This window comes from Pagrus pagrus, assembly GCF_965226575.1.
Source record: "Pagrus pagrus genome assembly, chromosome: 19".
Lineage (NCBI taxonomy): Eukaryota > Metazoa > Chordata > Actinopteri > Spariformes > Sparidae > Pagrus > Pagrus pagrus.
Window position 1 is genome coordinate 14,971,524 of NC_140203.1, and position 121,896 is coordinate 15,093,419.

The window sequence follows — 121,896 nt, forward strand, 5'->3', positions numbered from 1 at the left end:
TTGGATTAGTGCTACATTTCCTTGCCAGACGAGACTCTAAATGTGCTGCTGTATGCTAGAATCTGAGAACTGGTGGGCAGACTCCTGTTTCGCTGACAGGCACCGGGCACCAGAATACACACACACGCTGCAGAGAGAGACCGGAGAAAGACACATCCCATGCAAGTGCGTGTCCTCTGCGTTACTGAGTGTGTGCGACTGAGATTCTAAACTGTTTAAACCAAGAACACAACATAAAACAAACCAGAACCTGTGCAGCCGAGGCATCGTGATGCTGTTCCCAGGCGTACATAAAACAGACACTTACACATGGATGAGCTTGCTGAAAAACTAGCTGAAGACAGAGAGAGGTGACAGCAGACGCACAACTGGGAAGAGGACAAACTTGAGACTGAAAAAGGCCAGAAAGATCAGGCAGTCTAATTTTTTTAAATAGAACTGCTACTCTTCCTGAGGCTTCTTCCCTTTTAAACATTTTTGGAGGATGATTTTCCTTTTCACAATTGAGGAACTAAGGATGGAGAGAGTGTAAAGCCCCCTGAGGCGAATTTTTGATTAAGGACTATGTAAATAAAACTGACTGGACTTGACTTGAAAACAAATTACATGCTATTTGTTTAAAATCACTGTGCTTGTTTGTCTTTGCCATACAAGCTCAGTGTCATGTATGTGTACATATGCGTTGTCAGTTCTCTATGTGGTCCTTAATCTGGGCCATAGTAAGAGCCATTAGTGGAAAATAAATCCATTAAAGCTATCCAAATCCATTGGTATTGCTTCAGTGGTGCGCCTAACCTTTTTATTTAGCTGCACTAACTCTTAACACAATATGTAAACTGCAATTGTCAATCGACCCTGTAGGTGTTTTTTAATCCGAGTTGGTAAATATCAGGCTCTTCGGTACAATTAATGAAAATGTTTAGTCACACATGACAGATTTTTGGGCGCATGTGCAACCAAAATAGTCGCACCTTGGAGCACTGATATTAGTTGGCCGTTATCAGCGTCAGATAACCACAATTGAGTGATCTTTGCAAAAAAAAATATTGTTCAAAGGCTGATTTATCGATATGGAATATTGAATGTCTTCCTCCCTAATATTGGCCCCAAAAATCTAGTATCGGTCGGGCTCAGTTTCATATAAAATTTAAAATAATCCTATTTTTCTATTCTGATCTATATCTATTTAACAAGGTCAATGGAATTAAGTACTGAATTTATTGTCAACTCAACTAAACCTAACTAAATAATCCACATAGTCAAAAAAATTATATCTATGTCTGTCTTAATGAAGACAAAGAAATCCATGTAAAATGATGAACAAAATAGGAAAAACAAAGAAATGAAGAAAAATAGTAGTAAAAACCGTATGGAGAAAAATTGTGCACCAGAAGAAATCACAAAACAAAGACAATGAACAGGTCCGCCGTGTGTCAACAGAAAAAGATTTTCCAAAAGAAATGAGAAAAATAGAAACACCAAGGGAAAACTCGAAGAAATACAGAAAGAGACAAAGACAGATTGTGTGTCGTGATCGTATAATACCAGCTCCCTCTCCCTCCTTCTCATCCTCTTATCTGGTCGATTCTGATAGAGAGTTCACTGCCAAGTCGATGCTTACGAGAAAGAGTCTGTGAAAGTGCTCATGGGGGCCTGGAGCATACACTCAACCACACAGGTACACACACATACTTTCTCAATCTTGGTTGAAAGGCTGATGCTGCTGGACATTTGTCCATTACAGTCCACCGGAGAAAAGAGACATAAAGACAGGCACAAGTAAAGAAGCATGAATGCAAAATCACGGATAATCTACCGAAAGCAAGGATATTATAACTCCATCTCTTCCTCTCACAAAGTCCACTTAAGTAGCACAAGAGGAGCATTAGACAGGTGTAACAAGCAACAACTAAAGAAGTATGTTTCCACTCAATAAATCAAGTCTATCTAGGCCAGTGAAGAAAGGGCAGGGCATTAAAACAAAGACACCCCACATTTCTATCTAAGCAGGCCAGGTGTGGCATTTGAATGTGTTAGCAGGGACACCTCCTGCGTATGAAACTGGGTGGAGCAGGGTGGAGCAAACAAAAATAACCCAAAGGCAACAGGCCATTAGTCAAGCCGAGAGACCACCGGGCACAAAGAACTGATAATGAACTAGTGAAACCAGCACAGACCACATATCTCACAATGAGCAGACAGCAGCAGGGAGCAAATGCAGCTCTATTAGTCAATCAGAACAGAAATACAAATGAGAAAGAGAAATGCTGCCAACGCTGCTGTTTCAGCACTGTCTGGAAAGTTTTGCATTGTACTGTACAGACAGGTGTGAAGACCTTTGCACACTGACAAGCTGATACGCCCGTTGTGGTCTCTCTAGTTGTTCTCAGGCAGAGAAATAAGGTGTAGGTTTACTGGCACTTCAACAGGACTAGGTATGCCAACGAGCTGGTTCAGCAGGAAGAGAGAGCAGCTCAGCATTTCTCCCCTTTCGCTGTTATTCACTTGGTCACACGCAGAGAAACAAACAGTCTCACACCAAACAAAGAAAGGCAGGCTACCGTGTGAGGAAGTCACCTCTGTGATGCAACACTATGCTTCAATTACTTTGGCTGCTTTTGGTTCCCTAAAACAGTGCCTCGTGAAGGCTGACATAAGGGGAAGAGAAAGAAATACCAAAACCACAATAATAGTTACTTAATATTAAATAAACGAGTGTCACAGCTCAACTTGAAGGACCTCTAATAACCGAACAACAGCTAGAGACAACATTTAAGCTAAAAAAAGACTTGAATGGGTTCACATGCGATCCATATCCCGCAGCACAGTGCGGAAGTAGGCTATCAGACACCTGCTGTATAAGATGAGCGACAGACAAACCGCCACCTCCGGGCTCCTTATCTGAGTCTATTGTTCACAGGATAAGTCAGGACAACACGGAAACATCTTCAAAACATGATGAAAGTTATATCCATTACGTGTAAAGTTCCTCTTTCTTTTTTTGTCCTTGAAAAAAAAAGGCAATAAAGCGATAACATGACAATAAAAAGAAAGAGAGGAGATAAAGTAGTTGAAACTCCGACTCTATCGAGCAAAGAGCTAGCGAGAGATTCAAAAAACAAACAAACAAACACACAAATTAGCCACAACTCCTGCTGCTTGTTCAGTTCCCTCTCACGGGGTGACAGCGCTGAGCGTTGTTAAAAGCCCTCGCGAAATACACGAGGAAAAAAAACACAAAACCACACAGCTAGACAGGAAAATATCAACCGACTTACGGTGCTCGCAAGAAGCCGTTGAGAGTCCGCCACCGCCACCAAAACATAGAAATCCAAAAGGGGCGAAAATCCGAGCTACAAATGAGAAAGCAGAGCGGAGCTGTCACCGTCCTGCCGCAGCGAGGAGAAGTCACAGACTGACAGTGCCTTGACAACCGGGCAGCGAGGGAGAGAGAGCGCGAGCCCGGAGCCGCCTGCTGGTTTCTCTTCTCTCGCACGAGACGAGAGGAACAGGAGGGAGAGGGAGCTGCTACAGATGAATGGTGGAGCGAGTGCGCATGCGCGGCCCGGCTCGATTCATTCCGGTGGAGTAGGGCTGTAAAAAGGCAGAAACGTAGCAGTGTGCCGCATTTCTTTCTCTTTCCTCCTTTCTTAAGCTTATTTATTTATTTATTTATTTATTTGTTTGTTTGTTTGTTTGTTTAAATTATCTTTTAGTGTCTATCCATCTCTCATTTATTTATTCATTAAGACGTTGGAGTAAAACGGGAAATTGTCAACAGTCAACTTAATATCACGCTATAGACTAAAGGCCAGTAGCATTTAATTTAGGACAACTATTGATTATTTTTTCATCATTCAAAAACCTGTAAGTATTTTTGATCGATTAAATAGATCGAATCGATCTGTTATGTCAGAAACATGTCCACAAGTTCCCAGAATCCAACGCGATGCCTTTTAAATGGCTTATTTTGTCCGATTAAAAGTCCAAAGCTAAAAGATATCTGATTTGCAGTGATTACTAATAGAATTGCTGGAAAATCAGCAAATTCTCTCGTCCTTTTTTACTTGATAGGCTACATCAATGACAGTGATGACTTAAAGGCTTGATGAATGAAAATCAGCTGGTTACCACAAAAATTTCCTTAGTTGGTCAACTCATTGATATTTCTGTCAGCTCTTAATTTGTCTTCTTTACAGAAACAATGATAATAATTTTTAAAAATGAAAAAAAGATACAGAACGCCTTATTTCTGTAGCTTGGACCGGTCCAAAACGTGGAGTGGGTTTGATTTGAGTAAGAAATGGCGAGAAACCACGATTAGAAATAGCCTCGGAGTGTATCTTGACTGTGACTCCCTCTACATCCAAGAGAAGCATTACTCTCCCCCAGACAGTCTTATAAATAATTCAGCAATAAAAGCTTGCGTCTGCTTGCTTCCCTGCTCGCATGCAGCACCAAAGGACGCCTCTCACGCTCCCCCCTCTGCGCGGCGTCAATGTATGCGGGCGATACCAATTAAAACAAATCTCCGAGCAAAATAAAGTTCAATCAACATTCTTGTTTCGCAAAACGGCTGTGGCCGGTCGGCCAGATCAGCCAGGGATTACACGGCTTCTGTCAACTATCAATAGCCTCATGTGCCCGCGAGAGAGAAGGGGGAGAGAAAGCGAGAGAGGGAAGGTGGGATGGATGGAGGGAGGGAGGGAGTGAGGCGCGGGGCGGCGGAGTTTCAATGCGCAGACGGTGCAGAGCAACCAGCCGAGCCGATGATGCTGTTTGTCCTGTCCGCGGATCGGAGGGGAGCAGACAATCAGCCGCAAGCGACGGCAAATTGAATCCAAAACATCCTGTCCCGGAGCCCCGCATCTGCACCGCACACCATCCCGACAGAGCCGGTGAGAGGGGACGAAGGCAGAAAAAGTCTAGAGCCAGGAAGGGAAAAAAAGCAATTTACCTGCACAGCGCTCCCGTTCAGCCCGCCGTTATTACTTCCCACTCAGTGTGGCTTTCAGCTCACTCCGAGCTGCTCGCTGCCGCTGAACGGGAATTTAGACAACGGGATTTGTTCACGTGGTCACGCTCGCTGCTCCTAATTGGCGAAACGCCTCGAGCCGCTGCTCGCTCGCACCTGTACGGTGAGCGGTCCAACGGTGCAGGCAGGGAAGAGGAGAGGAGAGGAGAGGAGAGGAGAGGAGGAGGGACAGGACGGCAGGAGAAGACGGAGTGGTGCAGCAGGGTACATTCATGCATGATATGCACCGCTCCCACTTTTGTGTGTGTGAATGTGACTCGCACCAGTAATACAAGTCATAACAGCCAATCTACATAATAATTATGAGAATTATATCCTGTAGCCTACATTATTGTTAGACAGTTGTTGGACTGAAGGACAGCTGTCAGATGAGTGATTGCTTTATGTGTGCAAGAATATTATCAGCATATCTATGATAACACTGTAAGATGATAGGCAATAACTCACAGTGTAGCCTACTTACAGTCAGTGAAATGAGACTGTCCTGTAGGCTACTTGAAGGTGAGTAAACTGAGGGTTCTTCTGTTACACCACTACTTATGTGTGGTATATGATCGTTGACAGTATATGAAAGTAAAATTGAGATGTTTTGAGTATTGGTAACATGTATAAGGGAATTTTCAAAATAAAAGTCCTTCACACGTTACATCTAATTGTTAAATCTTATAAATAGCAATTCAATGAATAGATTTCTCTTACAGTTTTGTATAGTGTACCTTTGTGCAGGTCTCAGATGAAAAAAAATGACATAACGCAAATGCATTTGTAGAAATATTGTGCATGCATAAGCTGTATTTTTAATCATAGTTAAATGTCTGAGTAGCACGCCATGTATCTCTTGTGAGATTTTCTTAAAATTAAAGCTCAACTAGCAAACTAACAGTTGTAGCAAATTAGGGACAACAATAGTACGTTTCTGCAAAACAACCGGTAAGTTGAAACTTTACACTTCTTTAGGTTCAATTTTCTCCTGTCACAATGCTGTGCTTATGCTCTGGTTAGGTTAAGGCACAAACACCACTTGGTTAGGGTTAGGAAAACATCATGCTTTGGCTAAAAAAACTTGGAAATTCCTGAGGTCTCATTAAAAACATCCAGTCTTGTCGGCAGAAACACCTCCCCAACATCCCATCAAAAATATCTGGTTTTGGTCGATACAAACGGAAATTGTCCCGATGTCTCTTTAATAGTATCCTGTCATGCCACGCTTACAAATGTTGAAACACCACAGCCGCTTGTCAAAACTTTTCAGTGGGTTCACACTTGCAGATGTTGAAACGCAGACGCAAACTTTGGTCACTGGCCTGGCAGCCTTTTTGCATGTAACTCCACTGCCATCACTTCCACCTCATGATAAAAATCAGGTAATAAATATGTGTAATGTGAACGTGATATGATATGACACATTTTGCACAAATATGCAAACATACAGTACTGTATCTGTGGTTTGCAGAAACATTAACTGCGAACATTTCAGACAGTCACAACCTTTATATTTTCTTCTCCTTATGTCAAAATTGCATCATTTACTGTAACTCTTAATGGAAAACTTCAGCTTCCCATATGAAGGCTGTGTATTGAGTTCACCACCTGCTCCGATACAGTGCTGAGGATGAGTTCAGGAGTCTCACAGCCTGAGGGAAGAAGCTGCTCTGTTGTCTGGTGGTACGGCAATGGATTCTTCTGTATCTCTTGCCAGAGGGCAGCAGGGTGCACAGACTGTGGCTGGGTGGGGGTAGGGATGGGGTATTACAACAACAAAAACGGCAGTCATATACCTATATAGACTGGATTTACAGTAATCTGTGCCTCTGTACACAAACACACACACTTTGCAACATATTTGGGAAGAGGTTTTAACAGCATATCTGTGGTGAAGGTTTGTAAACGAGGCAGCGGCGAAACCTCAGAATCCATCCCATATACCTCGTTCCCACTTTAACACATGCCCACAAGCATACCATACACATGCAGTTATTCATCTACCTACCGAGGCCACGGCATAGTAGCAGTCAATGGTGCAGGAGTATTTTTAGATTTCATGTGGGTTGCAGATGCTGCTCTACTGAACCAGGCCACAGCAAATAGAACAGTGTTTTCGCTGAAACATTCGATGCCAACGACTTTCTCCCAGTTTCCCCCGTAAACGCTTATGTTTGTTGCTAAAAATGAGAGCAGAGGTTGTGACGGTCACGTCGCCACCTGCATTGCCGCTCACCTATCTGAATCTCTTCTCTTCTCTTCTCTTCTCTTCTCTTCTCTTCTCTTCTCTCAGACTTCAGTTTTCTTCATCGGTCCTGGCAGATAAGGCCGAGACACTCAACTGGCCTGCAGGCTGTTGGCAGTGATATGGCTCTATGTTTTCCCCCTTCTCAGTTTTTGGCCCAAATTAAAAGCATGTTGGGTTTTTTAGGGCAACGTAGGGCATTTATAATTGAGTATGAGGAATCTGACACAGTTGCAGCACCAACTGTCCAAAATGTACAGTGAATCATCTATCTATCTATCTATCTATCTATCTATCTATCTATCTATCTATCTATCTATCTATCTGTCTGTCTGTCTGTCTATCTTGATGTTGGTTGGTATCAATAGTCGTCATAACCACTGAATGAAGTGACTCGTCTTTCCAGTCTGGAGGGGATCCCTTGTTTTTTGGAGTCAGGGGGTGGAGAGTTATTATCTAGGAGAACAAAAGCTGAGGAGCAGAGAACAGAGCAGTCTCCCCCTCCTCCTGTTTCCTCCTATCCCTTCCTTCATCCGCCCCCATCGTCTCTCCTTCCCCCATCCGCACACCAACACAAACGCCTGCCATCTGACACCCCTCTAAGGAGTTCCTTTTTAGAGTTGTCTTCTAAAACACACAGCACACAAACACACACACACACATAAACATTGTAGGGTTGGTTCGCGAGGAAGAGCTCCTATGTTCTCAATCCAAGGCAGATAAGCAGGCCAAATGGCATGGAGAGAAACAGAAGGGGAGGACAGACAGATGGACGGACAGGCAGACACCCTTTCGGCGTGTTAATCAGGCCTACGTGCGCATCAAGAAAGAAAGAGAAGCAGGAGGACTGCGAGGGACTTTCTGTTGGTGGACCACGGTGTACTGTAGGGTCGCAGCGTGTGTGTACCAACGGTTGGTCATTTGGTGTGACGCCACCTGGCTGTCTGACCACAAGCAGTACATAGGGAATTGTGTGCGTGTGTGTGTGTGTGTGTGTGCGAGGAGCCTTGCTGGGCCGGACAGAACTTCGACGGGCAGCAGATGGTGGTGTCAGCGTGGCACGAGCAGAAGAGTTAGGTGGACTCACACACATGGATGCACACCGGCTGCCCTGCCTGTGGTCAGACAGTATCAACCGAGTAAAGATTTCTCCTTCTGGTTTTGTGTCATTAATTCTTTCTCCTCGCTCATTGGCACTCATAACCATGCAGACCATGATTTTAATTTCGTGTCTAATTAAAAAAGATTCCCTGATGTATTCCAAGGAGAGAACATGCCACTGTCAACAAAGGAATAATCAATCTGTTTAAGTATCTAAAAAATCATGGCGTTCATTCAAGCGCATTTACTGGTGTCAAGCAGGTGTTTGGAGTCTCTGTTTAACACTTTTTAAGTAAGGTCTTATTGTAATGATAGAGGTCTATTATACACACAAACACACTCACTGGTGTTTGCACATACAGATGCACACACACACATTTTCAGAGGACTGTGGCTGAGCAGCTGTCTAGGGAGTGGACGACATCTCTATTGTTGGAGCGTGATGGATGAGATGGCAGCTTGCGCTATGGACTCATGGGAAAAATGTCCTCTGGCCCACACTGGGTACCTTCTACTGCAGTTTGATGGAAAAAAGATGTTTCTCAGTGTCTCTCTGAATGAGGACATCCCTCCTGAAAGGCCACAACAAGAGCCGTCAAATTGGGATCAGATCCCGAGGTGACGCCTCCACAATGCCGGTGTTGTACATGGGAGATGGATTTGCTTTGAGAGCATGTATCTATGTGCTCTGGAAGAGTTGCTTCATATCTGGGCTTTAGATCAGTAACTCATTTTCTCACACACACACACAAACACACACACACACAGACTGGTTGTTGAGTAAATAATCCCATTGGGTGAACATCTGTTGTCAGTGACAGGTGATGGTAAGGTGAGACCACATTGTTGCCCCCACCCAAAACCTCACACAAATAACCAACAGACCCACACACACACACACACACACACACACACACACACACACACACACACACACACACAGTAATGTTGGGTGCAGCACAAGCCTCTGGCTGTCAGGCTTGATCTCAGTCTCTCCGCACTGGTGGTGACAGCATGACGTACACTCTCATCTAAAGAGTTGACACTCTCTTTTGTGAGCTGTAATACTCCAGGATCTTCACTCCCGTCCACCAAAACAACACATTGTGGAAAACTAGCCAGCCACCCACATGGAAGAAGGCTCTTTTTATAGACTGAAACTCGTCGAAGATATAAAACACATTTGTAGTATTTGAAGTCAAAATCATGAAGTGCTTGATGGCTTGCATCTTGAACAGCATTTTTAACTGCCGTCCAGCTTCAACATGGTTCCATAGCTGACCCTGACCTCTGAACTCCCTACGTAGGCGGGCAATTGAAAAACAGATCAATCCTTTGGGGACCATTAAAATATCATATATCATCTTGGCATCTAGCAAGGGTAGCCATTTCATTTCAGAATTAGAACTGATGAAAAAGTCAGAGGCCACATGAGTAAACTCATATTATTTTCACTGATCACCTCCGGGGCTCACTCTGGACAGGCACCTTTGTAGTCAGGTTACACCCAGATGCTTCTGGAGATGATGCTCGTTAAAATATGGACATGTCCTCAGTAAGAAGGTTGGTTGAAGTTGAGGAACAAGCTGCTTCAGGAAATCAGGCTCGCCTCTTCAGTCCTGTCTTTTCCAGTCATTCTTCAGAACCTTAATGAAGCAGCTTTCACTTTGGATCTATGTTGACAGACGGAGGTTATGTTTCCACCAGTGTCCATTTTTTTGGTTGGTTGGTTTGTTGGCAGGATTACACAAAAACTATTGAACGTGGGTGAAGGATGTGTCTCAGCCCGAGATAGTTTTTTTCTTTCCTGACACTTAAATGCATTTCTCAGGTAATAATGCATGGATACTATGCAGTATATGTACCATGCATACTCATATTCATACATATATACTCAAACACAGGTGTACATGCATAGCTACACATGTACTCTGTACTCGTCTTAAAAGCAAAAGGCGAAGTAAGAGTACAAAAAAGTAAAAGTCAAAACTCCATATTGAAAGAGTGTTGACATTTTTGTTGTAAAAGGATGTGTCATCAGTTAGTAAAAGAAGCGCAAATTGAGACCTGACATTTGCCTGCAGTCTTGTACCTGCCTTTTAATCTTTAGAGTGCACAAGTGCAACTCTTCAATAGGCTGCAAAGAGCTGAAAATATGCTTTTACATTATTATCTAACCATTGGTACATTGTAAGGGGCTTCAAAGTTGGAAAGGACACACGCACACACACACACACTCAGACACACTCACAGTTGCATGAATACACACCTGCACAATACAGAGGCTGGGCAGACTTCAGCGGTGTGAACACACAGAAGATGATTGAACAGACTTTGACTAAAACAGACAGTTGGCTGGATGATGCAAAGCGGTGAAATCAGCAACTCGCGCTTTAGTCACTGTTGTATCAGTCGAGCTAGTGTTAGCTACCCTGAAGGTGTCTTAGTTTGGCTCTGCAAACTGCCACTCATAGGGCATCCCACTGACTTCACACTTCGACACCAGCGAGAGAAAACTCCACCAATACAGGGTAGCACCGATTGCGGCATTGATCTCGACCTTGACGAATATCGGTTACTTCGCATCGACGAGGGACATCAATCCAGCCTGTTCAGCCTCTGCTCCACCTGCTCAATCACGTCTTGTCAACCACCTGCCCATCCCCGCCTTCCCCATCCTACACAATATACAAGTCCTTTCATCTTCCCCCATCTTTACATTCGTCCATTTAAATCTCTCCTCTTCATCTCTTGAGATTCCCTCCAAATCCCTGCATGCTGTGTTCTTGCTGTAGCACTTCAAAAGCTGAAGAAATGAGAGGAGAGCCACCAGGGAAGAGAGAGAGACACACAGAGAGAGGCTCCCGTATCTAAAGCTGCCATTTTCTACATTCTCTTTCTATTGTTTCATTTTTGAAATAATGAATAATTATAGTCTAAAGCTATTCATAATGACATTGGTAATGCTAGAATAATTATAATAGGGAGAATGTGAAGGAAATGGACTATCACCTGATACATATCATATGTAGAACTGTATGGATATACTATATTAATCATGGCAGAAGATGTGACAAAGAAAAAAATCTTGCGCCTGTGCTTGGAGGCAGACAGCGAGCCTTAATCCTTCCATCTGTTGAGCAATAACAGCCCTCCCATTAGATCAGGCAGAATGGAGAAAATAACAAAACAATATTCCACATCACTGAGTTCCTAACTGGAGAGACAAAGTCGGTGCATCGGTTAAATATTTTGCTTGGTGCTTCTGTCGCTCACACTGAACTGGTTCATTTTTAAAAGTTATTATAGTTTCACTCGCTACAAATAAGCGCCAACCTACTCCACCTCCACACTTGGACAGGCTCATAGAAGTTATGTTCAGTATTAGATATGATTTTTGTAGAAGACAGAACTTCTCCTGCACATACGGACAGTCTATCCGCGAGGCTATTAACACAACCTGCACGTAAGAACACTGATGATTTCATTCTGAAAAATACATTTCTCTGAACAAGAGTGACGGATTGACTAATCAAGTCTAACTGTGCGACTTTTAACAGATAATGTGATTATGTTTTATGGTAAGTAAAACAAGTCTTAGTCTTCACATGCAAACAGTCGCATACATCTACAAATAAAGCCTAATGAAAAATTCAATTTACATCATCAAAATATGGAGATATAAAACACTGCATCCCAAAATAGGATGTGTTGTATATGTGATGTTTTGCTGCATAATGTCCTGCCTGATTTAACCACCTTCAAATGTCTTTGGTGTCTCTATTTCTTTCCTCATGGGGAAACATGTTTTTTATGAAATGCACCTACAACTGATTGTGCAAGAGGCCCAGCTCTGTGCTAAAATTGTTACAGGTCAGCTGTACGAGGTTGATTTGAGAGTGTTTTTCACAGAGGTTGTCAAGATTCATTTCACAAATACTGGTAAATAATCCTTCATGCTGATCCTCAAAAACATATGTGCATCAGTTGTAGTAGCATCAGTTATGATATGTGATATGTATGTTTCTGCAACCCAAGGCTATGATAAGCCTTTTCCATCTTTATGTTGCAACTACATGTTTCTTTAGGTTCAATTTTCAATTTTATCTTGTGACAATGCTGTGTGTGTGTTTGATTAGGTTTAGGCTCAAAAACCACTTGGTTACAGTTGGAAGAAGATGATGTTTTTGCTTAAAATAACAGTTTTGCTTGCCACAAACACAGCTGGGGATGTCCAGAGGACTCGCTAAAAAACACCTGGTGTTTGATGTCTCCAATATTACTAGAGATGTCCCAACTTACAGTCAAAAATATCCAGTTTTTGTTGACACAAAGATGACTGGAAATTGTCCCTGTTCTGCCTAAAAATATCCAGTGGTTTCACTCTTACAAATGTTGAAACACAGGCGTGAACGAGGGTCACTGGCTTGGCATCCCTCTCCCCTGTAACTCCACCACCATCCTCTCTGCCTCCCAATATGAAAGTCAGGTCTTTAACATGTAACGTCAATATGGTGCGTAGCCCATGAGTCATACAAATGAACATCAATGGTGCTTCTATTTATACAACATGTGTCTATTACTCTCTGTCCATTTGTATGTAAGATATTTATTCAACAAATGATGTCCAGTGCAGTCACACCATGACATGTTGGTTCTATACATTAAGCATGGTACTGATAATATGTGTAACATGTGTTTATTTTAGTAGTGCACTGCTTCCAAATTAAAATATTTCAAGGTTTTCTTCCAATCAGGTCTCTGGAACACATTGAAATCAATTAAATATCAATGGTAAGCCATCTGGTGAGGCCACTGTACGCTAAGAATTCAAAGCTTATGTCATAATTTGGTCACAATTATAATGGCACTTTTGTCACCACCATGTCTACCATCATGGTAGTAACCCCATGCTACTGTATAATGTACCTCATGATATTGCCCCATTATGTAAAATCTAGCTCTTTACCTCCACACAATACCATGTGTGGAGTCATTTGCACAGCTACCCAATGCAAGTGCAAAAATAATACATTACCGCCATTATTATTCCTAATCGAGAGCGTGTTGATTCCAGCTAAGTATTATGCTAATTGTGTGCGTGCACGTTTCTGCAGCCTGATAACTGGTCTGGAATGGCTGTGTATTTTAGAGTAAAGTATTAAGAGCAATGTAAATCCCCCGGACTTAGATCCAGAGGAGTTATGTGTGACTGACACGTCTCTTTTTATAATACCCTCGCTTACTCTCCCCCTTTCTATATTCTTCTCAGTCATTTTCTCTCTCTGCCTGCCTCCCCACTATAACTCAAAAAACATTTGCATAGATTTCTGCCCTCCTGGTTCCCTAATGATGGTCCAGGCTCTGGATTCTGGGCACTATGATGAAAATGAGCGCAGGATATTTACATCTTTGAGGCTAATCCACTTTTAATGTGTCCCAGGCCCTTAATCGGCTTCTTTTATTTATGAGTCTGGCATGTTGGGTTTAAAGGTGTTAATTACAGTTCAGTTTTAGAGAGGCAGCTGTCTGCTCCTCCTTAGAGAACGTGCAGCACGGGGAGATGTGTGTGTCTGTTTGTGTGTGTGTGTTCCTGTGTTCCTGTGTGTGTGTGTGTGTGTGTGTGTGTGTGTGTGTGTGTGCATATCTGTATACCCAATGAAAGTGTTTTTAAAGTACACACATGCGAATGTTGAACTGAAAATCATGAACCAAAATACATTGGTACTTTGCACAGACTTGCCTCTTCAATATATTTTATTCATGCAGGATTGTGTGACCACAAACACATGCACACACCACCAATTTCTTAATGCTTTTCATTATTCACTAACCAAATGCTTAATAAATTATAAAGCATTTCATTGTCTGTGAACATAACTAACTTTTATTAACTTTAAATTAACAGTTTATTAATGATAATTACTATAAAGTGTAACTGCTGAGTCTTATTCAACTGTATACGTATCCAGTCATTCCCTTGATAATCAGCACTTGACAAAAGAGGCTGACTTACTGACTAAAATGATCGGTATTAAAGGGGCACTATGCAAAACGTTAAGTTGGAAATGTGAGAGAATGTACGACATTATCAACACAATGTCAATGAATAACTAACTAGCTGGCTAACCAACCAACCAACCAACCAACCCAGCCCATCCCAGTCCAAAGCCCCTGTGCTAGCTGTATGAACGTTAACACTTCCCTGGTCCCCGACCTCCCAGTCTGAATCGCTAGCTTCATGGCTAAGTAGATAGATAATCGATGTGTGTGCACAGGATCCTCCTTCAGAATTAGATGTTCATACTTTGCAGAAACTATCAACTGAACATTTGCCAGTTTGTTGCCATTCATTCTTCACAAATCACTGAAAATACTTTTTTTCCACACTCTCTCCGTCACTCCAGTTTCGTCGTACCTTTGATTACAAAGAAACACTGCAGGCAGGTTTCAGATAAATTACATTTTGGTCTTGGCCTCGATAGTGTTTCAATGGTTTTGGCATCTCAAATCACTTGAAAGTCCACTGAAGACTCACAACCACTCAGACACCCCAACTGTCTGTATCACACGAAGGAACAAATCTTTAGAAAAAAAATAACTCCACTGAAACACATTGTTTGCCTACCAGTATAAATAGTATTGCATTACTTTTATGGGAATGCATGTTCAAAAAGATTAAAATCAAGATTTATTTTCTTCAGTTTAAAAAGAGGGAGCATCAAGTCTAGCCTTGGTAACAATGAAAATGGGCAAAATGTTGATTTCCCTCATCTTTCCTGCATTGTTAAGACAAAATAGGTCTAAATGTAGTCCTTTTTTGAGATTTGTGTGTGTGTGCGTGTGTCTGTATGTTTTGTGTTACTGCTGTTTCATCATTTGTCATTTTGTTTTTTTAATTTGCGATAATCAGAAAAGAAGATAAAATGCTGAAAATGACAGTAGCCAAGTTCGAAAAATCCTTTTCAGAATGTTGAATGCAAAAAATATGACTTTCTTTGCCTGAGAGACGGAGAGATGGGGAGTTAGAAGAACGAGGAAGGGAAAATAAGGACAGCTTGCCAGAAACAAATTCTCAGTCTCAGTTGTGTGTATTATTTGCAAGTATGTGTGTGAGTGTGTGTGTGTGCGTGTGTGGGTTTAGAGTCGACGTCTGCCTCTGATCTGTCTCTGAGACTGGATTCACACCTGCTGAAGAGTTTTTCCCAGACACTCAGAAATCTGTCACCTCCACAGTTCTGCCTCTCCCTGTCTCTCTCTGGGTGTCAAGTTTCCAATGATCTTTTTCTTCCGCCCTTCCACTCGTCTGCTTTCTTTCTTCAACTTTCACATTAATTTATTTCTCACTTCTGCATTGGATTTTAGGGCACATATTCCTTCCCCGCAGAGATGTGCTCCTTTTCTTTTTATAACCCCTCACTTTTTTTTTTCATCTCTGTCTCTTCTCATGCAGCACTCCTCCTATTACTCCTTCCTTTCTCAGTCTCACTCTCACCTCATCTGACTCCATCACCTCTCCTTCTTTTCCTTTATTCCTCCAAGTGCAATTTGAGAATAATAGGGGCTGCTAGGTCGTGAAATCCTGTATGCAACAGAATGTGAATCATTTTAAATATGCGCCTTTATTTTTCTTCCTCTCAGTCCCATATAAAGATATGAAATACAAGTTAGTGATCAAATAACAGAACCAACAGCCCATGCCAGTGGCTCTGTGGGGCTGCACGGTGATGCTTTGAGCTAAATGCTAACACCAGCATGTTAACATGTTCACAATGAGCATGCTGATGTTTAGCAGGTATACTGTTGACCATGATCACCATCTTAGTTTAGCATGCAACGTCTGCTATTGGACTGAACTCAGAGTAAAGGTGAGATGAGGATGATCATTAGTTGATCACTAACTTGTATTTCATATCTTTAAATGGGACTGAGAGGAAGAATAACTGGTGGTGTCACGCTTTCAAATGTTGAAACGCTTGGAAGCCTCGTTGCCTGTAGCTCCACCACTGTCCCCTTCACCTCCCAATGAAAAGTCACTACAGTAACATGAGGGGAATACAAATATCTGAATCAAATTTAAAGGCAATCCAGCCAATAGTTGCTGACATATTTTGGGACCAAAGTGGCGGAACAACTGACAGGCTGACACTATCCCTGGTGCTGGCGTGTGACTGAAACATTTGGTCCAAACATCAATCATCTAGTACAGTACACTTACCAGACAGAATAAAATAAAAGACAAAAAACAATCAAAACAGCAAACTTTGCAGGATAGTACTTCTGTGTATTTATAGCTACACAGCTGTTGTGTTGCTTATTTCTTATGTCTTCTATAATTGAGCATTTTACGTGTGTACATAAAAACACATCGAGCGTGACGGAGAAGGTCTCACTCTTCACATCACGTTATAATCCGCTCACATATGGACAATAAAACAGTGATTAACACATGTAAATTACTGCAAATTGTTACCAAGAGCTCGTTTATGAAAAAAAAATCATATCATGGATATGATTACATGTTGCTTTCTTCATCCAGAGTGTGTTGTCATCAGGGCAATTCAATGCTTCAAACATCAGCACCTGGCTTCACAACCACAGTCTGAAACTATTTGCCACCGAGCCTCTCAGCAAAAGGAAGTGGAAGTTAATTACCACACTCAGGACCTTAGAGAGTGTTATTCACTTTCCCCAGCTTCAATTAGAAGCCAATGTAGTGAGAGGACTGGAGACGGCACTTTACAATGTTTTCTTCAAGCAAACAAGAACAAGTGAGCTGTAGAGGCAATATCCAATTATGTCCAACACCAGACCGATGACCTGGCATGGAGGTAGGCCATCCTTAAAGCAGTCAGTGAGACTCATCCAAACAAAACATGGTAAAATGCTTTGAATTTAATATTCAGTAAGTGGAGGAATGATCTGAAGTCAAGTTTTTTCTGAGCTTTTTGCACATTTCACTGCCTCCATCAGTGGATGGAAACAGCTCAGGTGTCAACCTGTGACCTCAAGGTCGAATGTCGGCCGTGTTAAGGGGCGAGACAGTAACTCCTGTCTCTGGCTTCAGATGAGAGCAGTCTCTTTGATCTTTCTCCTGCCTCCTTGTTGATGACTTTGACCCCTTCGCGGTCGACGCTGTGACCAGTTTTGGTCTGATGCTCCCGGACAGCTGATGTCCTGTGTTTTGGGTGTAGCAGTAGATCTTAAAGGAATGCTTTAAATCTGCCTTTAGTCTCCTGGCTGTACAATAAATATGAAGCTAGAGCTTGCAGATGGCTACCTCAGCTTAGCATAAAGGAACATGAGGAAACTGAAACTCTAACACACGATATCTTGTTTCTTGACACACTTTAAGATTATTCATGTCAAACATCTGTCCCTCGAGATGCAGATTAGATCAAGGCGGATGCCTCACTTTGCATGACCACATCCTCCAACAGTCACTGTAAGCTCTCCTGTAAGCAGGGCTGCCAAAAGGAAGAGCCTTCTGGTCTTTGGGTTGCTCACCAAAGGCATTTTTTGAACTTCCTGTGACTGAAAACCTCCAGAATTACTTCAAAGCAAGGACCATCCTGGAGATCTGATGAATAATAAAGCACCTGTAGTCAAAAAATCACTGTTGTGTAGGTTATAGTGGATACATGAAGTAATACCACTGCTGACTGTAGTGCTTGGGTTGTCTACAGTGCATTGTACTTGAATTTCAGCTAACGTTATAGATATAATATGTAACATTCTTTAAAAATCTTTAAAAACAACTCAACCTTTGTTGTATATTTTGTTTTGCTTAGATTAATCTGTCCTTATATCAAATGATATGTCACAGAGTAAGGATGGAAGTCAGCAAACATAACTGAATGTAATGTATGTAAAACTTTATTACATCACAAAAACTCCCATGATCCCACGCTACATCTTGACATCATCAGAGTGGCAGAATTAACATTAATATTGGCGATGCATGTTTCTGCGACCGTGGGTGTGTTGAACCTTTACACGTCTTTATTTTGCAACTTTACATTTCTTCGGGTCCAATTATCTGTTTTATTTTGTAACAAACCTGTCGTCACCACAAACACGCCTGGAAATCGGGCCTCCTTAAAAATGATCCAGTGGTGTCAAGCTTACACATTTTAAAACACAGTCTCAAGCTACAGTCACTGCATGACAGCCTTCTCGCCCAGACGTAACTGCCATCAGCCCCTCCGCCTTCCGTTGTGTTTTATTTTAGTGACTGAGGAATAAGAAGTGAAAGATGGAGCCCAAGTATGACCACAGATACACAGCTGTGAACGTCTTCCTGTGTGGTCTTCAGGGCTTTTTCTCCTGGCGCAGCAGAATTACGCCTTTCATTAACACCCAGCACCGATGTAAATTTAGACAATGAGATCTTATTTCTTAGCTGTCTGTTATCCCCACACATACAAGCACTCCAACACACACACACATGCACACACACATAACCGAGGATGAGCGGTTATTTGTCAACAATGCCGTGGTACTGCGGGGCTGACAGTTGTCGCTCAGCTGAAGAAAAGAACATCTGAGCAATGAGGCCGAAGATGTTTTGGAATCTCTGTCATGCTAACCGACCTTGTTTGTGGAGTACATGTGTCAGTGCTCACATATTTGCAGGGGGACAAGTGCTCAAGTGAAACAAAAGAGCGTCCAGAAATAGTTCAGGAGGGTGGGAGCTTTGTACTGTAATAGGTATTGTTTATCAGACATAATTATTATCAAGAAAAGCACACAGGAGCTTGAGTTGTCCTACTTTTTAAAAGATAGGATGCATAAAGTAGGTCTTGGTATTTCCCTTTGTTGAGTAAAATCATGCTGATAATAATTTGATGGGTTGATTTATGAGAAAGGGACACACATTACGGTAACAATGCAGTGAAAGTATTTATAGTTTCCGGTCAAGCAAAGAGAACCCGACCACCTGTTCCTCTAAGTATTTACTGAGATAGACCACCATGTATGTGTGTGTGTGTGTGCTTATCTGTTTGGTAGCTGAGTGGAATATTTTATATATCACTGCCCAATCGTTAGGGCAAGAGTAGATCTGACTATAATTACATCTACTGTATGTATTCCATTAAACTAAAATGTTGCTTGGATATATTCTTATGGTGTGTGTATGACAGTTTTAGCCTGATCCTTTCAATTGCACCTCCTGTGGTGTCAAACGGACTTGTAAGCAACTAGAAGATAAATATAACATAATTCAAAGTGGTGACAACAACATTGATAATAGCTGTGTTACGTCCCCGTACAGCCAGGGAATGAGGGGAGTAACATAGTCCATTGAAAACTGGGAGGAAAAGAGGAAGGAAAAGGGAATAGTATAGTAAGAATGAACATCATCAGTCAAGACTGCGGTGTGCGCACTCATAGACACATGTCTTCAAATGAAAATGCATGAAACACAAAGATAGGCAGAAATACAAAGAGCAAGTGTGTACAATACCTCCTCAACGAGAAGAGGACACACTTCATGCAGTTTGGCCCTCAGAGTCTCAGGGTGGTGCTGTGCGAGGCGTTGAATGGTCTTCAAGCCTCCTATTTTCTTCATCCTGTCTGTTTAGGTGACAGTAATTCATTGATCACACTGTTCATCACTTCAGGAACAACACAAACACTTCTGACACCTCTGTAATCTGAACTACTACTGTGAAAATTGCCCACTTCAGATGTAAAGTATAATTAACTGCAATTTCACACATTTCACACAGATGTAGCACCAACTCATGTTTGATGTAGTTCACAATATTTCCTGGTTCCTCACTAGAATCTGTAAAATAGCTCTTGGCAGAGTGTATTGATGTCAAACTGACAGGTTTAATGTCAAGTAAACTATTTGCAGGACAAGCCTGGCTTCAGATCAAGTAGTCGCTGAGCTGGTGCAACAGACTGCTCTCTGGTGTCAGTGTCTTACCGGTCATCTGTGGAGAGCAGCTCAAAGCTGAGGGACAGGCTCTCCACAGGTTTGTTACATGGATGCAGCTCCGCCCAGTTATCTTTTTGACTCTGGACACTGCAGTCAGTGGACTTTCTGCTTTGATTTGTGTTCTGTGTGGGCGGCTGTGGCTCAGGGGTAGAGCCAGCATCTTGTTATCGGAAGGTAGCTGGTTCGATTCCCCTGGTCTGCATTTAAAAGTGTCCTTGGGCATGATACTGAACCCCAAACTTCTCCTGATGTGCTGGTCGGCACCTTGCATGGCAGCCACTGCCATCAGTGTATGTATATATGAATGACTGTAAGTCGCTTTGGACAAATACTGTAAAATGTGTTTTTTTTTGTAATTTTAAATACTGATTTTGTGTTAAATTTGTTTTGCATTCTCACCATGAGAAAAACTTTTTTTTATCACAGCAAAAACTATTATCTTTACTTGATGTAAACTTACTTTTGTCAGCCTTTGTTTATTTTCCCTTCCAGAGCGGATCAATGGCAAAATTGCCCAACCATCATTACAAGTGAAATTGCTCCTGCAGCAGGGTTATAAAGTAGCCCTTCTTGCGATGTGTGTGTGTGTCATTTGAAGACAAAGTTTCATTGTTTTTGTTTTTAATGCAGTATTTGCATATGCAAGAGATTTGTGGAGTATGGGGTCTTTTGTGAGTTTTTGTATTTGTATTAAAGTCTCCATGAAGTCAAAATCGCTTTTTAAGTGTTTATTTTATCACGTCTTGCTCCATATCTCACCTATAGACCAGTAACAGGCCCAATAGTGGCAAAAAAGCCATTTTTTGAGTTTAAACTTCCAGGAAAATGAAAAAATGTCAATGACTCAACCTGGACTCAGGGGTGTATATTCATTTTTCGTCCCATAAACACTTTCTTTATTTGCACCTGCAAATCCCAATGAAATCCCATTCTCTGATAAAGTGGGTTTCAACCTCACAAAAAGGTGGCAATGGGGACAGCACATCATCAACCAACATGCCACTGTCTATGTTCCTGACTGGCAATGGAGGAATATGACCATGTGTGCAGCTATAACTCCTTAAGACAACCTACATCACCATTCAACCCTACTTGTCTCCAGCCGAGCAGATAAATGGCTCGGAGCAGCCCAGGTGCGTTGACATCTGGGACACACAAGTTTCCACTGGGCTGTTCTTGTCCACAGCTGGTTCAGTGAACCTACTGATTATTTATGTTTGTCATCACCCTGTATTATATGACAAAGTACACAAAATTATAAAGACAATATGACAAAGGTGACTTGAGAGGAGTGACCTCGATTGCTTCCTGCACAGACAGACTGCTGTAAGTATAGGATTTACATGACGGGGAACTGAAGCTGTTTTCCCATCTAAGCTGTCTTTAAATCACCAGACTACTTTGATAAAAAAACTATTTTACCTGGCAGAAGATGGGAGCTGATCTATTGCTGCCTTGATCGGTTACTCTGTTTGTAACTTTGAGGTTTTAATGTATTAATATATCATCAGGAACTGGACTGGAGCCCCGGGACAGTCAGCTGAGATGACCTGGCTGATGCGACCTCTCTACCTGTCAGTGCTGCAGTGCAACCCCAACATATACATTTAAATGATGTTACCTCTTCTATCAAACACTGCTGGAAAACCTGGAATGAAAATAAAATGGGTTAAAAATGGAGGAAGTGTAACAGTGCTGTAATTGTTTTTCATATCTCCTGCTGAACGCCGCAACTAAATCCATGCTCATTATACGTAAGTAATCAATGATCATGTTTATTGATCCTCAGCCCCAAGGAATGAGGGGTCACTTGGGACAGGCCACATAATTGACTGAAATCAATGCACTCACACTAATTGGGTTTGAGGGCCGATGGAAGGGTGAGCTTTTCCTCAGGGGTGAGGTCACCCATCTGTAGGGTAATTAAAAAAGCGATGAGCCATTTACCTGTGACCTTCACCTGAACCTCTCCTGACCCCCGAGGAAATGAGGCTGATTCAACAGATCTGAACACTGAGATATGCGTTATATAAAGCAGAACACAGTAAAGTGAATCCATCAGATATGGTATGTAATGTTGGTATGGAGTCATCTGCTCAATACTGAGCGCTGGGCAAAAGCCTGAGGCACATAATGTGGGCTATTTCCATTGTCAAGTTAGGGCATGTTGAGATCGATCTATCAGTTGGTTCAAGTCTGAAAGCATTGCAGTGCACAGTGATGCACAAAGACCCTAACCTTGTCAACATTATTATTTTTCATAGGGAGTGTAACAAACACTCAGCCTCCAAATAAGGCATGCCAGTTGTATGGGAGTGTATCTCAAGTTAATGGTTTCTGTACGTCTGAGATCATTTTAAACGCAGCTATTCCAAAAAAGACAGGTGACACCATCACTAAATCTAGAAGGCAGGAATATGTCCCATAAGGCTAAAATTTTTCATCTTGAAGTGACACATTTAAAAGGATATATTCTCGACGGGATCCACTTAATTTTAACAGTGCCACTTTCAATCATACATTCAATAGGTCTTTTTCATTTTGGGCTGTCATGGCAGGAAAAGCACAGGTGTAATCGAGAACATTAAACTCAGTGGAACACTAAATGGAACTTAACTGAATTTGTTTCACCTGTGATGTGAGTTTGGATTTTATGATTCATTACTTTCACCCTAAACCCCTAATGTGATTTCAGAGTTAGCGTCTTACAATCAATCCCATACAGCTACTGCCATTTGCCACTGAAGCAAACTGAGCTTTTGTTGTGAAGCCCGCCTGGGTACAAGAATAACCTGCCTAGACTAATCGCTCCTGAAAGGCACTTTTATTGAAAGGTGTTTCCTGGTACTTACTTACAGTAGTTTTTATTATTGTTATTCCATTTTGAATTCTTTTTCTTTTTATTACAGTATTCTTCACAGAAAACAATCACAGTATATTTAGGTATTGTATAATTGTGTTATGTGATTAAAATACAGATAGTCTCTTATATGAACCAGGAGCCATAGAGAAAATTTTAAGAAAGGAGCTTTTTTTAGAAAAAAACATACAACTCCAAAACAAAAAGGTTGAGCAGCTGTCCATGGGCTAAGCTAAGGCGTTCTTTTAAAGAATGGTCCCAATAAAAATGTCAAGTCATGGCACGCATGCATGCACACACATGCACACCAGTCAGCCAATCCCAGCGCGGATCCTCAGAATGCAATAATCCAGGTAACACATGCCACTGGGCTGCTCACACTGGCGCAAACATGAGAAACATACAACAGCATAAATAACAAAAAGGCAAACAACAAAACCCAACAATAACAAAGGATAACACTAAGTTATAAGTAGTTACTAAGGAATGAGTAAGGAATTAATCAGGAACGACTTGATAGTTAATAAATCATCAATTAGTAATTCCTGAATAGCTGCGATTCAAGAACTTTATCATAGATAATCATGAGTTACTGGAGAACAGGGCCCTCCCTGTTAGATACCACATTAATACACCATTAGTCAATAAATATCTGTGAATCAACATACGGACCACTTCCTTCATGAGTTGTTCCTGATTAACTATCAACCACCCGCTGATTGGCACAAACTAATGACAACTCATTAAATACTAATTACTCAATCATTAGTTACTCTTTTGGTGTACATTCAAGTAAAGTGAGACATCATACTGAGTAGTTACCAAGTAAACTCATTAAATACTAATTACTTAATCATTAGTTACTCAATATTTACTGTGAAGTGTTACTAAACGAAGGATGACAAAAATAATTGTATTGTAACGTTTTAAATTTGGCATTTGTTGAACTTATTTAATTGGAGATAAGGTTATTTCCCAGCTAAATGTTCCTGTATGGACTGGAACAAAGACCTCACATTGATGTATGGTGGTTTGCAATCCAAACGATACTTCAAAAGTATTATCAACAATCAATGTGAGAATTACCACCCTAATTCTCCCTGATCTAGTTTTTCTCCCTTTTGGGAACCACCGGTCCATCAGAAAACAAAGAAAACAAAAAGTATTTTTCTGATAGGCCTCAGCAGTAACATGAATATGATTTGTCACTCAGCTTATAGCCTCAGATTATGTTTGGTTATTTTTGGCATCGTGAAGTGGAGCACTGACGGAGTGTAAAGCAAGAGACTAACAGACTAACAAGACAGCCGATAACTTATGTGTGTCTGCTCATTATGCCACACATCATTTGTTTGTGTGTGTGTGTGTGTGTGTGTGTGTGTGTGATGAAACTGCAAACAGGCTTTTGTTTTAAGAAGTTTACTCTTTACACTATCATACATTATCAAACTATTACTGTAATTGCACAGTAATTATTGTATTAAATAATTATTGGAAAATCTAAGTAATTTATTGTGTTTCTACAGTGGCCCAGACACAATTTGTAGCACAGGAACCACTGAATGCCGCTGTAGCTGTTACGTCCATGTCCAACCTTTCCAGTTAAAGGCCATCATTTTGACCTGACTCCACTTCAGTTGTCTTTGTAAACCATTTTAAAACACAAACTTTGAATCTTGAATTGTAAAAAAAGTTAAAGGCAAAAAAAGAGTAATTGATCAGAATTGTTTTGTTTTGTATCCCTCATAACAAACAATATTCATTGCCAGGTCTCGAGCACAATTTCAAAGTCATGAACATGACTCAGTATTTTCCCTATTCACTGTACTGTGTGAAGCCGTTCAATCATCGAGTACTCGCTGGAATTTGTCCCGTACGACTGTTGTGTCGCAGTGCAATAAACAGTAATTGATACAAAGGGGCAGGTTAGGAGGAGGAGGGAGCTGAATTACTCAGTATTAGAGACTGCAGGCTGTTTTGTTTGTTAGATAACATATGCTAATGTCCCTCAAGAGAGTGAGAATGAGTTCAGAAGATTGCAAAAATGTGAGAGAAACAAGATACATAGCGACAAAAGTGTGAGTTAGAAGAATAATGATATAGAATAACTCCCTCCTTTCTTTACACTGTGGCAAAACTGAGGAAAACGATCATGTTGACGTACAGACAAAATATAGACTTTTCCATTAGACGACACAAGGCAGTAATTGGCACAATGCTCGAATCTACTTTGGAGAATTAAACAACCAATTTTGATTTTATTCACATTGTAATTGGTTGTGAAAACAGAGTCCATTCCCATTGAGTGTGCTTTTAATTCTAGTATCAGCAGCAGCTAAAATGTATAAAGATAAACTCAGCTGTATGTGTGAATCAATTTGTTCAACATTGTGTGTTTTCCAGCCTGGTCCCAGACCTCTGAATCTCTGCCCACATCTCTAGCCATTCACAAACATTTACATATGTTGCATCAGACCTAGATTTGCCTGAAGGAACATACAGTCATCCAACACGCAATCCACTCATCTTTGGATTTACTTTTGGTATATTTGATCAATGTATTCTTATTAGTGTGTTGTGCATGAAAAGTCTTGTAAAACCACTCAAGGATAGATATGTAATGACTGCAGTCATTGTGTTTCTCATAGTGAAGTAAGAGCTTGAAGTGTAACTGAATTTGAAGAGAAAAATTACGACTAGGAAAGAAAAACGCAGAGAAAGAAGCCGGTAGGGGAAATAAGAAAAGAATAGCAGGCATGTGGAAATGAGATTGCGTGTTGTGGGAGCAACATGGCCTCCGGTTAACAAAGGGAGCAGTGGAGGGAAGAGAGGATGGTGGGGGAGGTGGGGTTGGGGGGGACAAGGAGATGTGAAGGATCAACAGATTCTTCAATGAAACCAAACACCTGAGACCCCCGCTGCATCTGCCTCTACCCTGTGAGCTGGTAGCACAGTGGCAGGATGATGGCAGGATTCATCTTATTGGACTTCAGATGTATCAGTGATGAAGGTGTGTTTTAGTTGTGAGTGAGTGTGTGTGTGAGATAATTAAACAAGAAGCAAACATTTTTCCACACAGACAGAATCGATAGAAAATACTCCATTGCACATTATTGAGACCGTTCATATTTAGTATAACCATCCGTCCTGAGTGATCGAATATCACTTCCCTGCTCTAATTGCAAATTTACACCTACATCACTGGTACAAATGGATACAACGTTTTTAACACAATTAAAGGAAAATCTATATGTATGTATCTGCACTTTTGCTGAATGAAAAAGCAGGCCCAAATAGTTGAATGTGTTGCAGACAGCGTTTCACAAAGTCCATAAAGTTTCTCCTCATGCAGCAAGTCTCAAAATTGAACGTCTTTTTAGAGAGTCTGGGGACATTTTCCACAGATGAGAAAGAAGTAGCCTTTATTAGTTATTGTTTACTGTGTTCTGTGTCCTCTCTTGAATTTAGTGTAAATAGTGATATCAGTTGAAACTGTGTTCGAACAGCTGTTTGCAGGTAAGACGCCACTTTAGACACAGAAACAGGCAGGCTGGTACAACGATGCATTGACATATTGACATTTTCTACAAGGAGAGAAGCAACTTAATGTATTATATTTAATGCTGAAGTTATGAAAAGGCTCGGCTGATTTCGCAAAGTTTGTTAAGTTCTCCCCACGCAACAACTATTAAAATCAGTGATTTGTTAAGGGAGTCTGGGGATATTATGAACCATATTCACATTTGTTGTTAGGCAGCGACCTCTAGTGGCCCAAGAAAGTATAATGCAGCAAAGGAGGAAGTCAGATGAAGTAGTATTAAGAGCAACAAAGTCTGAATAGGGAGGAGGTGAGTGTGAATGGTTGGGTAAAGCAAGTAACTTAATTAACGCAGATAACTTAGGTATAAACGTGGCTTCATTTACATAGCATACTTATGTTAACCCAAACCACAATGTTTTCCTGAACCTAACCAAATAGTTTTAGTGCCTGAAGCACTAGTAGTAAAGTCGTTTTCTTGCATAAACCAAACTAACCAGCAACAGTACGACAAAAGTCTGGTACGCCACACTGCAATAGTCGTGTTGTTTTGGGAATGTTGACATATGTCATTTTGAGATTCACTGGCAATCGGCCTATTCAGTCGTTTAGGTTTGTGGATGTGTTGTGAATATACACTAGAAACAAAAAACATGTCATTTCAGTAAGGATTGCATCAATTCATGCTACAGTGCCTTCGCAAATGAACACACTTTTTAGACGGATATAACAGGAACAGTGAGATCCAGTCATGCATTAAGTCACTTGTCAGGAGTGCACACACAGTTAAGCAAGCAGGCAGCTGGGGCATCATTAGAGCAAGCAGGAAGCAGCTCGCAACGCGTGCTACAGATGCTTTCTGATCTCGCCAGCGTGGATCTGGCAGGAGAGCTGAAGTGGGGAAATGCTTGAGAAAAGACTTTTGTCTAGCAAATCAGGAGGAGAGGTCAGGACAAGGGCAGCACCATGGTCAGAGGTTATATATTAATAAATCTCACTTTTTCTCCCACTGTCTGCTTCTATTTTTGACCCCTGCTTCTTACTGTTAGCACTGCAGAGCCTTTTTCTTTTTAAAAAATCTTTCTTTTATAAGAATATGTCTGTGCCCTAGGACACTAAAGTTGCGTTAGAGAAGCACTTAAGAGACTCTAGTCAACCCAAGTGCCCCCCTGTTAGCTCTGTTATAACCTTATGAATGAAGATATTATAAATTAGTGGAAATTATACCATGGTCTGGTTGAACTTTTAAATGCTGACTAGCTGGAGGGTGTCTGTTAATTCCTAATAAACCAGCGAAACTCTCTGTTAATGTTCTTAATTAAAGCGCTGGCTACATACAAAAGAAAAATCTGATAGGATAGCCAGCTAGTCTTGTTGTTAAACATACTGTCAGATTATATTTACACAATGTTATTTACTTTGGATCTTTATAGCATAACGCTAGCTTTCTGGCTAATAGCTGAGACAAAGGGTTTTATGAGCTGAGCGTAGGGGAGAACCGGGTATGTTGAGTCAGTGGGTAAAATGAAACTATTGTTTTTTGATTGGTCATTCTTCTGAAACCATCATAATTTTGATAACTTGTTTTAATTTCCATGGGTACACAGCAACCAGAGGTATATACAGTAACTATTATTTTCAACAAATACGCTTTTATATTGCAGTAAAATATTAAATTTACCAAATGTAAAAAGTGGCATCACCTACTAGAGATGTTGCCTATTGAAAAGTCGTATCTGAGGTTCATTCCATTTACTGGAGTCGTGAACAATTTTTTCTTAGCATAATGACCTTATATGATGGTAATGATGGTTCCAGGTATTAGTCAGACCCTCAGGCGTTACCAGGAAAGCTGAGTTATGGCTTGTGAAAAACATTATATAACATTATATATATTGAATATATAAATGAAAATGAAACAATGGTCTTAATTTTTTCTTTGTCAAGTGATCATGACATAAGTGGGATCAGGGGCGCCGAAAAGGGGGGGTAAAGGAGACGGATTCTAAGGGCCCATGATTGAGGGGGGCCCAGAGAGGCCCCTAATGATGATGAAATTATATGCTAAAATAGCATCAAAAAATTTCGCCGCTGTGTTGGGGGGCCCTGTAAAGATTCTTTTCATGGGGCCCAAAATCCCTAGCGGCGCCCCTGAGTGGGATAATGACCTTCCAGGTGTCCACGATCAGGGATTAATGGTCCTCGCTCCCCGTCACCCATTATTTCCTGATAATGGACCCCTCATGGGGCATTTATGCCTTACTTATATTCATGATTCGTATTCCCGTGTTGGCTTTTCATTCGACTCACCACTGAACATATTTAAACCTAATTTTGTTAAAGTAAAGGTAGGTGTTTAATTGTGTCTTGTGCCCATGTTTGTGCTCTTTTTAACACTGACCACTAAAGGCCAACGCAACACATCTGTGCTCTGTGATGTGAGTGTGTGAACGTGTGACTCCGCATAATCGAAACGTGCCATATATGTATTTCGCTGATCCCAGGTATTACAGGGGAATCAGACACTGTCACGTATAGCCAACATCAGCAAATCCTGTTCACTGACGCACACTCAGGTCAGGGGATAAACCCCCCCTCCTCCTTTTCTCGCTCTCATAAATCAGATTCAATGTCAACGGTTTTACTACAGTGTAAAAGAACACGGCTGATGACTTCAGATGATTATTCACAGGAGAATATTCAGTCCACCTATCATATCAGTTGACCTTTGAGCTTGTGTCTAATCATACAACTTGTATGGTGTGCATTTACAAAGATTGACTTTCAAAAGAACTGATTCTGATGTTGGCTCATGGGCAGCTGCTTACTTTATACATTCACCCCTGTTACACTATCGTTCTTTTAAACATTTGTTGGAGCATTACAGTGTTAAGTGATAAGGAGAAAGGGCACGCCACTTAGAAGAGGTCGATGTTGTTGTTGTTGTTGTTGCTGGCTGTACTTTAGCGGCAGGGTTGCGCTTCAGTGGAGAGATTCATCGGCTTGAGCGAGCAATCCCTGAAGGCCTTAAACTGGAGGACTTAAACTTGACTCCACTCATATAGAAAAAACCTCCTGAAATGATGTCGAAAAATATTCAGGTAATACAGAAATCTTAGTAACAATTTAGATTTCAGCCCACAAATCACAGTCTAACTATAAAGGACATATGGGGTAACAATAAAATATTTATATACGTGTGGGAAGAAGGTTGTACCTTTATGGCTACAGCTGCAACAGTTACATGAATGTTTTTAAGGTGATGATCAAATGTTACAATACTGTAGTCCAATTTTCATGATCCATTTAATGATTAAAGCTGATGTTAAAGAAGAACCAAGACCAGGTTTTATAAAGTGTCTGTCAGATTTACAATAAAGGGACCCAGACGCAGACACGGAGACGGGCAGGTTCAACAACAAACAGGAAGCTTTAATTAAAGCTGATGGCCAAAGTCCAATAATCCCAAAATCCAAAATGTGATCAACAAAAAGGCAGGCAACAAAAAAGCTTGGCAACAAAGAGAATCCAAAAAACTAAACAGAAAAACCAAAAAAAACAGGACAAATCATAAAGCCATTGGGAACAAATCTAGAACACAAGGAGCACGCAGGGACAGGGGGAAACCTGCAGGAGACGTAGGATGAAAACAAGATGACAACAGACGAACCAACAAAGAGAGAGTGAATGACACAGACTTCAGTGCAAACTAAACTAACAAGGCTGATGTGAGACAGGTGTGTGTATGTGTGTGTGTGGAGGGAATTAGGCTGGGGAGGAACACAGGAACACAGGAGGGAAACAGAACACTGGGAACAAAGGCGAGCAGGACGTAAAAAGTGACAGCACACAAAAAGATATAACTACAAAATAAAACAGGAAATCAACAAACCAAAAACCAAGTCAGTCATATCTTCATATCATAAACAATTAAGGAGCCAAATATATACCTCTATTCAGTTACTTTAGTGTGGTTTAACATACAGTAAAAGGACAAGCTGTCTATCAGTTCAATGAAGGACATGTCACTCTCCTCTAAGTTTGAAAAACATTCATGAGTAAGAGGGACAGTGACACATATAGGTTAAGACTGTTGGTCTCATATAATTGTTTGATCTGTACTGAGTAATTTCCCTCCAAAATGCAAATGTGTTACTCCCTCATACCCAATAGGTATGCTTTGTGTAACATATTTCTACTGTGATTTGCACGCTGTCATCCTTAAAATTCCCCAGATCTTTCATTGTCGTAGTTCTGAGACTCAGCTAGCTAGCTAAAAAGCAGACAGAAGGAATGATGATAGGGCCTTTATCAGAAATGCTAGATAATGACACAGGACCTCCGACTTCAATGTGATCTGAGTGCGTCCGTGTTCACTAAAGCAGCCGTCAATTCCCAAACTCTCTCAGTTGATATTGTCTGACTCAGACGCTGCCCAGGCATTGTGCCTCTGAGCCTCTGTGAGGTCCACAGTAGCCGAACAGCCTCGTCAGCTTCTTTCTCTCACTCGTCATGCTGTGATTTCCATAACACTGAAGGTCACTGAAGACATCCGAACAGCTGCAATACTTCTGCCCTTTTAAAGTGCTTTACACTGAACTTATAAGTCACCAGTATTTCATTGGTGGCAGAAGAATAAATCATTCTCATCGCTGGAGCCAAAAGACTTTTTCACCTTGTCGTTGGCAAAGACTGACTGACAGAGCCAGGATCTAAGGAGCCAGAGCCCAAGATATATGGTTGAAAAACTCCTTCAACTTTGAGAAAAACATCATTAGTATCATTAGTTGTCCTTTTTCTCTCTCTTTTTGTGCACCTTTTCACTTCCTTCTGCTTTTTAACTAATAAAGAAGATGTTTTAACCAGAACTCTTTATTTACAGAGTCTCTACCCACTGCTGAGACCTCTGTTGCCAGGCCAAGGAGAATGTAACTGTGGTGCACAAAGCATCCAAAGAATACATTTGAAAAACTTAACAGCAACATGTTTTTGCAGGATCAAGGTCCTGATGATTCAGGATAACCAAAAGACCCAAAGCCTGTGGAATCCCATAAATACACACAAGATTGCATTCAGCTCTGTTGTATCTGGGTAGAGGCAGATGTCTCAGCAGCTGATATCTCAAAACCCCAGCAAATAAAATCAAAGCTATCTGCAGTTCCACCGTATCATTTAAAGAAGAAATATTATGCTCATTTTCAGGCTCCTAATTAGATTTTTGGTTACTACCAATATAGGTTTACATGCTTTAATACTCAAAAAACACATCAGTTTTCTCATACTGTCCAGTGCTGTAGCACTGTACTCCCCCTCTGTTTTACCCCCTGTCTCTTTAAGGCCTCCCTCCTGGATACCCCGTCTACTCTGATTGGTCAGCTTGCACACGTCTGACCCAGCACCGCTAAATCAATTTTTACATGCCAAACTAGCCGCTAGACATAATAATGGAGATCTGTGATGTAGTGTGATGTCGAGAAGACACGGAATTAAAGGCGGGACTACTGATGAGGCGTTTCAGGAGCAGTGTTTTCTGTGGGACAGAGGAGCTTCTGTTCAAGACCTTTTACATACACAAAAACGTCTATAAAACACAAGGAAAGGAATGAAACAAACAAACAAAAAGAGCTGAATATGTCTTTAATAACATGTAAAATGTTATTATTAATTATTAAGAACTTTGCTGATTACATTTCTTTCGTTTCTTCAAACCTGCATTGGCCACTTGATCAAAGCAGGAACAAGCTCGAACCACAACAGTGATATATTATCACCTCATAACATCATTGTTTATTCAATATGTCTGTTTTTAGCAGCCTGTAGTGTACACCAATTCCCATGAGCCCTGTCACTACCCTGTCACGTGCCCTACTCAGATCGGGTGGCGACTCAATTATGCAAATATGGACAGTAGAATACATGACAAAAAACTAACAACCAGAAGGATTTCTGTGAGTCTCACAGACAGTTATTTTCCCACAAGTTTGTGTGCTTAAGTGCACAAGTGTGTGTTTGTCAATTTGTGCGCACAGCTTCCAGATCTTACGACCGCTTATGACTAAAATACTTCAAAGAGGAAAACATCAACCAGCCGTACTTGCAAATATGAGCTTAATAAGGAGGAGAGAGTGATTTGAGGTCTAGATCTATCCTTTTTTTGAACATTACTTCAAATTCTGCTTCATATTCATGCAACTCCCACAACCAGACGCTCTCACAGACACACAAGCAACTGCATGTCCAAATAGAGAGATGCATCGTCTAATGTGATTAGAGCAATCTTATTAAAAATCCAGCTGAGGAAAAGATAATTGAAAGCTCCACACAGTTGTTTGAAATGTATTTGAATGTCAGGGAACACAAAGACAGAAAATCATATTCAGATATTCATATTTCAGGTTTGTATTTCATAGGATAATGATGATGTGGCGCTGCAACAAATAGGGACTCCGTCTGTCAGTCTGTCTGTCAAGTCTGTCTGTCAGTGTGCCCGCTGCCCATCTAAACTCCTGCCTCTTATTAGATTTCACCCATAAATAATTGATGACTTTGCACCTCCCCCATCTCTCTCAATCTCTTTCTTTTTGTCTCACCCTCCCAGTCAGCTGGGGAGAAGGACGCTCAAGGTTGAATGATGTGATTTCGTATAGGCATGTCTGTGTGTGTGCGGGAGGTGTGTGTAAACCGTGAAACAGAGAGCAGAGATCAAAGGGCAGTGATAGTCTTGGTTTGATTCCAGGAGGAAGAATGGAAATAGAGAGCCGTGCAGTTTCATAGCAAATAAAATACAATCAAGTGAAGTGCATCTACAAAATAACAATACAACGGCTTGCAGAAATTGGGTCACAGTGAAGGATGCCAGATAGACGGACATTGTTAGACAAATGGTGCATTTTAGAAACCAAATCAAAAATAATTTTGAAATTGGAGGAAAAAATGGCTCAAAAGCAGCAGCTATATGTTGGTTAGCGCACGAGTCTTCACGTGGACCAGATATATGCAAGTGTGACGGTTATCTGCTTGCATCATGCAATATGCAGATATTGGAGCATTAATACAGAATTATGCAAATGCACGTTGTTAGTTTCTGATATGGCTCATGAATTTCAAAACAGAGCGAGTACTTAATTTCCCTCCAGTGATCCCTCTGACAAGTTGAACTGTCAGCGTGATTGCAGCGTTTGTGACAGAATGATTTCATTCAATCAAAAATTCAGAAGGAAAAAAAATACAGGACTACATTGTAATGGTTTAAGTAAGCTATCTAAGTGCTGCTTATTACTTTAAAGCTCCGGTATGTAGGATTTAGTGGCATCTAGTGGTGACATTGCAGATTGCAACCAGCTAAATACCCCTTGTCTAACTCTCCCCTCAGGTGGTCATGAAAGTCCTTCTCTAAAGCTAGTTTGACTGTTCTGTGCTACTGTAGAAACATGGTGTTGTCAGTTTCAGGTGTTTATACACTAATGAATACAGAAATATGGATATTATATTACATTTCTGCCAATAGATCGCCACGAATTGTCATTGTTTGGGATTTAGGTTTCGTAATTTCCTGTTTTAATTTGTAGATTATATCCTCATGTGTCATGATTTACTTTCCACTTCCTGTCGTTGTCTTTTTTTCCCCATGTCTTTTATGTTGTATTAGTTAATCAGCTGCTGTGTATTTCAGCCTGTGTTTTTCCCTCACTCTTTGTTGGTTCATCTGCCTTTCCTCTTATGTTCCCCAGTCCTGCGTTGCTCCTCGTGTGTTCTCTGCATTCCTGCTTTTGTTCCCTTTCTGGTTTGTCCTAGTTTTTGTAGTTCTCTTTAGTTTTTCTTGGATTGTCTCCAGCCTTTTGTCGCCTGCCTTTTTATTACCTGCTTTGTTAATAAAGTTCACCTTTTGTCTTGTTTGGGTCCTTCTTTTGATGAACGTTATCATAGATCCAACACACTGGACCTTTGAAGAGGGAGCGCTTTAAGATAACACTCAGAGCTGGGTGTTTCCCCACACCCAAACGACCACCACCCCTTTGGCTACGGCCTAGGGGCCCCAGTCATTAAGAAAATGAGTGACTAGTCATACTTTATGAACAATAAAGCCTTTAATTAAGAAATCAAAACAATTTACATTGTAAATGGACTTGCATTTCTATAGCGCTTTTCCAGTCTACTGGCCACTTAAATCCCTTTATAGTATTTGTCACATTCACCCATTGACAATGCAATGCAATTTGCGCAAAGTTACTTTGAGGGAGCTGTGGAATCGAGCCAGCAACCTTGAGATTGCTGGACAAGCTGCTCTACCTCCTGAGCTGCAGCCAAAAATTGTGATAAAAATGTTCAAGAACATAAGAAATATTAGAATAAGAGAATAACACATATCCTAAGCTTATTCTGATGTCATGTAAAAACAATAAAAAACTTGAACATGTTCAAGAATATTAACAAAACAAACAAAGTATATCAAAGCAGCAACAAAGGGACTTTAATTTTTTGTTGATTCTGGCGCCCCCCGTGGACAAAAGAGGTAAGAGCGCCACCGCCTCATGTATTAAATATCTTGAAATGGCTAGTGTGTGCATTGTGTTGAATACTATTTCTCTTTTTTAAACACGGCTGTTTGCAGAACGCATAGAGATGTCGAAATGTATCTTTTTATAGCTATTTATAAGGCTATCAACATTCCTTCGTAATGTCTTTATAATAACAAATCAACAGCAAGATACAGCTCAGTAGAAAGGCCAACATAAAATGTTACATTATAGAAGTATCCGTTGACTCAGACAGTCAGAATTCTCAATATATCCTCAGCACTGCACCACAAAAATAGGTTTAATTCTGGGAGTCTAACCCGGAGACAGGCATTAAGATTAACTATATGGAAATAATTACGCTGTACATGCTGCTCTTAAAGAAAACAGTTTGAGACTAAACTTTCTATTCCTGTCCTTAGAAATGGAAGTTGGCAAAACAGTCTCACCAGAGCTTTCAGTTATATTGTAGTGTGTTCCTTGGTAGATGTTTGAGACCATATTTTTCAACGCGTCTTTTACATTTCTGCATGATCCCATCAGGGATCTGTTCAAAAATAGAGATGTAGCTGAGTCAAATCGGGACAGATAGAAATTAGAAAAAAAATATTTCCTCTGAATAGTGATGTGTGCAGACAATAAACCCTCTGGAGTGAGATAAATTAGGGAATATCATCAAGCTGTTTCTTCAATTTGGCAGGCATTACACTAACAATGATCCCTGACACCATCTGCTGTCTTCCTCTCTTTGTTTTTATGCTCTCCCGCTCTTCCTCTCTGTTTTCACCCTCGGCACATCACCTCTTTCTTCTTTCATTACATTCATTCTCCTTTTCACAGTTCAGTATGACAGTCACATGTCGACTGGGTCAAGGTCTCTGCCTGCTGAGTGAATGCTGGAAGAATAAAGACGACTATGATTCAGCTGACACAGTTTGTTCCTGAGAGAGGAAGAGGAAGAAAGGAAAATGTTTTCATTTTTTCATACCCACATGGAGCTTTCTCATGCATATCGCTAAACATTTCGTATCCAAAGTAATTTGATTTGTACTTAATTATGTCTGTTTGGGACCTGTGGGGTTCCTTAGCGCAAAATGTTATAAATATTTCCATGTAGAGTGGAAAGTGAGCTATCAGAAGTAGTGGATAAGACTTAATGAAATATTTAAGGGATTAATCCCCTGGAATGATTTAAAAATATATATCTATCTGCTTCTTTTGGCCGTACCAAGTTATCTTCCTCACAGCTGAGGTTGAAGTATCATGTCCATGAGGTCGACTTGATAGTACCTGCATGGTGTTTTGGTCTCGTCTGGTCTCATGGTCTCTCTAAGTCCCTTTGATTTTAACTTCCCCTTCACCCTCTCTTATGGCCCTACAACTGGAATTCATTCAATCGCGGTGATAAATATGAGTCAGTATGTCATCTTGTGTCTTTGAAGCTGATTTGTGTCCTGCATTAAAACCAGCTGTGACAGGATTAACAGTAAAGAGTGCTCTGACAGTGAAGCACTGCACCCCAGTCATAAAGGTAGCTGTAGATCTAAAGACAGGTTGTCATGTCTCTCTCAGGACAAGAATTGTCACTCTCCTTATTAACCCTGCCCCAGTTTCTAGAAGTATTAATTAGCTCGACTGACACTATGGTATGACATTATGGTTTTATGGTAAAAGGTAGAATCCATGATAATTACTACACTTCAAGACAGAGAATTGGCAACATTTAAGTCCTTCAAATCTCATTAAATTTCTGATTTAATCAGTCATGTCTGGAGTGAATATTTAAAAGGAAATGGGATATTTTCAGGCGTGATTCAATGAATCAGGTATGCTGCTTTCTCTGTCATTTGTGAAAGTAAATGAAGAGTCTTTGGGATTTTGACTGTTGGTTGGACAAAAGAAGCAATTTGAAGACATCACTGGGCTCTGGGAAATTGTAACGAGCATTTGTCACAATCGACTGATCAAGAAAAATATCCGCAGATTAATTGATAATGAATCTTAAATTGCAGCCCTATTTGCAGTCAGACGAATAAAGTCATTGCAATCTCGAACCTGCCTTTCTGCCCTTTCTCTCCATTCTTACAGGACGTACCTCACCTTAGATAAGTAATCATACCATTTAATGGGACCTGTGAGTCCCATTTGTTTCACTTGATTTTCAGGGTTTCCTGCATACCTTTCCCTCTGGATCGCTGTCCATGGTGCTGATCACCCCTGTCTCTGAGTTAGAATACACTACATGTCAGAATTCTGGGTAAAAAAATTGTCTTTCTAGCCTCAGATGATGAAGTGAGGGATTTAAGCCACAGTGAATTAGATGCAACATGTTATTGTGAATTTGATCCAGATTATTCTTTTCTCCCTTAAATGTTTTGACTGATTCGGTAATCTCCCCTCACTCAAATCATGAGAGCGTCATCAGACGAGGACAGGGACGGGGCCTCTGGGTCTATTCAGACAGACAGACAGATAAACCATCTGTTTTAAAACTTTTTCCTCTCACGGATCATCACAATCAATTCCAAGCTCAGCAGTGTCTGTCTGAGAATTATCATTTTACTCAAACAGCCCTTACTTTGAGCCTTACCTCCATTGCTGCATGTGACCACACAATAATTTACAACAAAGTACTACTATGGCATGAGAAATCCTGACATTATGAATGCTCTGCAGTGCTTACAATTTATCTCACAAGTCTCACTCTATTCAGTATAACTTCTGTATGCCATACATGCTACCAAAACACTGCTGCAATAAACGGAGGTCCTTCTGCAGCTACTGCTTGAAGTGCCCACAGTTCTAATGTGATTTACCTGTAAGTGGCTTACATTCAAATCAAGCACACAAATTTGCATTGTATTGTCATCACAGTTATCTGCAGTCCTCTAGTGGTTGTAAACTGGCAGCACATGATGAATGTGGAATGTAACAAAGCATTTATTATATATTAAAATACAAATTTGAAGGGAAACGGTTGTGGCATAATGATTCTATTAAAATATATCATGATAATTATATGATAAGAGGTGAGTATATGAGTTGAATGCCAGCAGATTGAATCCCTGCAACGCCATGAAGCTCAGACAGGGGAGTGAAATACAAGAACTCTGCCATCCTTCAACAACTCCCCCTGAACATAATCCCCAACTGCTCCAGTGAACTGATACAGCGGCCAAAAGTAGCAGCGAAACAAGCCCGGGCAGCGTTGGTGCATGTATGTAACCCTGTGTGACCTGTAGCTACCTCCACTCACAGTAAATACGACAAAAACATTCTTATTGAATTTGCCTTAATAATGAAGCACAGACGCTAGTGATTGGATGAAGATGTTGGCTGAAGATCTGGATATGACGAGATGGACTCTGGGCACTTGATATGATGAACTGGAGGTGAATGAAGTGGAGGAGGGCTGCAACGATTTTGCACTGAAACGACAGCTGACAACAGCAGAGAGGAAAGTTTGCCAGCGACGACATGATTGGTTGGTTGTACATCTGTTTGGTTAAACTCAACGAGTTAACACAATAGTTAGCTGCATAATAAGTGGGAGAGAGAGTAAGATAGAGAGGACTGCGAATGAATGAACTTCTGGACAATGCACTAGAATGCAGACGTAAATAGTAATATAACACATGGACGTACAGTGAAGATCAAAGCCGCACGGCATCCAATGAATATCAGTTTTCATTGAGGAGTCACTGTTTACTCCTCATGATTCAACACCTAACAGACAAAGAAGAGTGTTACTCTGAGAGCTGTACCTGGTGCAGATGAGTCACCTTCAGCTGGCTCGACTGACGGACTCATTAAAGAATTGGACGCACTCACACACACACACACACACACACACACACACACACACACACACACACACACACACACACCTGTAGTCCTTATTATTAAGCTGGCCTCTTGACTTTCCTGCCAAAGCACAAAGGAGATGACACAGTAATGGATAGCAGCCGACCAGCAGCAGATTGTTGGGTTATTGAATGTTTTCGTTTGCAGTTGTGCTTTTTATTGACTCTTATCATTTAGTGATAATGGACATAAGAAGACACTGGTTATATTTTACTTCAAACAATTTCACTTACTCTCAGTTTATCTTATTTTGTGGCAAAGAAATACAACAAGGATGATAAGACAACGTATATTAATGAATGACAAGATATAATACCTCATTTATTTTGTTATGGGAACAAACGTTTTGAGACCTTCATACTTCTTTATCATCATGTTTTATAGTAGTTTTGCTCTCCTCTCCTTTAGTCTTCTGTCATTCCTTCGCTCCTCTCTTCCTCCCTTTGGTCTCACTAGTAATATAGACAACATGGTGGCCACCCACAACCTTCAGCAGTCTGGGCCATCCGCATTCTTGGGAAGCTGTCATTCCTGGAGTCAAGCTAGATGCAGAGACTGGCAGGTTCATGCCACAATGAACAACGAGCCACACAAAAGATAAAATGATGAGAATATGTGGATATTTCTAAGTGCTGTATCGTAGGCAACTGGACGCGTTTCAGTTTCTTGAAGACGTTTCACCTCTCATCCAAGAGGCTTCTTCAGCTCTAACTAACTAGCGGGGAGTTGCAGGCTCTTAAACTCTGTGTGGGAGTGTCCTTACAGAGTCATTAAGGACGAGGAAGGAGAGGTGAAACGTCTTCATAAAACTGAAACACGTCCAGTTGCCTACGATACAACACTTAGAATTACCATGACCTGGATGACTGAGAACCCTCATCAACAATATATGGATATGCGTATATGGAATCACACCCATAGGAAATACAAATAAATGTGTATGTGTATCATTCTCAGTTTGACCAAGTCAGGTAAATCAGAAAGCAACAGCGGTCGATAAATTGTTTATAATCTGATTATTACCCTCGTAAAGGCCACACCGGTCAGCAAATGCCAATTAAAAAACTTGTGTCTTCATCATGTGCTGTCCAAATGTGTTTTTATAGATGGTTCTGAAGTAAAAACTTCCCCTCTCCAGTGTCCACGGTATGAAGAACACTAATTGAGAGTCCTGGCTCTCCTCCTCCTGGTCCACAGGGAGACACGAGCTGCCAGAAATCAAAGCTGGCACAGCTCCTGCAAGCTGGAGTGTTCTCAGGTCTTCTTGTATTTTTCCAAAATAACTCACTCAGCGAACATCTGAGCTCCTGTGTCCCTGTCTGTACAGAAACACTGTGCTCACACAATGATCCTCACTCCCCGTCTGTTAATGTTATTCTGAGATGACACCAAACCACAAACCCACAGCTACACTTAGTTATTTTTACCCCGTGTACTTTCATTTTTTTAAGCACTTGTTTGTCTGACTAATAATACTGCTGATTAACAGACTTTTAATTTATAAAGGAGTCATTGCAACCATTGACAGATTCAATTTACTCATCCACAGCTTTAATTTACCTAATTAATGGATTGACATGTTCAATCCCAGAATCCATAAAGTGGATTAGTTTTATTAGATTTATTTATTGATTAGATTTTTTTGAGAACAATGTCATTAGTTATACAGTTATACATTTATTTAAAATATTTGGCTTTTATGCATCACAGGTTTTTGCTGTGATTGGTCTCTGTTGGGCCCAATAGAGGCAGGGGACTGCTCTCTAATCTGAAATTCAATTGTCTTTGGCGCCCCCAACAGTCTGAAATGTGTGATGACACATTTTAAGTCCACTATCTAGTATATCGTATATTTTATTGAGTTTATATTCTCTCTTTAACACTTGTTAGCTGTAAGTTGTGCCCTCAATTTGGCAAGGCTGTACAAGAAAGTCTGAATGTTGAGTGGCACTCTCAAATTAAGACGTTAATGCCTCCAAGATTAGAGATGATGTCACTGCTTTGCTTCATCGACAAGGGATTTTGAACATGTGGGCCTTTTTAAGAAGAATAAAATAAAAACATTATATCAAATATGGTTGAGTCCACTTTCATCAGGTCTATAATGTAATATAACTTTTTTGTTGGCACTGTCATCCTTGGGATTGCACAGAAAATTTGATCGTGTCCTGATTATACCATTTTTCGGTTATTGAATTACTGCAGACGATGGGTGGAATCCCTGATAGCATCTTAAAATGATTTTAGAATTTCTCTCTTTATATGCTCCAAGCGGCTAATCAATCACTGTCAGGCTGGAAGTATTTCAAAACTCTTGTTGAAGAATAGATAATAAATGTCACTTGTAAATAAAATGCTGCCATGCTCAAACATTTCATACCAAACTTAATGTAATTTTTTTCTATTTTTGGATACAGGATAGCAAGGGGTCCACAGAGTGTTACATCAAGTAAAAGTCCTCACATGTAAGCAAAGGATGTATCTGTGTATACCAGGATGAATGTGTGTGTGTGTGTGCGTGTGCGCGCGTGCTGCTTTAATTTCACCATGATGACAAACAGGACATCAATAATTCAGCTCTCTTGTTGAGGCCACATCAATACAAAGTGACAAAACCTGATGACAACACAATCTGAAACACTGTGGTCTTGACCTTTCACTGCCTTCGTTTCATTTCACGATCGTTGTTGCTTTTTTGCAGCATTTCTGTTTTATTGGACAGTATACAATGATAACTGACAGCTGGGGCGCTTTGAAAGGAGAGCAGATGCAATGACACAAAGAAAGAGGGAGACACAGAGACAAGGTTATGCGCACAGAATGCAAACAAAGAGCTTTTTATAAAAAAGGTAAAATGTTGGGGTGATTTGTCCTTGGCAGAAGGGGGAAAAAAAATTCTATTGCTTGCTGAATCCTACCCATGATGTTTCAGTCTCTGCGGACACCATGAGGACATTGAATATAGTGTTCAGTTAAATAGCAGCTGTGCCTTTCATTCTTTGGAAAGTCACAAAACCCTTTTCTCTACATTTTTTTTACATTTGTGTTTTCAGGTTTTCATTCATCATTTATTGAACAGCTAACAATCATGATTACAGTACTTCGGTTCATTTATTCTAACCATTTTTATAAATTAAACAACTCAATAGTATTTAAAGGTGCAATATGCAAGAATTTATGTTAAAACCATTTAAGAATTAACTAAAATTATCAACAGATTGCAAATAAATAGGAGTTCTGACGTTATTTCAAATATGTTGATGTAGCATGCATGCTAACCAGCTAACTCCCACCTACTCTTTTTTATAATACCGCTCCCAGTTCCCAGTTCTAACCACTAGCTGCATTGCTAAATGAGCGAATGACATGATTAAGCAGCAGTAAGTACCTTACTTGGAGATCGAGAGGTGGCCAATTCTAACTTTTTTTTTTCTATTGCACCTGTAAAGTAGTTAGCTAAACCTCAACTAGGTACAATGTTAATCTTGAGGTTCCAGAGCCTCGTTAGTAAATCAATATGAGAGCAATCGTCATTGATCATCCACCAGAGAACTGACAGCAGGATCACACTGAGGGTACCAGTCACATTCTCATAAAGACTCATGTAGATACTAATTCAGTTGCTCTTGTGGTAACATCAGGATAGATGATCTTGTAAAATTATTGTAGCATGACACATTGAACTGCACACATCGGATGAGTTTATGATTTACGATCAAGCAGTAACAGCTCACGGTAGCTCATTCAAGTGGGGTTTAGGTGCCACACTAAATTACAACATTAAAGATAAATCGAAAGGTTTTCCACATAAACCGTAGTAGCCCGTGAATACAATATCAGCTCCCGCTCGGATGATAAAAGAAACATCATTAAACCATGTTTTTTATAAGTCTAAGTTGGATTGTAGGGTTTCCAAAATATATTAAAATCTTCGAGAGGAAAGCCTTTGTCTGTTCTATATCTGACAATGAAATAAAAAACACAATGAATGACATAATAGTTACATATCATCCATAGGATATAGTGTATTACTTCCCCTCATGCCTGCCTACAAAGCCAAAGCACAGTAACTATAATTCTGATCAAAGTTATGACTGAAGTTAAACTTTTAATTGTCTGTTTTTTCAGTTCAATCTCGCTCTACCTGAGAGTAATGCATTAGTAAAAACAAAATCCAACCAAGAAGAAGACAAGGAGGAGATTTTATGTTCAAAAGTGCCATGTCTTCATGGTAAATATATCACAACCTTCTGCGTGCCAGTTCCCCCCATCTCTCTATTACAGAGTGGTGTGTATCAGTGTGGCCTTGGGTCAAAGTGAATGATATTTGTCATCGTATGAGGAGGCAGAGAGCTGAATAATTGAAGGCTTGTTTTTCATCAAGGTGAAATTAAAGCCGCATACACATGTGCAACACACACACACACACACACACACACACACACACACACACACACACACACACACACACACACACACGTAGTCATTCAACCTAGCGAATTGCATCTGTGGGAAAAAAACAAACAAACAAAAACATTACTTCAGGGTGTGCGTTTGCTCACATGTGTTTGTTTACCACACTATATCACATTTGTCACTACTCCATCTGCCTCTAGTCTGGTAGCTTGCAGTTGATTCAGTCTGCACCTAAAGGACTTGGTGCTTCCACTGGACCTTATTTGCTAAGAGGACCATGTCCTGACGGGCACATGGCATTACCCTGAGGGTCCAGCCATCAGATGATTCTCAGAACAAAAACACAAAAACATCATTTCTAATGAACAAAAAATGACTACATGAGAAAGCATGGGATCAAATGAACCATTTGGAAACTATTCAAAATCCCCTTCAAGAATCATTATGAAAGCACAAGTCATAATGACGCAAATTGGTAATACTCAAGAACAACATGCATTTATCTACAACTAATCTGTGGTAAAGTAAATATGGGGTAGAAGGAAGTAGATGTGGCTGTAGTTCTGCTTTCTTTCAGGAACCTTTGGTGCCATCCAGAGGACGATTAAGAGAAGATAAGGGAGGATCTCAGCGTTTCTGTCTAAACTGACCACAGTCACAGTCGCAGACACGTTACACTGGGTCTACATGTATAGCGTATGAAAAGGAACAGCTGCTCTTTGAGGTTGCAGGATGGTAAACATGTTAAAATGATAATTTTACCTCTGGCTTTAGCAGCTGATATTGTCTTTAATATAGGGGCTGTTTGGATGTTTCAGATGTGCTGGAGTTTCATGTTGCCTTGTCATCTATTCTCTACCTACACAGTTCACAGTTTCTTGTACTGGTGTGGTACAGGAAGACGACAGGCGTCTTTGCAGAAGCCGCAAGCCCAAATGTCAACAGGAAGTGAAAACCCAAGACATATGTCTCATGAAATTAGTCAAATATTGTATAGCTACCATAGACTATACTACACTAACTATACTCGTCTGTCTGTTACTGCAGCATCATCTTAACTGATCTGAAATTTAAAAAAAGAACAAACCACCTTGAATTTACTGTTTTTTTTATAAAGAAAGAAATGTCCATATATGTATATGAAATGTCAAACTAAAACAGAAAAAATAAAATTCTGTACTTCATTATGCTGAAATGATAGAAAATAATAAATAAGAGAACTGCAATAAAATAATACATACTGTAAATAGGAGAGACATAAAAAATAAATGATAACCTTTATTTTTTCAGTTTCAGCGTGTCTTGGTTAAAGTAACAGACAATTTACAAATTATAGTGAAAGTTAAAATAACAGTTTTTGTTTAAAAGTCAAACCATTCTGCCTTTAACTGCCGTTATTCACCAGTGTTTCCTTTTTAGTCGCTCTAACACTGGGGCGTCACCTTGTTCCACACTGTCTAACAGTATCACATACTGTATATTCTGCATCAGTTTGTTTCAATTCCTTGGCTGTCGTTACATGGTGCTTACAATGAGTGAAATACTCAAACCCAAGATTGCACGTTTTCCATAACTGCTCTGTTCCACTGAAATATTCTCAATGTATTGTGAAATTAAAGACATATCCATATTTTGACGGATGTCTGTCCGTGGTGTGGCCTGATTGGTCCTCCCCCACTGTCTTGTAAGATAACCTGATGAAGGTCTAAGTACCGAAACGTTGTTGTCATTAAACTTAATTGCAAGTGAAGTGGACAGTGTACAGATTTATGTTGACCTTTGTGAAGTGATTTTGAGTCTAATCAAACATAATTAATGCTGAATTTTAAGTTTAACTTGAGGTCCACCAGTTTCACACATTAAGGTGTGTTTGCAGGTCTTGGGGAGTGCTACTGCATATGTGAAAAAAAGTCAACTTTTGTGCCTCTGGGTGAATCTGTGTTTGATTTTATAAATTGCCTCCAGGGATGTCACTCAGTGGCTTGGATGCATTATGGGTAATGTAGGCGCCAGGTTTTGAAAAGGAAGACGAATGCCTGGAATATAAAGGCGATATATTTGGCGTATTGATTTTGATCATATGTTTTCCAAACTGTTCATCATGAGCACAACAGTGGACTGCTTTCCAACACCTGGCGCCTACATTACTCATAATGCAACTTAGCCACTGACATCACTAGAGGCATTTTATCAGATTACACGCAGCTTCCTCTGAACTCACAAAAGGTTTTATACTACTGTTTCATGCAGTAGTACTCCCCAAGACCTGTAAACTTCAATATGTAAATTGGTGGTTACCCTTTAATAATGCAAAATGATGCACATGCACCTGAATAGCTGTAGTTGCAATACTTACATCCTGTGGAAACAGAAAATAAAATACACATCAGTGCTGCCTGAAGTAAAAGAAGAACAATTAACATAACCTTTACACAGGGTTGAGATTCAGTGAAACTCTCACCCACATTCACAGAAATTCTGGGTGCTCTGCAGGATGTCTTGCAGTGAACAGAGACATGCTAATACACAGCAACATGCCCTATTACGACATAAATATGCTTCCACATTTATTCAATTCTTAGTAAAGTCAAGCAAAGAGCAAGTAACTCCTCATAATGCCTTAGTGTGCAGCGGCATTGTGAAAGACAAAGAATCAAACATTAACTATGTATACAAGCAGCATCGGGAAGATTAAAGGACTCCAAGCTGGAAGGAAATAACAAATTATTTCAAAGGTCATAGTTATCATTACCTCTGGATTAGTTTATAACCCGCTTTGTATGTCAGTGGGACAAAGTCACCAATCTGTTTATCAGTTTTAGGTCTCATCAACACCCTCATGTTTCATATTCATATTTTTACCCTGTCATCGCATCTCATCTTTTCATTTCCTCTTACCATTGGCCCCCTCAGGTTTACACAGGAAGTGTCACGGCCCGCCCTGCTCCTGTCACTGCGTCTCATCTCTCTCTCACACATGCAAACTTGTGTGCAGTGTCTCACCCGCAGAGAGGAACTGTGGTTTCTTCTAGCTTCAACAAGAAGTGATCCTCCCTCTCGGGTTCTCCTTCTCTGTTCTACTGCATCCCCTCTCAGATGATCCATCTGTCACCCACCTGCAGTTGATCTTTCATGCACACTGCAGCCACAACATGAGCCTACGGAAACTGGGTGAGTAGCATGTGTATGTTTGTGTGTTCAGACCAGCTGCACTTGTGTTTACACGTTGAGGCGGCTAGTGTGGGCACAGTTTGGTGAACCAGTGTCAGATGCCAGTTTTGCAGCATTTTTATGATTGTGATACGCAAAAATCAACTTACAGCTGAAATGATTTCAAGTGAAAAAGGAGGACTTGCACAACAATAAATAGAGACTAGTTAAGACATTTGTTTTGATTTGTATTTAAGTCAATGAAGTTATGAAGTGTTTATTATATTTTATTTATTTACATTGCGTCAGGGCTTTTCAAAATCTTAGACTGTGGCCCTCTCATCAGACAAAGCTTGGGAAAATTTAATGGCTTATTTAGTTTCGCTCAATTCCTGGATGCCTCTGGGATCATTATTATGTTATTTGATCTAATAGACACTCAACAAGTGAGCCAAGACAGCCTATTATTGTTGGCTAACATAAATTCAAACTCCTCAAATAAATAAAAAAAGATCTATCTGAAGAAATTTATTAGTTTCCGACTCTGGGAAAGTGGGAAAAACAGTAAAATATAACTACCTGTGAACTATCTCTTTAACTAAATCACACACATTCAGGCTATTCTACGTGATCTCCTTTTAATATATCATATCATAGATCTATTTTTTTCCGCTTTCATCCACAGAGCCTCTCACTTTAAAAACCTCTGCGCAATGTGATTCAAATAATGTACAGAAAATGTTCTGTTAAAGTAGGTCTTTCATATAAAAAGCAAAACACTTTCATGCCTACCAGTAGTGACACACAAAGACTACCGAGCAGGATCATGTGTACCTACACACTCATATAAACACACACACGCACATTCACATGCATATGAAAACTCTGTAAAGGGGATTTCTGCTGTAACAGCTGGGCAGAGAGAGAGGAACTTGTTTATTAAAGCTGCATTTTTTGCTTTCTGCCACATGGGGGCAGCAGAGCAAGCTGAAATCACAACATCTGACACACAAACTTAACTTATAAAGTTGTTATGACGGAGTTCTTTTTTGATAAATACAGAGGTAAATGAGAGTTTGGAAAACCAAACTGTGAACCACACTCATGAATTATAGTTATAGTTATAGTTTTAAAAATCCAAATGAGCTTTGGCATAAGGATTTGAGGATTTGTTATGTCTAACAAAACATCTTAGACATACAAGACAGGCTGACATCCAACCACATGGACCAACATCATTGTTTTCTTGCAACATAATAATCCTTTCTACTTCTTTCTGTTCACCTCTCAAGGTTTCAAGTGGTTTGGTAGCCTCACCAATCTCTCTTTCCGCCGCTCCTCTGAGAAATCAGACTCCAAGTCCTCTCCGTCCAAGTCTGGAGCAGGAGATGGCACTGACTGTGGCGACGGGTCCATCCTGGCTCCAGTTGTTGAGGCAACGGTGGACGACATGGGTGCCATGCGTCCTCGCACAGCCAGCTATGTCCGCTCCAGTGAGAGCTATACACACATGGGTACGCTGCCACGGCTACTGATGAAGAGGAGAGACAAGGGTAATAAAGGTAAAGCATCAGAAAGTGGAACTTATGGATGTTTTTCTCTGCTGCTCCATGTCCTTTTCTGCTTTGGTGTTTATTTCTGATGTCACCCTCTTCTGTAGGAGGCTCCAGCAGCAAGAAGAGTAAAGACAAAAGCAGCATCAGCAGAAGTCAAAGCCAGCGACCTGCAGGGAACCAAGACCGTGTGATACGAAGGGTCTCACTTGTCTCATCCAAAGTGTCTGAGGATGAAGTTAAAGCTGACATTGGGCTCGGCCGAGACTCTCTCCCTGATCCCAAGACCAAGCCTGAACCTATACCTGAAAATAATGCTACAAACACTCAAAACCCCATCTCAGGACCCACAGCTGCCTGTGAAGATGTGTCACCATCTGGTGGCTCAACTTCTGCACTTCAACCAGCGACTGGTGACAAGCAAAGTATCGCTCAGGCAGGCGCAGGCTTGAAACCTGGAGAGACTTCATCAACGCCACTCAGCCAGGAGATCGATCAGACCCATGAGGATGATCTGATAGAGTGTGATGGGGTAGAGTGTGATGGGGTAGAGTGTGATGGGGAGGAGTCCGAACCTGTGTCAGAACCAAAGGAGGAGGCTGAGAGCAGAGATCTGACAGCAGGAGCAGTCAGAGGAAAGCAAAGCTCTGAGAGCATTTACTGGTAATTCTTTATCTTTCATAAATTGTCTTAGATGTCAACAGTTCACTTTCACTCCTTTTGTCTTTTTGAAGTAGGAAAGGTTACTGACTGGGGGGGTTGTCCCAGATCTTCTTGGTATACACCGTAGGCTATTGACTTGCTTGTGAAAGTTGTAATGAAACTATGTGAAGGTCACACAGAAAAACAGTCGAAGCTTGAACAAATCTATGAACTCATGATTGCAGGCTATGTGTTTTAAATAGTTGGTTAAATGTACTATGATTATCACCACAATACTCAACACTGCTTATTGCATTTTGGTTAAATAATGAGGGTTGGATGCAATTGGATCCTAAACAGGTAGAGTCTGTGCCAAGATTGGGTTTCCAAAGTGGTCAACTCTCCCCTGAAGCTCCTGTTTTATGGAGTTTAATGTGGTTTGTGGGAGATTATCGAAAATGTTGGAGTAGTGACTCCTCTCATTGCATCTCTCCGCTAACAGCAGAACACAAAACCTACCACAGACCCCTTTAAAAATATACATACATATAATCAGTTTACAAAATACAGTACGCCGTTGAAGATTTAGTCCCTATGTGAAAATATTTGTATTTGAATGCAGAATCTGTAGGCATCGATGATTTAGCTTTTTATAAATGTATCCGTATCAGTATATATATATATATATATATATATCTGTTTTAAGAGATAAGCCAAAATATCGCCTTGCATTTGTTCTTGCATTTCAAGTCCCCTGGCTACACTGGAAAACCCCCAAAACACTGGGTGTTTCCCCCAGAGGCTAACTCGTCATCAGATAACAGTTGCTACAGTCCAAGGCTGATGAAGATTAAATGAGTTATTCCCAACTTATTTATCTTGTGTGTGGTTGGGGCCACTCGTCACATTTCTCTCAGTTGTTGGCATTTCCACTAAAGGGAGATTTCCCCTCTATACATGGTTTTATAACCCTCGTCTTTGAATTACTGAACTATACTGCTAAAGCTATTCAAACTAGCTCCACCTCGACCAGCTGCATTAGCAAAAGGCTGCTTTTACATTATTGCATCAGTGCTATTTCTAATGAAAAAGTAAATTCACTTTAAGTACTTCGCAGATTTTTCCTCTTTTAATTCATAGTTCTATCTGCACCTTTACTCAAGCACAGGATCTCAGTACATCTTTCACAGCTGTCTTCCATGATTCAATAAAATTACCACACAGTAAATCTGAGAAGGTGAATGAAAGGTGGGTTAATGGGGGCTCAGCTGTACACACTTGCTCCGGGCCCCTCATAACAGATTAATGCGGCCGTGCTCTGGGGCGCAGAGCTCTCAGGGAAGTTTAGAGGGTTCACACTTCACAGTTGGCGCTGACTTTGCTGTGGACAGGACTCTTCTGAGGCGATGGGTGTGAGGTGAGAAGATAACAGCTCTCATTACTCCACTTGTTAAAGGGCTGCAGGTAACATCGATTCCTTGTATTGATCAGCTGCTGCTGGAGAGCCGCCGCGCCGCTGTTGTGATGTTTTTCCTATTTTTGCATCGATCTGTTCTCTGACACACTGGAGCCCGACACAAACACGCCTCCTGTGTGCTCATTGTGTGCGTTTCATAACGCCGGAGATGCTTCATCAACAAAGTCAGAAGTTTGTTGAACAGTTTGAGGGGAGAAGAAGTGAAGGAGCTCCTCTCCTCCTCCTCCTCCTCCTCCTCCTCCTCCTTCTCGCCGCTTTCCCATGACATGCCAAGGTCTCTGTGCCTCCAACATCCTTGGCGTGATAGCAGCGCGCGCGTATCACGTTACAGTGGAATTTGCTCCGCGTGTGTACGTGCACGCGTGTGCGAGCGTGCAGCATCAGCCCATTAGTTCAGGCCGGGGACCGTGGGAAATCCAGCTGTACGGTGCAGCGAGGTTCAGTGTGGCACATCAAAGAGCCCTGTGCATTAAATCACAGGTCCACACACCCGAACCGTCCGTTCCTCTCTCTTCTCCGCACCACGGACACACTGCAGACCCTCACTTCTTTGCCTGGGTCCGCCTGCTTTTCTGCAGAAAATCCCATTTCAGCTCATTCTCAGGCTGTGTTGGTGGTGCCTTTGGTGGCTGGTAAGTTGTGGCTCTGAAATGACACACTGTCACGGTGTTTCTGTCAGCTCAGCTGGTTTGATTATGGGGTTGGTCTTGTGCCTCATGGTGCCACATGGAGCTAAGCTTGTCAGCTCCCTTGTTGGACACTAATTTGGAAAGGATGCCCTCTGTGTTAGCTCGTGTTTAACTAGAGCTGAAACTATCAGTCAGTTAAAGGGGCACTATGTAGTTTTCGAGAAGAAATTCAATGTTAATGAGGTAATGATACAAACTGAGAAATATTTACTTTTTCCATAACTGAATAAACAAGCTGCTCTCAGAGGAAACACTGATTGAAGCTAGAAAGGTGGCAGGGTCCGCCACATAGAAACAAAGTAAAACAGTGTGAAATTGTTTTGTCCTTTAGGGTCAGTCTGTATATTCAGTTTATTCAGAGTTTGTTTATTTAGTTTGTTTTGGCATAAAAAACAATATCAGTCAATGAATGAATCTTCTGATTCCTCAGAACTACATAGAACATTTCCTAGTTTCAGCATTTCAAATGTGTAGATTTGATGCTTTTCGTTACTGGAGCCTGACCAATACCGATATTAAGGAGTGAAAAGTACCAATGTTGATATATCAGCGATTATCAACATATCTTCTTTGCAATTATCCCTCTAATGTGGTTATCAAACACTTGTCACAAAGATGTGTAACAGAGGCAGGAGAATTTACAGTTTAACAACAGACTTTATTGTCTGAAATGACATCAGTGCACTAAAACAGTAAACATTTGTGAGCATTTAATAACTATAAATTACCCTAAACATTTTCTTGTGCATTTTGTTCTTTAAAAAAAGTTTTCATATCAGTTCATATTGGACAACATATACGCGATACAGCTATGTCTGTGACGTGCCGGTGTCAGCCAACAGGTTGGGCTCTACCTTACACTGCTCTACGTTACGCTGCATATCGTTTGTCAGATGAAACAAGATATATAAATACATTGCCTTGTTACATTTTGTGAAGCATTTTTTACTATTAGACATTTTATAAGACAAAGCTAATAACTGAAAGAAAATAACCTGCTGATTAACTGGCAATAAAAATACTCGTTAAATTATTTAATGAAAGCATAGGGAAAGCATATCGCTAACTGTATTCTGTTTATGTAGCGTCAAAACTGTCATTTCTTCACATTCTTTTGATCATTTTAGTTTCAGATATTGCACATCTTAAAGCCAATTTATAGTCATGCTTGATTTATTTATATGTCCTCCTCCTATCCCTAGCATGTCTGCACATCTTCCTCCATTTTGCGCTGCTAATAATAGAAGTAAAGTCAAATATAACAGTCAGCTCATACAATGTAAGTTCAAGAGTTTCAGGATAAGTGTGAATGTTTCATACAGCCCCTGTAGTTTGCTCTGCTGCTTATAGTCAGTTGCAACAAATTCAAAAACTTTCTTGTTTTTGTCGGAAAAGTTATTTAACAATTGAAAAAAAGGATCGGCTTACTGCAGTAATCAAACAGCTGCAAGGGAGTTTGCACAAGATTATGTGGAGCAATTGTTTCTGCATCTAGAATATTTATTATTATTAATAATCCAAAGCTGACTCAGTGGCATTCTTTTCAATAAATGACGTTATCAGTGCAAATGATGGAGGGGAATATTTCACATTTGTTCAGCTGTTTTTTTTTTCACAAGGCTTAAGCACAGGAGCAGCTTGGGAGGGGAATGTAGAGCTCCTCTGCCGTGGGACCTATTAACATTCCCGAGCCCACTACCATGATGGGACCCTTTGATCTGGCCTCTCCGTGGTCATGTGTAACACGGCTTCGCTCTGGGCCCTACGAGACCCATCGTGCAGTTGGGAGCTGCTCTGATTGATCTTGAAGCTTGTCTGGGAGTGTAATTGCCCCTTTAGCTCATGCTCGCTCCGTATCACAAAGCTGCACGGCAAGAACCCGCAGCATGGCTCCCAAGACTTCAGCACAGCGGGGTTTTTGACACTTGATACAGATCCATCATGAGCATTAAAGTGAGAGTTATGGTGCCCGAGAGGTTTTAGAGGCCAGCTCCATATTCACCCATCTTGGTTTCTCACTTGGGGTTTGTTTCCTGTCTGTTTTTTTTCCACGAAGCTCAACTGAAACAGCATGTTAGTCACTGGAGCGGGTCATGGGAATACAGACATGCCTCTTGTCTGTGGTAACATGCACTGCACCTGTTACAAGACCAGATCAAACAAAAAAGTCCATGAGTGTGTGTAGAGGGTTACAGCCTTTTTCCTGCTCAGACATCACCGAACATTTCGCCTGTTTCATCTCCTTTTGCTTCTTGTTTCTTCAGCCACATGGAGCCAGTGCAGAGCCAGGCAGAATACGTCCAGGTAAGTGTGCATCTCTGTGTGTCCTTGTCCTGTCCTCTTCTACTACTGTACAGACTAAAGGGACCATTCTCTACAAAATCAAAAACACACATTTCAAATCTTACCTGTAGTGCTATTTATCCATCTAGATTGTTTTGGTGTGAATATGCCAAGTTTTTGAGATGTCAGCTGTAGAGATGTCTGCCCTGTCTTGATTATAATGGAACTAAATGATACTCTGCTTGTGGTGTTCAAAGAGCCAAAATAGATTAAAAAAAAAAAAAATAAATAAATACATTTGTAAAATACAGCTAACATTAGCTAGCTGTTAGCTTTTTGTACATGTATGTACATAACGGGCTATCAAATATGTTATTCTACCTTGAAATATGGCCTGATGGCCCTCTGGATTTTCATTTTGCACTCTCTTTTCAGTTGCTGATCAATCAGAAGGCAGTGAAATGATGACAATTTGTTAGATTTTCTACATTTATACGACTTGAAACCTGGAAGAACGCATTATGACATTCGAGCCTCCCACCCTGACTGTGATGTCAGAGGAAAATGGACGCTGTGTGAATGCGGTCTATTGCTGCTGAGTTATCCAAATGTATTCTTTTGGCGCTTTGAGCTCAACAAGCCGAGTGCCTACTAGTTTAATTATATTCTAGAGAAGGCAGACATCTCTACAGCCATGCCTCCAAAACTCACGCAAGACGGACACATAGCCTGACATGTAGGAGGAAAAATGTCTTATCGATTTTAGGCTGAACTGTCCCTTTAATGTGCACTTTTCAGCCTCTTACTGCCATAATAATCTAGAATTTTTACTGTCTCATCACTCTGTCTCTTTCTGTCCATGACACACATGTAATACCTGAGATGCCAGCAGATATGAGTTGTAGTTTTTCGGCCTGCACGAGCATCTCGGTTTGAATTTGCCCGTCTCTCTCCCACATTATTGAATTAGATTTTTTATTGTGGGCGCTCAGAGGTAATTGTGGCTCATTATTAGCCCCTAGTCTTCAACAGTTATGCTCATTTCAGCAGGCTCACTCTGCATTTAACCTAATTCAGTCTGCCATTTAGCTAATTGAATTCGGAGTGAGGGGGTGCTAATGTCAGCGCTGTCAGTGTGCGCTGCAGCCAGTAGGTGGGGCCATACACTCGAGTTGTGAAGCATGCGGAGCTGTTTCATGACCTTGGTTATTGATGATAGGGCTTCATGCATAATGTGTAACACCAACACGTGAAGAGCAAAAGTGGGAAGTGAGAGCGAGAAAGTGTAGTGGAAAAGGAAAGAAGAAAAGGAAGGAGGGAAGGAAAAGACTAAAGGGAGCTGTCGAGCTCTTGGGATCTGTTTATTTATTGATTTTACATCACAGGCAAGGTGGTAAAAGCCCTCTCGTATGACCCTGACCTGCATTCCTTTTGTCAAACAAATAAATCCGACTCGCCCCGACCACAACAAACTGACTATAGTTAAATCCCACATCAATGCCTCCCTTGTTAGAATGTTGGAGGCAGCATGTAAATAGTTTGTGACCTCATAAATTTTGATTACAGATTTAATCAAAGGGTTTGAATACAGATGTCTGTATTTTTTGCAAGTTTCTCATAATTGAGAATACAGACTTGTTTTACCGCCGTGTATATAAACATAACTGGCGTAAACAAAACTTTAATAGCATCAGAAAACATTTATACACTTCATTCAGCTGTTGTTCAGCAGTGTTAGTGGTGAGCCATCCAAAAAAATGGTTCCCTTAACTCAATAAAACTGTTTTAAGGGAGTCTGGGGCTGGTTTGTCTTACATTGCAAAACCTGTGTGTGAGTAATTTGAAATGACGGCAAATCAGCCACAGACGCACTTTTGCGCACAGTTATGTTGACTTTTTGTTCCCCGTCCTAATTCCTGAAAAGCATCGAGTTATTCCTTCATATTCCTTCCTTAATATTTTGTGAAGGTACCAATAGTAATCCCTACAATGGGGTTAAATCGATCGACATTGTGGCATTTCGTCAAAAATAGTGTGATATTTGATTTTGTTGCCCAGTCCTAGCATTTATGAAGTGCTTTTGTGAAGATGTTATATCGCCCAGCCCTTGACTGGAGCGTTATAGTGCCAGCTTGTGGCTATTCTGTGACTAGATGGGGCCTAAATTATGTTCTTTGTTAATAGCAGATCAGCTGCACAGATGAGTACAATGCACACCGTCGCCCACGCAGTTATTTGTTAAACTAAATCATTAATTTCCACCCAGTTTGCTTTTATTTGTCATTCATTTCTGTTGAATAAAACATCTTCTGGCACTTAATGAATAGGCTTATAATCATTAATTCTCTTTTGCTCTCTTGCCCTGACTTTGAACAACAGCTTATATTTTATGTTAGCTATAAACAAACATCTGTATGTTATGTTGTGCACTGGTGCCAGAACACAATGAAAGCCAGACTACCTCTTGATGTGGTCAGGCTGATCCGGTCACAATCCGATTATGATGCATTTACACCTTACATTATTATGTGTTTTTTCCTTATCCGGATTATGTATCCAGGTTCATACTTTTATTTTGTGTGTCTACTAAAATATATTTACATGCTTTAAAACAAAAACAACACGTTATTTTTCTTGTACCGTCCATTGCTACAACACCTCTATTCACCCTCTGTATGAACACTCCATCTTAGTGCCTGTCTTTTTAAGGCCCCCTCCCGAAAAGCCTGCTTTACTTTGACTGGTCAGCTCTCACAGGCCAGAGCAGGCGCTGCCTACTGTGTTTCTGCATCAGCAATGCCAGCGTTTTTGCAACCACAGCCGTATTTGGGACTTTGCTGAGGGAGGTGACTGTATAGTTGTGACATTACAGTCTTACAGACGTCTTGAAGGCACAGTTTAAATATACAGAACTCGGGCTGTCTGTGGATCGAACATTTTTGACACTTTAACAGTATTATATAGCACCTAGACCTGCTTTATAATAAAAAATGACATGGAAATCTCACTTTCTACAACATGGGACCTGTAATACCAGGTACAAATGGGGTGACAGTGTCTCTGCTCTTTGTCCCTGAAGGTTTATGTATTATTTCACAAAAGTGTATGAAATTTTTATGAAGTTAGTGATGTGGTCTTTATTTCAGGCGAGGTGACCCACCTCTGCCATAAAACACTGTGTAGAAACTCAGCTGTGTTAAAAGGCCTGTCAATCAATTTGTGAGTGATTAGTTCAAACTGAGCGTTGCGATTACTGTTCTTATAATTTAGCGGCATGGTTCCATTTATTTTTAACTCGCACTATAGGCTGCCCCTTTAACTGGTACTTTTGTCTTCAAACACCAACTGTCTGCGTTTTTTCAAACCTCATCCGTGTTTTGTCACCCAAATTTGTTTCTGCTTTCCCTCTCTCGCCACAACAGCCCCTCCCATCACCACCCACTGCCCCACCCACCCGGTGAAAGCTGCCAGCAATCCCTCCATCTCCTTCCATTTCTCTGAAACATTTATGACAGCTGATGTTTAAATCAGGAGGAGGCCTTAGTGTTCCCTGTTATAATGGTAGAGACCAGGCCAGTGAGTCTTCCCCCCAAGCCCCCCCCCCCGGTGTGTCACGTGTGCACGCTCAGACACGTGTACACTTTTTGACTCAAATACATATTAGCAAAAATAAATGTGATAATGAAAAGGAGACAAAGACAGACACGCTGAGATGATCTGAATATGCTCAAAGAAAATAAGCAATCAGTGAGAAAAAAGCATGAAGCGTTGAGGGGAATATATTCATCTTTCAGACTTTATCATTAAATTATCCATCATTATTAATATTTCACGTGGACGCACGCCTGGTCAAGCAATAGCTACTGTTTTGTTTTCGTGACTTTTCGTGAAAGATGTAAAAAACTGTTTTAAAAGGGTTTGGGTTGGTTCAAAAAGAAAAAAAAAAACAGGCCTGACCACGCTGTTTTATTAAGCAGCTAATCTCTCAGTTTGAGTGTGTGTGGCTGCTTGTTCTGTGATTGTGTGCGTTTGTTTTCGCCTGCAGCCCAGCCCTGCTTTGTCTCCTCTCCCATTTAGTGGTTTGGTGCTGCTTTGACAGGAGAGGCAGGAGGGGGTTGGTTCATATAAGGTTTATTAACGTATATCTGGCACACGACACAAAAATCAGTGTGTGTGTGTGTGTGTGTGTGTGTGTGTGTGTGTGTGTGTGTGAAGGGGCTCAGCTGTGTGTCTGTGCGTTATTGCATGTTTGATTATGCGAATGGTTTGAATTTCCAAAATCTGGATGCGTCTGTGCGCTGCCTGATTAAATCAAGGCAGTGCCCTGTGGGCGCATGTTCGTAAGCCTGTGTGTGTGTGCGTGTGTGTGTGTGACTATTACAGTAGATTGAATTATTGTGGCGCCTCTGTAAATGAGAGGGGGTGTAAACTGTCAGGCCCTCAGTCACACACCCCTGGAAAGTCGTCAGTTACTGTTCCTTCACTGGCACAGACTCACACAAAGTTCATACAGAGTGTAAACTGGAAGGCTGTTTCTATCCTGGATCATTATATAAATAAGATTATTTAGGTCACCAAAGAAAAAAAAAAGGTCCCAGATATGCAATACATCTTTTTACTGCACATAGTCATCTGAAAATATGACTTGGATTTGACCCTAGATAGAGGATAGAGTCTTCCATGGGTCATCTGTGGGTATAAACTAGGGGTATCAGTCAGCATTCTCCTCCCTTTTGCTAACTGCTTGTTAGTGTTCTCAAAATCCCTGTCTCTACAGGAAACAGCAGCAACAACTTCAGAGCTAGCAGCCAGCGCCCTGAAAATGGCAAGTTAGGCTACCCTTACCCTGGCTGCTAATGGTACCAAGCTCCCAGGAACAGGCTTTGAAGACAATTTTTGTAGTGGCCAAACCGTGTCATTACAACGTCTCGTGATGCACTAGGGCCCAAAAAGACTTTTCCCCATAAGCTTATATTGTGAAAGCAGCGGCCCACAAAGTCATGATTTGAGCCACTGAGTTCGATCAAATTTGAAAAGTCTAGATGAGCCGCAAAGATGAAATCATATAATCTCTATTGAAGTTAGCCGGACGCTAAACTGGAAGTTAGCTGCCTTTGTCAGCCAAAGTCTCTATTGAGACTATGTTAGACTAATCTCATGGTAGCCTTGACGAAAAGTCAGGTGATCATCAAAGTCAGTTGGCTTCATCCTCTGGAGACCATGAATGTCTGTTACAAATTTTGGTGGTAGTTGATCTGCCATAGTTAATGTTCAGGTATTTCACTGAAGAGGTGAATACTTTTACTGTAGAGGAAGGTGCTAGAGGATTACCAAAGTCAGAAGGAATTGTCCTTTGGGCGCCATGATTATCTACTTAATGTGTCCGGCAGTTGTTGAGATAGCTCAGTCTGAATCAAAGTAGTGGACTGTACGATATTGTCATCCCTGAAGTTTTGTGCGACTAAAAGCGCTGACTATCAGCAAGCACACTTTGCTAATTGGTTTTCAGCTTAATACGACTCATTGTATAGCTGTCTTTGTAATGATGATTTACAGTACAGTGCCTGAAGTCCTGGTGCCAAAGTGATAAAACACTGAAATAATATGTGATACGGTAAAGAAGGAGTCTCAAAAATCCTAATATTGCATGTGAAATACAGGAAAGCTGCATTAACAAACAGGACCAGTGGCCACGAGACTGAAAGACGCAAACTGCAACCTCACAAAACACAACTCCTTTGAGTATCAGAGAGAAAAAGGCTCTGATATTCAAGGCAGAGCTATTCTATTCTCAGGTATTTCAGTCGTTTTGTCCACCTTCTTCAAGGTCGACACGCTCGTGCCACGAAGAAATACCCGAGGTAGAGAATAATGACACATTGATCTCTCTGAAACAGTATTACACACTGCTTTCTTCACGCTAAAGACGAGTCTAGTTGCTCCAGCAACACACTCGTCTAAGGTTAACTCATTTTAATGCGATTAAAGCAGGACAGCTGATTTTTAATTGCGCTATTTCACACCTAAATGAATCTTTTTTTAACACGTCTGTGTGGACAAAGTCACAGCTCTTCCAGCAGTCCTCTTCCTCTCGCTGCATCATTATTGCAGACTGATGCTTCAAACGGGCTTTGAAACACATATCTGCTGGTTCGATACGGATTAACCAGTCGGTGAATGGGGTCTGTCCTGTGAAAACACACTGATGACAATCAAACACACGCACACACACACACAGATCATTAGCTGTACCGTCCTAACCCCCAACGGAGCCCGGCCTTTGTTTTTAGACGCGCACGTGTGCACACATAGACACACATAAAGATATGTGTGTTCATCTAATCTTCCCTCTGTGTCTCTTTTCATCTCTCACACACATGCACAAACACACATTTTACTCTCTTACACTCTATCTCCGTGTGTCTCTCTCTCTCTCTCGCACACACACACACACACTCCTTTCATTAGTGGGATGCTTGCAGGCACATGCAGGGATTCTCCATTGTGCTCCCTATCAGCCTGCGGGATGGGGCTCACTAATTAATATTTAACTGGAGACCGCCTCCAAGCAGGGGAGGAGATGTAGAGATAGAGGTCTGGCAAGGAGGGGAAGGTGGAGGGATGGCCGTGGAGGAGAAGGGAAGGACAGAGGAGAGACGGGAGGCAAAGACAGGGATCAGAGCGAGGAGGAGGTTAGGCTGGTGATGAGAGGTCTGGATAAGGAGGGAGAGATGAGGGGAGGAGCACGGTGATAAGAAGAGTTGGAGAAAGGCTGGGTTCGATAGAGCATAGAGGGAGTTGAGGGAATGCTGAGGATCGGTTCAAAGAATGGATAACAGCAGGAGTAATGGAGAAGAGGCAGCAGGTAAAGAACGTGAAGAAAATGGAGGAAGGGGTACCTGTATGCACGTTTTCTGACAGAAATGCTTCGAGGAGTAACGGAAGATGTGAAAGAATTTAAAGGGGAGCAATTGTGGAAACAAAGTAAGGTTGAGGCAATAAAAGAAAAAGGGCAAGGGAGACAATCAGGGTAATGGAGTGTACACGACACTGAAGTATGAGTCTCTTTAGGCTTCCCAAAGGCACAAAATGGCAAAAAGTTACAACCATTTTTCTTTCAACCTGTGGAGAGGTCAGTCTGTTACATTCAAGCACCTGAAGTGATATGGAGCAGTGAAGGTGTGCATTATGATTCACTGCCAGATACAGATCCATAATGAAGTCTGTAACAAAATGTGATATGTTGATGCATGTTTGTCATGATGATGTACAGTATGACTGTATCTGTGGACTGTCAGGTTGGTTGCAATATGGATAATAATAAACTGGTCATACCATTATATATATTAATATATATAATAGCACATATTAGAGGTTGGTGATCAGAAAATAACAATATAACAATCTATTTAACTGCAATCACAATCTATAATCTGAGATGCATTCCTTTTTTTCTCATCTTTGAAACGCCCTGTAGACGATAGCCTGACTTGGACAAGCTTCTCATCCGCCATGTTCCAACTCATGTAGCATCATTCACAATAGTCGCCCAAGGAAGGTTTGTTCACATAACACGGATCTGCTAGTCAATGAGAGTATGTGAAGATTGGAAACAGAAGTAAGAGGGCAGCAGACACCTTCAAGACAGCTCCCGGGCAAAAGATCATCACATTGCCACCCCTCGATGTATCAAGACGTAGTTCTTCCTAGTCTAAGAGTAAAAGATGGAAGGGAAACAGGAGTAAAAATAGCGAGTTGCTGTTGCACCAGGATATCAACCCTTGAGTGTTATATCATGTTTTTATTCTGTATCGAGTATTTTCAAAGAAGACGTTGTGACTCAGTTTGGGTGATCGTGTTGCTTTGCTTTATTGTCGCAGCTCCCCACAGCAGCCTTTTGATATCTGTTTGACTTAATTCATCTGAGGATGCGGCATGACATGTGGAAACACGAGCGAGAGCGTTGCTTCAAAACAGTGAGGGGACGTGCTCCTCTTGTTTCACTTACACAAACCAAAAATAGTTGAAGGTATGATATAAAAACTATATTCTTTTAAAAAGTATTGTTTTGCGGCACGGCTCCAAGCTAATGCGCCTTACACAGCGATACATTTTCATTATGACCTGTCCGAGTGGGAAGTGCACCTCTAATATTGCCAATTTTAATGCCGTGCTCATAGCCCTCGCCCCACATCTGTGTTTTAAACTCTGCATCCATCATATTGTCACATGTGTTTTCCCCCCAGCATGCATTTTGGGTCATGTGTGTGTGTGGCACAGTGGCCAGATGTAACACGCTGTACGTTGTGATTGTTTTGGCATGGTATTACAGAGGATTGAGGGAAGGAAAGCACAGGGCCCCTCTTATGAGATTATTTGTGTCCCTGCTGTGTAATCTGTCTAATCCAGCGCTGGATGGTTTGAGATTACATTAAGAGGAGATGCTGCAGTTAATGAATCCATCCTGTGTCTTGTGGCTCCTTATCTGGCGGCCTTTTCTCCCTTCCGCCCTTGACCCACTAGCATGCATTCAAGAGGCAGATTAGCAAAGTGATTACTCGCATCATCTGATGTTTGTGTGCCGCAGAGACAAAGTAAGAAAAGGAGGGCTGTGGTATTTTTGTGACCTGATGCGTTGCACATTCCTCTCCTTCTCTGGCTACGTCTCCCTCTTACGTTACACCTCCCCGCAGTGGTGCAGACCCGACTAAATGCAGTGTCAGAATTTTGGATGCTGTCAAGGCTCTCGCAGTGTTGCTATGGTGAAGCGTCCTCAATGATGTCACTCACTCAGGCCCTCTGGGAGACAGAGCCCCACCCCTCCTGACATCTCCCTGCCTGCCGGTATGTGTGCCAGTGTGTGTGTGTGTGTTTTTCCCTATTTGTGTGTGTGTGTGTGTGTGTGAAATGGGCCGGTGCATATCACGCCGTGTTATCCTTGAAACACCTGCCTGTGTGTTTCAGCTTATAATGAGCTGTCTAGCTGCAGTCTGCGTGGCTTTTTAGAGGCACATCATTATATTCAGCTACACACACACACACACACACACACACACACACACACACACACACACAGAAAGATAACATTTCTATCACCATTATTCCACCACAGGAACCAAAAGCTCTGCAGCTACCTCTAGTAATATGTAGTGGTGTGTGTGTGTGTCGACTTGTAGGTGGAATAAAAGGTGTGAATTTGCATTCAAGCTTGTGTGTGTGTGTGTGTGTGTGTGTGTAAGGGGACCCCTGTTGGGTTCCTTTCATGGCAAAAGAAAGGTTAGATTCCTTTGGGAGGCTGCACTCCTCCTCCTCCTCCTCCTCCTCCTCCTCCTCCCCCTCCTCCCCCTCTCTCTCCTTCCACCAGCATCTTCTTCATTCATCATCTCATCTTTTAATTATCCCTCCACCCATCTTTTCTCACTTTCCCCATGTTGTACTCCCTCCATCATCCCTCGCCAACCCCTCCTCACCCCCTCGCCCCCGTGTCAGCATTGTCTCAGCGCTGAGGCGGGGGTCGTCGGGAGGGTGGGTGGGGTTTTCTGCCTGCAATTCGACAGCACTTCTCCTCTCTGCCTGTGCCTTCTAGCGTTCACCCCCCCCCTCACCTCCCTCCCTCCATCCATCCATCCCTCCCACCTAACCCACCCACCCACCCTCCCTCTCTCTCTCTCTCTCTCTCCCTCTCCCTCTGGTCCGCCCTCCCCCCACCCACACTCCTTTCATCAGCAAGCAATGAGGTAATCCCTAGCAGCCGCGTGAAGTGCAGCAAGTGCAGTGAGAGGGAGAGAGCAGCGAGAGCAGAAGCGACAAGAAGCCGGTGCGGGGCAGAAGGAGCCGGGATGTCAGGAGCTGTAATATCACTCGCTGTTATAAGGACCAGCTGTTAGTGGCTCGCTTGTAAGCTAGTAGCTGATGTGGTTACCAGCAGCTGCTTGCAAGCTGTAGCTGTGGTGTGTTAGCAGTTTAGCTTGTAGCCCGGGTTTTGTAGTGGTGGCACTATGTTGAGGGGCTGTTAGCCAGGCAAGGAGGCTGGCAGGGGTGGGACAAGCTTAGCCCAGGGACCGGGGTTTAGATCGGACACCCTGGGTGGGGTGGAGAGGAAGAAGAGGACAGGAGAGAAGAAGAGGCTGAGGTGAAGTAGAGGAAAAGGAGGAAGAGGTTTAAGGAAAAGGTAGCAGAGGAAGGTGTGTGCCCACCATGACGGAGAGGTGTAGTCTGTGGAGTGCCCTGTCGGCTGCAGCGTGCTGCTTCTACCGGGGATCCTTCATGCAGGTGCAGGTGAGTGAGCATCCTTGTGTGAGTGTGTGTATGTGAGAGCCTGTGCTTCCTGGTGTGTAACAAAGTACTTTCGTGTCATCACCAGGCATATGCGTGTCCTGATCTCACACACCATCCAAGTTTCCTTACATTTGGCGCATTTTTTCATGCACGTGCGTGTGTGTTTGCATGTTTCATCCCGTGTGCGCCCACTGTTGGCTCCTCTCCTGTCCCGGCAGCCGGTGATGTCAGCCTGCTCTGCTCCATAGCTGGCAGACCGATGATATCATAGATACTGTACAGTACTTGGGTGTCAGATGGACTGTGTAGAATCGGAAGGAGATAGAGGGAAATGGTGAGGGAGGAGAGGGGAAAAGAGAAATTGCATTGTGTGTTTTGTGTGTTTGTGGCTTGTGTATGAGAGGGAGTGTGTGAAGGGTACAGTCGAGTGGAGCGTACGGTGTCAGTTTTACTTTTGTCTAATTCTGGCTTCCTGCTCGAAACCTAATATCTGACCTTATTCCCGGGACAAAATGACACCGACAGAATATTTTGTGTGTGTGTCAGTGTGTTTCTGTGTCTGTTGTCGCTCTGCTCTTTGATGCTCTTCGGCAAAAAGCTTGTGTTTTGAATATGTCAACTTTTCAGGGAGCAGCAAAATCAAGTTTGTTTTGCAGGGGCACTACGTAGTTTTGGAGAAGAAATTCAAACTCTGAATTTTTATATTTACAATGTTAATGAGGTAATAATACAAACTGAGATAATAACCGAATAAACAAGCTGTTCTCAGAGGAAAATAAGGTCCCCAAGACACTGTTTGAAGCTAAAAGGGTAAAAAGTAAAACGGTTTGGAATTGTGTTGTCCTTTAAGGTCGGTTTGTTTATTCCGTTTATTCAGTCATGAAAACGAAGAGAGTGTGTTTGTTTAGTTTGTATATGCATAAGAAATCAATGCCAAGTCAATGAAGATCCGTCTCTTCATTCTCAGTGCACCATTAAGGTTGTAGAATATGACCAAAAATGAGACTTCCTAGTGGGAGTTGAATGAGAAGAAAGAAAGAAATGATAAAAGAAGAGAATACATAGAGGGGATTGGTTAATAGATGAGATAATGGGAAATAGTACTATGAGTAACCAAACGATGTTATTGCCTGGGGTTATGTTACAGTGCTGGACTGAAGTGGTTGTAGTCAAACATGTAAAAGCTTCTCTTCTCTTCTCTTCTCTTCTCTTCTCTTCTCTTCTCTTCTCTTCTCTTCTCTTCTCTTCTCTTCTCTTCTCTTCTCTTCTCTTCTCCCTGCCACGTTGTTTGCAGCTGACTCTGTTGTTATAATTATGTTCTTTACTCTAAATGGCGCAGAAAGCCACAGAGTTGTGTTTGCGAGGGCAGTAATCCTGATGTTAGGTGTTGGCGTGTCCCACCTCGTCCAGTATGACAACTGACTGAGATAGTCGGCGTCATCGGTTGTTTTGTTGTTCTGAAATCAATTGTTCGTCCTATAAGACATGGACAGAAAGAATGAGTCTTAGCTCTTTCTTCCTATGTTTTAAAGGCATCTGCTTTTGTGTTGAGTGAAGTGTTTCAAGTTGTTTTAATTGAATCTGTCATGGGGCTCCTGTGTAGTGGTGGTTGTGGTAGCTGGATGTGTGTGTGTGTGAGCAGGCGAGGGGGGGTAAATTAATTAGCAGTTGCTGAATGGTTGGAGTTAAGTGGGAGCATTTCTATTGTAAATAAAATAAATGACTTAATTCCCTGCAACTTGGGGTTGTTTACAAACAGTGTGATTTCGTCTGCAGACTAATATTGATCCCCCCCGAATCCATTCTAATTAAACATGGCTCGTCAAGCACAATACTGTGTCACGTAACCCAAACAGAGAAGTGATGCTTTAATCATTACTTGTTCTGCGCATTCAATGTCATGATGATGCTTTTTCTGTGCCTCCAAGGGGGAAAACCATTTGATAGAGTATTTAAACTGGTATTGCTTTTCTCTTATATACCTGCAACTTGTGATTTAGCCACTGTTGATCTGAAAACATGAGGATTTCTCCTGCCTGGCCTGTGTGTGAAACTGTGAACTCTCAGGGGAACCAGTGAATATCTCCATTCGGTGGCAGTAGAAGTGGAGCCCGACTGATTGACTGACATCAGAGACATTATAGAGAGGAGACAAACCACTTAAAGATATTATGCTAATGCACATGATGAGCAAGAAAGGTGAGGTTAGTCATACATTAGACAGTGAACTCACATTTGTTTAGGAGCTCTGGTGGGATGAGCTGATGACTTCATGTAGCAGGACTCTGTACTGAACTGTTAAAGCAGTTGGTGTCGTGAAATCGACAGTATAATCTATGGGAACAAGATGTTTTCAACTTTATTTTGGGACAAAGTCAAAGATCCAATATCGTTTGGCCTCTGAATGAGTCCTTTTTAACACAGTTTTTACAACTACTCTGTCACTACCCACACTGAGGCCGTGTTTTCTTACATTTGCCGCTCAGCGTTAATCCTTAATGATCTGTCATTTGTCTCTGATAAGATAAGATTATAAAGACGTATCCCAGATACTTCACGATAAACCCAGAGGATAACATCTGGCTGGTGTGTTCCAGTAACACTTTCCCCACAAAAGCTAAAATAGACATTTAAAAATATGTTGTTTTTCACGATGCTGTGAGCGTAATTACTCACAGTGAATCTCTTTGCTTTCCCTGCACCACTAATGACTGCAGATCGTCTTGTTCACGCAGGTCGTTAGTGGTCACTAACCACAGAAGGAAAAACTGCTTTCACTACAGAACATTTTAGCCGTTATGTTTTCTCTTCCTGCACAGACATGGTTGTAAAGTAACCATAATCGCAGCCAAAATGGGTCAGACGTATGAAATTGCAGTGACACTCCGAGATGATGTTGATACAGTGACAGTGATGTGTGACCTCAGCTCATCAGCTGTATCAGTGGACAGAGATTACACTTGATCCCCTGGTCTAGACTGCAGTATGCTAACTATGAGCTCACACACACACACACACACACACATATAGACACACATCAAGCTTAACCATTGTGTCTGCATTCGACCCAGTGCTTCCAGCGTATCTCTGTAACTGGGACAATGTAACTGTCCGCTGGACTCCTGCAGCGGTAAAAGCCCCCATGAGCCCCCAGAAAGAGACACACACACACATGCATGGACACACAAATACACAGAACTACACTCCCCCCCCTTCAATTTGATTGTTTTTGAAGTTAATCCTTTTTTTCTGCGAGCCACTTTCCCCCTCCTTCCACCTCCTTCCTCCCTCCCTCTCTCCCTCTCTCTCTGTGCCACTCGAATCTGTAGCCTCGTTCCCTGCTGACCCGACCAGCATGTGGCGGCCGTCATGCCAGCCAGCAGCCGGCCCCTCTGTCCTTTAGCGTTCCTGCAGCCCGGCTGTATCTGGAACATTGCTTGTCGACCTCCAACCTCGCAACATGGCACCTCTCTGCCTTCCAGTACCATGCACTGCTAACCAAGTTTCTGCTTGAGGAAACAAATTCCCAGCAATTCAGTACACAGCATTTTTATACAATGTAAGGAAATCTTGGAAATCGCTGGAAAGGAAGCGAAAGGGCTGTTGAAAGAAGATTCCCTCTCAGAGCATAGATTGAGTTGGACAGCTACAGTACTGGCGGCTATGCTATGGTTAGCCTCAGACTTTTATGCCCTGACAACTGTCATTATGTGGTACACTTGAACGCATCACGATGTCCCTTTGCCGTGCTAAGCTATGTAGATTTCATAGGTTAAGACATGTACCTGAATGCACCATGAAGTCCCTCCGAGTGTGTCAAACTCCAGCACAGACAGCAATGAATGCTCACTGCGTTCAATTTTTTTTATTTAAAGTCACAATCGTTACACGCCTAATAAAATCACAATACAGTCTATAAAGCTTTTGTTTCTGCTGATTTTTACTGAAAATTACCAGGGAATTCTCACCTTGAGTCGATGCCCCTGTGCACCCAAACGTTGTTGTGCATCCTGCTGCAGAAACGTCCCGATCACTTTATTTTACAGTCAACGAGGGACTCTTGTGACAGCAAGGCTCAGAGGATCTTCTACTTATAGAACCTGAAGAGACATGTGGGGAGTAAATGCAAATGAGGTGCTGATTAAGCACCAGAGTCCATCTAACTAAGTAAAAACACAGGCTTTTGGTGTCTGTGCCATCAGAGTTTTGCCTGGGGTTTTGAATCATTGATTGTTGTTGTTGATTGACAGTAAACACAGATAAATTTGCACATGTTTTAAAAGAGTAAAAGCTAAAGATATTGAGCCGTAGAGATATGAAGAGGTTAGATCACCAGAGGACTCCAGTTATTAAATGCAGCCGGATGATTTCGTCAAGAAATCCAGCAGCAAATACATCATACATATTAAACCGGCGAGCTTTATTGGAATGATGTCCCTTCTGCGCGTCTTGCCTTCTCTCTATTCCTCAGAGCAGGTCGCAGTTTAATAACAGAGACTGAACTGATACCATTGGTAATATGTTCTTTCTATAGTGCCTCGTCTATACAGTGTGTCTCTACACAGTCAGCACCCTGAGGTTATTAGCTTTACAGGAACAAAATATTGTTTCATTGTTGGATCTACTCTCACTGATGTCTGATGTTGAGCGCTTTACATTCTCTCTGAATTGAAAGGGAGAGAGAGCTCGGTTGGTTTTTGTCCACTCAGTCGGTCACAGCAGGTTAACCAGCAATCAGCTTGTCCGTCACATCCCCCAGGGGGGCAACTGCGGTTTCGTATTAGCGTTACCCATCACCCCACGTCAGTGCTAAGCTAGCTGTAGGAGATATGGCCTTACTAATGCCTTTATGTGTGTGTGTGTGTGTGTGTGTGTGTGTGTGTGTGTGTGTGTGTGTGTGTGTGTGTATTTATCTGTCCAGGCTAAGGGAGCCCAAGCCAATTGGTGTGTTTTAGTATTGAAATATTCACCATGTAATCCCCTCTTCTCCACTCCTCCTATCTCTCTCTCCCTCTCGCCCTCCTCCCCAAAGCTTTTCACCACAAATCCTCTTCTGGCGTGCCTGCCTGTCACACCCTCAGGCTCATAGTGTGAAGGGCAGCTGTGCATGTGTGTGTGTGTGTGTGTGTGTGTGTGTGTGTGTGCTTAAATTGCCTTGTTCCAGAGTCTATATCCTCATTAGGGCTCTGTGATGTTTTTGGCAGTAATGAGGAACAATCCTGCATGTGTGTTTGTATGTGACAGCCACATATCTGTGTTTTTCATGCGTGTATGACCGTGTGTGCAGTGCCCCAGACCATCCTGTGACTTTGTTCTTCAGTCACATTTCTCCGTTCTCAGATCTTCTTTTGGTTGTAATGTCTGGATTATACCCAGCATTGAATCGTACAGTTTAGTTTCTGGTTGATAGTGGACATGTTGAAGCATTATAGTTTCGGTATTAGCTGGAGGATTAGTTTAAGACGGCATAATCAATCATTAATTCTTCAGATTAACTATTTTATACGAGCTGGTTTGACAGTTGCAACCTCTCTTTGATTTGGTGACAATTCCTTGGAGCGAAATTTCAGTAAACCTCTGTGGTTGAGGTTTGGCTATTTGCGCTGGAAAGATTGTGGTCATGGCTTAAAGAAACAAACATTTCTGCAACTGCTTGTGGGAGACGGGATGTGAATCCGAGTCACCAAAGTGAAAAAAATATTATCCTTTTTACGCCCCAACCATCCACCTCAGCCTCCTCCCTAACAGGCTTTGCAGCGCTACAATAGCATCCTGCAACCCCTGTCCTGGAATGTGAGAGAGAACTGTCATAGACTGCACAAGTAAAAATACATTTTCTTCCTTTACAATCCAGTTTCCGATATCAGAACGATCATGTACCCGGACAGCACTAATGCAAAGAGAAAGTATTTCCTACCTTTGTGTGTTGGAGGCTTGAGGCCCAGATTGCAACAAAGCCTATATCATCTTTGCTTGAAGGCTTTTACTAAAGGAGCTACAGGAAGTATTAAGTTGGCTTTAACGGCATACTAAAGAGTTCACTACTATCTTATTCTTTAGCAGTGCTTTGTCCTTCTGATGCATTGTGCTCGGGCTCTCTTTTAATCTCCATCTTGGCTGAGAAGGTTGAGAGAACACTCAGAGTTAAGTGGTCCTTCAGCTGCAGGTCACCATGAGGCAGCTTAGTATAAAAGGTAGAAAGAGTACTTTGATTCCTTTAAAAGATAAAATGTGGATTAGCAGACGTGTTGACGTATGGTCCATTGAGCCTTATATCAAATAATGTTCGCGTATGCAAGGTTAATTCTGCACATTCAAATGAGATCAGTTTATAGACCCAAGAGCATGCAGGTGGTGGCATTAATAAAACAGTTATAAATACTGTAATTTAAATAAATATGGCCAGGCTGTCGAGTAGAAATGTGTCTTCGGGGCACTTCATGGTTCAGCAAACTCGAGCGCATAATGTGCTTCGACGTTCAAACAAGTGAAAATGCAAAAAAACGAAAATGGTCTCTTCGTATCATGACTCTTAGCTGCAGGCCAGGATCACTGAGGTTTCCAGCTCAGTGCTTCATGTAATCATCTGCTCTCTCTCTCTCGACGTGATCGAGGAAAGCTTTAAAAGAGAATAACATAAGCACATAAACCCATATGGTCCTTTAACAGTGGCTGGTGGAGGAGAGAGATTATTCTAAAGAATACCTGCCTGCAGGTTAGAGATGAAAACGCCCTTCATCTCAGTGTTATAATTATCGTCTTCTCTCTCAACGTTTAAGAAGTACGGCTTTAAGTAATTGCTTTTGAGAATATTTACATTGTGCTTTTTCATCTTTCCATGCTTTCGCCTCAATAGAACAATCCTGCAATCGCAGTCTGCTTAATTCTCTCTTGTGCTGCTTACAGAATCAGATTTTTTATTATTTAATTTGGCAGATTAGTTTGAATCTGTGGATTATGTGAGCCGGGTAAAACATGCCAAATAACAGCAGCCATCGCCTCGCAGGGATCCTAATGATGGTAGACTGATTGTCCCTGGGCTTGTTGTATGGAGGTGTAATTTCAAAGGTGTAATTTCACAATGAACGCAGGTTTATTGCAGCGCCCATTAACGCAGTTTATGTATTGCATCCACTTTGCTCATCATTGATCGAGAATAAGAATAATCTTCCGCTCTACTCCTTATTTTCTTATCTTCCTCTCTCACGCCTCACTCCTCTAACTGCTCCATTCATTCACAAACTCTAATGTTGAGTTCTAAGATGAATGAAATCGAGTGTCTGTTAGTTTTACACGCAAACCTTCAGAACTGACACGGAGGGCTGAACAGTATGTGTGTGTGTGTGTGTGTGTGTGAATCAGTCCTCTGAAGTCTCTCCCACTGTAGAAATCACACATGCCTGTGGATCCACACATACGCACACCACGCTCACATATGCTGGGAACGCCGCAGCTGAGAGGGAGTGTGGCATGGTGATGGGATTTGTGAGCAGGAGGTTGCCAATTGTTTGGCCTCCTCATCTTTGACCTCACCTGACCTCGGAGGACGCCGGGGCTATTGGATCGCAGGCGGCTGCGGCTTTAGAGGCTCAGTTCTCCCAAATGAAACAAACAGCCGCCCCAGCGCGGGGAGTTGTGCTCTGGTGCTTCTAATGCCCATTGCTTGATACATAAAGTGGCCTTCTGGTTTGGAATGATACATAATGGATGCAATCTGGATGTTTAGCACCGTCTCAGACATTAAAACAGGCAAAATTTAGTTAAAGGGACAGTTCACCCCAAAATCAAAAGTACATTTTTTTCTTCTTACCTGTATTGCTATTCACACATCTTGATTGTTTAGGTGTGAGTTTGGAGATATAACTGTATTGATGTCTGCCTTCTGTCGAATATAATGGAAGTAGACAACAATGTCTCTTTCCAGAAATCATGATCGGGTTACTCAAGATAATCCACAGACCTTCTTGTAATCAGTTTCATGCAGGAACTACATTTTTTTTGCATCACCACGCAGCAGGAAGCGTGCATCTACTCATGGACGAGAGATAGACCCATCCTTCTGCATGGTGATATGGTAGGCGGGTGTAGTAGATCTCCAAAACTTGGCAACTCACACCGATTAATATCAGTGTTTCCCACACATATAGTTTATCAGGTATATTAACAGCCGTCCAAGTATATTTGGCAACCCATTTTAGCATTTTATACTTCCTCAATCAATTAACTGCTACAAGCACACAGCCATTCAGTGGGAAACACTGAATATAGATGGATAAATGACACTACAGAGAAACATGATTATGTTTATTTTGGGGCGAACTGTGCTTTAATTATTAAAGGAGATTACTGATCTACTTTCAGCTGAATTGTATCGTGATTATGTGTTTGATCATGACAAATATCCATGTCAATATTGTGGCAACTATTTCATCCAGCCCTACACTTAAGTTTTATTTTCAAATTATTCATGTGTTTTTGTGGGCTGAATATTCAAGCGCACAGTCCATTTTAACAGGGACACTGCCTTTTCTTTAGGTTAAGGTTCTGCAGCTTTCCATGGCACCGCTTCTCTCTGTTCTAATTTCTAATAAATCCCACTGGGCAGAGTGTGTTTGACTTACAGAAGGCCGCAGACCTCAGAGGAGTTTTTAATGCATCATTTTTCTTGAAGAAAAGACCCGGGGCTGTTAGAGCGTCTCTGGGTGATTTGCAGAGAGCAGCTGAGAATGGCAATGAACACACTTGCTGGCACTCGTGCTGTCTCTCACACATACATACACACCCAGATAGTCAGTCATGTATGTGCACATACCTACACATGGTGGGTCCAACAAATGGGGCGACAAGTATGTCTTTTTTTTTATTTTTAGACAGTCGATTTATCAGAAAATATAGCATTATTTTTAAATCGATGAATTGTTAGACAATTTTTTATTTCTTTACCTCTGCCAAGGAGGTTTTCACCTCCACCTGATTTGCAATTCATTTGCATTTGTCCTTGTTAGACATAAAACGATTTTTAAATGTTCTCAAATCATTTTCTGTCTCTTGAGTTGACTGATTGTTGCAGCGCTGCAAGTTAAACACGGGTGCTCCCTCCCAGAGATGCAGGAGATAAAAGTGCCATTCCGCTGAAGGTGCTGATAACATTTTTTAGTTATTAAGGAGGCAGATTGGGTTGTTAATGTGAACTAGATACAGATACTGATTAGAGATTAAATGGATTTAATTGACTGAAATTTGATAGCTTTGTTGGCTGTGATTCAATTCAAATTAGATTGCACTTCTGCTAATAAGATGGAATTCATGCAGCGTGGACACTCGGATCGTGTGCTGGAACACATTTAACTCATGCATGCGCATAATCTCTGGGTTTTAGCAAAAAATGATTAGAGTGACGGAGAGTCGATTGAACAGTAGATATCAGTTATTATGTTTCCGGTATGTAAGCGTCCGGATAGAAGAGAGTAATGGACAAGGCACAGGCAAAGAACATCCTCCAGCAAGGCAATTATTTTCTGTATCGGGACATCTCAAATTGCTTTATCATGGTTGGTAAAGTGGCTTTCAGTCTGCGGATATCTGGATTTGTATCTATCTATAGTGAGCCTGGTGGATTTTTCATATAAACTCACAACTGCAGCTTTTTTAAAAGAGACTCGGGGCTGGTTTGCATCCTGTGTTCACACGTGAAGTCTTGGAAGAAATCCCAACAGCCAGTCTGGCAATTACAAACCTGCGAGTGACATCATACTCTAAAAAAAGGGGGGAGGAGGGGGAGGTGTGGATGGTTGGAGGGGGGAGGGGAGTGTAAAAACATGTAAGGAGGAAAGAGAGAAAGAGAAGAAGGAGAGTGAATGCGCAGCACTTTGTAACAGGCTATCACAGGCTAATTTCCCATGAGCATCTCTTAGAGGAACGTGTCTAGTGTGTCTCCCGGGAGTGTTTACACTCACACCTTGGCGCGCACGCTCACGCGCACTGAAGGCGAGTCCCTTTTCTGCCTCCTATTTTTGTTTGTTGCTTGAAAGCTGCGAGGGCAGTGCTGCTCTCGAAAGGTGCGCACGTGCACGCATCTGTGAAAAGAGTGCGTGTGTGTGCAGTGTGAGCGTGTAGTTTATTGCAAAGTCCCAGCTAGCAGTAAAAGCTCCATCTGCATCACCATGACAACAGCCCGGTAACAACAGGGAGACAACACCCATCTCAACCCTCCCAACCCCCATCAGCTGTATGTATGTGTGCGCGTGTGCATGCTTGATTACTTGCATATTTGATAGTGTGCATTTGAACGAAATTCCAGTGTGTGTGTGTGTGTGTGTGTTTGTATGTGTGTGTGCGTGCATGCGACAGAAAGAGCGTCCATTAGGGAGCATCCCAGCAGGTACTGTCTGTGTCTCTGAATGATGGACAAGGCCCTAATAGGTCCGCCTGTATGCCTCAGTGGGGAGTGGTCACACACGCACAAACACACAGACACACATAAACACATGCACATGCACAAACACACGCTCCATTGCTGCCTGTGTATGAATGGAATTGATACCTCAGCGGTGCTCTCCCACTGTCTGCCTCTGCCAGCCAATTGTTCAGCTCGCTGCTCTACCTCCAGGAAGAGATGACATCATTTCTGGCCAATGGCATCGCAGCTCTAGGGCGTGCTTCTTTCTGACGGTCTGCATGATCGGAGGTGACGAGGAAGGTTGTGTGTGTGTGTGTACTTGTGCTGGTAATAGGGAGATAAAACTGATTGATATGCATCCGTGGCCTACCTATGGGATCAAACCGCTCCTCATTTCCATCTCATCATGTGCGGTCACCGCTCTCCTTTCTCCCCCTTTTCTTTCTCCCTCTGTAACTTTTTGGCTCTCCCTCTTGCTCTTTTCCTCTCTATCTTTAAACCGTTCACATCTTACCTCTCTTTTATGTCTGACCTCTACATCATCATCCTCTCTTCCTGCTTGTGTTTGTGTGTCCACTCTCCAAGGCCAGTCAATAGGTCATTGTTTGTACTGTGACTAGGCAGAATTGTGTGTTTGTGTGTGTGTGTGTGTACTGACACAGCAGGGAGTAGGATGTCACCGTGACCAAGCTACAGATAAACTTGTTTATGACACTTCCCTACTGTGACCTTCCATCTAAAATTAGTGTTTGCATCATGATTTTCCCAGTCATGGCACTATTTTTATCAGTTTATGCAGCGAAATTGATTGTGTTATTGTTTGGGTCCAGTCAAAACTTGAGTACTGAGATAAGATGGACTGCACATGATATGATTGCCATTTTTAGTGGCTGTAAAATGTCCTTTTATCCGATTTATAGAAATGTTGGCATGACCTAGCTTTTCACCCCTGTTTCCAGTCTTCGTGCTACGCAAAGCTAACGTTCTCCTGGCTCTAGCTTTATATTGACAAGACAGTTAGAGCACATTTTGGACATTGTTCAGGGCTCCAGACTAACTTTGTAAAGTGGTTGCACTGGCGCACTTAAATGAATAATAATAATAATAATGATAAATAACAAAAAATTTCAAAAACAAAAATCTTTCTATGCATTTTTTTTTTTTACCATCTGGCCTGCTGAATATCAGCCGCACCGGTGCGACCAATGAAAGTGTTTAGTCACACTTGACAGATTTTTTGGGTGCATGTGTGACCAAATAGTCGCACCCTGGAGCCCTGCGGTTAACAGTAGTAGTTTTCCCACCTACACTACATGCAGAGAGTCCCATTTCCAGGGCAGTGAATCCTGACTTTAGCTTAATCCTTCAACACACACAACTAAATTAAATTTAAGTATAATAATAAAAACAAAAAAAACATCAAAAGCTGTGGTTGTGTTTGTCTGAGAGTGTCGGTGTTTGTTTATATTCGACTTCTTGGCTGTGTTTCAGCCAGCAAAGCTGATTAATCCGCTGCTGTCAGTCATTGATTAATTAATTAGATGCTGTGTCACCATATGCGTGTGTATCCATGGCAACAGCTGCAGCATAGACCACACAGCCTTTATTAAAGTGAATTAGTAATAGCAGAAGTATTAAAAGCATATTGTGACGAAGTTTTAGGAAGTACTAAGGGAATATATGTCAGTAAAATCACATTTTTAATTTAAAGTAGAATTTAAAAGAAACACACAATCTGGACTGTTATTGTTACAGACATTTACAAGACGAGGGCGCATAAATATCTTGTTGAGAGATCCAGATTTCTATTTTCATTTTTCATCAACAGAGGCCCTCCTCTTCCTCCTCCTCACCAACCCCCACCTCTCATTTCTAATCCCTGTCCTTCAACCGCTGCTTCCTCCCTTTTTGTCCCCTTCCTGTTTAACTGCATCAGAGAAATGCATTGTGGGTTTGTGGTTTTCCCTTCGCACCTGTCACCGTGAGGATAGATGGTGCCAGTATGGATGGTAATGGTACTGGCCTGCAGTTTTATGGCAAGTAAGGATTGGATGTGTGTGTGTGCACGCATCTGTGCGTCCGTCTGATTCGTAGCAATTTATGTTTAAATTCAGTCTATATGTGTGTGTGCCTTTTTGAGGGTGTGTGTTAACGGAGGGAGGTTAGTATTGATGAGCCCTGAGACCTTCCATCCATCAGTGGGATGACCTTTTACCCCAAAAAGCCTGCAAATTAGCCATTAATGGTTGAGCCCAGAGGATGGAGGAGAGAATGACAGCGAGTGGCACAGCCCTTAGGGAGTAATTGTGTTTCTGTGTGTGTGTGAGTGTGAGTGAGTGGTTGTATTGTGACCATGCTGGTCAGATGTGTTTGTCATTGTGAGTGGACGCTGATTTAACCTGCTATAATTACACGTATTTGTCATGATGAGGTCTGTTTTTAAAATTAATCCTTTTTCCAGTTAGCTGACATTCATGATTCTCCCAACCCTCTGCGCCCGCCAATCACAAGCTCTTCTCTGAGCTGCCAAAATGAAAGGTTGGACTTGTATTTCCGGCACAGTGAATAAACTGCCCAGAGCGTCTTTCAGCTGTCCCAGCTGGTCCTGGTTGTCATAGACACTAACAGCTCTGCTTTCAATTAAAGACAAAAAGAGGAAATGCGTTGCTGTGAGCGAAATGGGGCTAAAATCAGACAAGACCAGTCAATTTCGAGGCTTTAAAGGGACAGTTCACCCATAATCATACCATACATATTTTTCTTCTTCCCCGTAGTGCCATTTATCCAACTAGATTATTTTGGTGTGAAATATCAGCTATATCAGAGATGGCTGCCTGCTCTTGAATATAATGGAACAGTTATATTTATATATTTATATTTGAGAGAAGGCAGACAGCTTTACAGCTGATATCTCCAAAAAAAGAGAGAAAATAAGTATTTTTCATTTTGGGAAGAGCTGTGCCTTTAAGATGAAATTAAAGCGATGAAAGATTTAGATAATGTTCTATAAATAGAGCAGCGACTGAGACAAAGTCAAACATTCCCTGCAAAGCAAAACATATAAAGTTAACACTAGCCTATATAGTAGCTTTCCTTTCTATTCTATACTATTCCCAGTTAAATGTGCATGTTGTAATGCATACATATACCCTTAGTAGATTGGGTTGTCAAAATCACCAAAATTAGAAATTCAAATGAAACTCACGTAACACTTTTTATTCAATAAAAAGATATTCATATACATTTCTGGAACGGCTGATTAAATGCCCGCTATTCTTAATTTTGTATACGGCGTTTTTATCTCCGTCCCTCTGCCTCCTAATGCATCACTGCTCTCCCTCTCACTCTCACTGTTGAGCTGATGGAACAAGCTGATGCTCCTGCTGTTGTATTACATGAACACACAATCACACACAGGCACGCAAACAGCTACACACCCATGCTGACAGCCCGGCTGAGTGGATCGGTGAGGGAAAGTGCACAGAGAGGGGAATGATATGATATGTGGTTGAGAGATGGCAGGTTAGAGCGGGGAGGGAGAGATGAACTGGCAGCGGAGAGATAGAAGATGATTGACTCGGAAGAGGAGGGATGGAGGAGAGTTGTGAGGGGAGGAATAAAGGAATGGAGGAGGAGAAAGGTAATGGATAATAAAGTACATATTAAGAGAGAAAGGGTGAGTGATGAGACGGACGGATCAGCTCCGCTCCGCTTATTATTCTCCGGCTCTCCCAGCTCTGCGCTTTAAGAGACGAACGAAGAAGGACGAAGATAAGAAGAGTAAATATTCAAATGGAGAAAACAAAAAGCTAACAAGCGCAGAGGAAATCAGCATGTCTGGTGGAGAAAGATGATAAAAGTGGTGGAAAATGAAGCAGCGAAGTAAAGGAAAGCTATATGATGAGTCAGACGTGTGTGTGTGTGTGTGTGTGTGTGTGTGTGTGTGTGTGTGTGTGTGTGTGTGTGTGTGTGTGTGTGTGTGTGTGTGTGTACATCCGAGCTGTCTATAAATTGCACTGCGGTGAGGGAGAAGTGAAGTATGAGAGGAAGGCCGGCAGAATGACTGAACAGCAGAGCCTCCATCCTCTTTGATTACTCCGAGCTTTAGCCAGCCGGGAAAGATGTCAGGGTTGGTTCAGCTGCCAGTCAGAGGTTACTTATTATCTTGACATGGAATTATTTTGAAACCATTGCTGTGCGATGCAGAATATAAGACATTGTCAGGGACAATCGCATGACGAGCAAGCTGCCAAATCTCTCGCGCCGTTAGCAGCATCTAAACAGAAACACAATGACAGCACCCCCGACAGGTGCAGATGCAAAGCCAGAAACACTGCGTACTCCGACTACCAGGTTTTGAATTACCCTTTAAGGTTCATTTTTGTCTGGTGTGATGTGTCCTTGCGTGATCAGTAAAGACTGTCCGCCAAAAGCTCTGAAATATGGCTAATAAAACATTAATAAATTGTCTGTTTTCAAGGTACCATATATAGTTTTTGACCACTCGTTGTGCTGCAGAGCAATGTTTTTTGAGTGGGTCCCAGTTTTGTGCCTTGTGCACAAGGGCAGTCGTGCACATGGGCGATGCAATACACAGTCCTGTATTTCACAGTATTTGATTGACAGTTGCAAGAAATGTAGCAGTGCACCAAAAAAGGCATAAATACAGGAGCCTTTAAGTAAGCTAAGGTGGATGTTAAACATACTGCAGTTTAATAGTGATGCCTCCAGGCAAACAACACTATCAGCAAGAAGACAATTTCTGTGTAAATAATATAGTTATTCATATTAATATAAGAGATTAATAGTAAGATTCCGACTGATACGGGCCGGGTTAGTCATAAAGTTAAAACTACTTTTTGTGGCGGAGTGCTGAGGAGGAACTGAGGACTGTTACAGCCTGAGGAGAGAAGCTGCTCTGTTGTCTGGTGGTGTGGCACTAAAACATGTATTTTGGTGTATATCATGGATTGCTAACGAAAACCAAGGGCTTGTAATGAAGTGCTGATTACTGACAGTGGACTAGAAAGTGTGACAAAAGACCTTCGAGGGCCAAAACGTTATCTACTTAAAGAAAACTGCATATGGAGTTCATTACTGACCCTGGAAACAGTTTACAATCATGAAGAGAGACTTAAGTTTATGTGGTTTAACGCGTGCCCCGTTGCGCCTGTAACCACACCCGCCTATGGCATCACAGTGTAATGACACACCCTGCAATACACTTCTGGATCACTGCTGCCGGGTGAGAAGTTCGGTCTGTTAACACAAAAAGCAAAGTACGTAATGCCAAGGTGACGGTGAATTAGCCACTTACGCTGTTATGTCATAGATTATAGATATCATAGATTACCCATTCATCTAAATCGGACTATTGCTACATCTTAATTCTTCTTTGTGTATGTTCCTGTGATGAGTGATGTGACAGCGAACATGCCTGAGAGCTGCAAATGTGACCACTTAATATTTTTCAAACCCTCTCAGCCATGTTGGCGGACACCCAGGTCACCACACGCTGTAATGTGTGTAAATTTAAAGCATGAGTCACTGTGAGAACATAGTGAAAAGGCCGAGTGAGTGAGTGGGCCGCAGAGTATGTGTTTGCTCCGAGGTGGTGCCGTAACTTTGTTTTCAGATATCGTTGCGGCTATACTATCAAATTGTAATTCATGTGGACTGAGTTCAGATTTTGATGGCACATTTGTGAATGTAAAGTTGATCTAAACAGTTTAGTCGCTTTTTATCTCCATTCACCGTTTTGCCCGTGAAAGCACAGAGAAGGTTCATACACACACAATCACGCACACAATGGGACGCCGTGATAACTGCTCCAAACCAGCCATGTTTTCCTCTTCAGTACACCCCACTGCACATGACAGAGCAAAGCACACATGGGGCACATTAACCTCTCTCTGTCACACACACACATACATTTTTCCTCAGGGAAACACCAGCTGGGGCATGCAGGGTATGGCGTTACCATGGCAACAGCATCTATAGGTGTGGCATTTGCTGAGTCGACAGTAAGGGAGTGGGGTGTGAAGATGTGTACTTGTGTGTGTGTGTCTTATTTTACGTGCGGTGGTTTTATGTGTGGCATCTTGCGTTGGACATCTGTCCGTCCCGTCATTACTGCAGCAGAGTGTTTCCATGTTATAAACAGACAGATAGCAGACATCTGCAGTCAAGCACTGTATCATCATACTCTCCTCGTCTCTCTCACACATTTTTGATGCGGGAGTTGTGCAGATTGTGGGCAATTAAAAAAAGAGACAGTTTGTTTTGTTTCTATGTTTTTCTTTTCTAAAAGCTCCGTATGTGAATATTTATGAGTGAAATCAACAGAAGAGAGCCTGAAACACTGCTGTTTTATATCCGAATTTGGCAGTTTTTTGATTTTTTTTAAATAAATTGTTCCTTTATAGCCATAGAGCGGAAAACAGCTCTGTCCTGTTTATCTTAATGTTCAGGAGTGTAGACGCACCATCTACACTCCTGAACATTAAAGAAGAAAATGAGGCATACTTTCACATCAGTCAGGCAGAATCAATGCAGTCTTTAGGCTTCTTTTGTGGAAATTATAGCTTCCATTCTTTCTTTTTTGTATATATAAGAGGTGAAAATTTTAAATGCACACAAACTGCGTCTTTTAAAGCCCATGAAAACTAGGAAAATACTCATCAAAATGTTCCAGAGCCTAAAGTGACGTCTTCAAATTGTTTCTTTTGTCCAACAGACAGTCCAAAACCCAAAGACTCTTCATTTACTATCATAAATGATGAAGAAAACCAGCAAGTTTTTATATTTAAGAAGCCGGAACCAGCAAATGTTTGACATTTTTGCTTAAAAACTGACTGAAACAATTAATTGATCATCAAAATAGTTGTCAGTTAATTTGCTTTGGATTGACTTATTTATTATTCAACTAATCCTTACAGCTCTCCCAATTATTAGGCATTTAACACCAGCTCTCATCAGATTCTCATTAACTGTTGCTGACATCACCTTCCTACAACTGAGCCCCACCCATTTAAAAAAGTTAAAGAGTAGAAAAAAATAAATCCAGTACATTTAATTAGAAACAACCAAAAACTGTTCAATTTAAGAAACAAAGCCCACCAGTCAGAAGCTGCTTGAAAAAAAAAAATGTTTTCAAGGCCTTTAAGAGAACCGGCTCTGATCAGACTCCTCAATGTGCTACACTCTGTAGTGCTCTCATCACCGGGTGAGTCATTGGTTTTAAATTCGTATGTGTATCCAATAACAGCGACGCAATGTGTGTGGCTGCATTGCTGCGTCATTAGCAGGCGCATTAAACTAATTGAAATTGAATTAGGTTCATGCAAGCTATCTAATTTCATCCAGAGAAACGTCTAATTGAATCTGTGTAATCTCTAATCAGGATCTGTATCGCGCTCTGGGTGACATCAATAACCAAACACGTTATCAGCAAATTGAAACTCTGTCAGCTCTATTTTTACCTGTGTGTACACTTGTGTCTGACTGTGCGGGTGTGTGTGTGTGTATCCCTATACAGAGTTTGTATACATGCTATTTTTGTGTTTCTGTTTGTTGTGTTGCGATGAAAGAGAAGATTTGTGTCTGTGCGGATGCTTTGGGGAAATGTATGTTATTCCCCCTAAGAATGTGTGTGTGCATGTGTGTGTGTGTGTGTCAGAGAGTGTGTAGCCTGTAGGCCTGTTTAGCAGAGAGAAACCAAGGGTCAGGAGGCGAGGGGGGAGCGTGCAGTCAGGAATCGTACTTAGCAGCCAAACATCATTAAAATCTTCTCCGCTCCTCTGTGTGTGTGTGTGTGTGTGTGTGTGTGTGTTCGCGCAGCGTGTGTGTGTATGTGTGCTTATGTGTTAGTGTTTCCCAGTCTGTTCACGTTTGTGGGGATAAAAAAAGTTTCCTTTTGCATCTCTGTGATGTCTAGGTTACTTTTTTCTTCTTTCCCTTTCATCGTCGCCAACAGCGCTGTTGTGTGCAAATACGCCGTTAAACAACAGCTTGTTAAAAGACAGAGATAAATGAGCCGGAAAATATACAATTCAGTTCGCAGGAGTGAGGGTAGTGTGGATACATTCATAGGAATCGTAACAATAATGCACAAAACCACACTCACACGCAGTAAAGAAACATCCAGGGAGGACATTCAGGCCTTTCGGCAGCTGATTGTCAGTATATATTGTACAGTATCTGTTGGCACACACACATAAACTCTTGTGTTTCACTCGGTACCTCTCATAAAATAGCTCACCAGGTTGATTACAGAGAGGGAGAGGAATAGAGAGATGAAGTGCTTCAGTGGGTCTCTGAGCCAGAAACAAAAAGAAGTGATTCACAGAAGAAGAGACATTAAAATATGAATGGCGGAGTCAGAGAAGGACAGAGAGGAAGATGGGTTTGGTCCACAGAGACAAAGGCGGATACATACATTAATATATTAAAGAAAAATTGGTCTTTTTGCAACTTTTATTTTATTTTGATAGTTGTAGCCTTCATTCATATTGCTTTCAACAAGATTTTAAGCATTATTGATGACGTCTAGGGACGCAGGAGGAGGTCATAGCTTAACAATTGTGTTCAATAGACAAGGCTTCAGTGTTGGAGCTTTAAAGGTTATTACTCAGACCGACTCTGCAGAGCTTCCTCTCGGTTCAGCTCGGTTTGACCTAATGTGCAGAGATGTACCAGAAGCCGTGGCTCACACTGTGCCACAGTGCAAAGGATGATTCTAACGGACATTTTGGGCGCATTCGCTTTTGTTTTTACTTTCACACAAGGGCGTCATCTCCACTGGGGAAGGGACGTGTCACCCCTCACTTTTCAGAATCCTATTTATGCTCCTGCCACCGTGATTCAGACGTCACGAGAGAGGGGTCGACAAAAACGTTGATATGTTAATCAAGGTCACGTTTAATTGCCACAGCAATTAAGCTTTATGTGCGGAGGAGAGTGAATTCAGGACTTTCTTTTCCCCTGGGTGGTGTCTCTCAGGCTGAGTCTCCTGCCCTTTCCTCTGATTGGTGGAGGTTGTACCTTCAGCCCCAGGGGAGGACTACAGGTACTTTCTCAGGACAGGAGAAAACACTCATTTACTGACTTTAAAAAAAAAATTGCATTCAGTATTTTTTTTAAAAAGAGATCCCATAATTGAACATTATTGGATTATAATGCTTCAACTTTTTTTTTACCCGGTCACAGCATTTATGAAGCGCTTTCAAGGAGATTTCGCAATACTGAGATACATCTTAATGTATCGCAATACGGCCTAAAAATATTGCAATATTAGTTAAAGGCCGTACTGCCCAGCCTTGCTTTATTTCAATTAAGGCTCTTGAAATTGAGCCGATAGACAGAATGGGGTTGAGAGAAGGGAAGCGGGGATAGTAACGGGGAGAAGGTAGGGAAGAGCAAAAAATGTACAGCAGAAGGAGAGTGCACTTTTGAGATGGCAGAGAGGAGCCGTGCTGTGCAGAGCGGCACTGTGCTTCCTGCGGTCTCACTGGGAGTGTAGCTGTATGTCATATCCTGTCCACCAGCTGTCACTCAATCCAGGGGGTCTCTTCTCTGACACCACACTGACTGACAGCTCACACCACTGCTCTATATATACTGTACAGTGTGTGTGCGTGTGTGTGTGTGTGTGTGTATTTCTATAGAAGGATATTTATCGGCATCCAGCTGCCTCGAGGGGTGAACGTCCTCTGTGAGTGTACGTGTGTGTTTGTGGGAGACACTCACTCCTAACGACAGTAGAAGGTCACTGTAATCAGTCTCATATTCTCTCTGTGTCTCTCCACCAGTCGTCACTCTGTCCCTGTCTGGAGAGCTGGTTCTAGTGTCTGATCTTATGAGACATCAGCACTGTTATTTTTGTCTCTGTGTATCCTGTTCCTGGTGAATCCCATTTGTGACAAGCGCTTGTGCACGAAAAAAGTGTGAAAACACTGCAAAGTATAAATAGCTTTTTTATCGCAGGCCGTTTGGTTTTTACTTGCAGCCCAAAGCTTTGACTCTCGTCCTGGTTCGGGGCCCAACAGGTTACGGACACTTCTGGGTTTAATTTATCTCCATTCCCATGTACATGAATCAGTGAGGCTTCATTTTATTATGTTCTTGAATTTATTTCACATGACATCATGTTATACAATGTGTTGTGTTATAAAGTCTGCTCCACAGGCAGACGGCCTAATTACGACCACCATTTTTCACCTTATAAGAGCATGGTGAGTCAAAGTTAGCACAGGTGTCAGGAAACAGCATCTCATAAATACCATGTGAGTCAGCTGATTTATCCACTGCATCACTGGGGCTGATCATTGGAGACTCTCAACGGACCACCTGCAAGATGGGAGTCATGTGATGAGGATTACTGTGCCAGCACTAGGAAACTACTGTTACTACACTGTTATCTAGTATACTACACAGGCTGAGGATTTGATGATGTTGTGTCATGAGTTAAAAAATATTGCAAGCTAGATATTTCAGTAAGAATCATTATTGAATTATTGTTGTTGCCTTTTTATTACAGTGGCATTGAGCTGGTTCTGCTTCATTATCAGATATCGACTGAGCAGGGTTGGTGGGAGTCCTTTACAGGCCAACGCATACATTAAAGAATCTGAGGGACACGTCTGTGAAGTACAGGAGATAAAAAATTCATTTTTATTAAAGGGATCATTAACAAAAAGGTATTTCACCGCTGGAAAGATGGCCCTTACATTAAACTGGGCTGTTATTGTTGTGGAAAGATGCAAGTACTTTTGAAATTGGTGCTACGTGACCAGAGAAAACAGAGAAAAAGAGCAGCGGTGTTTCCATTGGCTCAAAAGGTAGAAAACCGTCAGTCCTCCAGATGTGTTTTGGGCTTGGGCTCAGGTTGAGCTGAACCCAAGTTGGTTCAAAAAGTTTTAGGTGCATTCTTTTTGGGCCTGAGCAGAATTATATATCCAATTTTTCCTCTCTCTCAACACTAGTTCCTCATTTCATTCACATTTTGCTTTCGAGTATTTTTAAAAATATTCTTTGATATACCATTCTAACTAACTAACTAACCCTACTATCATTTACAAAGCAAAGATTTCCAACTTGTGGTCCAAGCAAACCTTGAAACTACTCCCCAGTGTATACTGTATTTCGTCCTGACTATTGTCAGAAACAAGAATAAAAGTTGTAAAACACACGATTTAGCTTTCTTTATTGCACCACCGCAAATTAAGTTTCATTATCTTTCATTCAATGCAAGTTTCACCTTTGTTAGAAAGAATAAAGAGTGAATATTAAACATCTAATGTTACCAGCACACCCTCTGATGCTCATATCATTTTACATGTGTGGTAAAGACTATTATACCCGTGTGAACCAGTGTGAATATAACAGTAGAAATCAGGCTGGAGGGCACAGAGGGATTATGACAGTCTGGAGAGGGGTGATATTGGCCACGTATGTACACACAAAACCCTATAATGTGCCTCTGTGTGTGTGCATGTGTGTGTGGAGGTGTGTGTTACAGGAGATAGGAGGATACGGGGGTCTTTATGCAGTAATCTTGGTCTGTAACTCCCCAGAAGCGAGAAGACGTAGAGCTGAGAGGAGGAGAAAGAGAAAGCAGATCAAAGGGATAGAAAGGTTCTTCAAGAACTGGACCCCTGACCTCAATGTGTGTGTGTGTGTGTGTGTGTGGCCCCCCCAAACCCAGCCCCGTTCCTCCCCCCACTGCCGCTGCCACCACCACTCGGGGCGTTACCATGACAACGGGGTTAGAGGCTAGCCCACGAGCTGAAAAAGAGAGAAGATGCATTCTGACATGAGCTCAGATCTAAAGTGCTGCAGCCTGTTTAGGATGCATTCCTCTTCTTTGTTGGTGCTTTTGTTGTTGTTGTTGTTGTTGTTGTTGTTGTTGTTGTTGTTGTCGGGATGTGTTTTGCATCCACGCTGGTAAACGCCAGAGCCTTAATTTTCCTCCCTGCAGGTTTTTATACTTGCCTGCAATTATCTTCCATTTCATTTCTCATTCATGCCTTGCTCACTCTCGCTCTCGGCTCAAGATGCTTGGCTTTGTGCTCTTTATGGAAGAATTAGCAAACAAAGTAGTTCGACCACAAACAACGACATGCTGATATGTGCCAGAGTTAACACTCCACCCCACTGGGTTAAGTGTAAATACCGTGGTTCTAAATTTGATCCAAACCACACCTTTTACTGGTTTGAGTAAAAAAATGTTATTTGAAGGGGCACTATGTAGTTTTGAGGAAGAAATTCAAACATACAATTTGAATATTTACAATATTAATGAGAGAATAATACAAACTCAGAAATATTTATCTTTTCTATAACCGAATAAACAAGCTGTTCCCAGAGAAAAATAAGCTCCCCAGAGCACTGTTTGAAGCTAGAAAGGTGGCAGGGTCCGCCACATATAAACAAAGTTAAACAGTATGAAACTGTGTTGTCCTTAAGGTCAGTTTGTTTATTCAGTTTATTCAGTCATGAAACAAAGAGAGTTTGTTTAGGCATAAAAAAGTAGTATAGTGCACCTTTAAGCGTATTTTAGAAGTGCAAGCACTCGCACTTCCACGGAGAAGAAGTAACACAGCGAATATGCAAACTGGACAAAGTAATAAACACATAAAATAATCAATTCAGCTTCAGACAGACAACAGAACAAGACCAAGAACCGCAAACACACACACACACTCACAGGACGTGCTAAAAAAGGGGTGCGTGTGGCTAATATATGTATAAATATGTGCATACATTTAGAATTTCCCCCATTATCATCCCTTTCATTTATTTTCCTTTTAGGTGGTCCGTTTTTTCTCCCACTGATGTTGAGTGATAGCGGTGTCAATTTTCACTCGGGTGAGGGTGTGGTGATGTCATCAGTCGAATTCGTCTAATTGGCCCGCTGTGAGGAAAAGCGGCTCAAGTGCTTGTTGGTGTAAATTAGGTGATGGATCACACTGTGCTGTTATCTATAACTCAGATTCACACATGCACACCCCTAACCTCTGTTGCACATTCCCTGACTCACCTCCTCCCATACAAACTATACGTTACACCCAGATTATAATGAATATATCTAAGGCTGGCTTTATATGACCGATGCTTTATCATTGGTAACCCGGTGTTACTTTCTCTCCAACTCCGACCCAAAAATAGAGCCCCATCCATTAATTGTGCCACCCATGTAGTACATACACACATATGCACACATATGCGCACGCCTGCACGGATGAATGCACGTCCTGCATGTGCGCACGCACACACACATACACACACACACGCACGCACACACTCACACACACACACACACCAATCACTTTTCCTCTCTTCGTCTCCCCAGGGAAGCAAAGTCCTGCATCAGCTGCTAAATTGCCTAAACTCTCTCATCTGCTAATGGGCTACCTGTCTTCCTGCCATTGTGTCTGCCTCTCTGTCTACATTAATGACTTACCGTTGTCTGTCTGTCTGCCTCCGCGCCACCCTGAATGTCTGATGTTTTGTCTTTATGTATGCTGCTTGTGTTTTCTGTCTGTCTCTGACTGTTTTCCGCTGCCTGTCTGCTCCCGTCTGCCTGTGTCTTGGTTCATAAATTTGATCTGGCTGTTGTGCTGATGAATCCTCTCCCATGTTTATACTCTCGATATATCACGTACCTTTCAAAGGAAATATGATCATGTGCTTGTACGCTATACAACATAGTAAATAACTGAGCCTGGATTTGCGTTTGTATTTCAGTTTTTTCAGTTCTTTGCCACTTCGTTTGCTGATGTATATAGCAAATAGTAGTAGTAGTAAAGGTACTTGTTAAAGTTGCAGTAGTAATAGCAGAAATAGTTGTACTAGCAGATGTATTAAGAGTAGTAAAAGCAGTAATACTGATTAAAGAGGGAAGATGTTACTCTTCTGCGTACACCAACGGGCAAACAAACATAATAATATGTTGCTATGGTAACCAAGGACTTAGCTTATTGGGCCTTTAAGGGAGGTGAACACCTAGTGATCATAGTTATTCAATTGCAGATGTATTGATTTTGTAAATGTCTCCCGTTGTGCTTATTCCTCATTTATCATCAATCAACACATTTCTCCCGAATAGAATTTCTTTATTCTCACCTTTTCTGGGCTCTGGCTGCATCTCTGCTTCTTCTCTCTCTTCCTCGCACCTCTTTCTCTCTTTAAGAGGAGAGTGTGTGTCTGCCATCACAGCACACACACGCCATCACACACTCTGTAGTTGAGTTGAAGTGAAGAGGGGAATACATTTCTCGGCGCAACAGGCATACGATATGTACAAATGGCCCCAAAGAGGGATGTCTCTGCAATATAAACATGGGATAGATAAAGATTGATGCCTACCAGTGTGTGTGTGGGGGGGGGGGGCATGTTTTCTATTCCCCCCTCATACATTAGAATACAATACAGATGTTTTTCGTGTCAGTCCTCGTCAAATCGCTTTTTCGTTGTCCGTCCATTTTTCCTCCCTCTTTCAATGCGGCCCCTCTGATGTCAGCCTATTCCATGAACCGTATCATAAATAGAGCCCTGCTGACATTTCAATTTGCCCCATAACCCCTCCATATATTCACACACACACACACACACACACACACACACACACACACACACACACACACATATATACACACCAAGTTCATTGTTGAGCATCAGTTCAGTGGCAGGCCTCTCCTGGGTTTCCACGGAGACAAGGAAAAGCAATAACTGCACACTTGACCCCTCTGCTCTTTTATTGGCCTCTTCACATACACACACACTCACACACTAATACACACTCACACACCTCAAATCTAATCTGGGAGAGTGAGCCTCCGTGGCGATATTCCTCCATCTTCCCCCGAGGTTTGGAGAGGAGAAGGGGGAGAGAGGAGGAAGTTAATAATTTTGTCTCGCAGTGACCTGGAGATGATAAGATCGATTGTTTGGCTCTTGTAGCCTCCTCGTATCGCACACACTCGTGCGGGTAGGTGCAAACACACTCCGCACACGCACAGATCACCGTTTCCCATCCTCACTCTCTTTTACTGCCTCAGCTTTCCTCTCTCGGTCTGTCTCGTTCAGCAAAAGTCGAACAACTTACTGAAACTTCATGATTGTGGGGGATGATGAGAGGAACTGTGGGCAAGAGGGAAAAGAGTGTGACTGAGAGAAAGTAGGAGAACAACACTGGGCCAGAGAGAGAAGGAGATTGAAAGAAAATATTAGGAGGAACGACAGGGCAGCCTTAGCGACAAGGCTGTTTACTGTTTATTTTGGTCTCCAGTCTCATTTCTCTTCATATTGGCAGAGCCGAGATGATTTCCTCCCGCTGTTTATTCCTGTGTGGATTTCTTGCGTTGTGCGGTTGTTTGTGTAAGAGTTCGTGTTAGTGTGTGTCCTCTGTTTGCCTCGTCTGAGAGCGTCTAGCTGAACTCAATCTTTCCGCAATCATGGGTTGTTAACGGTGTCTTCACGGTATGGCGAGGTCCCAGTGTGGGATTTTCCTATTCTCTTTCCCCACCTACACAGATAGTTGCTGAGTTCATCATACTGTGGATAAATCAAGCATTTTTGAGTTTTCCCCTCAGAGTTCGGTGGTGGATTCAACCAATCCAGGTCTCAGTAACACCGAAGAAGCTCGACGCGTGCTCCTTATCATTATCTCTGACACACACACAGCTGGAGGGCGCATTTTAAATACCCGTGAAAATATTCAGCCGAATTTATTTTCATGTTTTACAACCCAGATTTCACCCATGCGCCCTCCCCTCCTGCAAAGAAGTACGAAGCTTTGAAATCTGAAATAGGATCCGTCGTGTCTGTGTGTGGATTTTGTGAATGAGTGTGTGTTTGTGTGCGTGCCAGTGTGTGTTTGGCATTATTGCAACCCATCCTCCATCCTCAGTGACCACACTCAAATGCTAAAGCTAGGTCTCCGCAGTACATGAGAACAATGAGGGCTTACACATGATGATTTCAGCCTCTTAGTAATCAAGTCAGGGTCGATTGGATTGTTTCTTGTGTTTGGAGTGTTTGTGCCCGACTGAGTGTGTGCATGCCCGTGTGGAAGGCAGCACACACTGTTGCTTCCCTGCAGTGTTGCCTTCTGTAACACAGGTGTGTGTTTTCGTGCATATCTGTGTGTATGTTGCTGTAGCTCGGAACCATACACCCATATTACAAAATTACAGACTTTTATGTAGTCATAAATGTATTTACGCACTCAAATCTCTCTTTAAAATGAGTTCCTAATCCCAATGGGATTGAACTGGATGAATAATGGTTATATATAGAGACGTGCGTCTAATCTATGTTCCATTTCCGTGCAAATGAACTGCTACATGTGATGAGTCCCTTGTGTAAACTCACTCCCGCTCACGTTTTGTTGTTCCTCTCCTGTTTGTTCCGTGCAGTTCTCCAAAGAGAAGTACCTGCTGGAGTCTCCTCCCGAGAAACTGCGGAAGGAGCTGGAGGAGGAGCTGAAACTGAGCGCTGCTGACATCAGGAGCCATGGCTGGTACCATGGACACATACCCAGAGAGGTAAACACACACTGTGAAGGTACACTGCAGAATCTGTGTACATGCACATGCAGTACTACTGGATGTTTGAGAACAGATGGGTGGTAACACACTGCCTGTGAACAGTATGTCCCAGCATATACCCTGGCATACACAAATGACATGTAGTCACCCATATGAATAGCACTTGAGTAAAACTCTTCAAGTATCTTATATAAAATGTGCTTAAGTGTCAAAAGTAATGTTCTGGTAATAAATGTACTTAAGTATTAAATATACAAACGAAAGTAAAGTATACATACGTATATTAACATGTATGTGTATTGAGTTGACTGATCGTTGGTCAAATTTTCAGCATTTTCAGTTTATTTCTGTGATCAATTAATTGTTTCAGGGATTTTTAAGAAAAAAACACACACAGGCTTGAAAAGTAAGACCGTGGCCATGAACTGCTCATGACGTAGAGGCCCGACCCGACAATAAGCCCGACTGTAATGCAACATTTGAAGCCCTCGTCCGAGTCTAAACCCGAATATCACAAATAGACCTGTGCGCCCCTGGGGATGTTGGTCTTAAAGTGAGGTGTGGTCAGGCTTGGCGGATTGCTCTCTTGAGGCAGTCAAAGGCACAATCTGTTTCCTGTTATTTGAAAAGCGCATTATTCAGACAGCGAGATGTTCAGTCTGAGTTTATGATTTGAGAGGCTGCTTTCAGTTATTTTAAACATTTCCATGCACGCAGTAATGTCCTGTAACACATACCGTGGCATATTTAATCAACAAAACTAACAGCTGTAGTTATAAAATGATTCATTAAATAAATAACGAATCATATCAGCTGTTTATATCCTTGTGCGCAGATTCTCATGCTGATGTATAGATACACATATCGTTTCTGCTGCTGGAGGATCGATGCAGGAAATGTCATTAATATTTTCCTCATTAAGGACGTATTTCTCCCCTCTCATCCCACCCGTTATTGATCAGGATGATACTTTTATGACCCGTCCCACCTGATCCACGGACTGAGAATCTCACACACACAGAGGGATGCAGCAGCAGCACTCCTCCTCCTCCTCCTCCTCCTCCTCCTCAGTTAAATATCAGTTTATATTTTCATATGCAGTCAAACAGAGTTGTTTATCGGACAGGGAGGAGTGTGTGTTTTGTGTGTGTCACTGTGCACGGCCTGATTAAAAGCTCAGGAGTGATGACGGGGTGTGTGTCACAGATACTTGGTCAGTGCTTCAGCAAGGAGCATAGACTTCAGAGCAGCCAAAAAAAAGGAAAAAGAGCACAGAGCCCCCCCCTCGGTTTTATGTCAATATATTTCAAGAACAATCAGTGTAAAAACCCATCAACCCATTCATCTGGTGTGTTAGGACGGGGAACCATCTGAAACATGCAAACTTTCATACTTAAAAATAACCCAAACTTATTTTATGATCCGCTTTCAAACCTTAAATCATCAAAAAGCCCACTTAGATAACATAAAAAGCTCAAACGTCATGTTGCAGTCTCTCAGTCCCTTTGGCAGTGAAACAAACGAATACATAAATAAATTCTGAAAGCGCTGTATTGCTGCTGTGGTTTGTATTTCTATCCCCTCATTACATGATATGTTTTTAAAAAGCCAGAATGAGACGGGACAAAAGCACAAACATAATAGTATTTCTGTGTGGGTTGATGTGGTTGTCAACCGATAGTATTAGTTGAGCGATTACTTGGCCAAAGTCTCTTGGCTTTGAAAGCACAGTTTAAATGCCTTACACACAGAATGACACTGATTACTGAATCCCATCATCTGTCACAGCTCAGTCGAAAATTGCTTTAGCGTTCAGGAGGAGGGGAGAAACTCTGCCAAACAGACAGCTGCGCGTGTTGCTGATGTACGCAATTGCATTTCACAGCTGGTGACTGAGACACAGATACAAAGAGACACACCACAGCACACACACACACACACACACACACACACACACACGCTGCATGCACATGTGGAGGGTCCTGGTTCATAAACACATCCTGTGTCTCTTGATCAACCTCTGTTCTCTGTCTCGCACATAAACACAGACACAGATTCAAATCAGCCATCTGTGAGTCTTTCCTCTTTTCATTTACATAAAATATTCATGGATTCATGGATTTGCCCCTGTGCAGACTCGGGGAAACCCTCAGCCCCCTGGTTATCAAAACAATACTTAGTGACTAAATTTCAGCAGGTAAATCAGCTTCCTTACAGCCTGTCCTTCCCTCCTCCCTGCCGCCCCCTTCTGCTCTGTTCTTCCTTCATTTAAAGTGAAGACTTTCAGTCATCTGTGGCTTTTCCTTTTGCTCCTGTTGTCTTGTTCCAAGCTTGTCAGCGTAAAACATGAAAATTCTTAAATGCAGTGAGAGGTCAGAGAAAAAAGCTAACAAAACTCAAAATGTTGAGAAATTTGGAGTGAAACAAGGACCCTGCACTTGATTTCAGCTTTTGATCTGTGCATATACTGCCCCCTGCTGGTGTGGATCATTATTTAACTTGTGCTGCACTGCACGATCACTGCCTTATTTCCCATGTTGAGTTGCAAGTTAAAGCGTCAAACACTGTAAAAATCTGATACAGTGGCTTTGCTTAAAAAAAAAATCAAGGAAACAGACTGCTACAAGATTTTTAAATGTAAATTCTACTTTTGAAATTAACAGCGTACCTTCAGGCAGAATCCAAATATCCTGACCTCACTGCTCTTGCAGACTTACCGGGAAGTCTGTAGTCCACAAGGGACCTCAAGCGGACTTTCTGCAGGCTTCTAGAGAGTCCGCTTGGATTTAAGCAGACTTTACTGATTTAATTACCCACAATTAATTGCGAAACAGACTTGATGTTGTGGTTTATCCAATTACTGACTAAAAAAACACAAACTAATTAATTGTATAATAATTGTTTTATACATTTATTTTAATAAAACGTTGACTGAATCATGTCGGCCAGAAATAATATTCAACTACACCACATACAGAAACATGTTGAAGTCTCAGCGTGAGGTGATCAAACCGCAATATTTTCTCACAGAAACCAGAGCCACATCTGCAGTGTGTTTCTAAGTGCTGTATCATAGACGAATGGACTTGTTTCAGTTTCTTGAAGATGTTTCACCCCTCATCCAAGAGGCCTCTTCACTTCTAACTAACTGGAGTGGCCGTGAACCATTACAGAGTCGTTAAGGTCGCATGTGGTCGACTTTGTCAGTGATGACTGAGAATCTTCACCAACATCTGCAGTGTTTGGCATCAGCAATATGTGCAGCCTGAAGCTGTTTCATTGACCATGAATGTGGAGATTGCTTTTCTTGATTTGCTTGTTTTGTCAGTCAATTCCCAATAATTCTCATTTTTACATTAGCGCTGAACTGGATAAAATGTGTCCTCAGACAGTCATTTGGGCCATTGTCGCTGGCATTTTATCCATCTTTACCAATGCAAACAGTCTGGCAGCCGGAGAGATAGTTGTGTTTGTTCAGAAGTGTCCTGAGGCATTGTTATAAATAATCACGATTCTCTAAATTCAATTATTCAACAGTCAGAGAGTGTCAGACAGAAAATATTCACACTCATGCTGGAACTCATTGAGCCGAGTTGGCCTTCAGCTCTTTAGGATTGAAGCCTTTTGTCTCGTTTTACTAATTTAAAACCATTTTCTTCTCTTTTTTTCCTCTGTCTAGGTGTCAGAGACTCTGGTTTTACGTAATGGAGATTTCCTCGTGCGCGACTCTCTGACCAGCGTGGGCGACTTCGTGCTGACCTGCCGATGGGATAATGAAGTGCTGCACTTCAAGATCAGCAAAGTCCTGGTCAAGTCCAACGAGACCAAGGTACGTGACGATGCTTTGACTGGCTGTCTGTTTCAGCGATTCTTGCCAACTGTTTTTTGAGGCCTTTGACCTAAATTTGGTGCCTTGCATTTATTTTATGCTCTGTGGGCAGAAAAGACAGTGGAGATGGATCTTCTGTTGTTGTTGTCTATCCTCTCTCAGTCCTTCTCTGGGTGGGAGCAGGAAGTGCACAGGTGTAACCAAAAACATTGGCTTGTCATTTAGTTTTCTCAGCCAGCACTCTGCCAATGAGTCAGCTTTATGTAATGACTCTGAAGAGACCAAAGCTGTGACACAAATGTCCTAGGTTTTAATTCCCAATCTTCTGTACTCCCCTCTTGTAATTATTTACACCTGTGTTTGGCAAGTCAAGATCCGTCCTCCATTTGAAGAGGCCTGTTTTATCTGGTTGCTCATGATGGCGATGGTTACACTGGCAGGCTAATTTGGTGCAGGTGTGCCTTGTTGACCAGCTGTGTCTCTGTTGTCTCTCTGTCCGCCTCCAAACCGTAATTCTCCTTTTTTTTTTTTTTTGCTGATTTCTGTTCAATTTTAGTTTTGCGCAGAGCACTTATTTGGTTATTGTGCGCTGGTAAACTGGTTTTAAGCACCATAGAAATTATAGAATTAAAGTGGAACAAAAGCATTTTGTGTTCCCCACTCATCCCGCTTTTGTGCTCCCTCTCTGGAGTGATACGTGATTGATTTTGGCACAAGGGAGAACTCAGATGAAGAAGAAAAAATCCTGCAACTGCGCTCCTTTCATTATATTCATGGTGCATTCTGCAAAAACACAAAACAAACAGATGTTTTACCTTAAGTCTCTTGTTTTCTTCATCCCCAGGTGCAGTATATGTTGGAGTCCGACAGTTTCGACTCGGTCCAGGAGCTGGTGCGGTTCTACGTGGGCCAGCGGAAGCCGGTCTCCCAGTCCAGCGGCGTCCACATCTACTGTCCAGTCAGCAGGACGCTCCCTCTGCGCTACCTGGAGGCCACCTTCGCTCTGGCCAACAGCAAGCAAGGCTCCGCCTACTCGCCGTCCAGTCAGAGGGGAGCGTACATCAAGAGGAGGAGCGTCACCATGACAGATGGGCTGACGACGGAGAAGATGATACCTCACAGGTGAGCCGGGAGGAAGAGGAGAGGAACTGAAGAGCCAATAATAACTCTTTTTGCAGTCATCCTCATATTGTTTCATTCTTGTTTTATGTCACATACATAATCAGTGACTCAGACAGTCCCAGTCCAGTTAGGACGCCAGTGGCAACACCAGAACCAGAGCCGGAACCTGTGCCCAACAGCAGGTTGTGCGTGTGTGTGTTAGTGTGTGACACTTGTGTTGTGTTTGAGCACTAAACTACTACGCTTACCTCCCACGTTCCCGCAGTCCCCTCACTTCACACACACCAATAGCACCTCCCGTAGCAACGTGTCCTCAGCGTGAAGTTGCAAAATGACTCACTCGTGCACTGGATCCCTCAAGTTTCAAGCAGAACAAGGGCTGTTTGAAACTTGAATCTACAAAGGAGGAGCAGACAAATGATGTTGTTTACAGTGGAAATAAATGGGAGCCTCTCAGGGAGTTTGAGCAAGCATTCAATGCCAAGGACACAGTGGAAGATGTGTGAAAATGGTATAATTAAGCATTACAATGCACTAAAAAATTGTGTTAATGGATTTTTCCAGTTTAAGGTGCAATATGTCAGAATTTCAGTTGAAAATATTTTTAAAAATGAAGCTAGCTTCATGGCTAACTGAGTTCAGTAGTCAACGGCAGCTTCAGCCAGCAGCAGTAAGCAGTGACTCTGGTGATATGCTGCCCCCTTTTACTTGGATAAGTTTAACAGGTGGCCAATTCTTACATATTGCACCTTTATTTTTTCCCAAGAGGCCACATTGAACGACATTGTCTGCCCCTGCTTTAAAATCCAAAACATGGTTTCAATTCATAAATAACACAAGCACATGAACTGCCCTCAAGGTTGCTCCAACTAAAATGTCTCCCTAGCATCGTTTTTGCATTAGTAACAACACCACTCCTGTGACATGCTGAACTGCACCGCTTCGTAAGGTTCCCTTCAGCACCGACAGCTTTCATATCAACACCCAAAGATTGTTAACATCCTAAAAATGTTGTCTTTGCAGCCCGTCGACAATCCACCACCATAAAGACGCAATGCGGAACTGTGCGATGAGCATGGACCAGATCCAGGAGTATCGCTGCCCCTTGTCCCCAGTTGGGGAAACCCCACTTTCTCCTGCATACAGTGCCAGTAAGACGCATGAATAAAGTATTCTGCTCCTCACATTCACAAACACAGCTTCCATAAGACATTTTGACACTCTTCTCTCTGTCTTCAGTCACCAGGCAGAGAGCCCACTCTGGCGGCCGCATGCTGGCCGTCGTCCCGCCCTCCCCCGTGATGCGTCGTTCCAGCGACCCTCAGCTCAGCCCGTCAGCCGGTACCAACCCTCCAGAGCATCCCGCACATACCTCCCATTCGGCACACTCCTCGCCCGCCCATCACCCCAGCTACCAATCGCACTCGTCAGAAACAGCAGGGAGCTACTGTGACCTCAGACCTTGCCCCGCCGGGCCTCCTAAACCCCCAGCCAAGGGCTACGTGGAACGGTTGCGGGTGGAAGAAGGGAGGCAGGAGGGAGCGAGGGAAGACGGCGAGGGGATGTTCAGCGCCCCACAGGTGGAGACAGCGTCCTCGTTCAGACCATCCAGGTACAAGACACACAAGCACACAGGATTAGGCTTCCAGACTTGGACTTTGTGTTTATGGAAGGGACTCACACCACAGAGAGCTTTTGGAGAAACTGTTTACCTTTTTAGAAGGATGACCTATTCTTAATATTGAAATCATATACCTAGATAAAGTCTGGAAACAGTACACAACTAAAGCATAATCTCTCAGGATGTAAAGTCAGCGTGTTCGAAGGTCACTACACCTGCTGACATTTTGTCATAATGGGCAAGGGGGTTCAGCACTGCAGTGGAGCTATGAGTGAACGGAGACTGTAAAACAGACTTGAGTAAACAGCTCATAATCCTGTGGGAAACAGCCTGAGGGCAGACTCTGTGCTGTGGTCAGAGACACAGCGCAAACTGTATTTTATTGCGCTTAGGATGCCACAGGAGGACACAGCCGATGAGGCTCGTAAAAGGAAAAGGGTCAGGTACACTGAGTTGGCAGCAGCAACGGAGCAGGCAGCAGCTTTGGTCATGTCAGCATCCCCTGTGAAATTTAGGCGCAGGGGGATTACTGTCAGTGTTAACACTACTGGGGAAATTGACAGTTAAGGCAGTAAAAGCCGCTTATGTCGGAGGCACCAGAGTGAGTCGGCTGGTTGAAGGGAAAGCAGCATGATGAGGACGTGATGGTTAGACCCAATGTTAAGTGTCATGTAGGGTAGAACATAAATAGTGTGCTTCTGGTGTGGTTTGCTGATGTACAGCTTTGTCGACGTGTCCAGTGGTCTTCCAGATATATGACAGAGGCTGTTAATAGCTTTGCTGCTGATATATTAGTTGCCTTGCTAGAAACTGCTCAGCTCTTAGCTTTATAATGTGTCGTATCAGTTCATATAGGCTCAGATGACAAAGGCACAAACTAATAGAAACCAAGTGATTCAATAAAGGCACTGCTTAACAAGCTGGGGGACTAATTCAACATCTGACTGAACATATAATCACAATTTAGCCTTTCACAGATTTACTGGTGTCAGCATAGTATGTCGGCTGATAACAAACAAGAAATTGCACAACAGAAATGACGTCACAGGTTATTATAGTAAACTAAAAGCTGAAACTAGTTGTGAAAATATACTCTGGAAACTAATTTAAACCAATTTAAACCAAACTGAGTTGAAAATGAAGATTTAAAACTAAATAAAAATATAAGAATCTTTAACAATAAAATTTAAGGTATCCTCATCAAAAAATATTCTGTGTGTATGTTAAAAAAACAACTGTATATATTGTTATAAGATTTTTTATTCATCCCAAATTTCAATATCAGTGTTAAAGATCAGTCGACCACTGTTACTACACAAGCTTACAGTCATAAACTTCGCAGCCGAAGAGTCTGAAACATTCTGCTGTAGCTTATTTATCTTTACAACACTCTTTCTTGCAGTGCTTGCCAGTGCTCGTGTCCCGCTTCAGTATTTTCTAATACGTTGTAATCGCTCCTGCACAGGTACGAGTCTTGCCTTATGCCAGCTGAGAATAAGCCTCTGGAGATGTCGGTGCTGAAGAGAGTCAAAGAGCTGCTGGCTGAGGTGGATGCAAGGACCGCGGCTAAACACATCACCATGGTGGACTGCACGGTACAAACACGCACTCACACACACACACACACACACACACACACACACACACACACACACACACACACACACACACACACATATGCACAATCCCCTAAAGTAAATGCAGAAATGTGAACATCAGTCAGACGCATGACATTAAGCACACAAACATCACAAACTAACAAATACCTGCACACACAATGCACATGCAACTAATTATTGTTTAACTCTTGGACAGGTGGCCAGAATACTAGGCGTAACCTCGGAGACGCAAAGGATGATGGGAGTGTCCTCAGGGTTGGAGTTACTGACGCTACCACATGGACACCAGCTAAGACTTGACCTGCTGGAGAGGTACACACTGTCTCCTTTAATACATTGTTCACTTCATTAATTCACATATTGATTATCTTCTGCTCTCTTCTCTCTTCTGTTCTTATCGTCACCCTCTGAATCTCTCATCCCTTTTCTGCCTTCTCATCCCCTGTTTCACCTCTTCTTTCCCTCTTCTTTCATTATACAACAGCGTCAATATTTCTCAGTGTAACAGCATGTTACTGAAAGCAAACAATAAAAACTAAATGCGAGGCATCCAAGTGGGGTTTACAGCTTTGCGTGACTTCCTCTTCCTTAACTTTGCTTGAGGACTTGAAATAATTTATATTTCATCAACATCCGAAGGCTCCATCCGATTGCATCACACAGTACAACCTGCCACAATGTGAATTTAAAAATAGGCTTCGGCTCAACATCTTCTTCTTCTCTATCAGCAGCGATAATTCACCTTCATTGATTCAGTGTTATTGAACAGTATCTTTCTTCTTTTCTCAGGTTCTACACCATGTCGATCATGATGGCAGTGGACTTGCTAGGCTGCACAGGAAGCACAGAGGAGAGGGCGGCCCTGCTCCACAAGACCATCCAATTGGCAGCAGAGTTGAAAAGCACCATGGGCAACATGTTTGGCTTTGCTGCTGTGATGAGAGCCCTGGAGCTGCCACAGGTAAAGCAGACTCACACACCCTGTTTTCCACCAAATTAGGTGCGTGAACTGGAACTGAACCGATGGAAAGGGGTTTGGACGAAAATCAAAGAGTCTTTTCTGATGTATTGTTTAAATTTGTGTTGTTTTCACTCATTACTTCAGATTTCCCGCTTGGAGCAGACGTGGGTGACATTACGCCAGAGACACACAGAGGGCGCTATTCTGTATGAGAAGAAGCTCAAACCGTTCATGAAGAACATGAACGACGGCAAAGGTGAGACCCTAGTTTACATTGTTGTTATGTGTTTCTTACAGATTTGTGTGATTGCTTATTTATTCAACTCTCCTCTGCTCACAGAGTCTAGCGCCCTGTCCAACACCTCCTTCCCCCACATCATTCCCGTCCTGTCCTTGTTGGAGCGGGGCATGGCTGTTGGGGACGCGCTGGAGCCCTGGGAGAGTGCCGAGGTGGGAGTAGATGTGGTCATGTACCACCTAGAGGCAGCTCGCACCATCGCTCATCACGGGGGGATCTATAGAACCAACACTGAGACCAAACTGCAGGGTAAGGCCGAGGACAGTCTTTGGAAGCGTGACCTGAGTCGACATCTGTGTTGTTTTTAGCCATACTACAGAGTCTATGTATGGCAACGTCTAGTATCTAATAGTTTGTTGGTCTGCTGGTCAGTCAGGTGTTTGGGCTGTTCACCACTACCCCTCACAGGACTGTTAGCATGGTTGTAGATTCTCGTTTTTAAATGAAAAGATATTTTTATAGATTTCCACCCTTTTAACCCAGAGGCTGTGTTGTTTAAACTCATTAACACAGTCAACCTTGCTCAGAAATGACCTCAACACAGACTCATTTGTTGTTGTTGTCCAGCTGGTTTTGTGTTACATCTCATGCTGCTAATGTATAACTGTTAATAACGACATCACTGATTTGTGTGTGAGTGTGTGTGTGTGTGGCTACTACAGTATGTTAACTGCATTGATCCCTAATACCTCCCCAATGGTTCTCAGTTTGAGGCCATTACTGCTTTATTGAACCGTGTGCCAATAGCTATCCGCTCACGTCTCTGTTTTCTGTTATATCTCACCATCGATCAGCTTGACCTCAGTCTGACCCCTTCATCAACAACGCCACGAGCCAAAGTCGAGAGGCTTACTTCGTATCGTTGTTTAAATTGTTTTCGGCTTAAGATGTCTGCGTTCAGAAGCTGTCTTTAGTTCACCTAGGGTCGGGCTAGGGAGGGAAATATTGGTCACATATAGGAGAGAAGAGCACTGATAAAGAGAGATGTGGTTAAAGGCTCAGTAAAGACTAGTTAGTGGACTTTTGAGTTACACACACAGAATGATAATTGTTTTGGATTTTCACCACTTTTTTGTTTTTTAGGCCATATTTAATTTTTAGTATCATTTTCAAGTTTTCTTTCAGTTGGTACTTAGTTAATTTGGTAGGTTTTTATTTTTGTTTATCACAATGTTGATAAGGTGATTTTCTGTATTGTTTCATTTATTATAAGTAGAGGAACAGAAACTAAAGACTTGTGTAATTTATTGAAGTTAGTTAAGTTTATTGACTTTTTCATGTATTAACTTTATTTTGTTCCTTATTTTCTTGACAAACTTATTTGTAGTTCAGTTTTAGTTTGTCCACAGTCTTGTTTTTATTTTGTCATCCAATAATGGAACTTTCTATTAACCTTTTTTTACCATGATCATCATGATTGCAAGGCCATCTGCAAAGAATAACATCCTCTCCTCTCCTTTCCTCTCCAGGACTCCAAGAGCGAGCCGAAATTCACGAGATCTTCCAGACGGAGTTCCAGATGCGTCTCTTGTGGGGCAGCCGCGGCTCCGAGGGCAGCCAGTCGGAGCGCTACGAGAAGTTCGACAAGGTCCTCACCGCCCTGTCGCACAAGCTAGAGCCTCCTGTGCGCCACAGCGAGCTATAGCACCCGCCCCGACACCCCCCCCCATCGCCAGAACACCCCCATCTGCACTCGCCACTCATCGTGGTACGGTCTTGTTTTGCATCGCGACGGATGATGTGGAAGAGTCCAGCGTGAACACTGAAAAGGGGTGACAGTGAATGAAGAGGCAGCTAACAGAGCATGTGCGGTGAGCAGTAGGGAAACAGAGAAGAGGGTCTCACTTGTAAGACGTGTTGCACTCGCTGTGGACTCCTGTTCCTCCCTGTGGACTTCACTTAGTGCTGAAATATTTAAACGGCATCAGAGAAGAGACAAGCTGAGCAGAAAAGAAGATGGGAGAGATTGGTGACCAGCTCCTCTGCTTGGTACAAACAGTAACATGTGTACGGTGTCTCCAGAGGGCCAAACAGAGCTTGGCTTTGCTCCAATAAAACACAGACACTCTCTTGTTTCAACTGCTGTCACACACTGTAGCAGAAATGATAACAATAACTTACATAGCTCATATATAGATGTTTCGTCCGTATGAGTGAGCGTGTGTGTGTTTACATTCCTTCATTTCTGTGTGTCATTAATGTTTCATGTCTTTTTTTTTCCCTAATTGGTTTGTTTTGATCAGAGGAGATCTAAACATCATGGATGTTGCTTCACCAAACTCATGAGAATCTGTCAGTGCTCATTCTTAGGGAACCATGTTCATCAAACCTCATTAAATATGTATCAAGCAGTCCCATTGAATCCCATTAAAAATGTATCAGGCATGCATTAATAAATGTATCAGAAATGAAACATTTGCAGAAGTAATGCAGCAACTTATAATACGAGGGCTTTGCGAGTTGTTTAAAACATTAAGAGGACAAAGCGGCCTCCCTCTGTTGTAGCTGTGCGACTAATATTTTTGATATTTGCGTGTCTTGTGCACAAAATCTAGCTAAAAACAGCACTATGAGACAGAGGGAAATGGGATATATTTGAATGGAGTTAAGGCAATGTTTCACTTAGTATACAAACATTTATAAACATGCTGTGGTACGACTGTGGCTTCAGTCTGTACATTTGCAGAAAGTGTTGCATGCTGCTATAAATGTTATACCAAGTAAAATGTTGCTTTAAAGGTGCAATATGTAAGAATTTGCATTTAAAATGTTCAAAAAGATTCTCAACAAAGAGTTTTGACGTCACGTCAAAGACGCATTGGGTTGCAGTGATATCGATTGAACTCAGCATGCTAACCAGCTAGCTCCTAGCCACTTTGTACCTCAAGAGATGATAGTCAACGACACCAACACTCCCCGCCGGTGCTCCGAGCTACCAGCCTGGGCAGAATCAGCTAACAGCATTGCTCGCTAGCCGCACAGTTAACTGAGCTTACTGGCTAACAGCAGCTACAGTCAGTAGCTATTTTTGGAGTTGTTTGGAGCATGCATTTAGCAGGTGGCCAATTCTTGCATATAGCACCTTTAAACAACTCATTTAAACATGTATTTTAAATGTGTCAAACTTGAGAAGTATACAGATGATACAGCGACGATCTGTCCCGTCTGTGCTGATACTGAACAGACAGAGAAATCTGTCATCTTCCATCTTTTTTTAAAACCAATGAATGAAAAAATAAAAGTTCCTAAACTGAATCGAATAAGGACCCAGCACGACTGCGGAGGATGTCTTTCGGTTGTGTGTTTTGAATTTCTGTTTCGGCAATACTGCGAAAATGATCCTAATGTTTTTATTGCTGTGGGATTTCATTTTGGTCGGCTGTTCAGTGTTAAATCATTGCTGTATTAACGGCATGTCGGCCTGAGAGGGCTGGAGCCAACTCTCAGAGCTATGCAATCATTTCAAGCAAGGGCTGAGACCCCTGAGGAACAGACACACATTCAGAATGTTTTCCACTTTTAGCCCCCAGCATTGCCTTCTTTTTAAATATCTATCTTCTTCCTTAACCCCACCAAAATTGATAACCTATATATGAATGAAAGTCATATCAGATATCAATCAAACGCAAATTATTCTGAAATTATCCCTCTATCGGAGAGTTGCGTATGAGAGATCCAGCTTTCTAGTCACGTATTAGGGGGTCAGCTGTACAGATCAGTTCATGAGGTGAAGAGCCATGTGCCAGTTCCCACTGTTGTCCAACAGGGGGCGATCTTTAGTCAGCAAAAAACACTGAATCTTCAATTGTAATATGATATAACAGGAAGACGTAGACACACACACACACACACAGGGGGATAAAACACATTTGCTCTGTGTTTTGAGACCAATGTTTGATGTCACTGTTATCAGCCATCAAACCTACTGGTTTAGGTTTAATGTCCGATAACACTGACGGTGAAAAACTGATGACGATGATGTAATATGTTTATATTTGTCCTCTGTTGAATGTTGTACAGGAATGCTCTGACAGTGTGTGGATTCTCCTGTTTTTTATAGCAGGGCTGTATGAGATGAACTTGAAAAGACGACAAAATGTTTCAGGACTGATCTCATGTTTTTTTACGTACTGTACATAGCAATTCACTTTTTTTCAAATAAAATGATTGCTTGTGTCAAATGGTTTGACTTTGTTCAGGAAAGAAAACATTCATGTGTAACTGAATGCATTCACAGGAGTCTCTTCAATGATACGATTCAGCTTTTTTTAAAGGTGTATGGTTATTCCATCATTTTCTGTTATTTTCTTACAGTCATTAAAACCGATGAAAAGACCTAAACCAACCGTTTTATTGTAGCCAAAGCCTGATATGTCCTATTGTTCTGTGACAAAGACCTGCAACACGCACCTTCATTACGATGAACTGCAGTTTCTGCTGAACTGCTGTTTTAGGAAATATTTAAAGGGGCTCCTTGGAACTTTTGTGTTGTGCTGGAAGCTGGTCGTTTCAAAACAAATGTTAGCTACTGTTGCTCTCTGTAGTGGAGCGGGAAGATGCACTGAGACGAGGCACCCGAGAACATGCACACAGTCACATCATTTGGACTGTCTCTGAAATTCGGACCCAAGTCCTTCACAAGGAAGGTAGGTAACCGAGAGAGAAGCTGAAGGACTCATTTTTCTTGTCAGGTTACAATCTGCTTACATATGGCCAATAAAAAAGTGATTAGTACATGGATATTGATGCAAATTGTTACACAGAGCCCCTTTAAGTCCTGTTTTAAAGTGAATCTATATATTTGTGACCTGTCTTTAAAGGTCTAGTGTGTAGGATTTAATAGTACATGGTGATTAAGATGGTTTGTCTATTCCAGGCTACTGTAGAAACATGGCAGACTGTGGAATAGGATCCCCCACCTACTGTACGTATAAAAGAATCATTCTAAGGTAACAAAAACACAATGAGTCTTGTTTTCAGGTGATTATACACTCATCTGAGGATTATATTCTGTTTCTGCCCCTAAATCGAGAAAGAATTACATCTTCGGTAGGAATGAGTGGGTTTAGCTCCAAGTGCCACGGGCAGCCTGGGGAAGCTTGGATGCATTACGAGACTGACTAACACATTGTTGTTGTGGTCTGTTAATGGGAGTCATTAATAAATAATTACGAGAAAAATAAAAAAATATGAGCAAATAAGAAAAAAGCAATACTGTCAGACTTAACCTTAAGCTATTTAAGCACCAAAGGGACTTTAACCTTTACATTTCTTGTTATTGTAGAAAAATATGCAGATAAATGAGGATACTTAGCAACAACTACTTTAGAGTGTAAAAAAGTGTAAAAAGGAGCCTCATCCTGGAGGAGCCAATCTCTTGCACTGCTCTTTTATCACCAATACGGGGCAGCATTTCACTGTAGAACCAGAGCTGGCCCCTCTCTTCTATACAGTTACTCCTCATCCAGCCAACTGCAGATATTAGCATCCTGTTCCTGTTCCAGTTTAGGTGGCTGGCAGTTCTTCCTGGTTCCTCCCCAGGTATATGAGAGCGTCCATGTTAGCCCACTATATTCTGAATCCTACATCCTTCTGAGCACTTTTCTACTCTATTAGTGTTCTTGTTGTTGATAAAGCATGAAAACCTGCAATGTATGTCATGTTTAACTGAAAATGCACCATACGAGGTGCACTGAGCATGCGTGTTGTGCGAAGCATCTCACATTTTTTTGCAGACAGACCCATGGTGACGGCGGTGGGAGGGAGACAAAGACAGATGGACTGTGTGTGTGTGTGTGCGTGTGTGTACGTGTGTGTGTATCCATGCATTTGTGAGCGTGTGTCCATATGTGTGCACGCGTATGTTTTTGTACCAATGTGTGCTTTTGTCAACACGCGTGTGTATGTGTGCCACAACACAGATGTTGCAGGAGTAGTGCTGTTGCTCTTGCTGCTTCATGATGGAGGCAGCAGTGCGGCCCGGCAGCTGGTATACTGAGAGGGAGTCGAGTTTATTCCAGGTGAAAAAATTCCTGGGAAAAAAACAGAAAGTAGGACAATTTGTGTCATGAAGAGAGGTATGATGTCGAGCAGAAAAGAACAAAACAAAATACAATGGCATCCAACAGAATAGGATCCCCCATAATCTGCTACAATAGAAAATCATCATTCACTCTGCTCTTTGTCTCCGCTTTCCATACAGTTCCATAGGCGTAACATGTTATGGATGTAATCTCTAAGAGGATTCTCTCTGCTTGGTATCATGGTACATGTTAATTTCAGCTCTTTATGTTCCTTATTGAAACAGACCCAAGATCTCCCGGGCCTGCCTGCCTGCCTGCCAGCCAACCAGCCAGCCAGCCGTCATCAATTCACCCCTAATCTCTCCCCCCCAGTCCTTTTACAGCTAATCCATTGTGTTGGTCATTGTCATCTGATCATGTGTGACCCTGTCTGCTTTATAGCTGGTGACTGGCTGCGTAGCGTTGACTTTTGACGTCCATCTCAGGCAGAGATATGGGAAATATGAGGATATTGCCTCCGTTCTAGTGGATTTAGGGTTGTGATTTTGCTTGATTTCTTAATTTCAAGAAATGGCTTCCGTCAAATCCAATTTTTAGGAGGCGAGGCTGAGGCTGACTGAAGTTTGGGTGGGACAAAGGTTAGAAATATATATAAAACACAGCATCTGTCACGTCAGTGGTCACCACTACTCCTCCACATAACAAAATAGTGATCTAATGTAAAAAATCTGATAAAAAATGTTTGATCTCATATCAAATCTTGTTTTTAGTGAGTCAGGCATGAAGAAAACTTTAGTGTATAGGGTATATGAATATTGGCACTGGATGATGAGAGCAGATCCCTGAATATTACTTGGCAATGTGTATTCAGATTTTACAAACACAGCATTAAGAACATTAGATTCATTCACAAAAGTTAAAGTTAGACATCTTGATTTAAAATCAAGTGTTTCATATCAACACCTGTAAAACAAATAAGAATCATATAAAATGTATTGCAACCATCTAATAAAACATGTGATGTCTCATTATTGTTGACTGACATAAATCAAGCAGAAGAAATCCAAGATGCTGTGGGGTACCATCCACAGCTTTACGTGAACTTCAAGGCAGCTTAGCAATATGTGCTGTGACACCCAGTGATGGTGTGATCATCCCTGGATCACTCATGAAATGTACAGCCATAACGATCCCACCCACGCCCACATATTCTGCCTGTTTACCTCCCTCTGTGCTCACCCCATGACTGTTTTCACTTGTGGCCATACACTTCGCCCCAGCTTGGATGAAAAGGCAGCGACCACAAATGGTAGCCTACACAACATGTCTTTATTATCTTTCAAAATTTCCATCGGGCCTCCACCATGGAAGGACCCCCTCGTTTTTTCCCGCCTGCCTCCTCACCCACGCCTCGCTCTCCCCTCACCCCCCGCCAGGCCCCTGGTCGATCTGTCTATCTGCCCCTGCACTGACTCCTCATTAACACATGAATGTAGAAAGGGAAGGGCCTGCTAAGGCTTGGACGCCAACAGAAGGCAGCGGATTTGCAATTCAAACCTCTGACCGACCCCCTCCCACCCCCACCTCATCCTCCCAGCGCCTGTATACTGGGACTGGAACTGTCACCCGTATGATTGAGGATGTATGTAAGGAGGGAGAGAGGGGATCGAGAGAGACAGATGTGCATTCACACACTCATACCATGCCTGTTCACACTTTTATATTGACATGCACAATGCAAATACATGCACGTGAACAGGGCATGTGAGGGAGAGCGCTGTATAAACTAATGACTCTCCAATATAATGATTTTCTAAGATAAAGTTAAGTTCATTAATGGGGGCAGAGCTTGGCTAATAAATGGGAGCACCACCATTATGCTAAGTAGTTAGTTACAGAATAAGGCTTACAAACAGGGGCACCACCATAATGCTTAGAAGTTACAGAGTTTGACTTAGTAGTTACACAGACAAACAAGTGCACAAGGTAATTTAACCTTGCCAAAATATCTGAGAAGCCCACAATCAAAACTGGGTAAAAACAACTTCAAATCTGGCTTAAAAAAATAATCACAGTCCCTACACTACAGCAGTTAGACAGTCACATGCAATAATACCATTAAAAACTGCTCAGTCAGCATGCTGCTGCTCAAGTCCCAACAAAGACCAAGAAAACTGAACACATATCAAAGGTCTCTTCACTTCCCTTCAGTGTGTCACAGACTATGCAAGCATACTGCTGCTTGTCTATAAATCTTTCAATGGGTTCGGACCAAAATACACCTCTGACTGTCTTTTGAACCCACTCTGCCTCTCAGGTCATCAGGTAGAGGATGGCTATTTGTTCCCAGAATGCAATGGTAGTCAACATTTTTGTTCTGCACTGCCTTCTGAACCTAAAAACCCCTCAGGAATCATCTTGTTCTTCTATCCTGTTTTTAGCACGGTGTTCTTTACTTTGTAACTTTAAAAGGTTTCCTTTTATACGTATTTTAATATTTTTTTAATATTTCTTGTTATATTTTAATGCATTATGTGATGCGCTTATGTGTATGAAATGTGCAAACAAATAAACTTGCCTTGGGATGCCTGGATGCCTAAAATGTGATATTTAAATATCTGAAGAAAAACGGACTCCTTGGCTCCTCATATTGAGGGTGGAGATCTCAAAATGAAATATAACACATAATATATAATTAAAGTAATTGAGCCTCAACATTTTACAAAAAGCCATAAACAACCCTGTAATAAAGAACATGATTGAACTGGCAGAGTAGAGGGATAGTTACATAAAAACGCTTTTTCACTGACACACACTGACACTAAATAGACAATGGTGGTGAATAGCGAATAGAGATTGATTTTGTACAGGCCGTGTGGTTTTATGTCACCACAGGAGGATATACAATGCAGTAGTGTACAAATAATGTTTTTTTTTCTTGAATTCTGAATTCTTATAAATCATACATTTTGTACAACATGCCTGTAAAATAGGCAAGAACAATTAATAAATAAATAAATAAATACATGAATAAATAAATAAATAGGCCTGAATAAATAAATAAATAAATAAATAGTGTACATTAGCAATTAAATAACAATATATTCGTCTGCAAAATATATTTTACCCAGAAATATTTGGGTTTGCTCTCAGTTTGGTGATCATATCAAACCTCCTCTGAACCAAAAGCTGAAAAAACGTGTCCACATTCGTCACTTCCGGCTTCCTCTTCATTACTTCCTGTATGTGCCGACAATATGGCAGCGCCCATAGCGATTCATCTGGAGTTTGGGTAGGCGAATATATAACCTATTATAATGGTTAAATCTACCTGTAATGGTGTTTTGTCAGCAATTATGTAGAAACGAAAAGTTGTGCGAACGTTTTATGAGTTTAATTTCGTGTCGGTGTCCTTCGTTTATCTAAACAAGACCTCAACTTGGAGTCACAGCTAGCTGCCTGCTAGTTCTGAGTTTGTTTATGAACTATCCATCATCGTGTGGTCGCTTCTTCTCTGTCATTTGACACGAACACAGAGTCCACACGTTTAAGAAAACGACAAAACAGCAACAGAACTGACATAATAAAAGAGAACATTAGTGGGAGCTGACTGACTTTTTACATATTTTGACAGCACTGCCCTGTGCAGCCTGTAAAACACTTAAAGCAGTGACTCTGACACTCCTCCATGAGACGCACAGAGATGGTCTCAGACGGAGGACTGTGGCTGAACATAATCAATGAGCTGCAAAACAAAAGGAAAAGAAATTCCCATTAAAACAAAAGACCATAGACATGGATTGAAGCCAGATTTACGTGACAAAAATGAGACTTTAGCTCTCTAGTTTTGATTTGGTGAAATCCCTGAATGATGAAAACAGTAGAAATGACAGCAGCACAGGGTGATGGATATGCATAATGTCCTTTTTCATGGTATGTAATTCCATATCAAGACAAAATATATCAGAATGTAACAACTTTATTTTATGGGTCCCATAGTTTACTATAAAGGAGCTGATGCGCTGCAGTAATTTATTTCAAAATGTGAATTTTGTCTACAAGCAAGCACACAATTTAAAGAGACTTGGGAACACATTTTCTAATAATAAATTCATATTTTCTCCAGTTTAAATTGATCTCTTTCATTCTTTCCAGAACAACTCAACCACACCTAATCTTAACACACCTAAGATAACTTGAAACCTTTGTCTTTATTTTCTTATTAATTAATATCTCTTCAAAGTTTGTGCACCCCAGAAAGTCGTAAGTGTGTTGGGTCATAAACTGTGACTGCGAAAGAAGAGAAAATCGAGCACACCGTAATGACATATATATCTTTGTTAACAACGTTTTGGTCCTCAGACATTCATTCAGTAAAATCTTTACAAACAAAGCAGAGCTGTACCAACACCTGTGATTACTACCAGATTGTCATTGGTTCTCTGCAGGAAAGTTCCCAAGACAAAAACAGGAAATAAGAGACCTTTATCATTCATTGGCAATAACAATGTATAAAGTACAGTGAATTAAAATCCTGACAATTAACAGTACTTCATCACAGTGATGCAAAAATACAATATTGGCATAAAGTTGCCCTGTTAAAAGATTTGCAAAACTCTCCAAAATGGCTTAATACAAGCAGGAATAACTGCATGAGACTGGCACTTGTCTTGGACCTGCCCAAGAACACTTAAAACAGCGCTGCTTAACACTCTTGTTCACTGATCTCCTGAATATATTGCAGCAGCTTGTACATTTGAACCCATCAGCCAAAACTTGTGAGTGTCATAATGGTTTCTTTCAAAGTCCCCCAGTTTCCTCACAGAGACACACTCTATATAAAAAAAACCCTTTTCTCTTTTTCCACCCAAACTGCCCCCACTGATGATGAACCCTCACAAGTATCTAGCCACAAAAATCACACTTTATTAATTGAACTGTCTCTTTTTATTTTGTCTAGCGGTGGAGCAGAGCTACTTTTTGATGGTGTGAAGGAACATCATGTGACTCTTCCAAGCCAATCGGAACCTTGTGAGTATTACCTGTCCCTGCATGTCATGATTAGAGTCTCACTGTGTAAAAATGGTGTCCTGAAGTACCTGTCCAGTGTTTCTGCAAACTGTCGTCCATGTACTTCGAACCACAGTCTGGTATTGTGCTGTATGTGTTCATGGGCAAGACATCAGACATGTCAGCTGCCAAATGATAATAATGTTATATTAACAAAAATAAAAGTAGATATGAGGTTCATTGTGATTAATAACATCAAGTTTGCAGCCGCGTCGTGTCGACGGTCATAACGTATTTGAATGGAAATCAATGGCTTCCTGGCAAGTAGGAAAGATGTTATGTTTACTGTAGCAGTCATAGCACTACTGTAACAGTAGATCATGGAAACATGTTTTTACAAATAGATGTCCTTGTTTCCAAAATTAGATTTGGAAGATTTTTTTTTTAAAGAATGTTTTTTGGGGATTTTTTTTAACCTTTTATTAGGTAGCAACAGTAAAGAGGCACACCAGGCAGGTGTCCATGGTCCATGTGGCCTTGCGGCATGTGTTGTGAGCATTTGGTTAAAGAGGCGATCTTTATCTTTTGTATTTTATAAAACACGGCAATGCTGGAGTAGATGCGTCATTAGCATTTAACATTGTAGCGAAGTGAGAAAATCAACTGGTTGCTGTCATTGCTAACAGCAAGCTACTGGGGACGGGGCTATTTAGGTTTTGGGAGCAGGAACAAAAGCAGTCATTCTGAAAGTTACATCCAGGATGCCTGCGAGGTTTGAGTTTAGCAAAACAGAACTTTGCTATAATGGAACATCTCCGGTCTAGAGAGAACTTTACTCAGTGGTCCCCTGTTAATACCCTACACAGTGTGTATACTTCTGGTGGTAGTAACTGACTACTGAGAAATATACCCCGTAGATCTCAAGAGGCCGTACTCCTCAGCCATACACCTGCAACGTGTAAAGTCGATCGGATGAATTGTTGTTGAGATAATTGAAGGATCGACATACGGACTCCTGCCATCTTTGTTTGATTCCATGTGCAACTTTTGAGCCCCGTGTTTAGAGGTTTTGCTGACACCATGCTAGCATAATGTAAGCTCTCTTATTAACCCGTCAACTGCATGTAAAACAAATGCCATATAATTTCCTTTGCTCATCTCTGTCATAACTTCCTCCCATAAGCCATCGTGCTCCCATCAGTCCTTTCTGCCTCTTTCACTTGTATAAGTTGCCCACTGGGAATGCTGATGTATGTGAATGGGGGTAGTAAAGGGGACCAAAGGGAACTTAATGCTTTCTCTGTTGGTTGCAACAGTGCAGTAGGGCAACAGAACTCAAAGGCTTTTTTTTTTGTTGTTGTCTGAGGTCATTTCAGCTGACTTGGCAGCCATGTACTCATTTCTCAATTCATAAAAATGTTTCCACCTCTGGATCCAAACTGATTAGATTTTATTTTGCTGAGGGATTCAGGTTCCCTCCAATATGGGCCACTAACTCAGCACGGAGGAGTCAGGGGAAAACCTGCCTTCAGCCCTTCTGTACTTTCCAAACACACTTCAGGACCACAGTCATTGAGGAAAATTAGGAGAGGAAGAGTGGAGGCAGTTGGTAAAAACATCTTGTGATTATATACAAGTGTGTGTGTGTGTGTGTGTGTGTGTGTGTGTGTGTGTAACGGAGAGAGAAAACAAGCGAAAGAAATATGTGTCTTTGGTATTTTACGAAACAAAAGGCGTTCATCCATGGTGCTGATGTTACCACGACAACAAAAAGACAAAAGTTGACCAGAACAGGGAATGTCAGCCAGATATGACCTTGCTGCACCAGCTGACCTGTGCGTGTGTGTGTGTGTGAGTGTGTGTGAGGTTTTGCCATGCCGTCCATGAAGATCCTCGTTTAACGCCACGGGAGCACAGACATTTTGACATAACATTTCCTGGATGTATTTGCTCATTGTGATCTTGAGTTTGCGTGTCTGGCAGGTTTGCTGATCCTGAAAATGTTGCTCCGAACTAATTTTGTGTTACACGTCAGTGTGCGCATGTGTGTGTGTTTGCATGAGTGTGTGTTCATACAGAAGGGGTGCAGTGGAGGCAGATATAATTGGTTCTGAATCCTTCGTATTTCTCTTTGACCCCAGCCGGTGATTGATGACCCTCGACTGAAAGACCCCACCCCCACTCTCTCTCTCCCTCTCTCTCTCTCTCGCTCTATCTAACTCTCTCTCTCTCTCTCTCTCTCTCTCCCTCTCTATCTAACTCTCTCTCTCTCTCTCATGCACACACACAACAAAACCCCCGTGGTCTAAGGATCACACAGTTTTTTTGCCCCTCGCATCAGCAGAAAGATGGATCGCTCACACACACCCCCCCCCCTCTTCACATGACCGTCATAATCGCACAAAGACAGAAAGGCAAAAGAAGAAGAAAGGGGCGAAAAAACTGCACGCACAAAAGAAAAGCGGGCACCGTTTTGAATCGCCGTCAAAATGGCGCCTTTTCCCTCCCCTCCCTCCGTGTCTCCTTTCCACCCACGCAACGCAGCTATCCCAAGATGCTTCAGGAGCCTGTGACGCATTTTCTCTCTCATGTCTGTTTGTTCCCTCGTTTTCTTCCTGGACCGCTATTAAAAACCTTCGCCTCTCTGCCTTTTCTTGTTCTTTCATTTCACCTCTCTAAATCCTAATTATCTTCACTTTGTCTTCCATTTTGTCGCACAGTTCATTTATATAACTCTGTCTTTTTTTGGCTCAGGCAGGATGATTTAAATTTGTGTAACCTTTTACAAGAAAGCCATTAAAATGGCAGCGCCTGATGACTGTTTCTGTTATAAAAATCTTAACAGATGAAAGTTTGAATTATTATTGACGTGTGTATCGAGCTGGGACAGCCTGTTTATTTTCTGTGTGCAACTTTTAACATGTTAGCTTGTGTGTGTGTGTGTGAGAGAGAAATAAAAAAGGCAAAAGATGGAAAGATGAAGGAGAGGAAGAGGGGAGGAGAGCAGGTTTTACGAGAGAATTAAAGAGAGTGTGAGAGTGTGTGTGTGTGTGTGAGACGGAGAGAGAGCAAATGAAAAAGTAAATGGGGGGGTGAGAGGATGAAAGAGCGAATAAGGGGTAATGGTGGAGAAAAATTACCGAGAGAGAGCAAAGAAAAGAGTCACCCTAAAGAAGGAGTTATGACTGCTGTACTGATTAGTTCTGTTTTTAGCCCCGCAGAGGTGCAGGTCAATATTCACTGCCTACTGCTCTGTTTAGTGTGTGTGTGTGTGTGTGTGTGTGTGTGTGTGTGTGTGTGTGTGTGTGTGTGTGTGTGTGTGTACGTGAGTGTTGCAAAGAGAGGTATTTGTCTTTTTTTTATATGGAGGCCTGGACTCGCAGAAAACCAGCACTTCCATTATACTACCGAGCTGGCCGACAGCACTACAATTAACCTGAACACACAGGCTCTGGACTGCCACACACACACACACACACACTCGCGCACACACATACACCCTAATACATGACATATCATCCTCACGAATGTGTTGCTCTCATAGCCACAGTGACCAGGCAGGTGCCTCTAGAAATTCACGATAAATGATGCAAGACGGCCTTCTGATGTTTCTTTTATAACTTTGTGGAATATGTTTTATTTTATTTTATCTTATTTTGTATTACCTGTTTTGTGATCCCCTTTGGCTGATTTAGATGGGAGCGCTGTGATTTCTAGTGATTTTATGGATGGACAAATAAATCTTGAACTTTGTAAGACGATTCCTCGATCAGAAATTTTAAAAAATTGCATTTTCGTCAGGTGTGTGGACACCAGTTTTAAAATTAAAATCACCTGAATCCTAGTCGTAATCTGGAAAACCCAAAATGACAGGTATATTGGTGCATTTTTGAAACATTTTAGTAGAGCTTAGACTATTTTGATAATCAATTAATTGGTTTAAACAATTTTTTAGAAAAATATTGACAATATCAGTCAAGAATGAAAATGATCGTTAGTCTCAGCCCTACATTTCAGACAACAAAATGTCTCAGACATTTCATATAAGGCATGCCTAAAATTTAAGCCTGATTCTAATATCATCTAATAGGAAGATTTCTTGAAAATATAAGCAAAATCCACCTTTAGCTCCACTGTGAGAATGCAGCATTTCCTTCTTGTGCATTTTCTGAATATATTTCATGTAAAAAGCTGTCACCTTTATGCTGCTTTAATGTGACATCAGCTCTGCCTTTGGTCCAGCTGAACCTTTGAATCCCCGCGTGGTTCGACGCCTACCTGCTCCGGCTTCACCGCTCTCCTTACACCTGGCTCGGGATGACTCACTGTTGTCCTCTTACCCTCGTATCTGCTCCATATGCTGCTGCAGCTCCCTCTTTTTCATTCTCTCTTGTACTGTGTTTGCTCTTTCTCACTCTTCTGTTTATTTACACCAAACCCCTCATCCTCTGACAGGAGGCTAACACTGGTAATTTTGATATTGTGTGTGTGTGCGCGCGTGTGTGTGTGTGTGTGCATGATATAGCTACCAGCAGATGCAGTGCTGCTCTCATGTGTTATCGCGAGTCGTCGACGTGCTCCTGTACATTAAGTCGACAGCTGTGATCATACACACACACACACACTCGAACACACAACCAGAAACGGTCACCTAGAAAATTGTAAATGTGTGTCCGTGTCGGTCCTCTGTTTTTAGTATTTTGATAAGAAAACACAAATTTTTTAAGAAAAGACACCAAGCACTGATACACAGACACTCCAAAGCTCTTACACCATCTTGAATATTAACGGTAACCACCGCCATAACTCTAATATATTCATTATTAGTTGTTTAGTGGGGATTTATCCTAATACCTCTCATTGTCGTCGCCTTTGTGGCTTTCTGTCAGCCGGTCCGAGTGAGGCTCGACCTATTGTTGAGACGAGGTCAATCTGATTGTTTGAGAGGTCAGACTCGTGGAAAATTCAAGCATAGCTGATATTCAAGCTCAGGCAATTAAATGTTCGAATCCAACAAAGAGAATTATTTTTCCGAAATTGGATTTTCGGTTCATTTTTATCAATCCTGCGTCTAAAATTTTCACTACAAGTATGAGGCTGGAGAGAAATACAATATACGTCCATGCTTTTAGAAAAATGTCTGGCTTAATATTTTCATTCTTTTCTCTATTTTAAGCTTTGAAAATCAAATAAAATCCGTTCAGCCGCTTTTAGATTTAAACACACACAAATCATTTATTTTATTTCTTTCTTACCAAGGTGAACAATGTCGCTCTTGGCCACTGACATCAGTCAACCCTCCCCCCATTTCCAATGTCCTCTCCTTTCCCCCCAAACATACACATACACTCATAAATATACATGCACACAGACACACACACACACACACACACACACATATATACATACAGCCTCGTCCCGCCTGGTGATTCTGTCGCGTCACATCGACCAGGGGGCTGGAACCATGCACCTTGACCCTTAACCCCTGACCTGTGACCTCTGTTGTCTGCTTCTGTATGGGCTTTGTCTGCGAGTATGGGCTTTATATACGTGTGTGTGTGTGTGTGTGTTTTCCAGGGGACGTGAAGCAGCTGCTGGTCTGGATCCAACGGAACCTGCTGAAGGAACGGCCCGAGCTCTTTGTCCAGGGAGACACTGTGTGAGTGTGTGTGTGTGTGCACTTGACACACACTTGATCTGTGTACGACAATACCACCTTAAATGATACGTTGTACATCACACCGCCACAGGAACAAAATCAAATACGACTAATATTTGATCAGAATTGCTCAGTATAGTGAAAATGTGAATGTGTTTGTTGAGGAGCTTTCTGAACGTTTTCTGCCGTGGTTCAAAACTGCTGCAATGCCGGTTAAAAACAGTCCAGCCTTCAGGTTACGGGCTTCAGTAAGATGATTACCTGTGTGCAAGTGTGTGCCGGTGAGCTTGTGTGTTTGTACAGACATACGTGTATATGTGTGCGTGGGTCCTGGGCTCCCAGCAGTCTTATAGGACTGGCTGACTTTTACAGCTGCCTTTGTGCAGGACTATTTATAGCTCCACCTAACCAATGAATGGGGGAAAAAGCTGGCCCACCTATAAACCTTATAGATTAGATGTGTGTGTGTGTGTTTGTGTGTATTTTATGTTGGCAGAACACGCCATTTTTTTGAGCAAACCGTCATCAAGGTGTTCTCTTCATTATCTTTTAGAAAAGATCTATGGGTGCTATGTGTGATTAGTTTGCAATCTTTTCTTTTTTTTAAAAAAAATATTTTGTTTGTGTGTGTGTGTGTGTGTGTGTGGCCACTTGTTCTTGCTCACAGGTTCCTCTCACGTTGCCCTTTCTCATTGACGTCATAGAGCATCCACAAGGTGGAGAGAGGCTCACTTGAACACTGTGAGAGGCATCAGTGTATGTTTCAGGCATTATCTCACCCTCCACTTCACCGAAACTGTTTCCTGTGTGGCTTTCACAAAAAACAAACACACCAAGATGTGTTAAGATGACTGCACCCATAGGTGCCTGTTGTTACCCTCCCCCATCGTTCCCATTATCCTCTTTTTAGAGGGTGGTGTTTTTTTTTTGTTTTTTTCAGCTTTGTTTGTCAGTTATTTTTAGGTCCCCATTAATTTCCAGTGACAGTTTGTTTCCCCCCCACAGTCTCCCCACTCTTTTACCTCCTTCCTATAAATAAATATATATATATACATATTACAACATCATTACTTTCAGTCCTTGTTAGCCAGAAAATAATTTGTGAATTTGTGATTTGAAATATAACTACCCCATGTATATTTGGAAATAGAGCAGTCTGAATACAAACAGTATTAGCAGTAATGAGAATAACCCCAAAAAGGCTTGTTTGCACATAACCTAACACACGCGCAGTCAGTTGTACTGATAGATTTATTATCATAAATACACCAGTGTTTGCTCAAACAAAATACTGCTTGTATATTAATTTAATACTGTGAAGTGTTAAAAAAAGCAGCAGACACAAAACACCAGACTTCATTTCCTATTTTCGCCGAGCTACATTTCGCTACGTATTTGTTTAAAAATAGAATCTATGTTTAAAATCAAAAGGTTTCAGTTAAAATGTATATATTTAATTTTTTGTAGTGACCTTCAGGCGTATTTATTAATTATCTGTTTTTTTAATAAGCAAACTATATTACTTTGTTTATAACTGTTATAATAACACATACTGAGCAAACGCATGACCTCTGTGTCCCAATCCACCAAAAAAAGTAATAGACTAAACTTTAATTGATAATATTAGGTAAGAATTAATTATTGATAATATAAATATTTTTTTCCACATGCGGTGTGATTACACAGGCTTATATGCATTGAGGAAATTCTGTTTCTCTTTTTTTAAGCATCATTTTAATCTTTGTCTAGAGCCTGTAATTTACTTTTCATATTTTATAACAGCTGATTTACTAACTTCTGATTTCTTTTAATTTATATATTTATGTGGGGATTTTTGTGCGTCTGGTGAGGGCTTTCTCTACCTGCTACCGTCTGCGCTACCTTGGGGAAATGTGTCCGACCTAAAGCGGTGTGGTTTTGTTTCCCACAGGAGACCTGGGATTCTGGTGCTTATCAATGATGCAGACTGGGAGCTAATGGTGAGCACTGGGAGCCACGTTCACTGTCAGATGGTGCAGAGAGAGAGAGAGAGAGAGAGTGTGTGTGTGTGTGTGTGTGTGTGTGTCCATCTGCATGTAAAAACGTGCATTATTTTCATTCTATGCTCTTTTACACTATCTTATCTGTTTTCTGGATGTACAACCACGGTGTTAACTGATTGGAGATCATGTGTGCAGCTTTATGTCCTCATGCATAGATACATGTAACTACATAGAAATGCTTGTGTGGACGTTTAAATCAGGAAAGGGAAAGACTGTTTGTGTGAGCGAGACTGTTAGCCCGTATCTTCACTCAGACTGTTCCTTTTCTCTGACTCAGTTAATGTTTCATATCATGTCAGGTTTGTCCTTGGGGTCTCATATTTGAACACGTATTTACATGCACACACAGTCTGAACACTTCAATTTGAATCCATTGATTCAATTACAGGACGCAACACAGGATGTAAATGAAATGAAAAGTTTGTCATTGATTGGAGCCCAATGGGAGCACAGGAGTAATACACATATTTGTATTAGTGAAGACGGATATTTCTGTGTGAATATTGAATATTTTGGTGTGTTTTCTGGACCTCAGGGGGAACTGGACTACCAACTACAAGACCAAGACAACGTTGTGTTTATTTCTACGCTTCATGGAGGATAGAAAATAAAGTGAGGAAAACAAACAATCTCTGTAATAGCCTTTTCTTCACTTCCTCTGCACTCTTCACACACACACCACCCCCCAACATCTCAACAACACATCGCCCCATTGGACGCTGCGGATGTGTCAGCCCGCACCGTGACATCTGAGGTGATTGATGTCGGTTTCAGAGACGGTTACCAAGAAAAAATGTGGAAAGTGTGAGACAGGAATTGTGTGGACGTTTTTGTAAATACCAACATTTTTCTTTTTAATGAAGCCGGGCAGTTTTAAAGGGCACTCATATGAAGCTCTGCTTGCATTGGTCAACTCACAGGTGCGAGTGTAAAGACCTTCATCTTCCTGCATCCTCTCCTGCAAGTATGACTTTGAAAGACAAAATGACCTTATCGTGGGGGCTACAGTGACCTTCAGTTCACGAGAATATAATAGAAATGGTAAACTTTACTGGAACCCCCCTCATTAGCATTTCTAAGCTGTATATCAACATTTATTAAAATGGTTCAAAACACACAGTTACATTGTTTTAAGCAGATATGAAGATGTTTCTTAAGTTTTTATAAATAATAACTGCTTCTATTAAGACATAATTCATATGATTACAAGTGTGTTCTACTGTTGCCATTTATCTGTTTATATTAGAGCTGCAACAAAACAATTTAACTTTTTGGCAACCGTTAGTTGGTTTGAGTAATTTTTAAGGGGAAAAATTCTCTGATTCTAGCTTCTTAAATGTGCTTGTTTTCTGGTTTCTTTGCTCCTCTATGACAGTAAAATAAATATCTTTAGTTTGTGGACAAAACAAGACATTTGCGGACGTCGTTGTGTGCTTTGGGAAACGCTGGTCAATATTTTTCACCATTTTTTTGGCAATTTACAGACCGAAAAACTAATCGATTATTAGAGAAAATAATCTACAAACTAAGTGACAGTGGAGAATAATCGTTAGTCAGACACCAAAACGTCTCAGTAATTTCACCTCAGGCTTCTGCGTTCTAACATGATTTAGGTCCTCTGTGAGAATCCAGCATTTCATTCTCGTGCATTATGTGAATGTATTTCATTTCTTTTCTTGTGCTGCTTTATTGTGATGTTAGCTCTGCCTTTGGTCTCATGAATCTGTGGATCTGTCTGTCATTTTACAGACCAAACAACTGATCGACTAGTCGAAAAAATATTCGACAGATTAATCATCAATTTAAAAAATAATTGTCAGTCGCAGCCCTAGTTTATTTACCAGCAAATAAATAAAATGTGAGTTACATTTGCTTACAGCTACGTTAGTGTGCTATAAATAATTTGTTTATTAATGTTTATAAAGTGCTTGGAAATGCTAATTAGGGGTTAAAATAAAGTGTTGCCAATTAAGTTTTTATTTTTAATATTTGGAGATTCATATTACTTAAAATGTTTAACTCAAAATCATTTGTATTCTTATTGCTTCTGCTATTTTTCCTCACAAAATGAGTACAACATTAAACACTTTTTCAAAAAAGATTGCGCCTCCGAATCTTTTAAAAAATATATTTTTATTCTGCAATCACACTCTTAATTATTTAATTATTATTTAGTTATATTTTCTTCATTTCATTTACATTCCTGACTGGAGGGAATATATTCTTAGTTGTAAGCACGATGGGAAAAAACGAATTAAATGCACATTAAATAAAGAAAATCTTATTCTTACACTCTTTTTAAATTATGCCACAAACAGCTTTATTGTAATGAATTCTACTCTCACGTGTTTCCTGTCGTCTAAGTTCTGTAATTTTTGATCTCCAGTGTAAATATTATTCTCTTACAGATCCCAAACCCACCCTGTGTGTCTCCACACTTTAAAACGTCGCCATAAACTCCAGATTTGTCTTTAAGGATCCAAACCAGCCTGTCCGGCTCGCTGAGGCCTGCCTCCAGACGCTGCTCTCAACCAGCATCTCCCATCACGCTTCCATAATTCCTGGTGATAGCCTATATCTGATCGATTTAAGCCCAGCTCTGTGATCACACTGCAGTTTTAGGCTGATTAGACGAGACTAGAGGGGGATTTTTTAACCATCCTATAGCCCCACTCAGCTGGAATATTCATAAGAGGAGGGGGGTGGAGGGTGGTTGTGTGTGTGGTGGTGGGTGGGGTGTGAACTACAGGACCACTGCGGGAGGTCGAGGTCTAGCCTCCGGGCTGCCCTCCCCAGAGCGCCCGGGGCGACCTAAAACCTTTTCTCGGTTGTGGAGTCCGATTTGCAACGGGAAACCGAGCGATAATGGCCGGCAGAAAGGAAATGCTAATGAGGCTGCGAGGGGGTGAGAGAGGGGAGAGTGCAGCAGAGTGTCAGCCAGGGCAGGCCTGGGACACTGCCGGTGTGTGAGAGGGAGAGTGGAGATGGTCACAAAAACACACACACAAAAAAACAGGGTGTTTTTCTGCATGTGTGTGGAGAATCCGTGCCTCTCACCGGCCGCCATCTTTATTTTCATCATCAGATTATTTAGACTTAATGTGAAGAGCATCAGAGGGTCAAAAGTTTGTGGTTTTTTTAAAAGTGTAATCAGCTGTTTTGAAATGTTTGTTATACACGAGACTGC

General features: G+C 41.7%; 3 protein-coding genes across 6 annotated transcripts in view; 2 read left to right on the plus strand and 1 right to left on the minus strand.

The window, feature by feature from the left end:
• Positions 1 to 5,045, minus strand: part of strbp (spermatid perinuclear RNA binding protein) — an 86,481-nt gene extending 81,436 nt beyond the window's left edge. For 2 of the 3 annotated variants that reach the window (XM_084383302.1, XM_084383304.1), the window contains exon 1: positions 3,279 to 3,483. The gene's annotated coding sequence lies outside the window, so the exon portion shown is untranslated. Of the gene's footprint in view, positions 1 to 3,278; positions 3,484 to 4,957 lie in introns of those variants that run through there. The other variant, XM_084383303.1, reaches the window with a different exon arrangement.
• A 41,521-nt stretch (positions 5,046 to 46,566) lies between these two features.
• sh2d3ca (SH2 domain containing 3Ca) lies at positions 46,567 to 104,156 on the plus strand. 2 transcript variants are annotated; one of them, XM_084383773.1, is made up of 15 exons: positions 46,567 to 46,675; positions 47,947 to 48,216; positions 48,315 to 48,870; positions 53,280 to 53,319; positions 90,394 to 90,522; positions 94,205 to 94,354; positions 95,199 to 95,476; positions 96,500 to 96,627; positions 96,716 to 97,088; positions 98,563 to 98,692; positions 98,913 to 99,028; positions 99,506 to 99,677; positions 99,822 to 99,933; positions 100,018 to 100,224; positions 101,445 to 104,156. In XM_084383773.1, exons 1-15 carry the CDS (start codon positions 46,657 to 46,659, stop codon positions 101,618 to 101,620), a joined length of 2,856 nt encoding a protein of 951 aa, XP_084239899.1. In that variant the 5' UTR covers positions 46,567 to 46,656; the 3' UTR covers positions 101,621 to 104,156. The 2 variants fall into 2 exon arrangements, with proteins under 2 accessions (XP_084239899.1, XP_084239900.1); XM_084383774.1 differs by lacking the exons at positions 46,567 to 46,675; positions 47,947 to 48,216; positions 48,315 to 48,870; positions 53,280 to 53,319 and adding an exon at positions 63,038 to 63,576.
• Positions 104,157 to 109,214: 5,058 nt separating this feature from the next.
• On the plus strand, positions 109,215 to 120,772 carry urm1 (ubiquitin related modifier 1). Its single transcript, XM_084382553.1, has 5 exons — positions 109,215 to 109,290; positions 110,959 to 111,029; positions 116,586 to 116,667; positions 118,598 to 118,646; positions 119,245 to 120,772. The coding sequence occupies exons 1-5, from the start codon at positions 109,256 to 109,258 to the stop codon at positions 119,311 to 119,313; spliced, it is 306 nt and encodes a 101-aa protein (XP_084238679.1). The 5' UTR covers positions 109,215 to 109,255; the 3' UTR covers positions 119,314 to 120,772.
• Positions 120,773 to 121,896: the final 1,124 nt, after the last annotated feature.

Coding starts and splice junctions, on each gene's coding strand:
- sh2d3ca (XM_084383773.1), top strand. Junction 53,320..90,393: donor GCCAGGCAGAATACGTCCAG/GTAAGTGTGCAT, acceptor TGTTCCGTGCAG/TTCTCCAAAGAGAAGTACCT. Junction 99,934..100,017: donor GAACATGAACGACGGCAAAG/GTGAGACCCTAG, acceptor CTCTGCTCACAG/AGTCTAGCGCCCTGTCCAAC.
- urm1 (XM_084382553.1), top strand. CDS start 109,256: ATGGCAGCGCCCATAGCGATTCATCTGGAGTTTGG. Junction 111,030..116,585: donor TCCAAGCCAATCGGAACCTT/GTGAGTATTACC, acceptor TGTGTTTTCCAG/GGGACGTGAAGCAGCTGCTG. Junction 118,647..119,244: donor ATGCAGACTGGGAGCTAATG/GTGAGCACTGGG, acceptor TCTGGACCTCAG/GGGGAACTGGACTACCAACT.